This window comes from Choloepus didactylus, chromosome 6 (genome assembly GCF_015220235.1).
Source record: "Choloepus didactylus isolate mChoDid1 chromosome 6, mChoDid1.pri, whole genome shotgun sequence".
NCBI lineage: Eukaryota > Metazoa > Chordata > Mammalia > Pilosa > Megalonychidae > Choloepus > Choloepus didactylus.
The window spans coordinates 31,596,485-31,715,074 of NC_051312.1; the positions used below are offsets into that span (position 1 = coordinate 31,596,485).

At 39.1% G+C, this 118,590-nt stretch overlaps 1 protein-coding gene and 1 pseudogene across 1 annotated transcript; one reads left to right on the forward strand and one right to left on the reverse strand.

Annotated features, from left to right (window-relative positions):
- Positions 1-12,671, reverse strand: part of LOC119536890 — a 13,195-nt pseudogene extending 524 nt beyond the window's left edge.
- Positions 12,672-65,956: 53,285 nt separating this feature from the next.
- NUP160 (nucleoporin 160) lies at positions 65,957-116,516 on the forward strand. Its single transcript, XM_037838478.1, has 36 exons — positions 65,957-66,201; positions 66,455-66,566; positions 72,675-72,885; positions 73,203-73,425; positions 74,763-74,841; positions 75,385-75,505; positions 76,067-76,225; positions 77,158-77,235; positions 77,527-77,624; positions 78,413-78,497; positions 80,048-80,116; positions 82,788-82,871; positions 83,147-83,317; positions 84,072-84,171; positions 84,442-84,607; positions 85,083-85,210; positions 85,292-85,452; positions 97,352-97,485; positions 98,206-98,276; positions 99,006-99,165; positions 99,781-99,850; positions 100,440-100,538; positions 101,249-101,368; positions 104,448-104,543; positions 104,647-104,741; positions 104,836-104,932; positions 105,025-105,130; positions 107,146-107,306; positions 108,085-108,145; positions 109,402-109,512; positions 109,711-109,834; positions 110,491-110,598; positions 111,598-111,739; positions 113,030-113,155; positions 114,043-114,147; positions 115,545-116,516. Exons 1-36 carry the CDS (start codon positions 66,042-66,044, stop codon positions 115,632-115,634), a joined length of 4,281 nt encoding a protein of 1,426 aa, XP_037694406.1. The 5' UTR covers positions 65,957-66,041; the 3' UTR covers positions 115,635-116,516.
- Positions 116,517-118,590: the final 2,074 nt, after the last annotated feature.

Genomic DNA, 118,590 nt, shown 5'->3' on the forward strand with positions numbered 1-118,590 from the left:
ATTGAGATACATTCACATACCCTACAATCGTCCACAGTGTACAATCAATTGTTCACAGTACCATCATATAGTTGTGCATTTATCACCACAATCAATTTTTGAACATTTTCAGTACTCAAATAATAATAATAATAATAATAATAATAATAATAATACAAGTAAAGAAGAACACCCAAAACATCCCACCCTACCACACCCCACCCCGTTATTCATTTAATTTTTGTTCCCATTTTTCTACTCATGTGTCCATACATTAGATAAAGGGAGTGGGAGCCACAAGGTTTTCACAATCACACAGTCACACCAGGTATGCTACATAGTTATACAATTGTCTTCAAAAGTCTAGGCTACTGGGTTGCAGTTCACCAGTTTCAGGTATTTCCTTCTAGCTATTCCAATACACTAAAAACTAAAAAGGGATAGCTATATAACACATAAGAATAAGCTCCAGAATGACCTCTCGACGTCATTTGAAATTTCTCAGCCACTGAAGCTTTATTTTGTTTCATTTCTCTTACTCCTTTTAGTCAAGAAGACTTTCTGAATCTCATGATGCCAGGTCCAGGCTCATCCCCGGGAGTCATATCCCACATTGCCAGGGGATTTACACCCCTCGGAGTCATGTCCCACGTAGGGGAGAGGGCAGTGAGTTTATCTGTGGAGTGCACGAGCCCACACATTTTAAGTCTCTCTATACTGAGGTCAGGTCTACCGTTCAAAGAAATTTTAACTATTTACAAGGTTTGATTTAAGATAAAATAAAGTTCTTACACCAAGTCTACAGTAAGATATATTCAGTGTTTTAAACCCTGAGTTGTAAGGAAAAACACAAGTAAATCTAAACTCTTCAATAAGAAAAGCCCTCCAAAAAAGGACTCCAGCCTCCTCATCTGCTCCTCACCCCAGTTCTCTCCACACTTTCAAGCCATTTGTGGCTGGAATACACTTTCTCCTTTGTATACATATCTCTTTTATAGTAATTACCACATTGTCCTATTATCTGGATTCCTCTTTTGTCTCTCCAGTAAACTGGGGAGAACCTCAGAGGCAAGGAACATAAAATAATTATTCTGTCAACAAATATTTCATGAGCATCTACTCAATGCTAGCCACCATAACAGGCACCAGAGATACAACAGAACACAAGGTACACAAGGTCTTTGACCACACAAAACTCATATTCTAAGGAATCTTTATAACCCCAGTGTCTAGCACATGAGAGGGGGCAAACAAGACTGAAAGAATAAATGAAAGATAAATGAAGCTCCACCAGGAGTTTGAAATTTATTTTTTATGATCAACAGAGCAACACATGGTAAAGGACGATATAAAAAACCTACAGAAATAGAAAATCTTAAGTCTATTGCATTGTGGGTTGTATCCCAAATTGTTGATGGCACTAACAACATGTTGAAAGTTACTACCCAAGAAGCAGGAAATCATGTTCCTAGAACTCAAAAGGAAGTAGAAAATTTCAAAAGTGTTCAATGTGAAATAACACTAACTTCAATTAAAAAAAGAATTACCTAAAAATTAAGCTCCATGTAAATGTAAGTTTATTACTACTAACTTATGACAACGATCCTTGAATTCACTGTGTCTAGATCATGGATACAAAGGTCAAAGGAGGCTCTGTAGTCAGGAGAACATTGTGCACTAACAAATATTTTTAACATATGGAGAAAATGACAAAGTACAGCTGCACAGAATAATGGTCCCACGAGTTGCCACTTGAGAAGAGTATTCTGTAGGTCAAAGACTCTGGAAAACATCCTGCATAAGCCTCTTTAGAGCTTCACAAAGCATACTTTCATATTAATGTCTCTGAAAATTTCTGTAGGAAAGAAATCTGTTTAGCCTTATTTATCATCATTTCCCATTCTTATTTAACCACAGAACTCTTCTTTCAAGAAGTAGCTATTGTGTTACTTTAGGAAAATCTGCTTTAAATTTCAATATACAGTACTGTTCACTTATACACATCCATTGACTGTGATCTGGCAAACCAACTCATTCTAAAAATAGAATGTCAGGTGATAAAAATATTTTTCATATGTAAGTATCTGTAAAAACCTGCTAAACAAGCAATAATCTTGATAACATTTTGTTTCTAAATGAAATCACAATCTAACCAGTAGATGGCACTATGACTCAATTTATCTTTCAATACCATGTACTATAAATGGTTCAAAAGGTATTTGCATTTTCTAGGAATGCATATGTGCATTTATTCATTCACTTAGTCATTCCTCAGACATTTTTAGTTACCTGTGAAGTTCCCAGAACTCTGACGGATATTGGAGTTCAATGCCAACTACTGTAATTTATGGATTTCAAGGAAATTGTAAGATGCATCATCGATTTAACAACCTCTTTTCTGGAAGGAAAAAAAAAAAAAGAAGAAACATGACTATATTAAATTTGCACATTGATTGCATGATACATTCCTATTTTTTTTAACTTTCTATTTTGAAATAATTTCAAACTTACAAGACAGTTGCAAAAATAATATAAACCCTGTACAGAGAACTCCAACATACCTCAACCCCACCCCTGGATACTCAGATCCACCAGTTTTAACATTTTGCCAACTTTACTGCATCATTTCATCTTTTTTATTTTTTAAGAGAACTTGTAAATTTATGGAAAAAACATGCAGAAAATACAAAGTTCCATATACCTCCCAACCCCCCACTCCCCACCCCCTATTATTAACACTTTGTATTAGTTTGGTACATTTGTTACAAATGGTGATAGAATATTATTATAATTGTGCTAACTGTAGTCCATGGATTACATTAAGGTTTTGAGCTGGTTTGGATATATTATGTCCCCCCAAGAAAAAGCCATGATCTTTTAATCCAATCTTGTGGGATATTTGGATTAGGTTATTTCCATGGAGATGTGACACACCCAACTGTGGGTGATAATTTTGAAGAGATTATTTCCATAGAGATGCGGCCTCACCCATTCAGCCTGGGACTTGATTAGTGTGCCTGTAAGAGCTCAGACAGAAGGAGCTTGCTGCTGCAACTTAGAGAGACATTTTGGAGATGGCCATTGAAAGTAGACTTTTGCTAGTCTGGAGTTTGCATGGGAGAAACTAAGAGAACACCCCCAGACGCCTAGAGAGAAACATCTTAGGAGAAAGCCATTTTGAAACCAGAACTGTACCTTCCAGGCTGACAGAGGTTTTCTGGACACCATAGGTGTTCTTCAGTGATGGTGCCCAACTGTTGATGCCTTTGTTTGGACACTTTTATGGCCTTAGCACTATAACTTTGTAACCAAATAAACCCTCTTTATAAAAGCCAATCCATTTCTGGTATTTTGCATAATGGCAGCATTAGCAAACCAGAACAGGTTTTCTGTTTGTGTTGTAGTCCTATGAGGGTTTTTTTTTTTTTTTTTTTATTCTACTAACATATATACAACCTAAAACTTCAAAGCAGTTATACAATAAGTGCTTGTTGTTTAATCTAACCCATTTGTCATAGCAACTCTGGCAAACTAAAAAAAAAAAATCACCTAACTACAAAAAAAATCAGTAATTGAGGGACAAAAAAACTTATAAGACATACAGAAAACAACTAGCTAAATGGCAGAAGTGAAAATTTTCCTTATCAGTAATTACCTTAAATGCAAATGGATTAAACTTTTTTATTAAAATGCAGACATTGACAGATTGGATGTTTACAAAAACCATGATCCATACACTGTCTCTAAGAGACTCATGTTAGATACAAAGGCACAAAGAGACTGAAAATAAAAGGATGGAAAATATATTCCATGAAAATAATAACAAAAAGAGAGCCAGCTGGGTATATTATTCTCAAACAAAATAGACCCTTAAGTCAAAAAATGGTAAAAGAGACAAAGAAAGGCATTATATATATATTTTTTTTCTTCATTAGAGATGTTGTGGGATTATAGAACAATCATGCATAAAATACAGGATTCCCAAATACCACCCTATTATTAACACCTTGCATTGCTGTGGAACCTTTGTTACAATTGATGATAGCACATTTTTATAACAGTACTGTTAATAAAAGTCCATGGTTTAACTTCGGGTTCACTGTTTGTGTAGTGTAGTTCCATGGATTTTTTTTTTATTTATTTTATTACCATATACACAGTCTAACATTTCCCCTTTTACTGAATCACATTCAGTTCTATATTTTGACATTATATATTGACAAAAGGTCCAATCCAGCAAGAAGACATAATTATAAACTTACAGATCTAACAACAGAGCCCCAAAACATATAAAGTAAAATTTGACATAATTGAAGGGAGAAATAGACAGTTCTACAATAATAGTTGAAGACTTAAATACACCACTTTCAACAATTAATAGAACACCTCAACAGAAGATCAAAAGGAAATAGAGGACATAACAACACTATAAACCAATTAGACAGGCATATAGAAAACACTCCACCCAGCCATAGCAGACACGTTCTTTTCAAATGCACATGGATCATTCTCTAGGATAGACCATATGTTAGGGCACAATCAGCTCTTTTTTTTCCCCAATCAACTCTTAATAAATTCTAAAAATTGAAATCATACAAAGTACCTTCTCTGTCTACAATGTAATGGAACCCAAAATCAATAACAGAAGGAAAACTGGAAATTTTACAAATATATGGAAATTAAATAGTGCTCTCTTAAACAATCTATGGGTAAAAGAAGAAATCACAAGGGAAATTAGAAAAAAAAATAGAAATGAATGAAAATGAAAATATAACATACCAAAACTTATTGGATGAAGAAAAGGCAGTGCTTAGAGGAAAAAATAGAGCTGAAAATGCCTACATTAAAAAAGAAGAAATGTCACAAATCAATAACTTAACTTCACACCTAGAGGAACTAGAACAAGAAGAGCAAACTAAACCCAGAGTTAGTAGAGGAAAGTTAATTGTAAAGAGCAGAGATAAATGAAATAGAGACTAGAAAACAGTAGAGAGAATCAATAGAACCCAAAGTTTGTTCTTTGAAAATATCAATAAAATTGACAAACTTTCAGCCAGCCTGACAAAGGAAAAAGGAGAGAAGACACAAATAACTAAAATCATAAACGAAAGTGAGGACATTACTGTTGACTTTACAGAGATAAAAAGGATTATTAGAGCACACTATAAATAATTGTATGCCAACAAATTAGATAATCTAGATGAAATGGACAAATTCCTAGAAACACACAAATTATATAACTTGACTCAAGAAGAAATACAAGAACTGAAAAGACCAATAACAAGTAAACAAATTAAATCTGACATCAAAAACCTCCCAAGGAAGAAAAGTCTAGAACCAGCTGGTTTCAGTGCTGAATTCTACCAAACATTCAAAGAAGAATTAACCAGATCAATACACAAAAATGTGCTGTGTTTTTATACAGTAATGAACAATCTGAAAAGAATATTAGGAAAACAATTCTATTTACAATAGTATCTAAAAGAATAAAATAGCTAGGAATAAATTTAACCAAGGAGGTGAAAGACCCATATACTGAAAACCACAAAACATGGCTGAAAGAAATTAAAGAAGAAGACCTAAATAAATGGAAAGACATCCGTGTTCATAGATTGGAAGATTTAATATTTTTAAGACGTCAATACTATCTAAAACAATCTATAGCATCAATGCACTCACTATCAAAATTCTAGCAGCCTTTTTTTTGCAGAAATGGAAAAGCCAATCCTCAAATTCATATGGAATTTCAAGGGGCCCAAATAGCCAAAATGATCTTGAAAACAAAGAACAAAATTAAAGAACTTACACTTCTTGATTTGAAAACTTACTACAGTCTATATGTTATATTCTATAATTAAAAAAAGAAAAAACATATACCACCTGAGTATCTGTCAGTGGTTGGCAATATTAAATGTGTACCAAGAATTAACATTTCATACTTATACCAGATGTTGGGTATACTGCTTCTCTCTCTGAGCTGTAAAAAAGCTTAATATAGAGAGAAGTTCAAAGAATCCTGAGGGATGTGAGTGGTTCTTAAAGATTATAATGATTGAAAAAGATTGCTTTAAGTCTATATATATCACCACTTCAGATGTCATTTCATATCTCATGTGAAAACAGAATAGGCCTTCTTAAGAGATTTGTGGAATACAATATGCAAAAACAAAAAAAACAAAAAAAACAAACAACAACAACAAAAAACTTACTACAAAGCTACAGGAATTAAAAGGATGGTACTGGAATAAGGATAGACATATAGACCAATGGAATAGAACCAAGCATTCACAAACCCATATATCTATGGCCAGTTGCTTTTCAACAAGGGCACAAGTCCATTCAATAAGAAAAGATTAGTCTCTTCAACAAATGGTGCTTGTGCAAATGGAAATCAACATGCAAAAGAATAAATTTGGACTCCTATCTCTCACTGTATACAAAAATTAACTCAAAATGCATCAAAGGGTCCTGGGAAGATGGAGGCATAGAGAGTTGTGGAATTTATTTAGTCCCCTGGACCAACTAATAAAAAACCAGGAACAGCTAGTAAATAATCAGGAACAACTGCTGGGGAACAATCGTGACTGTCCACACATCATACACCAACCTGGATTGGGTGGAATGGCTGAGAGAGCTGCATGAAAACTATAAGTAAAAACTGCGGAACCATGGTGGGAGCCCCGTCCCCCGACAGCAGGCTGAGCTGCAAGATCTCACTGTGGGAGAAAGCAGCATTCCCAGAGATAGTGAATATAGTGCAACCTAACTCCAACTGGGGTTTTAATTAATAAATTTGGACTGCTGAATACAAGCTACAAACATAGACAAACCCCTAACAAGCAGCAAAGTACCCTGAGGTCGCTCCTAGTGGAGAGGTGGTGGAGCTGATGGGAAAAAAATTAATTAAAAAAAAAATACAGAGGCTTTTAGAGATGACTGAACTTAGAGAGCCAGAAAACACCTGTGCTCTGGGAAAGGGAGCCCAGAAGACCGGATGCTCTCTCTGACTGGCGGGCAAAACTGGGGGGCCATGGACTGGCTCTAAAAATGGGGCTTTCTTTCCCTTTTTCTCTTTCTTAACCTCAGTGGTTCAGTGGAGAAAGCCTCAGCCATTTTCATTTTGCAGCACTCTGACCAAGACAGGGGTGGAGTTAACAGAGTCAGAGAGACAAAGGAGTAATTCAAGTGCAGAAGATAACTCCCTAGGGGGTGTGTCTTCCCTAAGAGGAAGGAGGTGGGGCCCAGCTCTAGTGCCTACCCTCCCTTCAGAACTCAGACCCCAGAGCCTGGGGGAAAACAGTCAAAGCAGAAACAACCTAAGCTGAGAATTAAAGGGACCACACCTCTTTACACCAGTTGGGAGTGACAGGCTGACAGGCACCATCTATTGGGCAGGTTAGGAAAAGCACAGTAGCTAGAGGCCTCACAGGAAAGTCTGTCAATCTTCTAAGACACACCCTCAGAGAAACTTAACACTGAATATAGCCCTATTCTGAGACTTGAACCCATTCTGGTCTGGGAAAATCTGATTGGGGTATTCAAGGAAACCAGACATCTAGACAACAGAAAACTACAAATTACACTAGGAAAAATGAAGATATGTCCCAGTCAAAGGAACAAGCTTACACGTCAATTGAGATACAGTTGAGATATTGTTTCACTTTAATGAAACAATCAATTAAAGATTTTCAAATACATATGCTAAATCAATTCAAAAACCAAGTCAATGAGTTCAGGGAAGATATGGAAAAAGAGATGAAGATATAAAGAAAACACTGGGCAAACACAAGGTAGAAATTGAAAGTTTGAAAATCAACTGGCAGAATCTATGGAAATGAAAGGCACAGCACAAGAGATGAAAAACACAATGGAGACGTAAAACAGCAGATTTCAAGAGGCAGAAGAAATCATTCAGGAATAGGAGAACAAGACACCTGAAATCCTACACACAAAAGAACAGGAAAAAGAATGGAAAAATCCGAGCAACATCTCAGGGAATTGCATGACAACATGAAGCACATGAATGTCATGGGTGCCCCAGAAGGAGAAGGGAAAAGGGACAGAAGCAATAATAGAGGAAATAATCAATGAAAATTTCCCATATCTTATGAAAGACATAAAATTACAGATCCAAGAAGCACAGAATACCCCAAACAGAATAGATCTGAATAGACCCACACCAAGACACTTAATAATCAGATTATTAAACGTCAAAGACAAAGAGAGAATCCGGAAAACAGCAAGAGAAAAGTGATCCATCACATACAAAGGAAGCTTGAGAAGACTATGTGCATATTTCTCAGTAGAAACCATGGAGGCAAGAAGGAAGTGGTGTGTGATGGTTAGGTTCATGTGTCAACTTGGCCAGGTCATGATGCCCAGGTGTCTGGTCAAGCAAGAACTGGCCTAACCATTACTGCAAGGACATCTGTGGCTGGTTAATAAACCAGAAGGCTGGTTTATTAAATCATCAGTCAATTGGCTGCAGCTGTGACTGATTACATCAACAAAGGGTGTGTCTTCCACAATGAAAGAATTCAATCAGCTGGATTTAATCCAATCAGCTGAAGACTTTTAAGTGAGACAGATAGAGGACCTTCACTTCTTCTTCAGCTAACTAGCAAAGCATTTCCTGAGGAGTTCATCAAAGTTGCCAGTTCATTCCTGAGGAGTTCATCAAATACATTCATCGATGTTGCCAATTCGCTGCCTGAGGAGTTCATCGAACATCTTCATTGAAGTTGCCAGTTTGCTGCCTGCCCTACAGAATTTGGACTCATGCATACCCACAGTTGTGTGAGACACTTTTATAAAATCTTATATTTATATATATATCTTGTTGATTCTGTTTCCCTAGAGAACCCTAACTAGTACAACTTGGTACCAGGAGTGGTTCTTGAGAAACAGAATCCTAAAAAGGGCTTTTACAATTGGTTTTCTACTCTGATTAGATTCAAAGGCATAATGACTCCATTTTCAATAATTGAGATGGCACTGACAGTTCATGGGGTGATTTGGCAATGGAGATATGCAAAATATCACCATTTGATTCTCCTAATCATACTCTTGTATGAAGCAAGGCTCTGGGTGACAGTGTTTTTGACACTTTAACAGAGTTTTGCAGTTAAGAGGTATAATGATGTCAGCTGGTTGCTCTTAGATACGCTGGATAAAGTTATAAGAGAAAGGGATGAGCTAAGAGCTTCAAATTTAAAACTTAAGTGTCAGATGACAGGTGTAAAAGTTTCTATGTGTGCCCTGAAAGAAAATTTTATTTCCTATGGCTGCAGAATTGAGATTTCTGAAAACCAAACCCAGAGTCTCATTGTGCGAGTAGCAGATTTACAACATTAAAATCCCAACCTTGCAGGGTGTCTGCTCTTAAAGTAAAGGCATTTATTGGAAAAGAATGGGATCCTGAAACTTGGGATGGGGACATATGGATTGATAATAATGGCAGTGAGAACACTGGAACCCTGGATTCTGCTGAGTCTTTGTTAGATATACCTGTAGTGGTCTGTCCTGAAGAAACACCCCCCCCACACACACCCAGTCTGCCCTGAGGAGGGAGCTACCCAACCTCCAGCTTGCTTTGAGGAAACAGCTTCCAAACCTCCAGTCTGCCCTGAGGAGCCTGCCATCCAACCGCCACATAAAGAGATTAATCCTTCAGTGCCTGCTAAACCTGTAATCACCTCCCCTGAGGAATCAGCCCACACTCCTCTGTCTGGAGAGATTAATGCTGTTTCACCAGATGAAACTGCAACAGAATGTCCTGAGGTAAATGGCTTGAGGGATACTTCTAATTCTTTTCATGACCCACCCACACCACCAGTCTTCACTTCAAGACCTATAACTAGGCTAAAGCCCCAACAGGCCCCAAAGAGTGAGGAACAAACTGTGACCCATGAGGAAGTATGCTACAATCCAAAAGAATTGTATGAGTTTTCCAACTTACACAGACAGAAATCAGGGGAATATGTGTGGGAATGGATATTAAGGGTGTGGGATAATGGTGAAAGGAATATAAAGTTGGATCAGGCTGAATTTACTGATACGGGCCCACTAAGCAGAGACACTGCACTCAATTTGTAGCTCAAGGGGTTAGAAAGAGAGTTAACAGTGTATTTGGGTGGTTGGTTGAAACATGGATCAAAAGGTGACCAACATTACCTGAGGTTGAAATGCTAGAACTGCCCTGGTATAATATAGAGAACGGGATCCAAAGGCTTAGAGAGATTAGAATGTTAGAATGGATTTATCATGGAAAACCTGCTCACACACCCCTGGAATGTCCAGAGGACACACCTTTTACCAGAACTGTGAGGAATAAATTTGTGAAACTAGCTCCATTATCCTTGAAGAGCTCAGTAGTTGCCTTTCTCTGCAGGTCAGATATTACTGTGAGAACTGCTGTCACTGAGCTGGAATCCTTAAACACAGTGGGGATAATTAGATCCCAAGTTGGCAGAAGCCATGTGGCAGCAGTTAATTGGCAAAGACAAGGTGAGCATGGCTACCATAATGGAAAACAGGCTCAAGGCAGCAGTCAAAATAATCTGACTTGCCGAGACTTATGGCATTGGCTAGTAGATCATGGAGGAGCACCTAGCAATAAAATAGATGGGAAGTCTATTAAATTCTTGTTTGAGCTGTATAAGCAGAATTCTAGGTCAAGTGAACAAAAGTCTACCTTGAATTACAAAAACAGAGAGTCATGACCCCTTAATCAATTCCCAGGCTTGAGACAGTTTACAGATCCAGAGCCCCTTGAATGAGGAGAAGGCCAGGCATACCCTTGGGGAAGGACCCTGTTATACTGCCAAAAACTTATACTGTTAATATTCCTCCCAGCCTTCCACAGGGAGACCTACAGCCTTTTACCAGGGTAACTGTGCATTGGGGAAAAGGAAATGATCAGATCAGCACATGCCCTGGTACCTGGTATGCAGCAACTAATTTGGCAAATGCTTTTTTCTCAATAGTTGTTAGTAAAGACCACCAGAAACAGTTTGCATTTAGCTGGCAAGGCCATCATATACATTCACTATGCTACCTCAGAGGTATATCAACTCTCCAGCCCTATGTCATAATATTGTCCACAGGGTCCTTGATCATTTCTCCCTCCCACAAGGCATCATACTGGGCCATTATATTGATGATATCATGTTGATTGGACCTAGTGAGAAAGAAGTAGCAATGACTCTAGATTTGTTGGTGAGGTATTTGCGTGGCAGGGGATAGGAGATAAATCCAACAAAAAGAGAGGGGCCTTCCACCTCAGTAAAATTTTTAGGTGTCCAGTGGTGTGGGGCAAGTCGAGATATCCCTTCTAAGGTGAAGGATAAGCTGTTGCATCTGGCCCCTCCTATGACCAAAAAAGAGGCACAACACTTAGCTGGCCTCTTTGGATTTTGGAGATAACATGTTCCTCATTTGGATGTGATACTCCAGCCCATTTACCAAGTGACCAGAAAAGCTTCTAGTTTTGAGTGGGGACGAGAGCAAGATGAGGCTCTGTGACAGGACTAGGCTGCTGTGCTATTGCTCTGCCACTTATGATCCAGCTGATCCAATGGTGCTGGAAGTGTCAGTGGCAAATAGAGATGCTGTTTGGAGCCTTTGGCAGGCTCCTATAGGAGAATCACAATGCAAGCACTTAGAATTTTGGAGTAAAGCCTTACCACACTCTGCAGATAACTACTCTACATTTGAGAAACAGCTTTTGTCCTGCTATTGGGCCTTAGTAGAGACAGAATACTTAACCATGGGCCACCAAGTTACCATGAGACCTGAATTACCTATCATGAGCTGAGTATTGTCCAACCCACCAAGCCATAAAGCTGGGTAGGCACAGCAGCACTACATCATAAAATGGAAATGGTATTTATGAGATACAGCTTGAGCAGTTCCTGAAGGCACAAGTAATTTACATGAGGAAGTGGCCCAAATGCCCCTGGCCCCCACTCCTGCCACCAAATCTTCTCTTCCCCAGCCCACAGCTATGGCATCTTGGGGAGTTCCTTACAATCAGTTAACTGAGGAGGAGAAAACTTGGGCCTGGTTTACAGATGGTTCTGCACAATATGCAGGCACCAGCTGAAAGTGGACAGCTGCAGCACTGCAGCCTCTTTCTGGGATGTCCCTGAAGGACAGTGATGAGGGGAAATCCACCAGGTGGGCAGAACTTTGAGCAGTGCACCTGGTTGTTCACTTTGCTTGGAAGGAGAACTGGCCAGATATGAGTTTGTATACTGATTCATGGGCTGGTGCTAATGGTTTGGGTAGATGGTCAGGGACTTGGAAGGAACATGATTGGAAAATTGGTGACAAAGAAGTCTGGGGAAGAGATATGTGGATAGACCTTTCTGAGTGGGCAAAAAATATGAAGATGTTAGTGTCCTATGTGTGTGAATGCTCACCAGAGGGTGACTTCAGCAGAAGATTTTAATAATCAAGTAGATAAGGTGACCCATTTGCTGGATACCAATCAGCCTCTTTCTCCAGCCACTCCGGTCATTGCCCAAAGGGCTCATGAACAAAGTAAGTGGTCATGGTTGTAGGGATGGAGGTCATGCAGGGGCTCAGCAACATGGACTTCCACTCACCAAGGCTGACCTCGCCACAGCCACTGCTGAGTGCCCAATCTGCCAGCAGCAGAGACTCACACTCAGTCCCTGGTATGGCGCCATTCCCTGAGGTGATCAGCCTGCTACCTGCTGGCAGGCTGATTACATTGGATCACTTCCATCATGGAAGGGGCAGCGCTTTGTTCTCACTGGAATAGATACATACTCAGGATATGGGTTTGCCTTCCTTCCATGCAATGCTTCTGCCAAAACTACCATCCATGGACTTAAGGAATGCCTTATCCACCATCATGGTATTCCATACAGAATTGCTTCTGACCAAGGAACCCACTTCACAGCAAATGAAGTGAGGGAATGGGCACATGCTCATGGAATTCTCTGGTCTTCTATGTTCCCCATCATCCAGAGGCAGCTGGGTTGAGAGAATGGTGGAATGGCCTATTGAAAACTCAATTATGGTGCCAACTAGGTGGCAATATCTTGCAGGGGTGGGGAAGTGTTCTCCAGGAGGCTGTGTATGCTCTGAATCAGCATCCACTCTATGGTGCTGTTTCTCCCATAACCAGGATTCATGGGTCCAGGAATCAAGGAGTGGAAACAGGAGTGGCACCACTCACTATCACTCCTAGTGATCCATTAGGAAAATTTTTGCTTCCTGTCCCTGCAAGCTTAAGCTCTGCTGGTCTACAAGTCTTTGTTCCAAAACGAGGAGTGCTTCCACCAGGAAACATAACAATAATTCCATTGAACTGGAAGTTAAGATTGCCACCTGGCCACTTTGGGCTTCTTATGCCTTTGAATCAACAGGCAAGGAAGGGGATTACTGTACAGGCTGGGGTGATTGATCCTGACTATCAAGGGGAAATAGCACTGCAACTACACAATGGAGGTAAAGAAGAGTTTTCCTGGAATACAGAAGATCCCCTAGGGCATCTCTTAGTACTTCCATGCCCTGTGATTAAAGTCAATGGAAAACTGCAACAACCCAATCGAGAGAGGACTACCAATGGCCAAGAAACTTCAGGAATGAACGTTTGGGTCACCCCACCAGGCAAAGAACCACAGCCAGCTGAAGTGCTTGCTGAGGGTAGAAGGAACATGGAATGGTTAGTAGAAGAAGGTAGTGATAAATATGAACTATGATTATGTGACCAGTTATAGAATCAAGGGCTATGATGGCATATTTCCTCCTTGTTTTGTTATGGGTATGTTTGTGTTTGTCTGTAAAGCAAATATCTTTGTTTTCTTCTCTATCTTATCCTGTTATCATACGACATAAGCTGTATTGTTCATTTTGCAATATTTAAGTTAAAAGAAATCAATTTTAAGAGATAATGTCACTCAAGGACTTGCACCCTATTCTGGAGAGATTTAGTGTGTTTCCAGTTGTACACAGGACAGCAGAGTATTGTGAGATGAAATATATGTGTTAAATGAATAATGGGGGATGTGGGATGTTTGGGGTGTTTTTACTTTTATTTTTCTTATTTTTATTTATTTTTTTTTTTTTGAGTAATGAAAATGTTCAAAAATTGATTGTAGTGATAAATGCACAACCGTATGATGGTACTGTTGACGATTATACACTTTGGATGATTGTATGGTATGTAAATATATCTCAATAAAATTGAATTTAAAAATGGCTTTTATATTGTGTAGGTTTTACCATAATTTTTAAAAATTGGACACAGTAATACCAAGAGATGCCCCAGATAACTTGAGTGCCAAGCAGATTCTTCCCTGCTTACATTGTTTAACAGCAGTCCTATCTCTTTCTGGTAATTAGGGTCAATTTCCCCACCTAGTATGATGACTCCTTTACCTACCTGTTGATCTGTTGGCATAAGGAGTGTGAAGTGACTGGGTAGCTATAGCTTTCTTTAATGGGACTCTTACTATGTTCCCTGTGGGAGCATTCCTTTTCTAGGAACCGGGACCTTTAGAATCAGCCTAAAGTTGCAGGTATTGAAAGGACAAATTTCCCACTTAGTCACTGAGAGTGATGAAAAGCAGAGTCACTCCTTTCACTCCCAGCTTCCCTAGCCCACGTTTCTAATCTGTCAATTTGGTTCCTCCAAGAAGCAGATGCCAAGATGAGATTTCACATGCAAGAGACTTATTGGTGAAAATACCTGTGAAGGATAAAAGGGGAGGGAGCAAGAGTAAATGGGGAGAGACTTCAGACTGTGGCATAGATCTGACACCTGAGAAAGGAGAGTGGGAAGGAAGGATTGGGTAGAAAAAGCTTCAGACCACAGAGCAGTTCTGAGAAAGTCTCAGCTCAGCCAATGGGAAGTCACCAAACAAAATTTGCCCATTAGAGAAATTCCATATTCGGCAGTAATGGCCTGCTGTGCTGTCATTGGCTGGGAAGAGCCTGGCCTCAGCCACATTGTGGTGGATCCAAATGTACAGCAGTTGAGACTGCCAGTTAGCTATGCTCCCTGTAGTGCACCTGAGCAGTGCACCTATTTATTGGGAACATGGCACTGTGTAAGGATGGTTGATTTTAGACATTTATCACATCATGGAGGGTGGTGTGCCATCCTCACAGGGTATTATCTCTAAGGTGGTAAGCTGGTACTTCAGCTGAATCTCCAAAAGCCAGCCCTGGGACTGCCAATGACAGAGGCTATCTGATGTCAACTGGCTGAGTCATATTCTTTACATGGTTGTTCAGTGCTTCTTCCATGTTATGTGCTCTCTGGTGGGTGTTAACATATGTTACAAAGATCTTCACATTTTGTGCCCACTGCCATAATACAAGCTTCTTTCACAGACCTCCTTGTCCCTGATCTTCCTGTCTTTCTCCTCCTAGGCCCCTGACCAACTAGCTAAGTCATCTGCCACTGCCCATGAGTCCATGTATAGTCTCATCATGGGACACTTCTATTTATACACAAAGTGGGTAGTTAAGTTCACCACTTGAAGTTCCATGCATTGAAGAAATTTCCCTTCACTTTTGCCCCTTTGGGTCCCTGAATAGGATGTGGTGCAGCACTAATCCATTTTCAATTTGCACCCACCTAGGGAAGTACCTGTGAACTAAGATTAATCTTTATCCTCCCACCAGCTTATCATAATAGTCTCCTATATGGCCACAGGTGTGAGCTTGGGGAGAGGCACTACCACAACAAGGGTGGATGATATGGGGTCTGAGCCACAAACCTACACAGCTAACACATGAGCTCTGACCGTATGAATATCGGATCCAAAATGTACCACTTACATATTACAATGGATGGCTGTTAGGTCCACCAACTTACGACTCAATGAGTCACACATAACTCAGTTAATGATGTACATTCTGGCCACATGTGACTTTGTTTGTCTGTTTAATTTACCATCTGAGCCAGAGGGTTGGGGTGGCTTTTGAGACTTCACTTGACCTTTCCATTATGATAGTTCTTATTTCATAGGCCAAAGAACCAGTAGGGAAAAGGAGGTTCTATCAACTACCAAGTTTGTCCATATCAATCATACATTCAAGGACTAGAAAAATAACCATCAGGTGAGCCTGTGGACCTATGGATTCACCATGAACTGAGCCTGGGCTAGGACTTTATTTACTACCTGGCTCCAAAACACCCCCACTCCAACAGGATGACAATAGTGCTTCAGGTGTTTGCTTATCAATGGCAACTTGGGCCCAGTGTCCAAAGGGACTTAAAATGTCTGGATACTCTCCTTTCCCCAGTGTGCAATCACCTTGGAAGAAGGACTGGGAGAATCATTACTATATTCACAGGCTGTGGTGTCACAGGGTCTTTGACATCTCCTTTAGTTGATGAGTTCCATATCTGGAAGGTAGCTCAGATCTGGAAACTGGACAAGGGATCACAACTTCTTATTTGAGTGGCTCCTGATTATCCATCCTTGATTTCTTTTAGTTGTATAAATTAAGCAATACCTTTGTTGGTTGTGTCCATATATCTTGCCCTAGGGACACTAAGTTCTATTAATTATCTCCACAATTCTCTATGGATCAGGGCCTCCCTTAGCTGTCATTCCAACCTTGCCGTTCATTATAATAACTGTGCTCATCTTGCTTCTGGCATTCAAGCACTGACACCTGGCTTATATTATTTCAGAATCCTATCATCCCCAGGAAGCCCATTTTGGCAAAACATCTCCTACAGATCTGACCTCCCAACAATTATATGGGACTGGATTCTGACCAGGCACTAGATGTGAGCAGAAAGGGTGTGTACATGGGTAAGCATAGCCTTGAGCAAGGCCGCTATCTTCAATTGGAAGGACACAGCGCTACGTCTTCATCAGCCAACACTCCCAGCAGCTGGGAAACAAATGTCTGAGTCCTGAGAGATGGACTTGGGTGGCAAACCACACCATCCATTACAGTGGTGGTGGGCATGGAGTGGGAGCAGGATGATGGCCCACAGAGACGGAGTTGAGTTACCGAAATCCTGTTTATAATTAAAGAACAAGAATCAAAATTTTAAGGTATTTGCCACCAAGTTCCTGCCTGCAGCCCTAGTTGGCTGGCTTAGTTTTTGTGTTCCTAAATTCTCAATTTCTTAGCAGAATGATAATATATAAACTAGAGGAAAAGGACAAATACTTGGCAGCTGAAATCTTAACTCAGAACTGCAATTCAGGGCACTCCACCACAGCTTCCAAGGAGGTAGAGGAAGTCCTCTTACCTCTATCCTGTTTCTCCACAGCTATGAGAAAATGCCAGAAAGATTAAGGATATGTTCAAATGGGACCTGACTACCCAGCTGTGCTCAAAGACTATGTAGTAGACAATTTCTGCTGCAATAGAGGTAATGGAAGTACAGTAAGTCAGAAATCCAACCTCAAAAGAGGTAATAAACAAATTAAAGGGATGTGGTATGGTGAAAAGAACACTGGATTTGGAAAGCAACAATTTACTACTTGTGAGCTTCAACAAGTGACTTTCCCAAGTTTTAAGACAGACTTTTGCTTCAAAATCACCTGGAGCACTGATTAATGTAGGTTCCAAGACTCTGACCCAGGGATAAGGAATCTCTGACTGCAGGGCCCAGGAATTTGGATTTTCCAAGTGCCCCAGGTATACTTATGCACACTAAGGTGATTCATATGTGCCTTTCTGGGATGGTGTGCTGGTTTGAATGTATTATGTCCCCCAGAAAAAGCCATATTCTTTGATGCAATCTTGTGGGGCAGGCAAATTGGTGGGGATTGAGTTGGAACGTTTGGATTAGGTTGTTTGCATGGAAATGCACCCCACCCAACTGTGGGTGATGACTCTAATTTGGATAATTTCCATGGAAGTGTTACCCCACACATTCAGGGTGGGTCTAAATTAAATCACCAGAGCCATATAAATGAGCTGACAAACAGAAGGAACTCAGTGCAGCTGAGAGTGACATTTTGAAGAGAAGCTACAGCCAAGAGGGACACTTTGAAGAATGCACAGTAGCTGAGAGAGTAGCTGCAGATGAGAAACAGTTTGAAGACGGCCGTTGAAAGCTTGCTCTGGAGAAGCTAAGAGAGGACAAACACCCCAAGAGCAACTAAGAGTGACATTTTGAGGAACTGCAGCCTTGAGAGGAATGTCCTGGGAGAAAGCCATTTTGAAACCAGAACTTTGGAGCAGATGCCAGCCACATGCCTTCCCAGCTAACAGAGGTTTTACGGATGCCATTGGCCATCCTCCAGTGAAGGTACCCAATTGCTGATGTGTTACCTTGGACCCTTTATGGCCTTAAGACTGTAACTGTGTAACCAAATAACCCCCCTTTTATAAAAGCCAATCCATTGCTGGTGTTTTGCATTCTGGCAGCATTAGCAAACTAGAACAGATGGTTAATTTTTTTATCATATTTTTATATTGTAGAATATAGCATATATACATAGAAGTGATAACTTTCCAAGGGCAATTTAACAAGTAGTTAGATAGCAAATTTCAAAGAATGTTATGGGTTATAGTTCCACAGTTTCATGTAACATATATGCAAAAAGGTACTACCTTTCAAAGTATGATTTAACAGGTAGTTACATAGGAAATTTCCAAAAATGTTATGCATCACACTACCATAGTTTCAGTTATTTCCTTATTGTAAAATATAACATATATACAAAAAGGTGATTAACTTTCAAATTACAATTTAACAAGTAGCTATAGAACAAATTTCAAAGAATGCTATGGGTTACAGTTCCACCATTTCAATTCTTTCCTTCTAGCTACTCTAGTACCCTAGCAACTAAGAAGAAGAAAATTATATAGAGATTCAGTATTCATAATCCTTTGTTAAATTCCATCTTGTCTGTTGCTACCCCTTAATCACTTTGCTGATCTTCAGGAATGTCTAGGCAGTGACCACCCTAACTTGTTCATGTTGAAAAGGGGTGTCAACATAATGGGAAAAGGGGACATATCTGATTGATGTTCTTGAAGAGGCTATTGCCTCTGGGTTTTGGGACTTAGCTGGCATAGGAGTTTTCTGGAAGATTGAAGTTTCTGTAGAATAAACTTAGTAAGTGAAACTTTTATAGAGTTTCAGATAAGGACCTAGGTATTCTGTAGGGACTACTGTTGACTTGGGCTTATCATACTGTGGCCATTTGGCATATCTAGCTGAAGCTTGCATAGGAGTAATCTCCAGGACAGCCTCTCGACTCTATTTGAATTCTCTTAGCACCTGAAACCTTATTTTGTTTCCTTTATTTTCCCTCTTTTGGTCAAAAAGCCATTCTCAACCCTTCAATGCCAGGGTCAAGCTCATTCCCAGAATCCATGTCCCACATTGCAAGGGAGAGTCATTCATCTGGAGGGTCCTGTCCCACGTCAGAGGAAGGGTGATGAATTTATTTGCAGAGTTAGGCTCAGAGAGAGAAAGTCCACATTTGAGCAACAAAAAAGGTTCTCTGGAGGTGACTCCTAAGCATAACTATAGGTGGGCTTAGCCTCCCCTTTACAACCATAAGTTTCACAAGAGCAATCCTCAAGATTGAGGTCTTGACTTATAAAGTAGGGGGTTCCTAAGTTCTCATAGCATATGCTATGTCCACAATAATCCATCCACATGGGATGATTAATTTTATGTGTCGACTTGGCTAGGCTATGGTGTCCAGATGTTTGCTCAAACACTAGTCCAGACATTGCTGTGAAGGGCCTCATAGATGTGATGAGCATTATTTTATATATCTATCCATCTCTCGATCAGTCCATCTATCTATCCATCCATCTATCTGCCTGTCTATTTATCAATCCATTTTCTGAACACTTGAGTGTAGGTTGTGTACATCATACTCCCTGAACATTTAACACTGCCATGTAACCACCTAATGCAACCACCTTAAGTACAGTTACCAAGTTTAAGAAATTTAACATTTACAGAAAGCTTACATTTTATATTCCAATTATTTTATATATCCCAATAATTTCCTAAGCCTTCTCTCCTCTCTTGTTAAATTCCATCCAATATCATAGATTGCATTTAACTGTCATTGTCTTTATAGGTGCTCTTGCTTTTTTTTTTAATTGTGGGAAAATGTATGCAACATAAGTTTTCCCATCTCAATCACTCCCAGCATACTATTCAAAGGGATTAATCACATTCACGATGTTGGGGTATTCTCACCAATTTCCTTTACTAAAATTTTCCAGTCTCCCCAAACAGAAACCCTACCACCTTCCTTTACCAAAATTCTCCAATCTCCCCAAACAGAAACCCTATACACATTATGTATTGACTCCCCATTCCCCATGCCTCCCACACATGGAAACCTATACTCTAATTTCTGTCTCTTTGAGCTTGCATATTCTATGGTATTTTCTTTGTAATTCCTATGGGGCTTAAATTTAATAATCTAAATCTATAAGAATCTCATTTGCTTTGATATCAACTTCAATAGTATACACGAATTATGTTTTTGTACATCTCCACCCCCCCACCTTTATGTTGTTCTTGTCACAAATTACTTGTTTATACATTATGAGTCCAAAAACACCGATTTATCACTAAATTGTAAGCACTCAACTTTTAGATCCTATAGTAGGTTAATGTAGAGTTACAAACCAAAAGTACATTAGAACCAGCATTTATATTTACCAGTGCCATTATCCTCATCAGAGATCTTTATTTCCACATGAAGCTCCAATCTATTGTCTATTGTCTGTTCCTTTCAACCTGCAGGACTCTCCTCAGCATCTCTCGTAGGGCTGGTCTAGTGGTAAAGAACTCCCTCAGCTTTTGTTTATATGCAAAACCAAAATTACAACAGTACTGGTATTTATATTTACCCATGCCATTTTTGTTCCTGGAGATCTTTATTTCTTGATGTGGCTTCAGTTGTCCAGTATTGTGGTTGTTTGGAACTTTATGTACCCCAGAAAAACATGTTCTTAAAGTTAATCCATTCCTGTGGTTGTGTACCCAGTGTAAGTAGGACGTTTAGATGAGCTTACTTCAGTTAAGGTGTGACCCATCTCAATTAGGTTGGGTCTCAATCCTATTACTGGAGTCCTTTATAACAGAATGATATTTAGACAGAGAGAGAAAAAGCCACAAGAAGTAAGAAGCTGAAATCAATGAAACCTCGAAGAGAAGGAAGAAACCAGGAGACATCACCACATGCTTTGCCACATAGCAGAGGAGCCAAGGATTGCCCACTGCCAGTCCCAAAATGCTACAGTCTTCAGGGAGAAAGCATCACTTTGATGATGCTTTGATTTGGACTTTCTTTTAAGAAAGCTAATAAATTCCCATTGTTTTAGCAAACCCATTTCATAGTATTTGGTTAAGAAGCCTAGGAAACTAAAACAAGTGTCTTTTCCTTTCAACCTGCAGAAATCCCTTTAGTTTTTCTTGTAGGGCCAGTTTAGCTGTGATGACGTTTCCTCAGCTTTTGCTTATCTGGGAATGTCTTAATCCCTCCCTCATTTTCCAAAGACAGTTTTGCCAGATATGAAATTCTTGAGTGGCAAATTTTTGCTTTCAGCACTTTAAATATGTCATCCACTGCCCTTTTTAACTCCATGATTTCTAATGAAAAATTGGCACTTAATCTTATTGAGACTCCCTTGTATGTGACACGTTGCTTCTCTCTTGTGACTTTCAGAAATCTCTCTTTACCTTTGGCATTTGACAGTTTGATTATAGGGTGCTAAAGTAGGGGTCTATTTGGGTTAACTGGTTTGAGTTTTTTGAGATTCCTGGATGTGTATATTTACGTCTTTCATTAAATTTGTGAAGTTTCAGTCATTATTTCTTTGAGTATTCTCTCTGTCCTTTTCTCTCTTTTCTCTCCTTTTGGGTCTCCCTCAATGAGTATAATGGTACACTTTCTGGTGTCCCACTGGTTCTTCAGGCTCTTCTTCGTTCTTTCTTCTTTCTGCTCCTCTGACTAAATGATTTCAATGGTCTCTTCAAACTCACTGATACTTTATTCTGACAGCTCCAATCTGCTGTTGAACCCCTGGAGGGAATTTTAAATCTCTGCTACTGTGCTCTTCAGTTCTGTTTGGTTCCTTTTCACAATTTCCATCTTTCTGTGGATATACTCTTTGTGTTCATCTATCATTTTCCTGATTTCCTTTGGTTATTTGTCCATGTTTTCCTTTAGCTCTTTGAGTGTATTTAGGACCATTTTTTAAAAAGTCTTTTTCTAGTGTGCCTGAGGTATGGTTCTCCTCATTAATGGTTTCCCATGGTTTAATCTTCTCCTCTGTCTGGGCCATAGCTCCCTGTTTCTTTATATATTCATAACATTTTGTTGAAACCTTGACATTTTGACACTTTAATGTGTTAACACTGTAATTTAGACTCTGAGGCACCTGTCCCTCAAGCATGTATTCAGCTAGTGTTATGACAGAGCTTTCCTTGAATGCCAGGAGGTAAAAAAAAAAAAAAAAAAAAAAAAAAAAAAGTGGAAAAAAAGAAAACAATTTTCCCAGTCTTTACAGATTGACTGTGCTAGTGCTTTCTTTCAGAGCTTACCCACACAATGAGTTTAGAGAATAGGTTGAGCCAAAACATAGGTGCCTCCCTGATCTTTCTGCACATACATCTTGTCTCAGGCATGTGCGTGTGTCCCTAGAAATTCTCCAAGTTACATCAGTATGAACACTCCCTCTTCCCTGGAAACAGTTTCCTTATGGTCCCAGGCACTGCACTGTATGTCCTACAGTCAGCAATCCCTTGCCCCAGGTAGCCATGACTTGATTGCTCTTCTACTATGCTCTGTAGGAGAGCTCAGTGCCAGGGTGTTGAGCCTGTGATGAGTTTCCTGGTTCAGGCCCTCAGGCTGCCACCAGACAGATTGGGCCAGACTTACATGCTCCCAGTATGTGCATGACGGTTTTTCTGCTCCTTCCAGAACCAGAACCAGGAATCTGTATTGTAGCATTGGCCAGCTCTACACTGAGCCTGTGAGGGGGTGGAAGGGGCCAGTTAGGGCATCATGACATTGTACAGTTTTTAAATAGCCTTTTTCTTAATTCAGTACTTGCCCTGTTATGGCAGTACTTTAACTGTTTTCTGGAGCTTCGAGAAAGATGTTTCTGCTAGTTCTTGCTGGTCGTTCAAAGTTTCTTTATGGTACAGAGCCTTGAAGTGCCTGTATGTGCCCCATATTGACCTGTGCAGGCAGCCTACCACTTTTGTAAATTGTCTTTTTATTTATTCAGCACTTGTCCAGTTACTGAAATCCTTCAACTGTCCTCTAGAGCTTTGAGAAATATGCTTCTGCCGGTTCTTGCTGGTTGTTCAAAGCTTCTGTGGATGGATGGAGCTCTGAAGTTTATCACTCTGCCACCTTGATTAGGAGGGTCCCTGTGATTGTTATTTAACTCATTAAATTTAAAACAGTCTTCTTCTTCCTTAGTCCATGACTTTTTCTTGCTGAAAAGATCAAGGCATTTGCCATGTATAATGTTCTATATTCTGATTTTGTTTGATTGCTTCCTCCTATATTATTTAAGTTTTCTTCTATATCTTGACTTTCCCATAAAGTGGATTTATCTCAAGACTTGATTAGATCTGAGAATCTTTCCCATTGCTCCTGTAAAAAATTACCACAAACTTAGAGGCTTAAAACAACACAAATTTATTATCTCAAAGTTCTCTAGGTCCAAAGTTCAACACAGATCTCAGTGGGCTAAAATCAAGATGTCAGCAGGGTTCTGTTTCTTTCTGGAAGCTCTAAGGAATAATTCACTTCCATCCCTTTTCCCACTTTAAGAGGCTGCCACATTTCCTTGGTTCATGGCCCCCTTCCTCATCTTCAAAGCCAGGAAAATCACATCTCTCTCTTTCTGATCCCAGGAGGGAAAACTTCTCTGCCTTTAAGGACTCATATGATTAAATTGGACTGAATAATGCTGCTACAAACATATAAAGTATTCTTTCCAAAAATCCAGATTGGGTGGGGAGAATAATGGCTTCCCAAATTGCTGAAATCTAATCCCTAGAATCTGTAAATATGTTACCTTACATGAAACTAGGGACTTTGCAGTTGTGATTAAGGTAAGAATCTAGAAATGGGGTGAATATTCTGGATTATCCAGATGGGCCCAATCCAATTACATGAGCCTTTAAAATCAGAGAACCTTTCCTGGCTGAGGTCAGAAACAGGTGTGACATGGCTGGCTTTCAACGTGGAGGAAGGGGGCTGTGAGCCAAGCAATGTGGTGGCCTCTAGAAGTTAGAGAATGGAAGGAAATGTATTCTTCCCAGGAGCATCCAGAAAGGAATGCAGTCCTGCCAACATCTTAGTTTTAGCCCAGCAAGATCCGTGTCGAACTTCAGACCTACAGAACTGTAAGATAATAAATTTGTATTGTTTAAGTTTGTGGTATTTTGTTATAGCAGCAATAGAAAAACTCAAAAAATAAAGCACACAGAATTTCTGGTAATACTCAGAGGGTGCCTGTGTTCATGACATAAGCTGTTTATGAAACAATACACTTCCAAGTAATCTAGGGCTCCACTGAGTAACTTGTGCTGGCAAGGCACGAAGTCTTCTTGGGGATGTGTTCCTGCTCTACTGAACACGAGTCCTTGCTAGGCACTTATCCCATGCCTCTGGTCACCACAGACTTCTGAAAGGTACCCCCTGCAATGTGCTGGAGCCTTAGTACCCATAAATTAAATTTGGCCCTGTTTTGACTTGGAAATACTGACTTGGCAAAGTCCTCTCCAGGATGCCCCTCCTCCCACAATTTGCCCTCCAGGAAAAAGCAGCTATAGACAACAGAAGGAGGATTAAAAAAACTCTAGTGTCAAATAAAAACCAAACCGAACAGATCAACATTTCCAGAGGAGGAACAGAGAAAAGGAAGCTTTCTCCTGGGGGTGAAACAACTGCACAAATAGTGCAATCTCAGAAACTGTATCATATATCCAGGGCAAGAATCAGAAGAAGAGCTGGAAAAAAATCTGATCAATTAAACATGGGCTATTCTAAAGGTCTATAATAATTTGAACAAAGTGTCATAGAAGAGGCTTAACACAAAGCCGATCAACTGTAAAGCCCTAGGCAAGAGAGAGAAACCGACCTCCAGAGTAAACTCATCAAGATAATCAGATGCCTAGACATCAGCAAAAAATTACATGCCATACAAAGAAAAAGGAAGATATGGCCCAGTCATAGGAACAAATCAAAACTTCAGAGGAGGCACAGAATTTGGGACAACTAATCAAAGATGTATATCAATTTAAGGAGATAAAGGAAAATATGACTAAAGAGATAAAGGATATTAAGAAGACACTGTGTGACCATAAGGAAGAATTTGAAATTATAAAAGAAACAGAAATGATGGGAATGAATGGCACAATAGAAGAGATTAAAAATACACTAGACCCCTGGTCGCCAGCTGTGCTCCAGAAGCCAGACCGGGTGTGGGTGGACAGGAAGCCCTTCCCTGAGGACATGAAATCCCAACATGAGAGTTAACAAAAGTAGCCTGCCTCACAGATTTGCTCACTCATTTCACAAACCCACTGAGGACACACTCAGCCCTGAGGATGCAGCCGTGAACAACGCAGCCTGAAGGCCTGACCTCCTGAGAAAAGACAGATAAGAAGATGGGCACCCTGGAATGGCAGTGGAGTGCCTGATGCCCAGACCCCAGGAGGCCATTGCATTTGAGGATGTGGCCATGTATTACACAAGGATAGAGTGGAACTGCTTGGTTCCTGACCAGTGGACACTCTACCGGATGTGATGCTGGAAAACTATGGGAATGTGGCCTCCCTGGGCTTTCTCATCGCCAAACTGGCCTTGATCTGCTTCTTGGAGCAAGGGGAGAAGCTGGGGGCCTTGATTCTGCAGGTGGCTGAGGAAAGAGGGACCAAGGCCAGCCCCTGCCCAGATTCCCGAGTGGAACCACTCAAGAACAAAAAGCCCAGGACCAGATCGATGGCTTCACAGGTGAATTCCACCAATCATTTCATGAAGAATCAATACTATTTCTGCTCAAACGCTTCAAAAAAATTGAAGAAAGGGAACACTACCTAACTCATTCTATGAGGCCAACATCACCCTAATACCAAAGCCAGATAAAGATACTACCAGAAAAGAAAATTACAGATTGATTTCTCTAATGAATATAGATGCAAAAATCCTCAACAAAATACTTGCAAATCAAATTCAACAGCACATTAAAAGCATTATACACCATGATCAAGTGGTTTTTATCCCAGGTATGCAAAGATGGTTCAACATAAGAAAATCAATTAATGTAATATATCACATTAACAAAACAAAGGGGAAAAACCACATGATAATCCCAATTGACACAGATGATTGATTTGACAAAATCAAGCATTATTTCTTGATAAAAAGACATCAAAAAAATAGAAATAGAAGGAAATTTTCTCAATATGAAAAAGAGCATATATGAAAACCCCACATCTAACATCATACTCAATGGAAACAGACTGAAAGCTTTCCCTCTAAGATCTGGGAAGCTCTTAGATCTAAGATCTAACACTGTTATTCAACATTGTGTTAGACATTCTAGCCAGAGCAGTTAGGCAAGAAAAATAAATAAAAGGCACCCAAATTGGAAAGGAAGAAGTAAAACTTTCACTATTTGCATAAGACATGATTCTAAATACAGAAAGTCCCAAAAAATCTACAACAAAGCTACTAGAGCTTATAAATGAGTTCAGCAAAGTGGTGGGATATAAGATCAACATGGAAAACTCAGTAGTGTTTCTACACACTAGCAATGAGCACTCTGAGGAGGAAATTAAGAAAAAATCCCATTTTCAATAATAATTTAAAAACTCAAATATCTAGGAGTAAATTTAACCAAGGATGTAAAGGTCTTGTACACAGAAAACTATAAAATATTGCTAAAAGACATCAAAAAGGACATAAATAAATGGAAGGACTTTCCGTGTTCATGGATATCATTAAGATGTCAATTCTACCCAAATTGATTTACAAATTCAGTGCAATCCCAATCAAAATTCCAAAGCCAATTATCAAATTTATTTGGAAATGCAAAATATCCCAAACAACCAAAAACATCTAGAAAAAAAGAACAAAGTTGAAAGACTTATACTTCCTGACTTTAAAGCATACTGCAAAGCTACAGTGGTTAAAACAGCATGGTATAGGCATAAAGATAGATCTATTTACCAATGCAATCAAACTGAGAGTTCAGAAATAGACCCTTACATCTATGGCCAATTGATATGTGACAAGGCTGCTAAGTCCGCTCAATTGGGAAAGAATGGTTTCTTCAACAAATGGTTCTGAGAGAACAGGATTTTCAAATGCAAAAGAATGAAAGAGGATCCCTACCTTATATTACACACAAAAATTAACTCAAGAGATGGAAGAAGATGGCAGCATAGAGAGGAGTGGAAGCTAGTTTGTCCCCCTGGAACAACTAATAAACAAAACAACCAGGAACAACTAGAAAATAATCTGGAATAACTGCGGGGGGACAAATGTCCACTCATAATACACCAACCTGAATTGGGAGGAATGCCCAAGATTGCAGCACAAAATCTGTAAGTAAAAACTGTGGATCCAAGACAGGAACCCTCTCCCCCCATGGTCTAAACTGCAAAGCCTCGCAGTGCTACAGGGCAGCCATTTCCCAGCAAGTGACTATAGCTCAGCTGAGTTCCAACTGGGGTTTTAATTAACAAACGTGGACTACTCAATACAAGATATGAATCCCCAACAAACAGAGGCTTTTGGTGACGACTGACCTTGGAGAGCCAGACGGTGGCTGCAGACTGGCCCTGATGGGGCTTTCTGTCCCTTTTTTGCCTCAGTGGAGAAAGCCTCAACCATTTTCACTTCCCAGCACTCTGACCCAGACAAGGGGGGAGATAGCACAGGCAGAGAGACTATTCAAATGTTAATGACCTCTCCCTAGGAGGGTATCTTCCCTAAGAGGAAAGAGGTGGGGCCCAGCTCTACTACCAGCCTCCCATTCAGAACCAGACCCCAGAGCTTGGGGGAAAACAGCCACAGGCCACACCTCCTCACACCAGTCTGGTGTCTGACAGGTGTCTGACAGGTGCCACCTGCTGCGCGGAAAAGCACAGTGACTTGAGGCCTCACAGGGTGTACCAATTTTCTAAGACACCCCCAGAGAAACCAGATACTACTCCCTCCTTCCAAGACCTCAGCCCGTTCTGATCTGAGAAAACCTGATTGGGGTAACCAAGGAAACCAGATGCCTAGACAACAGAAAACTACAACCTACACTAAGAAAAATGAAGTTATGGCCCAGTCAAAGGAAAAAATTTACACTTCAACTGAGATACAGGAATTTAAACAACTAATACCAAATCAATTCAAAAAGTTTAGGGAAGATATGGCAAAAGAGATGAAGCATATAATGAAAACACTGGGTGTACATAAGGTACATATCGAAAGTTTGAAAAAACAACTGGCAGAATCTATGGAAATGAAAGGCCCAACACAAGAGATGAAAGACACAATGGAAACGTACAACAGCAGATCTCAAGAGGCAGAGGAAAACACTCAGGAACTGGAGAACAAGGCACCTGAAAGCCTACACACAAAACAACAGATAAAGAAAAGAATGGAAAAATATGAGCAACATCCCCAGGAACTTAAGGACAAAATGAAATGCAGGAATGTATGTGTCATTGGTGTCCCAGAAAGAGGAGAGAAGGGAAAAGGGGCAGAAGCAATAATAGAGAAAATAATCAATGAAAATTTCCCATCTCTTATGAAAGACATAAAATTATAGATCCAAGAAGTGCAGCATACCCCAAACAGAATAGATCTGAATAGGCCTACACCAAGACAATTAATAATCAGATTATCAAATGTCAAAAATAAAGAGAGAATACTGAAAGCAGCAAGAGAACAGTGATCCATCACAGACAAAGGAAGCTTGATAAGACTGTGTACGGATTTCTCAATAGAAACCATGGAGGCAAGAAGGAAGTGGTATGATATATTTAAGATACTGAAAGAGAAAAAACACCAACCAAGAATCCTATATGCGGCCAAACTGTCCTTCAAATATGAGGGAGAGCTTAAAATATTCTCTGACAAACAGACAATGACAGTTTGTGAACAAGATACCTGCTCTACAGGAAACACTAAAAGAAACACTACAGACAGAAAGGAAAAGACAGAAGTGAGAGGGTTGGAAGATGATTTTGGGAGATAGTAGCTGTTCTAGTTTGCTAATGCTGCAGAATGCAAAACACCAGAGATGGATAGGCTTTTATAAAACAGGGGTTTATTTCACTACACAGTTACAGTCTGAAGGCCACAAAGCGTCCAAGGTAACACATCAGCAATCGGGTACCTTCACCGGAGGATGGCCAATGGCGTCCGGAAAACCTCTGCTAGCTAGGAAGGCAGCTGGCGTCCGCTCCAAAGCTCTGGCCTAAAAATGGCTTTCTCCCAGGATGTTCCTCTCTAGCAAGCTTGCTCCTCTTCAAAACATCACTCACAGCTGCACCAAGTTCCCTCTCTCTGAGTCAGCTCATTTATATGGCTCCACTGATCAAGGCCCACCCCGAATGGGCGGGGCCACACCTCCATGGGAACATCTCATCAAAATCATCACCCACAGCCGGGTGGGGCACATTCCAAGCAAATCTAACCAGCACCAAAACGTCTGCCCCACAAGACCATAAAGATAATGGCATTTGGGGGACACAATACATTCAAACCAGCACAGTAGCACAGCACTACAAGTACAGTGAACAAAGATAACTGTAAGCATGGTTGAAACAGGAAGGTCAGGACCATGTGGGACACCAGAACAAAAGGTGAAAGATAAAGACTGGGACTGTATAACTCAGTGAAACCTAGGGTGCTCAACAATTGTAATAAAAGGTTCAAATATGTTTTTACATGAGGTAGAACAAATGAATGTCAATATTGCAAGGTGTTAAAAATAGGGTGGGATTGGGGGGAAAATACAATAAATGAAAGCTAGAGACTATAATTAACAGTAACATTGTATTATGCTTCCTTTAATATAACAAAGGCACCATACAAAAGCTAAATGCATATGGCGGTGGGCATAGGGGAAGGGTATGGGACTCCTGGCATTGGTGACGTTGTCTGACTCTTTATTCTACTTTAGTTTAATGCTATCTTTCCTTTTGTTGCTTTCTAGCTGTCATGTGTTTTTTTTCTCTCTCTCTCATTATTTTTTCTTTTTTCTTTTTCCTCTACCTTCTTTGACTCTTCCTCCTTCTTTGTGGACAAAATGGAGATGTCCCTGTACAGATGCTGGTGATGGTGGTGGGTACATAAATATGTGACTATGCAGGGAGCCACTGATTGTTTACTTGGGGCAGAATGTATGGTGTGTGAACAAAACTGTCTTAAAAAAATGGGTTGATGAAGAAACCTTATTGAGTGAAATAAAACAGACACATAAGAACAAATATTGCAGGGTCTCACTGACATGAACTAATTATACTATGTAAACTCATAGGCATGAAATATAAGTTACCAGGATATAGAATGAAGCTAAAGAATGGGGAGCAGTTGCTTATTATGAGGAGAATGTTCAACTAGGGTGAACTTAAACGTTTGGAAATGGACAGAGGTGATGGTAGCACATTGTGAGAATAACTAACAGCGCTGAATGGTTTGTGAAGGTGGTGGAAAGGGGAAGCTCAGAGTCACGTATGTCACCAGAAGGAAAGTTGGAGGTTAAAAGGTAGGAATGTATAAAACAGTGAATCTTGTGTTGGACAATGTCCGTGATTAACTGTACAAATATTAGAAATTCCTCTCATGAACTAGAACAAATGTATGACACTATAACTGGAAGTTAATAATAGAGGAGTATATAGGAAAAAAATATATACCTATTGCAAGCTATATATCTATAGTTAGTAGTGTTTTAACATTCTTTCATCAACAATAACAAATGTACTATACCAAAACTATGAATCAATAATGGAGGGGGGATGGTTAGCGGTATGGGAGGATTTGACTTTCCTTTTTTTGTCTTTCTTTTCTGGAGTAATGAAAATGTTCTAAAAATTGAAAAAAAAATAATTGTGGTGATGCATGCACAGCTGTATGATGGTATCATGGGCAATTGATTGTACACTTGGGATCTTTGGATAATTGTATGGTATGTGAACAATCTGAATAAAAAAATGATTAATGGAGAGGAGAAATAATAGCTGTGGGTAAAGAAATCAATAAACATGTTATGAAATCCAATATTATATTAATGCCTTGAGAGAAGCTCAGAGTAAGAAGATGATAATGTCTCTTAGCTCAATTATACCAGATGCATGGAAGGGTTACTTCATATATTGCTGAGACCATTTCTGCCTTTGGAACCTGACAAGATTGAATAGAAATCTGCAAATCTGAGTAGCCTCACCTTGGGAGATATTTTGGTCACACCATATGATGTTGGACACAACTGTATTAATGACCGAGTGAGATAAAAGAACTACGGCAAAGGCCAGGGGGGTAGCCTGTGGTATAATGAAAAACTTGGCTCATCTTTTTTCCTCAGTTTCTGGAGAAGCAACCACTGAATCTATGGAATTTCCTAAGATAGGAATGTCTTTTGTTCTTCATGATTGGCCCAAAACCCTGCCTGATATTTCATATGCTAACAAGATGACACGGAGGGGCCAGTCACACCTACAGTCCTAGGGTGGGGACCAGCTCTACCACAAAGACCAACCATGTTGATTAGGGGGCTTTAAGTCACATCCTGTCAGCCCACCTCCCCAACTTCTTAGGAGGAGGGCTGCAGATTGAGTTCAACCATGTGGACATTGATTCTGTCAATCATGCCTATGTAATGAGACCCCATATAAACTCAGGACACCTGAAGCTCCAAAGAGCTTCCAAGATTGAGAAAACACATTACCGCTGCTGTGTCAGGAGGGTGACATGTTCTGATTCCCATATGGAAAGGACACAGAAGCTTGCATTTGAGATCCTCCCAGACCTTATCCTAAGCATCTCTTCTTTTGGCTTCTTGTTATTTGTATCCTTTTTACTATAATAAAACTGTAATCATAAAAAAATTAACTCAAAATGGATCAAAGACCTAACTATAAGAACCAGAGCTATAAACTCCTAAAAGAAAATACAGGGAAGCATCTTCAAGATCTTGTGGTAGTCAATTGTTCTAGTTTGCTAATGCTGCCAGAATGCAAAACACCAGAAATGGATTGGCTTTTAAAAAAGGGGGTTTATTTGGTTACACAGTTACAGTCTTAAGGCCATAAAGTGTCCAAGGTAACACATCAACAATCGGGTACCTTCACTGGAGGATGGCCAATGGCATCCAGAAAACCTCTGTTAGCTGGGAAGGCATGTGGCTGGCATCTGCTCCAAGTTCTGGTTTCAAAATGGCTTTCTCCCAGGATGTTCCTCCCTAGGCCACAGCTCTTCCTCAAAATGTCACTCTCAGTTGCTCTTGGGGCATTTGTCCTCTTAGCTTCTCCAGAGCAAGAGTCTGCTTTCAACTGCCGTCTTCAAACTGTCCCTCATCTGCAGTTCCTCTCTCAGTTCCTGTGCATTCTTCAAGTGTTCCTCTTGGCTGCAACAAGCTCACTCCTTCTGTCTGAGCTTATATAGTGCTCTAGTAAACTAATCAAGGCCCATGCTGAATGGGCAGGGCCACACCTCCGTGTAAATTATCCAATGAAAGATCTCGCCCACCGTTGAGTGATCACATCTCCACAGAAACATCCAATCAAAAGTCTCCAACCCAATCAACACCATACATTTCCTGCCTACTCAAGATTGCATCAAAGATAGTGGCGTTTGGGGTGCCATAATACATCCAAACCAGCACAGCAATGTTTTCTTAGACTTTATACCCAAAGCACAAGCAACAAAGAAAAAAATAGATAAATGGGACCTCCTCAAAATTAAAAACTTTCGTGCATCAAAGAATTTTGTCAAGAAAGTGAAAAGACAACCTACTCAATGGGATAAAATATTTGGAACCACATAACTGATAAGGGTTTAATATCCAGCATATATAAAAAATAATTCTACATCTCAGCAATAAAAGGACAAACAACCCAATTTTTTTTAAATGGGCAAAAGACTTGAACAGACGTTTCTCCAAAGAGGATATACAAATGGCTAAAAAGCACATGAAAGGATGCTCAACATTACTAGCTATTAGGGAAATGCAAATCAAAATCACAATGAGATATCATTTCATACCTACTAGAATGGCCACTATTAAAATAACGGAAAACTAGAAGTGTTGGAGAGGATGTAGAGAAATAGGAACGCTCATTCATTACTGGTGGGAATGTAAAATGGTGCCACTGATGTGGAGGACAGTTTGGCAGTTCCTCAAGAAGGTAGATATATAATTACTATATGATCCAGCAATCATGCTTCTAGTGAAAAAGGTGCTCAACTAGGTCTCTTAGTTCCCAGCCCTGATGATAACAACACTATATTAATCTTTAATCTTTCCACACAAACTCTTCTAACAAAGGATGAACCAATCACCCTGACCAGTACACAGAATTCCAGACCCTGACCAATCTCCGCATCTATTCATCTTAGTCACATCTTAGCAACTGTGTTAACCCAAGTAGAATACTAGATTGTACCCAATGCCCTCCTTATATTTTCTCATCGCATTCCCTACTTTTTCTCATTTCCTGAAGAATCCATCAATGTCATCCCCTTAATTTTCCTTTGTTCTCCCCAGATTGCTTTTGATTCTAATAACGTAAATAAACCTGATTCTTACAGTCCTCTGGGAAGGCAGATTTGAGACTGGGGCATCTCCTGTCTCTGCTTGCTAATAAATCACTTCCCTTTGTGACCAATGCCAGTCTGTCTAGTCATTCGTGCCAGGTCAGACAAGGACCCCCAACACCTGTATGGTTCCCTTCAGTCTGGCACCCAATGTAGGACTTGGGACCTCGGGGTAAGATGCTGCCAGGTAGATTCAGCCCTCAAGGTGGGACATTCCCAATTTACAGCTCTGCAGCCATAGGAGCCTTTTGACTCAAGAGCTGGTTCTGGGTATTTCTGCCTGGAGTGAGTGTAGAGGATCCTGAGAAGCGGTGGGTGGAGAAAGGAAACTGATGGGATCTGATCCATTCCTTCTGCAGCCTTGGTAAGTGCAATTTGATTTGGAGTTTGAAGTGTGGGTTTAAATCTCCTACTGAAGCTCTAAGTGGCAGATAGTCCACTCTAGATTTTGGTTTTGGTCTTTTGTTTAAAGAGAGAAGCCCCTGGTAAAGGCGACCCCATCATTTGGTGTCTGGGTTATATTTTACTCTTGAGGTTTGCTCCTTAAGGAAATCATTATGGTAAACAAACAGAGCTCAGAAATGAAAGAAAAATGCTTTCCTTTTCATTGTATTTTTTTTAATCTTCATTTTACTGAGATATATTCACATACCTTGCAGTCATACAAAACAAATCGTACTTTCGATTGTTTACAGTACCATTACATAGTTGTACATTCATCACCTAAATCAATCCCTGACACCTTCATTAGCACACACACAAAAATAACAAGAATAATAATTAGAGTGAAAAAGAGCAGTTGAAGTAAAAAAGAACACTGGGTACCTTTGTCTGTTTGTTTCCTTCCCCTATTTTTCTTTTTTTTTTTTTTTATCATCATTTTATTGAGATATATTCACATACTACGCAGTCATACAAAACAAATTGTACTTTCGATTGTTTACAGTACCATTACATAGTTGTACATTCATCACCTAAATCAATCCCTGACACCTTCATTAGCACACACACAAAAATAACAAGAATAATAATTAGAGTGAAAAAGAGCAATTGAAGTAAAAAAGAACACTGGGTACCTTTGTCTGTTTGTTTCCTTCCCCTACTTTTCTACACATCCATCCATAAACTAGACAAAGTGGAGTTTGGTCCTTATGGCATTCCCAATCCCATTGTCACCCCTCATAAGCTACATTTTTATACAACTGTCTTTGAGATTCATGGGTTCTGGGTTGTAGTTTAATAGTTTCAGGTATCCACCACCAGCTACCCCAATTCTTTAGAACCTAAAAAAGGTTGTCTAAAGTGTGCGTAAGAGTGCCCACCAGAGTGACCTCTCGGCTCCTTCTGGAATCTCTCTGCCACTGAAGCTTATTTCATTTCCTTTCACATCCCCCTTTTGGTCAAGATGTTCTCCGTCCCCCGATGCCGGGTCTACATTCCTCCCCGGGAGTCATATTCCACGTTGCCAGGGAGATTCACTCCCCTGGGTGTCTGATCCCACGTAGGGGGGAGGGCAGTGATTTCACCTTTCAAGTTGGCTTAGCCAGAGAGAGAGGGCCACATCTGAGCAACAAAGAGGCATTCGGGAGGAGGCTCTTAGGCACAACCATAGGGAGGCTTAGCCTCTCCTTTGCAGCAACCGTCTTCCCAAGGGTAAAACCTATGGTAGAGGGCTCAACCCACCAAACCACCAGTCCCCTATGTCTGTGGTCATGTTAGCAACCATCGAGGTAGGGTAGGCCAATACCCCTGCATTCTCCACAGGCTCCTCAAGGGGGCACTACATCTTTTTTTTTCCTTGTTTTCCTTTTTTTTTTTTTTAACTTTACCTTCTTTTTTAAATCAACTGTATGAAAAAAAAGTTAAAAAGAAAACAAATATACAATAAAAGAACATTTCAAAGAGACCATAACAAGGGAGTAAGAAAAAGACAACTAACCTAAGATAACTGCTTAACTTCCAACATGTTCCTACTTTACTCCAAGAAAGTTACATAATATAGCAACATTTCTGTGAACTTGTTCCTACTATATCCATCAGAAATTAACAGGCCATAGTCATTCCTGGGCATCCCCAGAACGTTAAATAGCTTATCTGTTCTTCTTGGATTATTGTTCCCCCTTCCTTAATTGCTCTCTACTGCTAGTTCCCCTACATTCTACATTATAAACCATTTGTTTTACATTTTTCAAAGTTCACAATAGTGGTAGCATATAATATTTCTCTTTTTGTGCCTGGCTTATTTCGCTCAGCATTATGTCTTCAAGATTCATCCATGTTGTCATATGTTTCACGAGATCGTTCCTTCTTACTGCCGCGTGGTATTCCATCGTGTGTATATACCACATTTTATCTATCCACTCATCTGTTGAAGGACATTTGGGTTGTTTCCATCTCTTGGCAATTGTGAATAATGCTGCTATGAACATTGGCGTGCAGATATCTGTTCGTGTCACTGCTTTCCGATCTTCCGGGTATATACCGAGAAGTGCAATCGCTGGATCGAATGGTAGCTCTATCTCTAGTTTTCTAAGGAACTGCCAGACTGACTTCCAGAGTGGCTGAACCATTATACACTCCCACCAACAATGAATAAGAGTTCCAATTTCTCCACATCCCCTCCAGCATTTGTAGTTTCCTGTTTGTTTAATGGCAGCCATTCTAACCAGTGTTAGATGGTATCTCATTGTGGTCTTAATTTGCATTTCTCTAATAGCTAGTGAAGCTGAACATTTTTTCATGTGTTTCTTGGCCATTTGTATTTGCTCTTCAGAGAACTGTCTTTTCATATCTTTTGCCCATTTTATAATTGGGCTGTCTGTACTATTGTCATTGAGTTGTAGGATTTCTTTATATATGCAAGATATCAGTCTTTTGTCAGATACATGGTTTCCAAAAATTTTTTCCCATTGAGTTGGCTGCCTCTTTACCTTTTTGAGAAATTCCTTTGAGGTGCAGAAACTTCTAAGCTTGAGGAGTTCCCATTTATCTATTTTCTCTTTTGTTGCTTGTGCTTTGGGTGTAAAGTCTAGGAAGTGGCTGCCTAATACAAGGTCTTGAAGATGTTTTCCTACATTATCTTCTAGGAGTTTTATGGTACTTTCTTTTATATTGAGATCTTTGGTCCATTTTGAGCTAATTTTTGTGTAGGGGGTGAGGTAGGGGTCCTCTTTCATTCTTTTGGATATGGATATCCAACTCTCCCAGCCCCATTTGTTGAAAAGACCATTATGACTCAGTTCAGTGACTTTGGGGGCCTTATCAAAGATCAGTCGGCCATAGATCTGAGGGTCTATCTCTGAATTCTCAATTCGATTCCATTGATCTATATGTCTATCTTTGTGCCAGTACCATGCTGTTTTGGCAACTGTGGCTTTATAATAAGCTTCAAAGTCAGGGAGTGTAAGTCCTCCCACTTCGTTTTTCTTTTTTAGAGTGTCTTTAGCAATTCGAGGCATCTTCCCTTTCCAAATAAATTTGATAACTAGCTTTTCCAAGTCTGCAAAGTAGGTTGTTGGAATTTTGATTGGGATTGCATTGAATCTGTAGATGAGTTTGGGTAGAATTGACATCTTAATGACATTTAGTCTTCCTATCCATGAACATGGAATATTTTTCCATCTTTTAAGGTCCCCTTCTATTTCTTTTAGTAGAGTTATGTAGTTTTCTTTGTATAGGTCTTTTACATCTTTGGTTAAGTTTATTCCTAGGTACTTGATTTTTTTAGTTGCTATTGAAAATGGTATCTTTTTCTTGAGTGTCTCTTCAGTTTGTTCATTTCTAGCATATAGAAACATTACTGACTTATGTGCATTAATCTTGTACCCCGCTACTTTGCTAAATTTGTTTATTAGCTCTAGTAGCTGTATCGTCGATTTCTCAGGGTTTTCTAGATATAAGATCATATCATCTGCAAACAATGACAGTTTTACTTCTTCTTTTCCAATTTGGATGCCTTTTATTTCTTTGTCTTGCCAGATTGCCCTGGCTAGCACTTCCAGCACAATGTTGAATAACAGTGGTGACAGCGGGCATCCTTGTCTTGTTCCTTATCTTAGAGGGAAGGCTTTCAGTCTCTCACCATTGAGTACTATGCTGGCTGTGGGTTTTTCATATATGCTCTTTATCATGTTGAGGAAGTTTCCTTCAATTCCTACCTTTTGAAGTGTTTTTATCAAAAATGGATATTGGATTTTGTCAAATGCTTTTTCAGCATCTATTGAGATGATCAATTGATTTTTCCCTTTTGACTTGTTAATGTGTTGTAATACATTGATTGATTTTCTTATGTTGAACCATCCTTGCATGCCTGGAATGAACCCCACTTGGTCATGGTGTCTGATTTTTTTAATGTGTCTTCGGATTCGATTTGCAAGTATTTTGTTGAGGATTTTTGCATCTATATTCATTAGGGAGATTGGCCGGTAGTTTTCCTTTTTTGTAGCATCTTTGCCTGGTTTTGGTATTAGATTGATATTAGCTTCATAAAATGAGTTAGGTAGTGTTCCATTTTCTTCAATGTTTTGAAAGAGTTTAAGTAAGATTGGTGTCAGTTCTTTCTGGAAAGTTTGGTAGAATTCCCCTGTGAAGCCATCTGGCCCTGGGCATTTATTTGTGGGAAGATTTTTGATGACTGATTGGATCTCTTTGCTTGTGATGGGTTGGTTGAGGTCTTCTATTTCTTCTCTGGTCAGTCTAGGTTGTTCATATGTTTCCAGGAAATTGTCCATTTCTTCTACATTATCCAGTTTGTTGCCATACAGTTGTTCATAATATCCTCTTATAATTTTTTTAATTTCTTCAGGATCTGCAGTTATGTCACCTTTTTCATTCATTATTTTGTTTATATGGGTCTTCTCTCTTTTTGATTTTGTCAGTCTAGCCAGGGGCTTGTAAATCTTGTTGATCTTCTCAAAGAACCAACTTTTGGTGATATTTATCCTCTCTATTGTTTTTTTGTTCTCTATGTCATTTATTTCTGCTTTAATCCTTGTTATTTCTTTTCTTCTACTTGGTTTAGGATTGGTTTGCTGTTCATTTTCTAGCTTCTTCAGTTGATCCATTAGTTCTTTGATTTTGGCTCTTTCTTCCTTTTTAATATATGCATTTAGTGCTATAAATTTCCCCCTTAGCACTGCTTTTGCTGCATCCTATAGGTTTTGGTATGTTGTGTTCTCATTTTCATTCGTCTCTATATATTTAGCAATTTCTCTTGCTATTTCTTCTTTAACCCACTGATTGTTCAGGAGTGTGTTGTTTAACCTCCAGTTATTTGTGAATTTTCTAAGTCTCTGATGGTTATTGACTTCTAATTGTATTCCATTGTGGTCAGAGAATGTGCTTTGAATAATTTCAATCTTTTTAAATTTATTGAGGCTTGTTTTATGTCCCAGCATATGATCTATTCTGGAGAAAGTTCCGTGAGCACTAGAAAAGTATGTGTATCCTGGTGATTTGGGATGTAATGTCCTGTAGATGTCTGTTAAATCTAATTCATTTATAAGATTGTTTAGGTTTTCAATTTCCTGATTGGTCTTCTGTCTGGTTGATCTATCTATAGGAGAGAGTGATGTGTTGAAGTCTCCCACAATTATTGTGGAAACATCAATTGCTTCCTTTAGTTTTGCCAGCGTTTCTCTCATGTATTTTGTGGCACCTTGATTGGGTGCATAGACATTTACGATTGTTATTTCTTCTTGCTGAATTGCCCCTTTTATTAGTATGTAGTGGCCTTCTTTGTCTCTCAAAACATCCCTGCATTTGAAGTCTATTTTATCTGAGATTAATATTGCTACACCTGCTTTCTTTTGGCTGTAGCTTGCATGAAATATTTTTTTCCATCCTTTCACTTTCAGTTTCTTTGTGTCCCTGTGTCTAAGATGAGTCTCTTGTATGCAACATATTGATGGTTCATTTTTTTTTTGATCCATTCTGCAAATCTATATCTTTTAATTGGGGAGTTTAATCCATTTACATTCAACGTTATAACCGTGAAGGCATTTCTTGAATCAGCCATCTTATCCTTTGGTTTATGTTTGTCATATTTTTCCCCTCTCTCTATTAATATCCTTTATTGTACCCATACCGAATCTCTTTAGTACTGAACCTTTCTCCAAGTCTCTCTGTCCTGTCTTTGTTTCTCTGTCTGTAGGGCTCCCTTTAGTATCTCCAGTAGGGCAGGTCTCTTGTTAGCAAATTCTCTCAGCATTTGTTTGTCTGTGAAAAATTTAAGCTCTCCCTCGAATTTGAAGGAGAGCTTTGCTGGATAAAGTATTCTTGGCTGGAAATTTTTCTCACTCAGAATTTTAAATATATCGTGCCACTGCCTTCTCGCCTCCATGGTGGCTGCTGAGTAGTCACTACTTAGTCTTATGCTGTTTCCTTTGTATGTGGTGAATTGCTTTTCTCTTGCTGCTTTCAGAACTTGCTCCTTCTCTTCTGTGTTTGACAGTGTGATCAGTATATGTCTCGGAGTGGGTTTATTTGCATTTATTCTATTTAGAGTTTGCTGAGCATTTATGATTTGTGTATTTATGTTGTTTAGAAGATTTGGGAAGTTTTCCCCAACAATTTCTTTGAATACTCTTCCTAGACCTTTACCCTTTTCTTCCTCTTCTGGGACACCAATGAGTCTTATATTCGGACGTTTCATATTATCTATCATATCCCTGAGGTCCATTTCGATTTTTTCAATTTTTTTCCCCATTCTTTCTTTTATGCTTTCATTTTCCATTCTGTCATCTTCCAGGTCACTGATTCGTTGTTCAACTTCCTCTAGTCTTGTACTATGAGTGTCCAGAATCTTTTTAATTTGGTCAACAGTTTCTTTAATTTCCATAAGATCATCCATTTTTTTATTTAGTCTTGCAATGTCTTCTTTATGCTCTTCTAGGGTCTTCTTGATTTCCTTTATCTCCCGTACTATGGTCTCATTGTTCATCTTTAGTTCTTTGAGTAGCTGCTCTAGGTGCTGTGTCTCTTCTGGTCTTTTGATTTGGGTGCTTGGGCTTGGGTTATCCATATCGTCTGTTTTTTTCATATGCTTTATAATTTTCTGTTGTTTTTGGCCTCGTGGCATTTGCTGAACTTGATAGGGTTCTTTTAGGATTTGTAGACCAATTGAAGTCCTTATCTCTAATTTATCAGATCTACAGCTTCGTGGAGTACACTTTCTCTAACTAACCAGCAGGTGGCGTCCACGAGCCACCTGTTCTCCACAAGCCAGTTCTCCCCTGCTTAGCCTTTTTGGTGAGTGGGGGAGTGAGTCTTGTGGGGTCCAATTGGTGTACCAAGCTTGCGTGTGTAGTTGGTGTTGCCTGCCCTGTATATGGGGCGTGTTTCTGGGCAGTCAGGGTGGGGGTGGGGTGGCTCTAACAATCAAATCTCCCTGGTGATCCTAGAGTTTTAAAGCTGCTGCAATAGTCTAATCCTTCAGTTCAGTCCTGCCACAGTTTGTCTCTGCCACTGACCCACAAGTCCTTGGTATTGGCGTATGGCTCCTGAGACTTGCAAGTGGGCCCCTCTTCCAGGCTGTGCACCCCAGGTCATCTGTTGAGGGATGACTGTGCTATGTCACAGGTGAGTGCCATCCCCCCAGCACAGTTCTGGGCTGCTGGGCTGTGTAGGGAGGCTCCCAGTCTGCTCAAATGATGGCTGAATGGGGCTTTGTTAATTCACACTGCTCCACCTTCCCAACTCTGGGACAATCAGCTGAGGTTGCAGGGAAGGCTAATGTCCACGCCCAGTTTTGTGGTGTGTGCCTGTTATTTGAAGCACTTCCGTCACACTGGGTTGTCTGGGGCAGCTCTGGGCTATGGGGCTGGCGATGGGCAGGAGTGTTTCCTGTCCACCAGGATGGTGGCTGTGAGCGGACACCCCCCTTTTCTTGGGAAGTTGTGTTGTTTAGTGAATTTTCTCAGCCACTGGATTATTGCCTTTTGTCTCAGAGCTCTCTTAGTTCTGCTCTTGACTTGACGTGCCCAAATTGCAAGTCTTTGAAGCTTTCTGTATTGGGCTTCTTAGAGTAATTGTTTTAGAAAAAGAAAAAAGGATTAAAAAAAAAAAAAAAAAAAGGGCCTTCCTCAGAGATCTAATGGGTTATTGAAATGCTAAGAGACAAAGCAACCAGGGCCATTAAGGAAAGGTCCACAGGGCAGAGAGATCAGCTTTTCTTCAGGATTTGCATATGTGCCTCAGGGCCTGAGCTCTGCCCTTCCCCTTTCTATGTTCACCAGAACTCCAAAAATCCTCCGCTTTTATTTTGGAGTTTTTCGTGTTGTTTTTTTTCTATGCCTGTCTCCTCTCTGCTGGGCTGGCTGCTCTCAGATTCTCTGGTGCCTGGTCTCAGTCTATCTATGGTTGGAGTTTGGATCACTAGAATGAGTTTCTGATAAGGGGTGCCACTGCAGTTCTCCCTTCTCCTTCCCGGAGCTGACAGCCCCTCCTCCCACGGGACTGAGCCTGGCAGGGAGGGGCGTGGGTCCCCTGGCTGCAAAAACTTACAGATTTCGCTGATCTCAGCAGTTCCACGTTTTCATGAGTGTTGTATGAAGTATGCCCAAAGTCAGATTGCTCTGTGGTGTCCAGTCCACGCAGTTCCTGGCTTTCTACCTACTTTCCTGGAGGAGTAACTAAAACATACAGCTCACCAGTCCGCCATCTTGCCCCGCCTCTCTTCATTGTATTTTAAAATATTGAGAACAATTTGGTTATGAGCTGTGACGGTTAGGTTCATGTGTCAACTTGGCCAGGTGATGGTGCCCAGTTGTTTGGTCAAGGAAGCACTGGCCTAACTGTTACTGCAAGAACTTTTGTGGCTGGTTAATAAACCAGAAGGCTGGTTTATTAAATCATCAGTCAAATGATCGCATCTGTGGCTGATTACATCCCCATAGTTGCGTGAGATACTTTTATAAAATCTCATATTTACAGATATCTCCTGTTGGTTCTGTTTCCCTAGAGAACCCTAATACATGAGCCTATGACTAAGAAAACAATTTTTTTTTTTTTAAATATAAAACTGTGTGGTTACAGTGTGATTTAGAGGATGGTCAGAAATGGCCAGAAAAAGGATTCCTGGAATACAATACTATCTCACAACTGGATTTGTTTTGTAAATGAATGAGTAAATGGGATGAATTACTGTATGCTCAGTGCTTTATTGCACTAGCCCAAAATGTAAAACTTCAGTGTAATGCTGGCTAGTCAGGGACTGGTCCCAAATAAAGCCCAAAAGGAAAGGAGAAAGTTTCTCCCTGATTCTAATCTAACTGATGAGCTTTTAGATTCACAACTTAGCTCTACTGCACCTGCTCCTCCAGCTTATCAGGAGGGAACAGCAGGCAGAGGGAATAACCCAAAACTGCCTTTAGATCCCCTGGAATGGCCTCCCTTCCACACACCAGAAGTGGTGCCTAATTTGGACTCGGTGAGTATGCCTCAGGGGGGACGAGGATCAAAATCAACACCCAAACAAGAAACGGGGCACTTTCCCTTACAACAGGTGCTAACAGGGATGGATGTATAAGGGCAACCTAGGGGATATATGTATGGACATACCCCTTTCTCCACTTCAGATCTATACAATTGGAAAGACTGAGTTCCTGGTTCCCGAGAAGATATTAGGAAAACGGAAACCTTGTTTGACTCAATTTTTACTACACATAATCCTAATTGGGCTGAGATAGTTTTTATTAAACATACTATTAATCTGAGAAGAAAGGAGAATTGTATTTAGAAAATCTCATAATCATGCTGACACTTTAAGAAATAATAATCCAGGAAATCCAGTGCATGTCCCTAGGAATTTAGCTATTCTGCAAGCAGACCTCCACTGGAACCCAAATGAACAAGCCGACAGGACTGAATCGGATCATTATAAAGCTTCTATTAAAATAGGCCTCTGTAATAGGGTGCCTAAACAAAATAACCTGAGTAAAACGCAAGAAATTATTCAAGGCCCAGAGGAAAATCCATTGGTCTTCCTTGAATGACTGAGGCTTATTGGCAATTGTGCCAGTTTGGATGTATTATGTCACCCAAAATGCCTGCAATCTTGTAGGGGCAGACGTCGTAGTGTTGATCAGGTTGGAAACTTTGGATTAGGTTGTTTCCATGGAGATGTGACCCACCCAACTGTGGGTAATACCTTTGATTAGATTATTTCCATGGATGTTTGGCCCCACCCATTCAGCATCGGTCTTGACTAGTTTACTGCAGCCCTATAAGTTCTCAGATAGAGGAGCTTGGAACGGCAGCTTAGAGACACATTTTGAAGATGGCCGTTGAAAGCTGATGCTGACATTTTGGAGAACACTATTTTTAAATGCAACCTGGGAGCAAGCAGATGCCAGCCACATGCCTTCCCAGCTAACAGAGGTTTTCTGGATGCCAATCACCTTTGTCCAGTGAGGTACCTGTTCTAGTTTACAAATGCTGCTGGGAATGCAAAACCTCAGAGATGGGCTGGCTTTTATAAAAGGGGGTTTATTTGGTTACAAGTTACAGTCTTAAGGCCATAAAGTGTCCAAGGTAACACATCAACAATCGGGTACCTTCACTGGAGGATGGCCAATGGTGTCCAGAAAACCTCTGTTAGCTGGGAAGGCACGCAGCTGGTGTCTGCTCCAAAGGTCCGGGTTCAAAGTGGCTTTCTCCCAGGACATTCCTCTCTAGGCTACAGTTCCTCAAAAATGTCACTCTCAGTTGTTCTTTGGGTGTCTGTCCTCTTAGCTTCTCTGGAGCAAGAGTCTGCTTTCAACGGCCGTCTTCAAACTATCTCTCATCTGCAGCTACTCTCTCAGCTTCTGTGCATTCTTCAAAGTGTCCCTCTTGGCTGTAGCTCCTCTTCAGAATGTCACTCTCAGCTGCACTGAGTTCCTTCTGTTTGTCAGCTCATTTATATGGCTCCAGTGATTTAATTTAGACCCACCCTGAATGGGTGGGGTAACACCTCCATGGAAATTAGCCAATCAGAGTCCTCACCCACAGCTGGGTGGGGTGCATCTCCATGGAAACATTCAAAGAATTACAATCTAATCAACACTGATATGTCTGCCCACACAAGATTACATCAAAGATAATGGCTTTTTGGGGGACATAATACATTCAAACCAGCACAGTACCCTAGTGTTGATGCTTTACCTTGGCACTTTATGGCCTTAAGACTGTAACTTTGTAACCAAATCAACTCCCCTTATAAAAGCCAATCCATTTTTGGTATGTTGCATAATGGGCAGCATTAGCAACCTGGAACAGCTTTTTTTATATATTGACTTAAATCCAGAAGACCCAACCAATTTACAAAATATTAATTAGTCTTTCATTAGTCAAAGTGCACCTGATATAAGGCAGAAATTACAAAAATTGGAACAAGGATTAGGCAAACCAATATCTGAACTTAAAGAAATTAATTACCTTTAAGGTTTTTCATAATTGAGAATCTGCCCATGAGAAACAACAAAAGCATGCTGCTTACCAGGCTAACCTTCAAGCTAATCTTTTAGAAGCAGTTAAAAGCAAAAAATTTGAAAATCCTCAGGCTCCAAGACAGAGAACAACAAAGATGCATCATGAAGGGTAAGATCCCTAGGGCCTCCTAAGAAGACCACTGGGTCCCCAAGAATGCACCTACTGTAAGGAGGAAGGGCACTGGAAGCAGGAATGCCTAAGTCTCACTGGGTAGAGAGGGACTAGGACCCTCGATCCATCAGCCCAACTCCCAATGCTAGCAGAGGACAAAGACAGTGACCTGGAGTGACAGAGCCTGGGGGCATCTTCCACTGGTTGGGAAATTATCCCAATCACCCACCTAAACCTTGGGTCTCATTCCAAGCAGAAAGAAATTGATGGATTTCTTGGTGGATACTGGAGCCACTTATTTATTCAGGTCTAAACCAAAAACTAACTAAAGAAACTGATGAATCTGTTTCTGTTACTGGTGTATTAGGAACTAAAAGTTTTAAACCTTTCCTGCAGCCATTACAATCCCAGGTGGGGGAAACACAATTGACTCATATATTTCTATACATGCCACTGTGTCCAATCTCTTCTTGGTCGGGATTTGCTTTCTAAATTACAAGCTTCTCTTTCACTTTCCTCTAATGAGACGAACATACAGGTTGTAGCCATTCATGCAAGTGCCCTTCGAGCAGCACTGCTCGGGCTAGTTGAAGACAACAAAAAAGTTGGAGTGCCTAAAGAATCAAGTGACAGGTGCAGGCTGAGGTATGGGCTACAGGAGGACACCCTGACTGAGCAATTGAGGCACAGAAAGTCAAGGTAAGGTTGTCACAGGACATCACGCCACCACCCTAAGACAACATCCACTTAGACGAGAAGCCAGGGCAGGCATTTCACCATTAATCACAAAGTTTCTTGAGTGGAGACCTAGAAACTGTCAATCAAATTTTAACACCCCTATTCTACCGGTCCTTAAACCCAGAACTCAAGAGTATAGATTGTGCAAGATCTACGGGCAATCAATCAAACAGTAGAAGATATTCATCCAGTTGTGCCTAATCCCTATACCTTACTCGTTAACACTACTAATGCTTATACTTGTTTTACTGTCCTGGACTTAAAGGATGCATTCTATTGCATCCCCTTAAAAGAGGACTCTGAAAAACTATTTGCCTTTGAATGGGAAGACCCAGACACTGGGATTAAGCAGCAATACTGCTGGACAGTATTACCCCAAGGGTTTAAGAATGCCCCAAGTCCCTCTCTCTCTAGCTAAGCCAACTTGGCAGGTGAAATCACTGCCCTCCCCCCTACGTGGAATCAGACACCCAAGGGAGTGAATCTCCCTGGCAACGTGGACTATGACTCCCAGGGAGGAATGTAGACCCGGCATCGTGGGATGGAGAACATCTTCTTGACCAAAAAGGGGAAGTGAAAGGAAATGAAATAAGCTTCAGTGGCAGAGAGATTCCAAAAGGAGCCGAAAGGTCACTCTGGTGGGCACTCTTACACACAATATAGACAAACCTTTTTAGGTTCTAATGAATTGGGGTAGCTGGTGGTAGATACCTGAAATTATCAAACTACAACCCAGAACCCATGAATCTTGAAGACAATTATATAAAAATGTAGCTTATAAGGGGTGATAATGGGATTGGGAAAGCCATAAGGACCACACTCCCCTCTGTCTAGTTTATGGATGGATGAGTAGAAAAATGGGGGAAGGAAAAAAACAAACAGACAAAGGCACCCAGTGTTCTTTTTTACTTTAATTGCTCTTTTTCACTTTAATTATTATTCTTGTTATTTTTGTGTGTATGGTAATGAAGGTGTCAGGGATTGATTTTGGTGATGAACGCACAACTATGTAATGGTACTGTGAACAATCGAATGTACGATTTGTTTTGTATGACTGCATGGTATGTAAATATATCTCAATAAAATGAATTAAAAAAAAAAAAGAATGCCCCAAGTTTATTTGGACAAGCTTTATCTAAAGACTTACAAGGAGTTCAGTTACACGAAGGACTCTTCTTGCAGTATATAGATGATACCCTCGTTGCCAGCAAAATGCGAGAAGCTTCTGACCAAAATACTATAATCCTGCTCAAGAAACTTGCTGAGAAAGGCTATAAAGTGTCAGAGAAAAAGGTCCAAGTCTCCCAAACACATGTAAAATATTTAGGATTTGAACTCTCTGAAGGACAAAGAGCTCTCCTACCTAGTAGAAAGGAAGTTTTACATTGAGTGGCTGAGCCCACTAACAAGAAAAAACTGAGGTTTCTTGGAATGGCCAGCTATTATCAACTATGGGTACCCAATTTTGGGCTCATAGCTAAACCTCTATATGAAGCCCTCATAGGAAATTAAGAAGGAAACTTTAGAATGGTCACCAGAATGTTCTTCAGTTTTTTGAAAGCTTAAAGAAAAAACTCCTCATTTCTCTGCCCTAGGACTTCCCAGCCCCATGAAAAAGTTCCACCTGTTTGTGCACAAGAGACAAGGTATTGCACTGGGGGTGTCAGTCCAGTCATTTAGAGGCAGTTCTCAACCAACAATTCCCTATTTGTCTAAACAATTAGATTCAGTTGCCAGAGGGTGGCCAGCTTGTGTCCAAATGGTGGCAGTGCATGCAATCTTCTGCAGGAGGCAAAGAAATTCACTCTGGGAGCCCCAACCTGCATTTTTACTCCCCATTATGTCTTAACTGGAACAAAAAGGCAGCCAATGGTTAACATTAGGATGGCTAAGTAAATATCAAGCATCCCTTCTGAATAATCCAAATGTAAAGTTAAAGACTTTTTGATAGGCTTAATCCTCCACTATAATGCCTGAATTTAAAAAGGAAGCTGAATGGCTTCTACCTAAACATGACTGTGTCCAATTGCTAGATGATGTCTGTGCTGGTTTGGAGCTATTATGTACCCCAGAAAAGACTTTTAATCCATTCTTGTGGGGGAAGACCTATTGGTAGGTGGGACCTGTTCGTTAGGTTGTTTCCCTGGAGATGTGATCCACCCAATTCAAGGTGGATCTTAATCCTTTACTAGAGTCCTTTAAGAGAGGTCATGAAGAGAGAGAGAGAACTTAGACAGAAATGCCCCAGGAGAAACAAGCAAGGACCCACAGGAGCTGAGAAAGAAATGCCCAGAGACATTTGGACACAGCCATTGAAACCAGAACCCAGGAGAAGAAGGACCAGCAGACGTCCCCAAGTGCTTCCCATGTGACAGAGGATCCTCGGATGCCGTCAGCCTTTCCTCAGAGAAGGTATCTACCTCTTGATGCCTTCATTTGGACATTTTCATAGCCTTAAAACTGTAAATTTGCAGCCTATTAAATCCCCATTGAAAAAGCCAACCCATTTCTGGTATATTTCATTCTGACAGCTTAGCAAACCAAAACAAAGTCCATTTAAGAAGGCCAGGGTTAACTGACGTGACTTTAAGTGAACCTGATTTAGAATTATTCACTGATGGGAGTAGTTACATGGACAATGGTCAACGTAAAGCAGGATATTCAGTAGTTACTTTAAATGAAACTTTGGAAGCCAAACCCTTGCCCCCTGGAACATTGGCACAAAAAGCTGAGTTGATTGCATTAATACGAGCATTGTAGTTAAATGCTGAGCAGAAAATGAATATATACACTGATTCTAAATATGCTTTTGCTGTCCTGCATGCCCATGGGGCAATTTGGAAGGAGAGAAGACTTTTAACCTCAGCGAATAAAGATATAAAACATGTTGACTTAATTTAAAAATTGCCAGAAGTTGTTCATCAGCCAACAGAACTAGCAGTTATGTATTGTTGAGGACATCAAACATCTAACAGCAAAAAAGTAGCAAGAAACCACTTAGCAGATACGGCCACCTAAGCTGCAGCCAAGACTTTGTCCTCAGAGCTAGTTACAGCTAAATGTCATCCTAAGAACTCTAATCACCCTCTACTAGCTCAAAATTGGATGGAAATTTTAAAAAATATATGGATGGAAATCAATCTTAATCCATCTGGGCAACCCAAATACTCAGAAAAAAGACTCAGCAAGGGCTAAAGAATTGGGGTATACTACATGGCCTAAAGAAGGATGGCTCCCCAGAGAAAATGGAGCCCTAGAATATGAAGATTGCCACAAACCCCTGATCCCTGAAGACTTAGTAAAAATGCATTTTTTTAAAATTTCCTGCAAACAACACATTATGGATGAGAAACTCTACATAAATATCATAGCCAATTCCTCATAGAACCCAATTTACCCTGAGTCATTCAAACTGTTAATGACCAACGCGTTACTTGTGCCTAAGTCCACCTCAGACCAAAACCAAAGACATCTAACGTGACAAAAGGGATACAATAACAAGGCCTGGGCAGTGGTGAAGATTGACAGACAGATTTTACAGTAATGCTCCGAGCTCCTGGAAATTACAAGTACCTTCTCGTCTTAGTAGAAACTTTCACTGGATGGGTTGAAGCCTTTCCTTGCTGAACCCAAAAGGCACAAGAAGTAATAAAAGTTTTCCTTAAAGAAATTATTCCTAGATTTGGTCTCCCACATTCTATTCAGAATGAAAACAAGCCAGCCTTCATATCTGTTCCAGTTGCTAATGCTGCCTTTTCGCAAAACACCAGAAATGGAGTGGCTTTTATAAAAGGAGTTTTATTTGGTTACACAGTTACAGTATTAAGGCCATAAAATGTCCAAGGTAACGCATCGACAATCGGATACCTTCACTGGAGGATGGCCAATGGCGTCCGGAAAACCTCTGTTAGCTGGGAAGGCACGTGGCTGGCATCTGCTTGCTCCCAGGTTGTGTTCCAAAATGGCATGCTCCAAAATGTCTCCATCAGCTTCCAACGGCCGTCTTCAAAACATCTGTCTCACTTCCAGCTCCTCTCTCACTCCTGTGTGTCCTTCAAAGTGTCCCTCTTGGCTGTAGCAAGCTCACTCCTTCTGTCTGAATTTATATAGTGCTCTAGTGAAGTAATCAATGCTCATGCTGGATGGGCAGGGCCACACCTCCATGGAAATCATCCAATCAGAGTTATCACCTACAGTTGGGTGGGTCACATCTCCATGGAAAGACTCAAAGAATTACAATCTAATCAACACTAATATGTCTGCGCACACAAGATTGCAGTAAAGAATATGGCTTTTTCTGAGGGACATAATATATACAAACCAGCACATTCCACCCCCTGGACACCAGAAAAAACATATTCTTTCCAAATACAAAATACATTCATTCCATCACAATATCACAAAAACTTAAATCATTTCAGTAACAAAAGGTAAGTACAAGATCCCATCAAAATCAGTTACAGGCGTAGTCAGTCCTAAGGCATAATTCTTCTTTAGCTGTGGATCTGTGAAACTTAGAACAAGTTATGTGCTTCCTGCGGTCGCAGTTGACTCGTCTGGGGGAGGGTGGCGGCCGGTTGCTAAATCCTAGGCTCTCAGGATTGCTCCGAGGGTACCGGCGGCGGGGGCTCTTTCCCGGAGGCGAGGGCGAGGCGGGGGACTTGGCCAGGTCCCCGGCGGGAGGCGTGCAAAGTATGGAGGGCGGCGAGAAAGGAACAGGCGGGACACGGTTCTTTTAGGGTGAAGAAACCAAGAGAGTTTATTAGGGGAGAGTACAAGCTTATATCGGGCGTTTAGAGGGCGGGGTAGCTGTAGAGGTTAAAGGCTTGGATTGGTTCTGAGAGGGCGCGGAGGTTGATTGAAAAGGGGCGAGAGTTGCTCCGGTAACGGTGTCTGGCAACAATGTATGCGCACTGGTGGTGATGGGAGTTGCACTGGCAACGGGGAGTGTCCGGGCAAGATAAGGGGGTGGGGAAAAGGCGGTTCCCTCCGGCAAGCCTCCCCTAACAGTGGTGTATTTTGGGTGAGGAAATGGGGCCTGCCTCCGGCCTCACTTTCCCAGGCCCGGGGGGCTGTAGAGGGCGCTGTCGCCCGTGCCCACTACCCTCCCCAGGGGTGGATCCGGTCCCCCAGCCCAGGCCCGCCAAGTTGAAGCACGTAATCAGTGTCCCGCATTTCCCCCTTCTTTTCTAATTAAAGGAAGAAGCTTACCGGAGAGGTCCGCTAAGGGATGAGGGAAGGGGGAGGTCGGGGAGGGGAAAAGGGGTTGACGGTGGCTCAGCGAGGCTGGAGCTCGGCGTTGGTGTGGCGCCCGGGCGCTCGACAGGGGCCTTGCTGCTTGCGGGATGGACGAGGGTGGGGGGTTTAAAGTTGGAGGTTCAGAGAAGCTGGAGCTCGAGGTTGGTGCGATGTTCAGGCGATCGAGAAGGGCCTCGCGGTCGGCGGGTTGACCGGTGGCGGTGAGGTCGCGGAGGGTTGGTTGTCATCTCGGAGTAGGGAGCGTCAGAGGTGGCGAGTCGCTGGTACTGGACTTGCACGAACGAGGAGAAAATAGCATCCGTTTGTTTCCTTACAAGCTGGACAATTCTGCGGATAATGCAGGGTCCTAAGGTGAGAGCTAGAATAATCATTAGTAGGGGGGCCGAGGAGAGGGAGGAGGTATGGGAGGAGGGGGGTAAAGATGTGGGACCAATAGCTGGTGGCTTCACGGTCTTTTTTGCGTTGTTCTAGTCCCTCTCGGACCTTTTTTAGGCTGTCCTCGGCGAGACCTGTGGAATTGGCATATACACAGCACTCTTCTCCTAGGGCGGCGCAAAGGCCTCCTTCTTTGAGGAGGAGAAGGTCGAGACCTCGGCGGTTTTGGAGCACGACCTCAGAGAGGGAATTGACAGAATTTTTAAGATGGGAAATAGCGTTTTGTAGGTGACGAATGTCCTCGTCAACAGCCGCCCGGAGGTGAGTTAGGGCGGAGCCTTGACTGGCTAATGCAGCGATTCCGGTGCCAGCGCCTGCAAGACCTAGGAGGGAGGCAATCGTGAGGACGGTGATGGGCTCTCGCTTTTGCAGTGGGGCAGAAGCTGCAGTTGTTTCCAGGCGGAGGAAGAAGTCTTCCTCGCTGTGGTATAGGACCCTAGGGATAAGGACAATTAGGAGGCAAGTTTCATTAGTTGTATTGAGGGTTTGCACGTTAAGGCAGGGGGTAAGCCCTGTAGAGGAGCAGAGCCATTGGGAGGAGTTATGAGGAATGAGAAATTTTGCAGAGCTGCTGGGAGATGAGTAGTCGGCACAAGCTGTGAGGTTGGGAGAGTTACTTGAGTGAGGGCGGATGCACTTTCCTGTAAAGGAGACTGAATGAAAGGTTAGGGGGACGGCAGAGGTATTCCAATTGCATTCCGAGGGGCTGTCCTCTGTGTTTTCTGAAAAGGAGAGGTTGGAGGCAACTGGCTCATACAGGGGGGAGGAAGTGGAGAAGCAAAGCCAACAAGAGGAGGTAAGATTGGGGTTGGAGGAATTCACTGAGGTGAAGGCCGCTTGGATAAGGCTGAGGAGGGGAGAGGAGTAACGGGCGGGGGGCGGACGAGGTTGGGGTGGTGGTGTTGGCAACGCGCCGTTTGCAGCTGAGGTGCGGCTGGTTGGAGCTGAGGTGCGGCTGGAGAGCTGTGGAAAAAGGGGGTTAATGACTTTATTGGGACCAATGGCAGAGGGGTTTTTTTGTACAGCCTCCTTTTTTACAAGAATAAGGGAACCTGGGTCGACTCCTTTCAAATAAATTCTGAAGCCCCAGGTTCGACCGAGTAACCAGGTGGGATCATTGGGGAGCTGCACACTGAGATTTAAATGTGAGCAGGTACCTGTAGGTGCAATCTGGTGATGGCCTCCATAGATACCCCAGTTAATGGGTTCTTGAGGTGGTTTGCAGTTAAAGGGGGCCCATTTTAGAGTTAGGTAATGATCAGTGGCGTAAGTCTCCCACTGAGTGGCTAATGTTTCACATCCCCAATATGCACAGTAGTATTGGTTGGGGGAATTGCAGTACTGTTTTCCAGGATTTGAGGATGGGCACATATAATATTGGGCTTGATTCCAACCAGTGGGGCGTACGGAAGGAGTGGGAAATAGATCAGTTGCGTTGACAAGAAAGGAAGGTCGCCCTGCTGTAACCTGGGTTTGTATAACTGTGGAATCTTCCCACCGTGCCAAGGTCCATTTCCAAGGCTGGTGAGGGGAGTGGGGCTGGTAGACAGCCTGGGTAGAAGAGGCGAGAGCCAGCATGATTGTTAGAAGGGAAGCAATGCTCGGGTGGGGGTTATGGAGGTGTAGGGGGCTGGCTTTTGCCCGTCTATAGAGGCGTATAATTTCTCTGATTTCTTGTTTCTCCGGGGTTTCACCCGGACTGGGGTCCAGGCTCAGGTGTACTGTTGTCATCTGGTGCGTTATGCTGCGGAGACGGCAGCGTTCTCGTCTCGTTAGACGCGTGGTTGCTGGTGGCGGGCCGGATTGCCCTTCCTGGGATCCAGATTGGTTGTGCTGCATCATCTGGGAAAACACAAGCAAACCCACGCCCCTGGGCGAGGAGTGGGGAGGGACCCTTCCAGGTATTATTCTCTGGGTCCTTCCAGTAGACCATCGGGGCCTGGGTGGGCCTATACGAGGGCCCCCAATGTTTATGTAGGGGCGAAAGCCCTTCCTTATTGAATGTGAGTAGATTAAGGTGAATAAGGGCTGCTATGATAAGGTCCCCTGGAGTTGCCTGGGGGAGCATTGCCCTCTCTTTTTCAACTTGTGTTTTTAAGCGGCGATGGACTGCTTCCACAATGGCTTGCCCCTGTGGATTATAGGGGATGCCGAAATGATGGGTGATGTTATATAACTGAAGAAAGGCCGCAAAGGAGGCACTGCGATAGCCAGGCCCATTGTCCGTTTTTATGTCCCAGGGGACTCCCATGAAGAGAATTCCCTGTCTTAGGGCCTTGATACAGTGTTTGGCCGTTTCCCCCGGCGAGGGGGACTGCATAACACATGGCTGAGAAGGTGTCAATCATTACACGTTGGGCGCCAGTTGCGGTCGCAGTTGACTCGTCTGGGGGAGGGTGGCAGCCGGTTGCTAAATCCTAGGCTCTCAGGATTGCTCCGAGGGTACCGGCGGCGGGGGCTCTTTCCCGGAGGCGAGGGCGAGGCGGGGGACTTGGCCAGGTCCCCGGCGGGAGGCGTGCAAAGTATGGAGGGCGGCGAGAAAGGAACAGGCGGGACACGGTTCTTTTAGGGTGAAGAAACCAAGAGAGTTTATTAGGGGAGAGTACAAGCTTATATCGGGCGTTTAGAGGGCGGGGTAGCTGTAGGGGTTAAAGGCTTGGATTGGTTTTGAGAGGGCGCGGAGGTTCATTGAAAAGGGGCGAGAGTTGCTCCGGTAACGGTGTCTGGCAACAATGTATGCGCACTGGTGGTGATGGGAGTTGCACCGGCAACGGGGAGTGTCCGGGCAAGATAAGGGGGTGGGGAAAAGGCGGTTCCCTCCGGCAAGCCTCCCCTAACAGTGGTATTTTGGGTGAGGAAATGGGGCCTGCCTCCGGCCTCACTTTCCCAGGCCCGGGGGGCTGTAGAGGGCGCTGTCGCCCGTGCCCACTACCCTCCCCAGGGGTGGATCCGGTCCCCCAGCCCAGGCCCGCCAAGTTGAAGCACGTAATCAGTGTCCCGCACTTCCAATATACAAAGGAGGGACAGTCACAGGATAAGCATTCCCATTGCCACAAGGAGAAACAGTAAGGAAAACGGGGTTTAAGGGACTAAAACAATTCCTAAAACCCACAGGGAAAACTCCATTAGATTTCAGAGCCTGAGACTCATTTATAGAATGACTTTTCTTCCTTGGGGCTTGAGAGAACAGGAGTACAATCCCTTCTGAAGGCTTTTGTGGCAGCCCTTTCCTCTCCAAACACTGGTGTGAGTGTTCCAACATATCCACACGTTGGGGAGACCACCTTCTTCTCGGCCCCACTCTCCTCAAACATCGGGGCAGCACCCAGATTCTCTTCCATCTCTGGAGCACATGCTCAACCCCTTCAGAACAGTGGGGTAGAGGCCAGGCTCTCCCCAGTCCCCTGGGAATGTGCTCCACCCTCTTTGGGGCCTGGAGTGGCAGAACTCGTCCTGAATATCCAGGTGGAAGGCCCACCCTCAACCTCGGGGGCAAACTCACCCTTTCCATGCATGTGGGCCACTCCTCTCTCCCAGCCCGAGACCTCTTGACTCCAGACCTCAACCTCCATGGTCCCATCTTTGAAGAAATTTTTCCTTCAATTTGTTCCTTGTCTGTCTCTTCCAGTCCAGACTGGTAGCAGCTCCATCTATAACAATCTCGCAAATATTCTGTTGGCTTCACATGAAGCACACAGGGGTCAAAGCCGTCAGACATAGGACTTTCCACAGATCCTTTCTGAATAACTCCATCTCCAATCTTGGCTTGCACTGAAATGGTGGTCGGGTTCCATGTTTGGTTAAACCCTCATGTGGGGTTATAGCTTCTGGGGTTCCACCCCATGGAAGCCTGGAATTTTCCAAACCATCTGTTTCTGGTTTCTTTGAACCAAAGAGTTCAGTTCTAAGTTTATTTCTCTCTGCTCACATTTTACTATAAGCTGCAAGGAGAAGCCATACTATATCCACAACTTTTAGTTTTGAAATCTCATCAGCCAAGTATCCCAGCTAGTCGCTCTCAAATTCTTCCTTCCATCCCACACCAGGACGCAATTTTGCCAAATTCTTTGCCACTTTAAAACAAGGATCGCCTTTCTTCCAGTTTGCAACAACACATTCATTTCTGCTCAAGGCCTCATCAGAAGTATTTTTAGGGTACGTATTTCTACCAACAGTCTCTTCAAAGCAGTTTAGGCCTTTTCTATCAAGCTTCTCATAGTTCTTCCAGAATCCATTTAAAATCCATTCCAACATGTCTGGTATTTGCAAACTCAGCAGCACCAACACCCCACTTCTCTGGTACCGAAATCTGTTCTGGTTTGCTAATGCTGCCTTTGCGTAAAACACCAGATTGGCTTTTATAAAAGGGGGTTTATTTGGTTACATAGTTACAGTCTTAAGGCCATAAAGTGTCCAAGGTAATGCATTGACAATTGGGTACTGTGCCGGTTTGAATGTATTATGTCCCCCAGAAAAAGCCATATTCTTTGATGCAATCTTGTGGGGCAGACATAATAGTGGGGATTAAGTTGGAACGTTTGGATTAGGTTGTTTGCATGGAGATGCGCCCCACCCAACTGTAGATGATAACTGATGGGATATTTCCATGGAGGTGTGGCCCCACCCATTCAGGGTGGGCCTTGATTAGTGGAGCCATATAAACGTGCTGACTCAAAGAGAAAAAACTCGGTGCAGCTGTGAGTGACATTTTGGAAGAGGAGCAAGCTTGCTAGAGAGGAGCATCCTGGGAAAAAGCCATTTTGAAACCAGAACTTTGTAGCAGACACCAGCCACATGCCTTCCCAGCTAACAGAGGTTCTCCGGACACCATCGGCCATCCTTCAGTGAAGGTACCCGATTACTGATGTGTTACCTTGGACACTTTATGGCCTTAAGACTGTAACTGTGTACCCAAATAAACCCCTTTTTATAAAGCCAATCCATCTCTGGTGTTTTGCATTCCGCAGCATTAGCAAACTAAAACAGGTACCTTCACTGGAGGATGGCCAATGGCGTCTGGAAAACCTCTGTTAGCTGGGAAGGCACGTGGCTGGCGTCTGCTTGCTCCCAGGTTGCGTTCCAAAATGGCATTCTCCAAAACGTCTGCATCAGCTTCCAAGAGCCATCTTCAAAACGTCTGTCTCAGTTCCAGCTCCTCTCTCAGCTCCTGTGTGTTCTTCAAAGTGTCCCTCTTGGCTATAGCAAGTTAGCTCCTTCTGTCTGAACTTATACAGTGTTCTAGTAAACTAATCAAGGCCCATGCTGGAGGGGCAGGGCCACACCTCCATGGAAATCATCCAAGAAGAGTTATCACCTATAGTTGGGCGGGTCGCATCTCCATGGAAACACTCAAAGAATTACAATCTAATCAACACTAATACGTCTGCCCACAGAAGACTGCAGTAAAAAATTTGGCTTTTTCTGGGGGACATAATACATACAAAATGGCACAATATCCAAAATAGTTAAGGATATGTCTGGACTTTTAGGTATTGACTGGAAACTGCACTCCTCTTGGAGACCTCAGTCTAGTGGAAAAACTGAATGAATGAATCAGACTCTTAAGGAAACAATTACTAAAATTTGTTTTGAAACTCACCTTAAATGGGATAAAGTATTTCCCTTTGCCCTTCTGAGAGTTAGAATAGCACCTAGAAGCAGACTTGTTTTAAGTCCTTATGAAATAACATATGGGAGGCCATTTCAAAAGTTTGAGTGTGCAGGAAACAGGCACCCTAGTTCTGATCTTGCTACCATATAATATGTTTGATATTTAGGGGTTACTCCGAATGAAATTAATAATTGTGCTTTTAACCATCTTAAGTTTCCTACAGATACGCCTTACATCATCATAAACCTGGAGATTGAGTATGGCTCTGAGCTTGGAAAAATGAGCATTCCCAAGTTCAAGTTAACCCTAAATGTATCAGATCATAATTAGTATTACTTGTCACTCATTCTTAAGTTGCAGGGAATTAAGCCATGGATGCGTCATACTCATGTTGAATGGCAATCCATCCAGGACGGTAACTTGCCACCTCTGAGTCAAAAGACTGCTGTGACAATTGCCCCTCCTACTGATTCAGACCGTAAGTATACCTATGTACCTTTAGACAGACTAAAATATCTTTTTAAGAAACAACCAAAAAGAATTACATAAAAGGAACTGGGCACCAACGGTATTTATCACTTGCTTTTTTATCTTTAGTGTATAGTCGTTAGTCAACTTAAATTGTAATTAGCTCTAAGGAAAGATGGTTAATCTTGTTTTCTACACATATGCCTATATGTTTTACCTCTCTAATTTTGTTAAGACTCAAGATAATATATTCCTTCAATGGGCACACTTTTATGCTTCAACAGTGAATAGGTCAAACTGTTGGGTTTGTGGTCAATTACCCGTATCTAGCATGTCTATTCTATCCTAGTGGATAGCCCCTCTTCAAATCAATGATTAGCAAATGCTAAAGACACTGATCAAAGAAATGCAGGTTTGACAAGGATCCTTAAATACCATAGATACAATTAATGCAGACCCAGGGAAATGGCCAGTTAATTTAGAAAGTTCAGGCACCAATTTTTCTTTTCTTATAATGTAGCAATAACAAGAGTATTGCAATATGCTGGTCTTTTAGATTAAACGGCTGAAAATTTAATCATCATGGAGAAAGAGGGACATAGACTACTTTGGGATGGCATGGTTTGGTTAACACCTGGGTATGGAAGATTGAACCAGACAGCCCCTCTTTGTTGGGAACAATGAAATCATTCTCAATAACATTATCCTATTAACACTAGAAAAATGGGACATATACCTCCAGAATGATGTCACCAAATTATTTCCTTAGCTGCCAGTGATTAGTAAGGTCCGGACTAGATTAACAGACCTGGCATATATTAGTACTTCCCTATCCCCCAGACCTGCTTCTCTTTTACTATTTTCATCCAGTTACTGCCAACTACCATTCTCCCAGTTGTCAAAACAAAAACATAGGGATAAACCTAGACTTGGTCCTCTCTTACTTTCACACTCACAGGATCCCACTGATTTTACCTCCTAAATATTCCCTTAAGTCTATTCTCTTCTTCTCCATGCAAATCAGGGTTTCATCAACCCTCACCCGGACTATTCATTCATTCATTCATTCATTCAACAAATATTTACTGAATGCCTCTCATGTCAGGCATGATTCTTGGAGTGTGGAGTCAAGTGAATGCATGAGGGAGGGGAAGGGGCATAGAAAGCAGGGAGGCAATTTAGGAGGCTATTAACAATAATACTGGTGAGATGGTGGTGGTTTGGATAAGGTCAATGGCAGTGAGGAACTAAGAAGTGGTTAGATTTTAGATATATTTTGAAAGTAGAGTCAATAGGATGTCCCAGCTGATTGGGTGGAAGGTAAGAGAGAAAGAAGACCCAAAGAGGACTCCAAGATTTTTGGCTTGAGTAATTGGAAGGATACCAGTTATTCAGATGGAGAAGACTGAGGGTGGAGCAAATGTTGGGGGTAGAGATCAGAACTTCAGTTTGGGACATATCAGGACTTCAATTTTAGACATTTTAAGTCTAAGATTAAGAATAGGTGGATGGAATGGTGGAGCAAGATGGCAGCACAGAGAGGTATGGAATTTAGTTAATCCTAAATAGCCAGGAACCACTAGTATATAGTCTGGCACATCTGTTGGGGAACATCTGTGACTGGACAAACATTGTACACCATCCCTGAATGGGTGGAATGGCTGAGACAGCAGCACAGAACTGTAAGTAAAGCTCCCGAAACTGCAGATCCGGTGCCCCTCCCCCACCGGTATGGAAGGCTGAGCTGAAATACTTCCCTTTGCAAAAAAAAAAAACAAAAAACTGGTTATTTGGAGGGAGGGAAAGTAACTTAACCAAGCTCCAACTGCGGTTTTAATTAACAAATCTGGACTAGTGAATACAAGCTACAAGCACAGATAAACCCAGAGCAAATAGGAAAGGAATCTGAGGTTCCTCCCTGCAGACAGGAGGCAGGGCTGACAGAAAAAAAAAATACATAAATAAAAACAGAGGTTTTTGGAGATGGCTGAGCTCAGAATACTGGAAAACAGCTGTGTCCCAAGAAAAGGGGCACAGAGAACCAGGTACCAATACTGGTTGACTGGCAAAACTGGGGGGGTGGGGTGGGGAGTGGCTCTGAAAAGGGACCTTTGCTCTTTTTCTTTTTTTTCCCTCTCATTCTAAGCAGCTCATCAGAGAAAGCCTCAGGCATTTTCAACTGTCAGTGATGACCCAGGCAAGGGTGGAGTTAACTGAGTCAGAGAGACGAGGGAGGAATTCAAGTGCAGAAGATAACTCCCCAAAGAGTGTATCTTCCCTAAGAAAAGAGGGGTGGGGTCCAGCTCAAGTGGCTGCCCTCCCTCAAAGAATTCAGACCCTGGGGCCTGGGAGGAAAAAAAAGAAACCAGAAACAACTTGAGCTTGGCTTCTGACACACTGGGTCCATGGCCAGGACAGGGTCTACTGAGAATTAAAGGGACCACACCTCTTTACACCAGTGGGAAGCTGTGGGCTGACAAATGCCACCTGCTGGACAGGATAGGAAAAGCACCAAGTATAGAGGCCTCACAGGAATCTGACAACCTGCTCCTCAGGGAAACTTGACATTGATTACACCTTCCTCCAGAGACCTGGGCCCGTCTGGTCTGGGAAAATCTGATTGGGGTAATCAAGGAAACCAGATGCCTATACAACAAAAAACTATGAGTCACATTAGGAAAAACAAAGATATGGCCCATCAAAGGAACAAACCTACACTTCAACTGAGATACAGGAATTGAAACAAACAATTATTAAACAAATCTCCTAATTCAATCCAAAAGTCAAATCAAAGAGTTGAGGGAAGATATGACAAAAGAGATGAAGGATATAAAGAAGACATTGAGCAAACATAAGAACTCTGAAGTTTGAAAAAACAATTAGCAGAAATTATGGGAATGAAAGGCACAATACAAAAGATAAAAAATACAATGGAGATATACAACAGCAGATTTGAAGAGGCAGAAGAAGATTCATGAACTGGAGGTCAGGACACCTGAAATCCCAGGCACAAAAGAACAGGTAGGGAAAAGAATGGAAAAATATGAACAACATCTCAGGGAACTGAATGACAACATGAAGCACATGAATATTCATGTCATAGGTGTCCCAGAAGAAGAAGAGATGGGAAAAGGGCAGAAACAATAATGGAGGAAAATTTCCCATCTCTTATGAAAGACATAATATTACAGATCCAGGAAGCACAGTGTACCCCAAACAGAATAGATCCGAATAGACCTATGCCAAGACACTTAATAATCAGATTATCAAATGTCAAAGACAAAGAGAGAATTCTGAAAGCAGCAAGAGAAAAGTGATCCATCACATACAAGGGAAGCTCGATAAGACTGTGTAGATTTCTCAGCAGAAACCATGGAGGTGAGAAGGCAGTCATATGATATATTTAAGATACCGAAAGGAGAAAAACTGCCAAACAAAAATTCTATATCTGAAAACTGTCCTTCAAAAATGAGGGAGAGTTTAAAATATTCTCAAACAGACACTGAGAGTCTGTGAACAAGATACCTGCTCTACAGGAAATACTAAAGGGAGCACTACAGACAGATAGGAAAAGACAGGAGAGAGAAGTTTGGAGTACAATATTGGGTGATGGTAGCACAATAATGTAAGTACACTGAATAAAGATGACTGTGAGTATGGTTGCAAGAGGAAGGTTAGGGGCAGGTAGGACACGAGAAGGAAAGATAGAAGATAAAGACTGGGACTGTATAGCTTAGTGAAACCTAGAGTGGTCAATGATCGTGACTAAGTGTACAAATATGTTTTTACATGTGGGAGAACAAATGAATGTAAATTTTGCAAGGTGTTAAAAATGGGGAGGTATTGGGGAAAAAATACAATCAATGCAAACTAGAGTCTATAGTTAACAGTAACACTGTACTATGCTTCCATTAGTTGTAACAAAGGCAATATACCAAAGCCAAATGTCTATAAGAGGGGGATATAAGGAAGGGGTATGGGATTCTTGGCATTGGTATTGTTGTCTGACATTTTTATTGTATTTCATTTTCATTTTATTTTTTCTTTTGTTGCTTTTTAGTTGTCATTTTTTTTCTCTTTTTCTTTTATCTTTTTTCACCTCTTCCTCTTTCTTTGTAGAAGAAATGGAAATGTCCTTATATAGATATTGTTGGTGAATGTATAACAATGTGATTATACAGAGAATCACTGATTATTTATGTAGGATTGAATATATGGTGTGTGAATAAAACTGTCTAGAAAATAAAGAGAGGGATACAAATGCTGGAGAAAATGTGGAGAAAGGGATGTACCTGATCACCACTGGTGGGGAAGTAGAATGGTGCAGCCCATCTGGAGGGCAGTGTGGTGGTTCCACAGGAAGCTAAGCATGGGGTTGCCATATGGTCCTGCAACTTGACTACTGGGTGTATACTGGAAAGAACTGCAACAAGGGACACAAATGGACATTTGTACAGTGGAGTTTATGGTGCCAGTATTCACAATTTGCAGTGGATGGAGGTGCAGTATTCTGATGAACAGAATAGTGAACTGTGGTATATGCATACAATGGAATATTGAGCTGCTACAAGAAAGACTGAAGTTGTGAGGTGAATGGACATTGAGGATAGTATGTTGAGTGAAATAAAACAGAAATGAAAAGAAAAACATTATAATGCCTCACCTATATGGACTAACTATAATGTGCAAGTTCTGAGAATTGAGTATGAGAGCATAGGTTATCAGGGCAAGGCTTATTATAAAGGTTTCTAGATTTTAAGCTCTTACAGCAGTTACATCTATTTCTGAGTTGTAATGGTCATTTCTAAATTCTGAGATGCTGAGTTCTTTGTTTATAAGCTGGTCAGTCCCTGGAACTTTGGGTATCTGTGTGACACTTGAGATTCAGAACCAGAATCTGACAGCTATAAATGTCAGCAATACTCCATACAGCATACGTTAAGGAGTCTGAAAAAAGTGATCAGACTTCAATAAGAGATATGAACGAAATGGACCTGGTTAGTACTAAGGTAAATTAGACTAAAGGGTAAAGGACAATATTGGCGGTGTTTTTAAAACTTCAACTTCTGTGTGTGACCAAAGAAGAGATGATTATTAGGTGCAAAATCTGTATTTTTTATAACACACTATATAATCTAACTTGTAAGGTCAGTTTATTCTAACAACATAATTACATGGAATGTTGCATAGGGAGTGAAATCTGGTTGGTTTGTACAGGTTAGTGTGATGCCCCAATACATCCCAGAGTAATCTGGGCAGAGAATAAAAATGTATTTGCAAAGCACCCCTGGGGGACTGGGGGGAAATGTGGAACTATTAAATTTCCCCACCTGGGGAATTAATGATATTCTCACAGGCACTGGGGGCTACCAATTTAGAAGGCCGAGACCTCAAGCTTGGGGCTTGCCCTTATGAAATTTGTCACTGCAAAGGAGAGGCTAAGCCTACTTAAAATTGTGCCTAAGAGTCACCCCCAGAGAACCTCTTTTGTTTTTCAGATGTGGTCACTCTTGCTAAGCCAACTCTGCAAGTATACTCACTGCCCTCCCTCCTACATGGGACATGACTCCCAGTGGTGTAAATCTTCCTGGTAACAAGGGACATAACTTGTGGGGATGAGCCTGGCCCTGGCATCATAGGATTAAGAAAACCTTCTTGGACCAAAAGGAAGAAGGAGAAAAGAAACAAACTAAAGTTTCAGTGGCTGAGAGATCTCAAATTGAGTCAAGAGGTCATTCTGGAGGTTATCCTTATGCATTACATAGATATTCCTTTTCAGTTTTCAGTGTATTGGAACAGCTAGAAGGGAATACCTGAAACTGTCAAATTGCAACCCAGTAGCCTTTATTCTTGAAGACAACTGTGTAACTATATAGCTTACCCTGTGTGACTATGCAGTTGTGAAAACTTTGTGGCTCCCACTTCCTTTATACAGTGTATGGACAGATGAATAGAAAAATGAGGACAAAAAGTAAATGAATAATAGAGAGATTGGGGGTATGGGATGTTTGGGGTGTTCTTTTTTGCTTTTATTCTTATTCTTTTGTGTGTGTGGTAATGAAAATGTTTAAAAATTGATTGTGGTGATGAATGCACAACTATATAATGGAACTGTGAACAACTGGTTGTACATCTTGGATGACTGTATGATACGTGAATATATCTCAATAAAATTGAATTTAAAAAAAAAATTAAAAAAAAAAGAATAGGTGGCTGACTATTTAAGCCTGGAGTTCAGGAAAAAGGTTTGGGCTAGAGATATATATTTGGGAATCATCAGCATATAGATGATATTTAAGACAGAAGACTGGAGGAGATCCTCAGGGGAATGTGTATAGATAGAAAAGAGGATCAAGAACTGAGCTCTGGGTATTCCAAAATTAAGAGGCTAGAGGATGAAGAGTAATTAGCAAAGAAGTCTAAAAAGGAACAGTGAGTAAAATAGGAGGAAATTAAAATAGTGTGGTGTCCTGGAAGCCAAGTGAAAAAAATGTTTCTAGGAGGAAGAAAAAAATCAATTGGTCAAATGCTGCAGGTGGTCAAGTTAAGTTTAGAAATGAGAATTCAATAATAGATAAACAATCTGGATGTCATTGGTAATCTTTAAAAAAAAGCAGTTTCAGTAGAGCAGTAGGAGCAAAAGCCCAATAAAAGCAGGTTTAAGAGAGAATGGTAGGAAAGGAATTGGTTAGAACACTCTAGAATTTTGCTAAAAATACAGGGTGGAGCAGAGATATAGGGTAGTAGCTGAAGACAGTGAGACCAATAAGGGCTTTTTTTTTTTTTTTTTTGGAGGGGAGGAGAAATAACTGCAAGTTTGTATGCTTAGAGGAACAACCCAGTAAAATGGGAAAAACTGTAAATGTAGGAGAGGAGAGAATTGCAGGAATCATGCCCTTGAGCAGGTGATCTAGTGAAGAAGTAGAAAGGTTGTCTTACCAAAAGCTCAGGGACACTTCAATTTATAATAGCAGGAAGAGAAGGCAAAGATATGAGTATAGATACTGGTAGGTGGAGAGAATGTGGTAGGGGGGGAAATTCCTTCTCTTTTGATTGCTTCCATTTTCTAGGTGAAGAAGCAAACAGAGCGAGGATGAGGGAGTGAGGATGAGGAAGGAGGTGTTGAAGGTTAAAGGGTTGTCAAACACTCCTCTAGGACAGTGAGAGGGTAATGGGCAAGGGAAATACAATGTGTTTCTTATAATTAGAGGGAGGCAAGCCATTAAGTGTGTATATATTTCTCCAGCCCTGGTCAACCGCAGATTTGGATTTACGCGAAGTTGTAGTTTTTAACTAGTGACGAAGAGAGCTAGGCAAGTGAGTAATTTAATGGAATTGAAGCGGGGAAGAAAATATCAAGGAAATGAAGAACAGTGAAAAGGAGGTAGGAAAAATGGATTGTAGGTAGTATGAAAGAACTGCACTATTGGAATAGGTGGCTTAGAGTTGGGGTGGTAACAGGACGAATGAAACATAGAACGACATAGCATTTTCCTCATTATTGAGCCATCTATTCTGCCCTAGATACTGTGCGTAAACCATAATACCTTCTAAACATCCGCTATGGGCCCTTACTGTTTTGACAGTCAGCAGTGAGATCCCGGGTGGAACGAAAGGCAAACTTCGTTTTTGGGTAACCGTACTTCAGCAGTTTGCAGCATCAACTTCTAATTTAACACGTTACATTATACAAGAATACATGAATACAGTCTCTTGAAAAAAATTCCAATACAAAACAAAAGGTCCCTTCTCCCCTTCAATACCCCTCCTTTCGAATCCCACGTTTGAAGGAGGAAGGGAGATTTACAGACCTATATCCTAAAACGGGGAGACGACCATAACTTTGGGATCCGGCAGAGGGCGCTAAACTACTCGACAACCTCCAACCTCGGCCCTCCAGCGAGGCCCAGCCCTGCAGCCCGCGCCGGCGTTTTTAAATGGAAACACACCCGCCGCGTCCCCGCTCAAAGGCCGCTGGGAAAAAGGCGAAGCCCTCTAAAGGCGTCCTAGCCGGCCACTCGTTGGTTCCTGCAGAGTCGCTTCCTCTCCCCTTGTCTCTTCTACTTCCTTTCTTCCCACCCTCATTCCCCTGCCAACTCGGTATAAGCCCCTCAAAGAACGGTCCAGTCGGCCTACCTCCTCCCCCGGCTTTTTCACCTGTCAGCGCTCGGCTCACACCACCCCCGGAAATGACGCCAACCACCTGGTCCTGGCCGTGTCCCGTCGGGCCTCGCGGCGGCGGCGGCAACATGGCGGCGGCGGGAGCCGTGGAACGGAGCTTCTTGGAGATAAGTGGACCTGAGCGTGAAAGACAAAGGCATTTTCGGGAGTTTACAGTCTGCAGCCTTGGTACGGAAGTTGACAGAGAGACGCGATCCTCCCACGGGTTCCGGTTCTCTGTCCATCACCTGGGTTCATTTTCGAAAGTCCACATTCCGCTGGTCCCTGGATGAGAGCTTCCTGGGTGTCTGGTTTCTTCCGCTTTTATTCTCCTTTCCTTTGTATGGATTGTCAGTCTGCTACCTTTTGCTTTCTCAGCGCCCTTAGTCTCTTGTCATCCCCGGAGAACCATGTATGCACACTGACCATGCTCCTTTTCCAGGGACTGTGAATACCGTGGCTGGAGCCGCGAAATACAGTGAGACCGCGGGAGGTTTCTACTATGTGGAAAGCGGCAAGTTGTTCTCTATCACCAGAAACAGGTTCATTCATTGGTAAGTGCTATTTTCGCCAACCCCTCTTGAAGGTAGGGTTATTCAATGTCTGGATTTCCCTGGCTGTTCCTAAAGTGTCATTTCACAAAGCGATAATCGACAGTTAGCAAAGGAGGAAGACTGTTTGTAATTCATGTCTGAATCAGGAGAAAATTAAGGCGACTCATAGTTCTAGGAGAGACACCCCACCTCCCCAACCCCCAGTCTAAAAGCAGAGAGAATGTAGCTTAGGGGATAAAGCCCTGAAGACCAGGGTTTAAACATGAACTTATTATGGTCTTCAGTTTTTAGGTTTGTTTTTTTTTTAAGCCTTTTGATTTATTTTTGTAATTCAAAAAAGCTTCATATTTTTAATTTAGCTATTCTGTTTTTGTGCCTTATACACTTTCACAGTCGTCTTCTGTTTCTCAATATGGAAAGCTCATTTGATTGTTTTTATAGCACTTTACAGCTTCCTTCACTTTACGAATATTTGTTAAACTTCTACATGTCAGGCCATTTTAGGGATTTTGGATTTTATCTTAAGAACATCGAGCAATCACTGAAGTGTTTTAAAGAGTTACTAACACGATCAAACTTCTGTTTTTAAACGATCAGTCTAAATATCGGGAAAATGGATTTGGATTGGGTGGGGCTGTTACAGAATGACACTTTGCTTTTATGATGGACCAAGGAAGAGATGCATGTGGCTCAGATTGTGGCAGTGTCAAGGAAAAGAGAAATAGATGGATTCAAGATACATTTATATGGTAGATTCACTAGGAGTTGGTGACAGATTGAATATGGAGTGGAGTGGTAAGGGAAAAAGGTGGGGACAAAGAACTCCCAGATTTCTGATGTGATTAACCAGATATAAGGGGTGGGAGTGCCTTTCCTGGGATACAGAAGACTGGTTTTGACGGGAGAATTCTTTTGGACATACTAAATTTGAGGTACCAGTGCTGCAGCCCTTGGAAATGTTAAGTAGGCATTGGACTTTACAGGTTCAAGCCTCAGAAGAAGAGCTTATGTTAGAGATATGAATTCACTTATTTAAGAAATATTTTTGAGTACCTGCTATGTTCCAGTCAATGGTTAGGAACTGGGGATATAGGAGGGAACAGAACAGACAAAAAGTCTTCACTCTCGTGGAGGGAGACAGGTAATTAACAAAAAGTAAATGCAACTTGTCAGGTGATGGTAAATGAAGTAGAGAACAAAGAAACAAGAGGAAAGGGGAATGTTTACAGGAGTTACTATTTTACATAAGGTAATCAGGCAAGATTCAGAGATTAGTTGACAGTTGAGCAGAGAAATTGAGTATACCTGGGGAGGAGCATTTCAGGTAGAGCCTCTCAAGAAGAAGGAACAAAAAATACAAAGAACCGTGAGATGGGAGCTCTTGTGTTCAAAAGAATGACAGAGTGTCAGGAGTCTGAATGAAGAGTAGAACAATGAAAAAGATAGCTCAGGGCCAGATCAGAGTTTTGTCAGTTGTTTTAAGTCTTTGGCTTTTACTCTGAGTGAGATGAGAAGAAGCCATTGGAGGGTTTTAAGTAGAGAATGACATGATCTAAGTTGTGTTTCTAAAATCATGATCACTGTTGCTGTTGTATTGGGAGTAGAATGTGGTGGGGGAAGGATAGAAGCATTTAGGAGTCTAGTGCAAAAGCTCAGATGAGAATATGGTGGCTTAGACCAGGTGGTAGTGCTAAAAGCAGTGAGAAATGGCTTGGTTGTATATATGCTTTCAAGGTGAATTTATTAGAATTTACTATTGAATCAGATGTAGCATATACAGAAAGAGAAGAGTTAAGAGTGACCTCAAGATTTTTGACTTGGACAACTGGAAGTTACAAGATGTCATTAACTGAGATGGAAAATAGTGCAGGTGAAGACGTTTTTGTTTGTTGGGTTTGATGCATGCATAAATTCCATTTTGGAGAAGTTTAGTTTGCTATGCCTTTCCAGGTGGAGCTGTTGAGGCAGTAGTCAGGAGTTCAAAGGACGGGGTGGGCTGAATATACAGATTTGGGAATTGTTTACGTGAGATGGCATCTAAGCTTGTTATATACTGAATGAGATCACCTGATGTTTCCCAATGTCGGCACTATTGACATTTGGGGCCAGATAATTCTTTGTCATAGGGGATGCCACAGGATATTGAGCAGCATCCCTGACCTCTAACCACTACATGCCACTTGCTTCTTCCTACTACTGCCCCAGTTGTGACAACCAGTGTCTCCAGGTATTGCTAAATGTCCTTGTTGGGGAGGGAAGGAGGGGCTAAATCACCCCCAAGTTGAGTATCACTTGTGTAGATGAGTGAGGAGAAAAGTATGAGGACTGAGCCCTAAGGTGCTCCAACATTTAGGAATGAGGAACTAAGAAACAAGACTGAGAAGGAGTAGCTAGTGAAGTGAGAGGTGGACAAAAAGAGAGTGTTGTTCCATAATCTAAGGGAAATATTTTAAGAAGGAGGAGAGCAAAAGACTTTCAAATGCCGCATTTGAGTTGGGTAAGATAAGAAATGAAAATTGACCTTTGCGTTGTGGAAGTCATTGATGACCTTATCGAGAACTGCTCCAATAGACTGGTGGGGCAAAAGCCTGAGTGGAGTGGGTTCAAAAGAGAAGGAGAGAAGAGGGATCATGACTATTTCAAGGAGTATTGCTATAATGGAGAAATCAAATGGTAGCTGGAGGATGATGGGGGATTATAGAGGAATTATAGTAGTATATTTAAATGCAGTGGGAATGATCTAGTAGGTGCAATTGAACGCCACCACTGGAGGAGATAAGTTCAAGAAACTGTTAGAAAAAAACATCTACATCATTAAGAATTATGGTAGGAATAAGGTAGGAGAGAGTTATAGTAAAATAAGAGCAAAGTATTCAAGGAGTAAAAGGGATCTGTAGATAACTGCAAAGAGCAGGGGTAGCAGGTGGTATTTGATGGCATGAGCATCAGAGCTGAATTGGGGCAGGGAGGGAGGAACAGTGGTCTGTAAGTAGCAGTGGGGAACAAGCAAAATGTCTGCGCCCTACTTTGAGACCCCACTACAAGAAGCATAGTAGAGATAGTTGCTGCCATTAGAGAGGGCTGCAGGGGACAGTGTCCTCAGGGAAGATCGGAACCCAGCTTTAACCATAAGGCAGAAAGGTGAGGGAGTATTCAGAGAAGAGGTTGAGGATAAGGAAATAGTGCTGATAATGTTGCATGAGTTACTAGAAGCATTAGAGCTCAAATGGTGCTCAGAGCCTTGGGAGAGTGTATATAGTGAGCAGAGATGATGACCCAGGTCAAACGTTTGAGAAGGGGTCATGTCAAGGAAAGGAGCGAGAGTGCGGGGGAAGTGGGAGAAAAACTAGGAGAGGGTAGTATAGAAGTCAAGAGAAGAGACTGTTTTAAGAAGGAAGGTATGGTCAAGTTTGGAATGTTGCTAAGAGGTGAAGTAAGAGTAAGACTCAGACTTCATTGAAATTGGTGTAGGACCTTGGTAAGAAGGGAGTGTGGTGGGGGCAAAAGCCAGATTTAGTTTTTTTGTTTTGTGCGTGTATATGTTAAATTAGTTTTATTTAACCAGTTTTCACAGCTAAGTATGTAAGTCTATATAAATTTTACAGATTGTATAGTTTATATATAGTTCAAACTACTGAACAAAGAAGTAGATCCCACAGATGCAAAAATATTGTATCAATCAATTCAAGGCATACAGCTCTCTGTATGGCCGAGGAGATGGTCAGTTCTAAGCATAAACTTCAATACAGTACAAAAATAAGATTTTGGTTTTATTTCATTCTTCATGCATTCAATATGATTGCAAGCTCAGCCTAACATAACTGGCATCTGGAGTCAGGATGAGATGAGGAGATAGAGAAAGCTTGGCTATGGAGGGGAATGGGGAGAAGGTGATAGCTAAGTGGGGGAGTACAGGGTGATGAAAAGGGAGAGGCAGACCAGAGCATATTTGAATGTTGATGGAAGGCTCTGGAAGAAGGAAAGTTGGATGCAGGAGATGGGAAGGATATAAGAGGATATACTTCAAAAGTCAGGAATTGACCTTTAATTGCTGGAGGAAGACTTGGAGGGAGGTATGCAGGTACATTAGCAGATGAGGTGATGGGAAGTTAGGAGATTCCTAGCATGTTGCTTTCTGTGGTTCCAAAGCTACCGCATGGCAGAGTTACACCTGAGGAGTCTGCCCTGCATCCTAGCACACTGACTTTGTTTTCTGAGTACAGTATGTACTCTCATTTCTTTTTCAAACATATGATATACCCTTGAGTTACTCTATCAGTTTTTAAGGTCATTTTGTTATTATTGATAGCTTTTTAAAAATATCAACAAAGAACCCTTTTATTTTTTCATGTTACTGCTTTCAGCTGTGTTCTATCAACTCTCCTTTTCCACTGCATGGCCCTTAACAAGGATTGATAAATTTTTAAAACCCTTTTAGTGCTATTAAAAGAAAAACCCTGGATTAATTCATAACATAGATGTTTTTATTTTCGCATTATGGGTAAGATGAAATGATGAGGGAGTCGAAAACAACCAAAAATTTTACTTTATACCAAAGGTGATAGTTCTGGAGTAAGGATTGAGTTTCAGTAGAAGAAAGATTCGTGGTGAGCATACTTTTAGGGTAAGATCTCTCCTATCGTTATTTAAGGAAGCATTCACAAGAAAGGAAAAGGAAAAAAAAAAAAAACGACAACTTTAAATAGGGAGCTACTTGAAACAAAGTTAATTAAATTGAGAGAAGGGAGGGAATTTGAGATGATGAGACTTTATGTTCAGAACAATTTTAATAAAAGAAAATAATAGGTTTACTTGAGAGGAACAGAGGGGATAAACTGGGAGCTAGAAATTAAGGAAAATCAGCTAGTTAATTGAAATTTTAACCTTGATTTTTGCTGCAAGAAGGAGTCCATTTCAGTGTTCTGGAGTAAATGCGACCACAGCAAGAGGCAGAGAAGCCTCCTTTGGCGGTCATTAAGTATCATCTGGTGCTGCTGAGAAGAGGGCACTAAGAATAAAGCTGCTGTAGTCCAAGAAGGGATGACCAGTTTAACTGCAGAGATGGAAGGGAAGGAGAAGTGTCAGGAAGAGGAAAGCATCAGGATTTGACAGACCACAAATGCTGAGTGAAGGACATAGACAAGTAAATATGTGCCAGTGATTTTTATAAGATAACAAATACTTGTAAATCACAAATAAAAAATTTCTTATTGGGGTAAAATAAAATTCACCTTCTGTAATGGGTAAAAACTAGGCACGGGGAGGGAGGGCTGTTAAGAATTTTAATTCTTAATTTTAATTCTTAAATCTGAATTCAAATGTCTGATTTAGTGGCCTTAGGCAAAAGTGCTTTGTTTTCTACAGGAAATATATTGCAACGTAAGTTTGAGTAAAGCTTTTTCTTTTCAAGTTTTCATGTATTTTATCAAAAAGCATTTATTGAATGCCATCTATGTCCCAGGCACTTTGCTGTGTCTAAGTTTATCTTAGTGTACAAGACAGATATTGCTATACTCAAAGAGCTTTACAGTCATTTATTAATAGTTAGCAAGCTCCTTTTGAGGAGAAATAGTAGAAGTGAGAATAGCTTATCAGTATAGAAATTACCCTTGAATGTTCAATATGCAAACTTACTTATAGATTTTTAAAATATTTCTCTAAAAAGAATTACTGCCCCCCCAAAAAACACACATGTGCAAGAGACAAAACAAACAATTGCTATTCTTTTGTGCTATTCCAAGTAAGCAGTAGTAGAAAGAGGACATACCCACATTTATTAAGGTCAATTATGATTGACCCTCTAGTAATATATGTGGAGGATGTGTGGTGAGAATTTTCATTAGAGTTTAATTGCATTGGATATTGTTTTAAGTATATGGGCTATCAGGTTTGGAGATGGCCTTCATTTAACAGAACCATATATAAGATTTGAATTTTATGTTAATGCTGTGTTTTATAAATCCAAATGTGATTTGGAATGTAAAAGTTGGTCTGAATTTGTTTATCCAAAAACTATTCTGCCATATTTTAATTCAATGTCAATGAGAAAGAAAAGCATGAACTTTTTAAACCTTTTAAAAGCATGAAAGATCTTCTCTTTTTTAACAGGAAAACCTCAGGAGATACTTTGGACCTGGTGGAAGAATCTCTGGACATAAATCTGTTGAATAATGCGGTTCGCCTCAAATTTCAAAACTGCAGTGTGTTACCTGGAGGGGTGTATGTCTCTGAGACTCAGAATCATGTGATAATTTTGATATTGACCAATCAAACAGCACACAGGTTACTTTTACCACACCCTTCCCGGATGTATAGGAGTGTAAGTTGGTTAAGTATAATATCCTTAATTTCCCAAATTACTCTGGCTGTCACAAACTTAGTGCTGGGACAATATCTTTTGGAATCAAAGGAAGTTTGGATTCCTTGTAAGGCCTCAGCAAGCACACTTTATTAGTTCCTATTTAAAATAATGAGGCACTCATTTTAAGTTGAAGAAAATAGATTTGTTGAAAAGAATAACATTCTTTTTAAGCTCAACAATGATTTTTATTTTAAAAGGTTTGTAGCAATCAAGAGGAATGAGCAAAACTTGGGTTATTTTGATTTAACAAATTTTTCTTTTTAATGACTCCACAGGAATTGGTCATTGAAAGTCAGATGCAGTCAATATTCACTGACATTGGAAAAGTTGATTTCAGGGATCCTTGCAACTATCAGTTAATTCCAGCAGTATCTGGAATATCCCCTAATTCTACTGCCTCAGCAGCCTGGCTTAGCAGTGATGGGGAGGCTCTATTTGCTCTACCATCTGCTTCTGGGGGAATCTTTGTTCTTAAACTACCTCCTCATGACGTACCTGGTAAGAATGAGAACTGAGCACGGATTTAATTTTAAACAAAGAATGTTGGTATTAAAACAGACCATAGATGTCCAACCCCATCATCCAGTGCAGGAATTGCTTCTATACTACCCCTGAAATGGTCACTCTTTATTGCTTGCCTAATGACTCTCTAATGCTTTCTTTTTTTTTTTTTTTTCCGAAAGAGGATGTGATTTTATACACAGTGAGGAACAGTAAAGCATATTGGTGTATGCAAAAACAGATAGGTAACTGTAAGACAACCTATTCTGAGTCCTATAATAGAGATGAATTGTCTCCCCTCAGATTAAGGTAACTAATTAATCAAAGCAAGGAAGTTCCACTGCTGATACCCTGCTCCAAGTCACCACTATTTCTTGCCTGGATTTCATTAACTTCCTCAGTTATCTCCCCAGGTCTTCCTTTCCCTCTCTTCAGGAACTTCTCAGCCCGAGCAATGCATTATAACATAAGTTGGATCATGTTATTCCACTGCTCAAAACTCTCCAGGGCCTTCTTACCTCACTCTGAATAAAACCAAAGTCCTTACACTGGCATTCAGTGCCCTCCCACCCCAACCCCCGCTATGGCCTAGTCTCTGACCTCATCTAATTGTTTCTCCCCTCTCCTACTCTGCCCCAACCACATGGCCTTAAAATTCTTGGACATGCCAGGCATATCCTACTTAAGAACATTTGCCCGGGTTAGTCTTAACCCAGCTACCTGCTTGGCTCATTCCCTCAACTTCTTTAGGTCTATATTCAATATCATCTTCTCAGTGAGGCCTTATCTGATCACCCTTTTCAAAATTGCAGATATCCCACCCACCTACCCCCCCACACACACACACACACGCATTCTCTGTACTCCTTCCCTGTTTTATTTTTTTCTCTACTTGTTAACCATTTTATTTAATTTGTTAACTGTCTGTTCTTCCTCCCACTCCTCAACGGAATATGAGTTCCATGAACAGAGGTTTTATGTGTTTTTTTCACACTGTATCTCTAGCACCTGGAACAGTGCCTGGCACATGAAAGGTACACAGTGATTCATTTCAAAAGAATTAAGTGATTCTGCTGAGCAGCAATGTCTGTAAATGGCAAGAATGTCCCCTAGGAATATAAAATCATAATTTTTATTGTTCTATGTTAATTCAAAATATTTTAGGTATGATATATATAGGAAAGATATGTCCTAAAAGTTTAATATAGAAATGCAAAAGCCTGTTGCCTGTTATAAAGATCTAGTTCATGGTTGCATCATTCTTGCCTTTGGGTTTCTCTTAAGTATGATCAAGAGATGTTTTGCATCTCATTGACCTGATTTTAATCTTGTAGGGATGGTGTCAGTTGTGGAACTGAAACAGAGTTCAGTAATGCAACGATTGTTTATAGGCTGGATGCCAACAGCTATCAGGTAAGCAGTTGCCTGGCAGGTAAATCACAGAGCCCAAGAATTTAACCTTTTTGCACTGGTCAGCTCCTGTTAATGCTTCCAGTCTCACTCCAAGCAGATAAACGAGATACTGTAAAGGAGAGTAGTCTGTATAACATCACATTCTATCTGAGGAAAGCCAGACTCCAGAGACTACTTCATTTGTGATCAGACACCCTGACAGCAGAAACTGGCTTACTGTTTATATTCTGATAATATCCAGTTTAGTGCTCTGTCCTGATTTACCAAATTTTGTGTAAAATTATTAGAAGTAGAAAGTTTTTGACGGTTAGAATAAAATGATACAAAAGGAAACAGTATTCCATTATTAGACCGAACCTTTTAAAATTTGTTATAGTAATTCTTCAGACATAGAATAAAAATGTAATTGTCTTATGCCAACATAAATTCTTGCTCCTTCTATTGATTCAGAATGTGCTATTGCAATTTTATTATATCTCTTGAATTATAAATTCTAATTAGACTTTTTGCAACTGTAAAATTCTAAAACTTCTGGCCTTACAGTTTTAGGGGCGACCAGGGGCCTTCAGATCGTCCCCTCAGTCTTGCTGTTCATTGTGTTGAACATGATGCCTTCATCTTTGCACTGTGTCAGGATCATAAACTCCGAATGTGGTCTTATAAGGTAAATGCTACATTTATAGTTACTATAGTTAAAATAAGATAGTGAATTGTGAGAATATTGAAACAAACCTTACTTTTCTGGAAGATTATCAGATCTATAGGTTTGGAAATTATGGGTTATTTCCAGGTTTTGACAGTTTTATTTAGCTTTATTTTTCATATATTACCCCCTTAACTTTTTGGCTTTTTATTTTGAAAATTATGAAACTTACAGAAAAGTTAAAAGAGCAGTACAGTGAGTATAATCTTCACTCAGGAAGAATGAATGTGTTGCTTTTTTTAAAAAAATTTTTATTTTAGTAACATATATACAGAACAAATGTGTTTTTAAAAATGCAAGTTGGTAAAATAGTTTTCAGGGTTCTACTTAAGCAAAACAGCTGATGATTTTATCCATGAAACTAAAGAGATATTTTTCATCTTACTCTTGAAAAAACCTGTGGGTTCTGCAGCAGATAAACTCTTAGTAAGCGAATGGATGTACAGCCTTAATAAAGGGAGGAGTATGTTTTTCTAGCCTGTAGATTCTTTGATAGCACTTAAAAACTCTTCTCTTGGGCAGGACCAAATGTGCCTGATGGTAGCTGACATACTAGAGTACATCCCTGTGAATAAAGACATGCGGCTCACTGCTGGAACTGGACACAAATTACGACTAGCGTATTCCCCTACCATGGGACTCTACCTAGGAATATATATGCATGCACCAAAACGTGGACAGGTAGGAAATGAATAAGACATGTATCTAGTTATTCTGTACGTGCTTAAGTGGGAAAGTAAGTCTTTTTAAGCTCTTTGCGCCAACCTAGATGTTTCATGTGTGGGTTTTTGTTTTTTGTTTTTTTGTTTTTGCTGAAATGTGAATTAGAAGATCTTGAATTAGGGGTCAGGAGAATTAGGGGTCAGGATGAAAGAGAGTAGAGGGTTTAAAGGAATGTGAAAGGGAAAGTTAATCAAAACCAAACAAGAAAGAGCAAATTTGGAAGTCTAAACGAAAAATGGAGTTACTGAAAAGGATGTAGGTCTTATTAGGTGGTTGAGAGGAAGTTAATTTTTAGAGACTTTTTTATTTTGGTAATGGAGTAAAACCTGAACTATATATAGGCTTTTATTCTTAATAAACATTGACTGACTAAATATTGATTTGTATTGTATGCATGTTTTAAATTATCTCTGATATGTTGTTAAAAATATAAACTTAAAAATATAAAAATTGATTTCTGAATGCTAATAACCCTTATTTAGAAAAGCAGTATGTTATGCTGAGTGAAATAAGCCCTACACAAAAAGAGAGATATTGTACTAATGTGAACTCTGTGAAAAATGTAAAATAAGTGTTTTGTTATTGTAGAATATAGAGAACATAGAGATAGACAGCAACTAGTGAAGGGGGACCAATAGTCTAATAAGAACAGATAAGATTTTGAGGGTAATCTTAGTGATATGGGAATGCTCAGGAATGGCTATGGTTCATTCATTTTCTTGGGATATGGTAGGAACATATTGGAAGCAATGTAGTTATTTTACGATATTTGTTTTTCTTATTCCTTTGTTTTGTTTGAAATATTTTTGTTAATTTTTTTATAAATAAAGTTTTTTAAAAAAGCAGTACGTTGATTATTTCAAATAATAAATTATCTTGTTTTTGACCAGTTCTGCGTTTTCCAGTTGGTGAGCAATGAGAATAACCGCTATAGTCTAGATCACATTTCCTCACTATTCACTTCTCAGGTAGGTACATCATCCTTTGCGTATCATGCAAGTACAAGAATGAAGTATTAGCTAACCCCACCATACTGTAATGGATTGAAGTCTTAAAATGGAATGTTTCATGATGTATGCAAACAAAATTTCATTTGGATTTTACCGGTTTCATGTGGCAATGTCTTTTGCTTTATCCATTTTGCCTCTCCTACGTATTTTAGTCCCCATAAAATGCTACCTTTCTTATTTCTTATTTTTCTTATTTCTTATATTTCTTATTTCTTTTTTTTTTTTTTTTTTTTTAACATTTCCTTCTAGGAGACACTGATTGACTTTGCCTTAACTTCCACGGATATCTGGGCTCTGTGGCATGATGCCGAGAACCAGACAGTTCTGAAATACATCAACTTTGAACAGTATGGGTTCCTTACCTATGTCATCCTACCTCACACCAGTTTCATGTCAAGATGAGAGTTTATTTTGTAGAACCTAAACAGAAAATGCTTTTTTTTCCAAAATACAATGTTTATAGAACACCAATAAATAAAACAAAACTAGTATTTTATAACAGTTTATAATCTAATGTTAGATACATTTAGTACATGCTATTTAAAAAAATTGTTAAAAATATGTTTTAAAACAATTTTGAGTCAAATACTATATAACCTCTGAAATATCTATGGTGTATTCCTTGGAACACAGTTTGAGGATCACTGAACTAATGGAATCTTAGTGGGTCCTTCAAAACCCTAAATTCTAGGATGGAATTCTAGGAATGGTTGATGCTGGTTTGATCCTGAGCCACACCTCAGGAAACAGGAGAGTGATCCTTATAGATGGCATTGAAGCAAAGTGGTAAAAAGGCACAGGCAAGCTCTGGAGTCAGATCAGGGTTTGAAATCTGTGAGATACCCTAAGCTTGATTTTCCTTATCTGCAAAATGAGGATAATATTTATACCTCAAGGAATTATTGTAAGGCATATGTGGATAATGTCTAGAAGTGCACCTTCCAAAATAGCTGACAAATAGTAAATGCAGAATAAAAGTTAGCTATTATTTATTGATTTGTGTTTAGAGTTGTAATTTCAGGAAGGTGCCTGTGAAAACTTGATAAGCACTTCTGTAAAACCAGACTCTGCTCAGAATAAGTTTCATTTTCAGTCATCATTTTTATATGGACTGATGGAATTTTTTTCTCTGTAGTAATGTTGCAGGTCAGTGGAACCCAGTTTTTATACAGCCTCTGCCAGAGGAAGAGGTCGTCATCAGAGATGATCAAGACCCCAGAGTAAGGAACCCTAAAATGAAATCAAGTCTTATGATTTACCCTGGCCATTAGTTTAAGAAGAACCGCTTGTGTTAGAACTCTTTCAGCTGCAAGTGACAGAAACTCACCTCAAATTGACTTAAGCTAAAAGGAGAACTTATTGGCTTGTGCACCTGAGAAGTTCATTGTTACCTGGCTTCAGGCATGGCTGAAACAGTACCTTCAGGACTTGATCTCTCTTCTCTCTGTTCTGCTTTCCTCCTTGTGACCTTGGCAATCCCGGAGGAAAGACAGCAGCTCCTCTCTGGCATTGACGCTCACTGGCCTGGCTTTGGTCATGGGCCAATTTCTGATAGAGTCATGCTAAACATAAGAGATAGAATGTTATCTGTCTGGACTGGGCCTTGCCATTGCAAGGGGTGGTGAAGTCAGTTGGGTGTGGTCAGAGGAGGAAGACTTCCCAAAAGAAACATAAAGAATTTGTTAGTATAAGAAGAGGGAATGGATTCTCGCAGGCACAAATGGTCCACTGCAATAACCTTGTTGGTAGATGAACATAAACCAGAAATAAGATAATTTCTGATCACAATATATGCAATGAAGAAAATCATTTAAAAAGGCACTGTAATAGCAAAACAGACTCATTTCTCTATTTTTCAGGGACATCCTCAAGATAAATGGAAGAAAAATCTTAAGTTGATGACTTAGCATTAAAATGAAATTAAAGACTATAAGCCCTGGTTCTGAAACAGTGACTCTGCTAGATTGGAAAACACATTGTAAATACCTGAAATTGAATACTGCTAAGTTTTTAATCTCGAATTTATCGATTATGGTTATTGATTGATGCAGTTATCAACTACTAGCAGTTGACTTTTATCTGAGAGCCAGAATTATATACTTATTAAAATCCTCATTTTTATCTTTCACTCTGAGCATTTTATCATCTACCAGAACCTTAATAGAAGGAAAGAAACTTTAAAGATTGTCAGGTTTGCTGCTTATTGGCAAATCTGCTTTATGGGACTTAGTTAAAATTATTAGGTAATATGAGAATTCCTTTTTTTTTCTCTCTACTTCATTCCCCCATTTGTGAAAGCTTATTGCAATTTTTTAAATACATAATGCCTGTTATTATTGGTTCTTTCCTTTTTGTGTGCGAGCCATAAGATGACTACTTTTCTGGATGGTATAGAAACCAACTTAGTTTAATTTTTGTCTTACAATAAGTATCGGCTATGTCACCAGTAAACTAGGTTCACCTCTTCCATTCAAGACTGGCGTTTGACAGGCCTTATTTTCTAGTGGAACCTAATGAAGCTTTCTGTGATGAGCATACCATTTCCAGTATAGTTTATCTGGTTAACTCAGAGACTTTGCAATCTTCACTTTCAGGGTGAAAATATGTAACTGTGTTACTGCTTCTTATTGCTCAAATGTAGAAGGGCAAAATTTCTGTTCTCATATCATGGGAACTCAAACTTTGTTAACATTTTGAATTTTCCCTTGAAATTTTTCCAAATTTTATCTGTTTTAGAATGAATTTAATTTATGTTTTAATGTTCTAACAGGAAATGTATTTACAGAGTCTTTTTACACCAGGACGATTCATAAATGCAGCTTTATGTAAAGCCTTACAGGTCAGTAAGAAAATATTTAATATTTATTTCACACTTATTTTAGCACTATATTGTGTAATTAAGTTATTATGAAAAATTTTTGTTGTTTTCAATATACTAAACATTGAACATACTTTTGCAATTATATGTACATGTGTTTATAAATGCTGTTGTAATTTTTTTAAAATGTTCCTTCATTAGGACTCCCGATGGGAAGGAGGAGCACTTTAACCAATGACTAGTGAAGCATGCCAGTAATAAGAGAAACTTGTGTCTGCACTGTTGTAAAAAGATAGCATACTACCCTGCATATAATCTCTCTACTTGAAAGAAAATTTAAGTTTTTTCTTGTTGGGTTTTTTTGTGTGTCTGGTAATGTATATATAATATAAAATTTGCCAATTAGACCATTTTTGAATATACAATTCAGTGGCATTAATTAGATTTACAATGTTGTTCTGCCATCACCACCATCCATTACCAAAAGTTTTTCATAACCCTAAAAAGAAACTCTGTACCTGTTAAGCAATATTTCCCTATTCCCCTTCCCTTTAGCTCCTGGTAACCTCTAATCTACTTTCTGTCTATGAGTTTGCTTATTCTAGATATTTGATGTAAGTGGAATCCTACAATATTTGTCTTTTGTGTCTGGCTTATTTCACTTAGCATAGTGTTTTCAAGGTTGATCCATACTCTAGCAGGTATCAGCACTTCATTCCTTAAGACAGATGAATAATATTCTATTGTGTGTGTGTATGTGTACTATGTTTTCTTTATCTAATTATCTGTCAGTGAACACGTGGGTTATTTTCACTTTTTGGCTATCGTGTTGGTTAGTTTTTGATACTCTGTTTTTACCCTTTTGTGTTAGTACAGCGAAGTTCTGATTTGTTTTAAGAAAATTCTAAAAATGTAAGATGTAAAATATAAGCTTCAAAGTCTCATGATTTAAGGGATGCTTATTGCTTTACAAAAGGATTATTTACTTTAAAGTCACATATGTTTCCTGAAATTGCCACTTACCTTCATGGATCTAAAATAGATTCATCACTGGTAAAATTGAAAGGTACCTTAAAACTTTCTGGTCAGACCTCCCACACAAAATAGAAATACCTTCTGTGGCTTCTCTGACAGGCAGTTAATCAGCCTCTACTCGTTTGTACCTCCACTGATAAGCTTCATTAGCTCCTGTGTGAGTCATTGTTCCCATACTGTGTCATTTAAAAGTTCTTTACACACCCAGGGGAGTGAATCTCCCTGGCATCGTGGAATATGACTCCCAGGGAGGAATCTAGACCCAGCATTGTAGGATAGAGAACATCTTCTTGACCAAAAGGGGAATGTGAAAGGAAATGAAATAAGCTCCAGTGGCAGAGATTCCAAAAGGAGCTGAGAGGTCACTCTGGCGGGCACTCTTACACACAAAGTAGATAACCCTTTTTAGGTTCTAATGAATTAGAATAGCTAGCAGTAAATACCTGAAACTATCAAACTACAACCTAGAAGCCATGAATCTTGAAGACAATTGTATAAAAATGTAGCTTATGAGGAGTGACAGTGTGATTGGGAAAGCCATATGGACCACACTCCCCTTTGTCTAGTTTATGGATGGATGAGTAGAAAAATGGGGGAAGGGAAAAACAAAACAAAGCAAAACAACAAAAAAAGGCCCCCAGTGTTCTTTTTTACTTTAATTGCTCTTTTTCACTGTAATTTTTATTCTTATTATTTGTGTGTGTGTGGTAATGAAAATGTCAAAAGTTAATTTTGGTGATGAATGCACAACTATATAGTGGTAAACAGTTGAATGTACGCTTTGTTTTGTATGACTCCATGGTATGTGAATATATCTCAATAAAATGAATTAAGAAAAAAAGTTCTTTACAGCATTAAATTGAATTTAGCTTTGACTCTTTTGGTTATTTCTTTCTTTTGGAACCTCTTAGAACATATATCTCTTCTAAAGAGCAACCCTTCAGGTATTTCAAGAATCTTTCCATGTAGTTTTTCTCTAGACTAAATATACCCAGTTCTTTCTCTTTCTCTTAGGTTACATGATTTCTAAACCCTTGAGTTTTCTTTTCATTGCATTCTTGAATCTCTGCCTATTTTATGTTTTCTGTTTTCTCTCCATTAAGAGAGTCACTTTCTCCTTAGGTGTTTTTTTCTTTCATCTCACCAGCCAATTCTTCCTTAATAACAATAATCAAGTATATGATAATGTTTCTCATTACATTTCTTGCACACTTTGCACAGAGATTTTAAATAACCAGTAAGGCACCTATCAAATGTTTTCCTTCAGGAGAATCACCTGCAGAGTGGCCCACCGCTATTGCTATTCTAGCTTGCTTTTGTGCCAGTCTTAGCATGTGTGTGTTTGGCATCCTTATGTCATCTTATACCTTCCTTCAGCTGAATAATAGCAGTTCTTTTTCGTTTTTGTTTTTTTGCAATGATCCAAATTAATATTTTAAACTTCTTTACAGTTTATTCTGGTCTGTAGAAACTATTTCAAAATTGCTATGATTTCATTTGTAGAAATTATCTGCACAGTATTAAGGGTAAATGTGTATTCCAGGCATACCCAGTATCTGTTATATAGTTTTACAGTGCCTCATTGCCTTCTAAACTGGAGTATTTCTCATTCAGTTTTGGGCATTAAATAATACTTTAAAATGTCTCTTAATTTTAGATTTTCTGCCGAGGAACAGAGAGAAATTTGGATCTCTCTTGGAGTGAGCTAAAGAAAGAAGTTACTGTTGGCGTTGAAAGGGAGGTAAGATTTTGGTGGGAAAACTATGATAATTTCTTCTATCTCTATGTAGGGCAGATTGGTACTGAGGGATTGTTCGGATTGTTCATTTGGCTTTGTTAGTAGGAAGTATAAATATTTCAACCTTTTATTAGAGAATTAGATACGTGTTTATATCGTCTATGACATGTAACACATAAGGAGTATGCCTAGTAAAATCCCATTGCACCATTATGTTCTTTTGGAAGAAAGATCCCAAAAGCTATCTAGAATCTAATTTCATTTTTTTTCTTTGCTAGCTCCAAGGAAGTGTAACGGAGTATGAATTCTCACAAGAGGAGTTTCGAAATTTACAGCAGGAATTCTGGTGCAAGTTCTATGCCTGTTGTCTTCAGTATCAAGAAGCCCTCTCCCATCCTCTTGGCCTACTTTTGAATCCATGTACAAACATGGTGTGCCTTTTGAAAAAAGTAAGGGAGCCAAATTATACAGAAGAATTCCTTTTGACAGTTCAGGATCTTTTAGAATATTAGTCTGTTTTATGTTGTAGTTAGACTTTAGGATTTTTTTTTTTTTTTTCTAAAATTATAGTCCATTTGTAGTTAGTCTTCTACATTATTATCTATACTTTTTTAGCATTTTATGTATTTACATTTTACATTGAAGTAAATTCAAACTTGAGGTAAGAGTTAAAAGCACAAAGAACATCTGTGTATCATTCACCTGGATTCACCATTTGTTAGTTGTACACTTGCTTTCACTCCCTCTGTAATTAAATATTTTTCTTCCTAAACCATTTGAGGGTTAGTTGTAAAAATCATGCTCCCTAAATATTTCAGGACATGTTGAAACAAGGGTATTCTCTTACATAACCACAAGACAATTTAAAAATCAGGCAATTTGATATTGATAAAATATTATACAGTCTATATTGAAATTTTGCTAATTGTGCCCCCAGTTTTTCTTCCTGATCCAGCATCCAATCCATGATCATGCATGTATTTAGTTGTCGTGTTTCTTAAGCTTAATTTTTGAACTGTTGTCAGCCCTTTGTTTTTTATGACATTGACAATTTTTTAAGACTATAGTCCTTTTGTTTTGTAGAGTGACCCATGATTTGGGTTTCTCTGATGTTTCCTCATGATAAAATTCGGGTTTCACAATTATTTTATACCTTTAAAAATTAACTTACAAAACATGTAACTGGAAGATTTGTATTTCCAGGGGTACCTGTCTTTCCTTGTGCCCTCCTCCTTAGTGGATCATTTGTATCTTCTGCCTGATGAGAACCTTTTGACAGAGGATGAAACAACCATATCTGATGGTAACAGTAATTGTTATGTCCATATTTAATCTCTCTCCCATGTGAACCCAATGCTTTGTTTCAAATAGATGCAAGAAACATCGATCGCCACTGTGACCTTTTCTGGTTAATTTACCACATTATAGATATTTTAAGGAAAACTGAAGAGATCTAAGTATCTCCAAGACTTCTCATAGATCCTTTGATATTTGATTATTGATATTCTATTTTAGTATACTATTAGATCTTCATTGGCTTGAAACTTGAATGTTAACTTTCTCTCACTCGTAGATGTGGATGTTGCTCGGGATGTCATATCTCTTATAAAATGCCTTCGGCTGATTGGAGAGTCAGTAACTATGGATATGTCAGTTATGATGGACACAAGTTGTTACAACCTACAGTCCCCAGAAAAGACTGCAGAACAGATTCTGGAAGATTTGATCACTATTGATGTGTAAGGAGAATTTAGGGTAAAGTTCATTTCCTAATGGAAATTTAGCAATTTTTAGTTCCAAAGTTAGGTTGTTTGTGTACACTTAAGTATGTGCCAAGTAATGGCTTAAAGTTAAAGTGAGTTACCATGATTGTAAAAGGCATTTAAACTTTTAAACAAAATCTAGCACATGACTTCAGGTCTGGGAACAGACTCATAAAACACAGTCTAGCTATTAACTATTAACTGAACTGTTTATTCTAAAAGTGAAAGTTTTTCTCATTTATTTTGTCTGTCATTTCTGAAAAATTGAGAAATTTGCTATGTGGAATAGAAGTATCTTGTATGCCAGTGTTTATCTCAACTTTTTAAAATATACCTCCTTCATTATATATGGCTTATTTTCATGTTTCGTAGAGCCTTTAGCTTACAGGATATTTAGAGCCTGTCTTATGCATTCTCAGTAGTAATGGGAGTTTTCTAATTATTCTTGTAGAGAAAATGTGATGGAAGATATTTGTAGTAAATTGCAGGAAATTAGGAATCCAATCCAAGCCATCGGACTTCTTATACGGGAAATGGATTATGAGACAGAAGTGGAAATGGAAAAGGGATTCAACCCAGGTATATGACAAAACAACTAATGTGCCTCATTGATATAGAAAAATCATTGATACATTTAACTCCACTTTTCTCTTATTACAGCTCATCCCCTGAATATTCGAATGAATCTTTCCCAGCTCTATGGTAGTGGAACAGCAGGGCATATTGTGTGTAGAGGTGTGTGTAAAATTGCCAGTACTCGCTTCCTGATCTGCCGAGACCTTTTGATCTTACAGCAGCTATTAATGAGGCTAGGAGATGCAGTAAGTACTACTTACGGAAAAACTTGTAAAATCTAAAACCTGGTATAGACCTAAAAGACACCTAACAGAATGTCAGCTCTGGAAGCACAGAGACTGTCTTTGTTCATTGCTCTATCCCCTATGGCCCTTTGTAATTGATGCTCCATAAATATTTGTTGTTGAGTTAAGAATGAATAAACATTATCATCTAAAATTACAGATTAGAAATATATATGAAGCAGATTATTTCAATGTTTACCTTTTTCTGTATCGTGGTGGAAGATTTTCCGAATTGGGTCACCAAGGTGTTTAGTATTAATGGAACTACGTTGGGTTTGATAGCAAGGTACCATTTCTTCAGTGGAGAGGGTACTCACCTTTTTTTCAATACAAGGCTTACTTAAGCACAATTTTGAGATCATGAAGATTGTCTTTGGGGTCCTCCCAATTCCATTTCTCTTCTTCCTTTTCCATTCTATTCTTCTTACACCATGAGACACTTGTTGCCATCATACAATCCTAGTCCCCCCATCGTACTTGAATATTCCATGTTCAAAAATTACCTTTCTGCCCAAAGTGAGAAGTCCCATTTGTCTCTGAGTCAGTAATCTTATTAAACCAATTTGTATTAATGTGTAAATAACTGAAAGGCCTTTAGGACTTCCAGAGGATCAGAATTTATTAATGTGAATACATTGCTAATGGTAAAATTGCAGACAAAAAGAAGGAAAACATATAGGAAGATCATATGTTTAGGAACCATCAAGTAGAAACAGGAACTTTCCTGAGATCTGTCACTTAGGATACCCATACTGAGCTCTTTTCAGTCTTTGTATATTCTTTATTTCTTCAGGTTTTTAAAATTTATTTTTATTTTGTTATTTTTTTATTGTGGAATATAGCATATTTACATAGAATTGATAGCTTTCCAAGTGCAATTTAACAAGTAGTGAGAGAGCAAATCTCAAAGAATGTTGTAGGTTTCAGTTCCACAATTTCAGTTATTTCCTTATTGTGAAATATAATATATATGCAAAAAGGTGATGTTTCAAAACACGATTTAACAAGTAACTATATAGGAAATTTCCAAGAATGTTGTGGGTTATAGTACCATAGTTTCAGTTATTTCCTTATTGCAAAATATAACATGTGCAAAAAGGTGATTACTTTGAAATTACAATTTAACAAGTAGCTCTATAGAAAATTACAAAGCATGTCATGGGTTACAGTTCCACCATTTCAGTTCTTTCCTTCTAGCTATTCTGATACCATAGCAACTAAGAAAAAAAAATTATATAGAGATTCAGTATTCATAATCCTTTGTTAAATTCTATCTTGTCTGTTGTTACCCCTTCCTCTAGTTTAATCACTTTCCCGATCTTCAGGGATGTCTAGGCAGTGACCACCCTAATTTGTTCATGTTGAAAAGGGGCGCTGACATTTTGGGAACACCTAGGGTGTCCTGTCGCACATTGGGGGGGTGGGGGGGGTAATGAATTTATTTGCAGAGTTGGGCTCAGAGAGAGAAAGTCCACATTTGAGCAACAAAAGAGGTTCTCTGGAGGTGACTCCTAGGCATAATTATAGGTGGGCTTAGCCTCCCTTTACAACCATAAATTTCACAAGAGCAAGCCTCAAGATTGAGGGCTTGACCTATAAAGTAGGGGGTTACTAATTTCGCATAGCATATGTTCTGTCCACGATAATCAGTATCTCACATTATCATCACTTAGTTGTATAATCTTCATCACTCTCCATTTTGAACAATCCTCCTGACCCAAGACACCCCATAGCACTTTTTAGCCCTTAATTATTTGTCCCTAGTATCTGTATGGTACTAGTAAGGTATTCCTATTAATTATTGTCCCAAGTATGCAATATGTAGATTTTTCCCATATACCCTTCTGTTGTCAACTCTGTACTAGTGTACACCTTAGAAGTATCTCATGTGAGCACCTGTCTATATTTGTAGTGCTGATCTGTGGGATACATGCCTTTAAACAACTCCTTTCAATCCTGTTCACCTTCAGTACAGCTCTGATACTTATAATTCCATTAACAAACAGTCATCACCCCTATCCATTCCCATACCTCTGAATTCATCATTAACATTTCTGAACATACTAGGTTATCATCCCCCCTTCACTAGCTTCTGTCTGTCTTTAGGTCCCCAATAGTTTACATTATAAGACATTGATTTTACATTGTTCAGGGAGTTCATAGTCATGGTAACATAAAATATCTCTGCTTTTATGCCTGACTTATGTCACTCAGCATTTTATCTTCAAGGTTCATCCATGTTGCCATGTTTCAGTACCTTGTTCTTCCTATTGCTGCGTAGTATTCCATCGTGTGTATATACACATTTTGTTTATCCACTCGCCTTTCAAAGGACACTTGAATTGTTTCCATCTCTTGGCAATTGTTAACAATGCCACTATGAACTTCAGTGTACAAATGTCTGTTCGTGTCACTGCTTTCAGATCTTCTGGGTATATACCGAGAAGTGAAATTGCTGGATCATAGGGTAATTTGGTATCTAGTTTTCTGAGAAACCACCAAACTGTCTTCCACAGTGGCTGTACCATTATACATTCCTACCAGCAATGAATAAGAGTTCCAATTTTTCCACATCCTCTCCAACATTTGTAGTTTCCCCTTTGTTTAATGGCAGCCATTCTTATTGGTGTGAGATGATATCTTATTGCAGTTTTGATTTGCATTTCCCTAATAGCTATTGAAGATGAACAGTTTTTCATGTGTTTTTTAGCCATTTGTATTTCCTCTTTGGAAAAATGCCTTTTCATGTCTTTTGCCCATTTTATAATTGGGCTGTTTGTACTGTTGTTGAGTTGTAGGATTTCTTTATATATACAGATATCAGTCTCTTACCAGATACATGGTTTCCAAGTATTTTCTCACATTGAATTGACTGCCTCTTTTTCTTTTGGACAGTCTTTTGAAGCACAGAAGCTTTTGATTTTGAGGAGTTCCCATTTATCTTTTTTTGCTTTTTTTGCTTGTGCTTTGGGTATAATGTCTAAGAAACTACCTCCTGTTACTAGGTCTTGAATATGTTTCCCTTTATTATCTTCTGAGAGTTTTATTGTGCTATTTCTTATATTGAGACCTTTGATCCACTTAGAGTTAATTTTTGTATAGGGTATGAGGTAGGGGTCCTCTTTCATTTTTTTTGGATATGGGATATCCAGTTCTCTCAGCCTCATTTGTTGAAGAGACTGATATGTCCCAGTTCAGTGGGTTTGGAGGCCTTATCAAAAATCAGTTGACCATAGATTTGGGGGTCTATTTCTGAATTGTCTATTCGATTCCGTTGATCAATATTCTATCTTTGTGCCAGTGCCATGCTGTTTTAACCACTGTGGCTTTATAGTAGGCTGCAAAGTCTGGAAGTGTAAGTCCTCCCACTTTGTTCTTCTTTTTTAGAATGTTTTTGACAATTTGAGGCTCTTTCCCTTCCAAATAAATTTGATAACTAGCTTTTCCAAGTCTGCAAAGTATGTTGTTGGAATTTTGATTGGAATTGTGTTGAATCTGAAGATCAGTTTGGGTAGAATTGACATCTTAATTACGTTTAGCCTTCCTATCCATGAATGCAGAATATCTTTCTATCCCTTTAGGTCCCCTTTGATTTCTTTTAGTAACAATTCGTAATTTTATATGTAGAGGTCTTTTGCATCCTTGCTTAATTTATTCCTAGGTACTTAATTTTTTTAGTTACTATTGTGAATGGAATTTTTTTTTTTATTGCCTCTTCAATTAGATCATTACTAGTGTATAGGAACATTACTAGTGTATAGGAACATTACTGACTTACGTGCATTAATCTTCTATCCCGCCATTCTGCGGAATTTGTTTATTAGCTCAACTAGCTTTGTCACTGATTTCTCAGGATTTCCAAATATAAGATCATATCATCTGTAAATAATGAAAGTTTTACTTCTTCCTTTCCAATTTAGGTACCTTTTGTTTGTCTTGGCAAATTGCTCTGGCTAGAACATCTAGCACAATGAATAATAGTGGTGACAGCGGGCATCTTTGTCTCTTCCTGATCTTAGGGGGAAGGCCTTCAGATTCTCACCATTGACTACTATGCTGGCTGTGAGTTTTTCATATATGCCCTTTATCATATTGAGGAAGTTTCTTTTAATTACTACCTTTTGAAGTGTTTTTATCAAAACGGAATGCTGAATTTTGTCAGATGCTTTTTCAGCATCTATTGAGATGATCATTTGTTTTTCCCTTCCAGTTTGTTAATATGTTGTATTACATTGATTTTCTTACATTGAACTACCCTTGCATGCCAGGGATGAACTCTACTTGGTCATGGTGTATAATTCTTTTAATGTGCCTTTGGATTCAGTTTGCAAGTATTTTGTTGAGAATTTTTGTATCTATATTCATTAGGGAGATTGGCCTATAGTTTTCCTTTTTTGTAGTCTTTATTTGGTTTTGGTATTAGAATTCAGATTTTTTTTAAATAAAAAAAAACTTTCCCCTAAACACAGAAGTAATAGATGTTCATTGTGGAACCTTTATAAAATATATGTGAACAAAAAGAAAATAAAAATTAATCTATTATGAGTGGATAAACAAAATATAGTATATATACACTATGGAATACTATGCAGCAGTAAGAAGGAACAAGGTTGTAAAACATATAAAAACATGGATGAATCTCGAAGACATAATGCTGAGTAAAATAAGCCAGGCACAAAAAGAAAGATATTGTATGTTATCACTAATGTGAACTCTGTGAAAAATGTATAATAAATGTTTTATGTTGTAGAATGTTGGGGACCTAGTAATAGACAGCAAGTAGTGAAGGGAGAACGATAATCTAATAAGAACAGATAAGTTTATGGAGGGTAAATTTAATGTTCTGGGAATGCTCAGGAACGACTATGGTTTCTTAATTTTTGGGGGGTATGGTAGGAACAAGTTGGAAGCAATGTAGTTATTTTAGGTTATTCGTTTTTCTTATTCCTTTGTTTGGTTATAGTTTGTTTATTTTCTTGGGGTAGGGTAGGAGCATGTTGGAAGCAGTGTAGCTGGTTGTTTTAGGTTATTTGTTTTTCTTCTTCCTTTGTTCAGTTATGGTTTGTTAATTTTCTTGGGGTATGGTAGGAACGTGTTGGAAGCGATGTAGTTATTTTAGGTTATTTGTTTTTTCTTATTCCTTTGTTTTGGTTTTGCTTGAAATGTTTTTAATTGTTTTTTAATTTTTTAATTAATAAAGTTAAAAAAAATTCATCTATTAATCTTCCACACTGTGGTAACTACTATTCCCTTTTTCCTGGGCAAATAGATTTTTGTTTTCAAAATCAGAATGTGCTACATAGTATTGTTTTGTAATCTGGTTGTTTTTATTCTTCTACTTTACCAACATCATCAGCATTTTCCCACATCATTAAACATTCTTTTACAGCATTATATTGTTTTGAATGCAGATTAACATTTTTGTTCAACTTTTATCAATTTTTAGTTTTTTTATTTATTTTTTATTGTAGTGACATGTACAACTCAGAATTTCCAATTTTAACCACTTTCAAGTATACGGTTCAGTGGTATTGGTTACATTCATAATATTGTGCTTCCATCAGCAACATCCATTACCAAAACTTATTCCTCAACTCAAATAGAAAACTTCACACTAATTAAGCAATAACTCCCCATTCTTTTCATCCCCTGACCCCTGATAGCATATACTCTACTGTCTCTGAATTATCTTGTTCTAGGTATTTCATATAAGTGAAATCAAACAATATTTGTCTTTTTGTGTCTGACTTACTTCACTCTACGTAATGTTTTCAAGGTTCATTTAACCCATTCTCCTGTTAATGGGCAGTTGAGTTGCTTCTCTTCCTTTTGACTATTGTGACTAATGCTGCTGTGAATCTCAGTGTACAAACATCTGTTCAAGTGCCTGCTTTCAGATCTTTTGGGTGTATACCAAGAAGTAGGATTACCAAGTTGTATGGTAATTCTGTGTTCAACTTTCTGAGAAACTGCCAATCTAGTTTCCACAGTGGCTGCACCATTTTAAATTCCCACCAACAAGGCAGTAGAGTTCCAAATTCTCTGCATCCTCTCAAACATTTATTTTCTGTTTCTTTTAATAGTAGCCATCCTAGTGGGTATGAAATGTATCTCATTGTGGTTTCCTTTGCATTTTCCTGATGACCAGTGATGTTGAGCATCTTTTCATGTGCTTATTGGCCATTTGTATATCTTTTCTGGAAAAATGTCTACTCAAGTCCTTTGCCCATTTTTTAAATTGGGTTGTAATACTTTATATACTCTGGATAATAAACCCTTATCAGATATGGTTAGCAATTACTTTATCCCATTCTGCAGGTTTTCTTTTTTTTTTTCTTTTTTTTTTTTCTTTTTTATTGAGATTTTTCAGATACCATACAATTATCCAAAGATCCAAAGTGTACAATCACTTGCCCCTGGGTACCCTCATATAGCTGTGCATCCATCACACTTAATTTTTGTTCAATTTTTAGAAACTTTTCATTACTCCAGACAAGAAATAAAGTGAAAGATGAAAAAAGAAAAAAAGAAAAGGAAACTCTAAACCTCCCCTATCCCTAACCAATCCCCCTCAATTGTTGACTCCTAGTATTGATATAGTACATTTGTTACTGTTTATGAAAAAATGTTGAAATACTACTAACTGTAGTATATAGTTTGTAATAGGTATATAGTTCTTCCCTATATGCCCCTCTATTATTAACTTCTCATTGTATTGTCATACATTTGTTTTGGTTCATGAAGTGATTTCTAGTATTTGTACAGATGATCATGGACATTGCCCACCATAGGATTCAGTTTTATACATTTCCATCTTTTGACCTCCAACTTTCCTTCTGGTGACATGTATAACTCTGAGCTTCCCCTTTCCACCTCATTCACACACCATTCGGCAGTGTTAGTTATTCTCACATCTTGCTACCAACACCCCTGTTCATTTCCAAACATTTAAGTTCATCCTAATTGAACATTCTGCTCATGCTAAGCAAGAGCATCTACATTTCTTCCACAAGGCAGGAGGGAGAGTCAAAGAAGGTAGAGAGGCAAAAGAAAGAGGAAACAAAAAGATGACAGCTAGGAAGCAGCAAAAGGAAAAATAACCTTAAATCAAAGTAGAATAAAGAATCAGACAATACCACCAATGTCAAGTGTCTAACATGCCTCCCCTATCTCCCGATCTTATCTGCATTCACTTTGGTATATCATCTTTGTTACATTAAAGGAAGCATAATACAATGATTCTATTAGTTACAGTCTCTAGTTTATGCTGATTGCATCCCTCCCCCAATGCCTCCCCATTTTTAACACCTTGCAAGGTTGACATTTGCTTGCTCTCCCTCGTAAAAGAACATATTTGTACATTTTATCACAATTGTTGAATACTCTAGATTTCACCAAGTTACACAGTCCCAGTCGTTATCTTTCCTCTTTTCTTGTGGTGTCTCACATGCTCCCCACCTTCCTCTCTCAACCGTATTCATAGTTACCTTTGTTCAGTGTACTTACATTGTTGTGCTACCATCTCCCAAAATTGTGTTCCAAACCACACACTCCGGTCTTCTATCACCCTGTAGTGCTCCCTTTAGTATTTCCTGTAGGGTAGGTGTCTTGTTCACAAAGTCTCTCATTGTCTGTTTGTCAGAAAATATTTTGAGCTCTCCCTCATATTTGAAGGACAGCTTTGCTGGATACAGGATTCTTGGTTGTTGGTTTTTCTCTTTCAGTATCTTAAATATATCACACCACTTCCTTCTTGCCTCCATGGTTTCTGCTGAGAGATCTGCACACAGTCTTATTAAGCTTCCTTTGTATGTAATGGATTGCTTTTCTCTTGCTGCTTTCAGGATTCTCTCTTTGTCTTTGACATTTGGTAATCTGATTATTAAGTGTCTTGGTGTAGGCCTATTCATATCTCTTCTGGTTGGAGTACGCTGCACTTTCTGGATCTGTAATTTTATGTCTTTCGTAAGAGATGGGAAATTTTCATTAATTATTTCCTCTATTATTGCTTCTGCCCCCTTTCCCTTCTCTTCTTCTGGGACACCAATGATACGTACATTATTGTACTTTCTTTCATCCTTGAGTTCCCGGAGGCGTTGCTCATATTTTTTCATTCTTTTCTCCATCTGCTCCTTTGCGTGTAGGCTTTCAGGTGTTTTGTTCTCCCGTTCCTGAGTGTTTTCTTCTGCCTCTTGAGATCTGCTGTTGTATGTTTCCATTGTGTCTTTCATCTCTTGTGTTGTGCCTTTCATTTCCATAGATTCTACTAGTAAGTTTTTTGAACTTTTGATTTCTGCCGTATACATGTCCAGTGCTTCCTTTACAGCCTCTATCTCTTTTGCAGTATCTTCTCTAAACTTTTTGAATTGATTTAGCATTAGTTGTTTAAATTCCTGTATCTTGGTTGAAGTGTACGTTTGTTCCTTTGACTGGGCCATCAGTTTGTTTTTCTTAGTGTAGGTTGTAATTTTCTGTTGTCTAGGCATGGTTTCCTTGGTTATCCAAATCAGGTTTTCCCAGACCAGAACAGGCTCAGGTCCCAGAGGGAAGAAATATTCAGTATCTGGTTTCCCTGCAGGTGTGTCTTAGAAAATTGCTCCACCCTTTGATGCCTCAGGTCACTGTACTTTTCTGCCCAGCAGGTGATGCCTGTTAGCCTATAATTCTTGCCTGGTGTGAGGAGGTATGGCCGTGTTCCCCCAGGCTCTGGGGTCTGGTTCTGAATGGAAAGGGCCCCACCCCTTTCCTCCTAGAGAAGACAGACCCCCCAGGTGGAGGTCATTAGCATTTCAATGGTCTCACTCTCTGCTTGTGGTGTCTCCACCCTTCCCAGAGTCACAGCCCTGGAAACTGAAAATGACTGGGGCTTTCTCCACCGAGCCAAAAAAGAAACAGATACTCCCCTTCAGACCCAGTCCAAGGCAACCCTCTGGCTCTCCCAGGTCAGTCGTCACCCAAAGCCTCTGTCTGTTTTTTGGGGATGCGTACCTGTAGTGAGCAGTTCACACTCACTACTTAAAACCCCAGTTGGAGCTCAGCTGAGCTGTATTCGCTTGCTGGGAGAGAGCTTCTCTGTGGCACCACGTAGCTCGGGCTATGGGGGAGAGGGTCTCCCGACCTGATTCCGCAGGTTTTACTTACAGATTTTATGCTGTGTTCTCGGGCATTCCTCCCAATTCAGGTTGGTGTATGATGAGTGGATGGTCTCGTTTGTCCCCCCGCAGTTATTCTGGCTTATTTACTAGTTGTTTCTGGTTTTTTGTAGTTGGTCCAGGGGGGCTACTTAGCTTCCACTCCTCTCTATGCTGCCATCTTGCCCGACTCTCTGTAGGTTTTCTTTTAAATTTCTTAGTAATATCCTTTGATGTGCAAAAATTTTTAATGTTGGTCTTACATTTTTTTCTTCTGTTGCTGCTTCTATTGGTGTCATAGCTAAGAAACCACTTCTGAATCCAAGATTATAAAGGTTTCCCTCTATATTTTCTTCTGAGTTTTGTGGTTTTAGCTCCTTTGTTTAGATCCTTGATCCATTCAGAGTTGATTTTTGTATATAGTGTTAGCTAGGGGTCCAACTTCATTCTTTTGCATGTAGATATCTAGTTTTCCCAGCATCATTTGTGGAAGAGACCATTCTTTCCCCCAATTAATGTATTTGGCACCCTTGTCAAAAATCACCTGGCCATAGATGTATGGGTTTTTTTCTGAACTCTCAGTTCTATTCCATCAGTCTACATGTCTATCTTTATGCCAGTACCATACTACTTTGATTACGTGGCTTTGTAGTAAGTTTTGAAATTAGGAAATGTGAGACCTCCAACTTTGTTCTTTTTTTCCAATATTAATGTAGCTTTATATATAATTTATGTATATATATATATATATATATTTTTACTTAAGAGAAATTGCAGGTTTATAGAAAAATTATGCAGAATAGTTTCCCTGTATCCTTTCTGCCACACACACACACACACACATGCAGTTTTCCCTATTATTTACTACTTTGCGTTAGTTCAGTACCTTTGTTATAATTGATGAATGATATAGATCATAGTTTACATCTATATCATAGATCATATATGATCTACGATATAGCTCATAGTTTACATTACAGTTCACTGTTGTATAATCCTATGTTTTTTTGTGGTTTTTTAAAAAAATTGTGTCCTACTAACATATATACAACCTAAAATTTCTCCTTTTAACCACATTCATATATATGATTCATTGGTGTTAATTTCATTCACAATGTTGTGCTACCATCACCACTATCCATTACCAAAACTTTCCTATCACCCCAAAAACTTTGTACCAATTAAGCGATAACTCCCCATTCCCTACCCCCATTCTGGCCCATAGTAACTTATAATCTACTATCGCTGTGAATTTGCTTATTCTAATTATTTCATATCAGTGAGGTCATATAATTGTTCTTTTGTGCCTGGTTGGTTTACTCAACATGTCTCCAAGGTTCATCCATGTTGTCATGTGTGTCAGAATTTCATTCCTTTTAATGGCTGAATAATACTCTGCTGTATGTGCATACCTTATTTTGTTTATCCATTCATCTACTGTTGGACACTTGGGTTGCCTCCATCTTTTGGCAATTGTGAAGATACAGCATTATTTTTAATAGTTACCTACTACAGTTATAATTTATTCAATCAATCCCCTCTATGGCCATCCAGGTTGTCTATTTTTCCCTAATAGCTATAGTTGTATGTACATCTTTGATTATATCTTTAGGATGGATTTTAAGAACTAGAATTGAGTGGTCCCAGGGTATACATATTTTCTGGTTTGCTAATGCTGCCAGAATGCAAAACACCAGAAATGGATTGGCTTTTATAAAAGGGGTTTATTTGGTTACACAGTTACAGTCTTGAGGCCATAAAGTGTCCAAGGTAATGCATCAACACTCGGTTGCCTTCACTGGAGGATGGCCAATGGCGTCCAGAAAACCTCTGTTAGCTGGGAAGGCACGTGGCCAGCATCTGCTCTGGAGGTCTGGTTTCAAAATATCTTTCTCCCGGGACATTCCTCTCTAGGCTGCAGTTCCTCAAAAATATCACTCTTAGTTGCTCTTGGGGCGTTTGTCCTCTCTTAGCTTCTCAGGAGCAGAAGTCTCCTTTCAACGGCCATCTTCAAATTGTCTCTCAGCTACAGCTACTCTCTTAGCTCCTGTGCATTCTTCAAAGTGTCCCTCTTGGCTGTAGCAGCTTGCTCCTTCTGTCTGATCTTATATAGTGCGCCAGTAATTTAATTCAGACCCACCCTGTATGGGTGGGCCAACACCTCCATGGAAATTATCCAATCAGATTCATCACCCACAGTTGGGTGAGGCACATCTCCATGGAAACACTCAAAGAATTACAATCTAATTAACACTGATAGGTCTGCCCACACAAGATTACATCAAAGACAGTGGCATTTGGGGTGACATAATACATTCAAACTGGCACAACATGTTTTTAAGACTTTTGAGAATACTGCCAAATTTGTCTCTGAAGGTCATACCTATTTTTACCCAACACCAGCAGCATAAGAGGGACCTGAGATTTCCCTATTCTCTTCTTCATTTCTGAACTTACAGATTTAATGAAAGTTAACTTTTTGTTAAGCTTTTTCACCATAAGCTCCCATGACTTGGTGAGTTGTATGGGATTATGTTTGGACTATTAAATATTTGGGAAGATATTTTTGCTGCTTGCTACCTCAAAATGTAGTAGGAGTATTGCTTTTATAATAGCCTGCCCTTTGTAACTGCCTTTGTTATTTTACCTCTACCTGAACCTTAACAATTGCTGTTGCTTATTGCAGTTATCATCTCACCCTACCTACCCACCCACTACCCCATGTATAGGTGATCTTGGGAGCTGGTCAGCTCTTTCAAGCTCAGCAAGATCTACTGCATCGAACAGCTCCTTTACTCCTATCTTATTACCTCATTAAGTGGGCAAGTCAGTGCTTGGCAACTGATGTTCCAGTTGATACACTGTAAGTTTCATTATTCTGATTATTTTTTAAAATAAATTGTGAGTTTAATTTTCTTCACTATTTTAAAGAAGAAAGAGTTTTTAAACAAAAAGTAAATGTTACACTGTGACATGATTTGCCTTTAAGATTCAGTGATATTTAAGATGTTTCATTTTCTAAAGCTTGAAGGCAGCTTTTAAGAAGGAAAATAAATGTGTGTATGTATATATAGTCTATATGTGTGTGTATATGTGTATGTGTGTATATGTGTATGTGTACACATACCAAATGAATGTGTATTGTATATTATACAATATACACATAAATAATGTTAAAGTATAAATAATAAGATGAAGCCAGAGGGAAAGGTAGACCACACCCAAAATGTTGTGCTAGTTGTTAAAGGTATTCAGAGTAGGCTAAGCTTCTTTGTAACCAAAGGAAGAAAAAATATCCAATAGTTACAAGAGTCACATTTTCAGTAACATAAATCATCCTTTTTTGCTCTGGCAAGGTAAAGATTTTCATCGTGGTATAATTTCTGCTTTGGTTCTTCATTGAAGGATCACTGAGTAATAATATAAATCATAACGTTTTCCAGTATTCTTTGTGCTTTTGATAGAGCTTTTATGTGCTACTTCTTAATTAAATTGACAGTGTTTTTAATAGGATAACTACTTAAAGTAATGTTTGGGCATTCGAGAATTTATTAAACTGTTTTTTTTTCCCCTTTTCTCACAGGGAATCTAATCTCCAACACTTATCAGTCCTGGAACTAACTGACTCTGGTGCTTTAATGGCAAATAAATTTGGTAAGTACTAGACTGTGTATGCCTTTGATTTTAAATTTGGGATTTATTGCATATTCATTAAAGTGGTCTGACACCACCTTTGCTGTGGTAAAGTTAGCTAAGCTGTTTGCCTTCATTTGACAGTATAAGCAAGCTGTGGGCTGAGACCTCTAGTTGTGGCAAGGGATCCATGAAGCTGGAGGCCCAGATTAGGCATAAATTAAAGGTGTTATACTTATACATACTGCTGCTTTTCCAATTTGTATTGATATTTTAGTGACTAATTTAGCAAAATAATTTTAAATTTTACTAAGTTTATAGCAGCTTTTGCAATCTTGTTTTTTTTTTAGTCAACAAATATTTATAGGAATGTGTTCTCAATTTTAAAACATTGTGAACCCTAATTCTAAATTTATGTTGTGTGGTTTTGGTATAAAACTTGGAATCTTTGGATTTAAATCTGTTGTATTTATTGTAAAGACATTTTAGAGAAGGTACTCAAGTGTAGTAAGATTAGTGAAAAGAAATGACTATCATGTTGATTTAAGTGGCTTTTTTATTGTATTTACATAGTACTTCGCAGAAAGTGCTTGTATTTATATTGCCATTGATTACTCCCATGCTGTAGTTTATATTTTGAAATAATAAATGTTCTTTGTTACAGACACAAAATGAATTGGTAGATTGTTGTAATTGATAATTGATGTTACTATCAAAAGTTTGTGATTATCATAACTTTTTCTTTTTAAGTATCTACCCCTCAGACAATTGTGGAGTTATTCTTCCAAGAAGTTGCAAGAAAACACATTGTATCTCATCTCTTCTCTCAACCAAAGGCACCTCTGAGCCAAACTGGGTTGAATTGGCCTGAGATGGTTAATGCAATTACCAATTATTTCTTGCAGCTTTTGTATCCTTTTATTTAAAAGCCAGCTGAAAGGTTTCTTCTTGCAAAATAGTCTAAGATTCTTATTCTGCCTGTGTAATGAAGGTCTTTTATGAGGTTGGATACTTATCCCCCAACAAGAGATAATATTTATTTTCAAATATGATCCAAATTTTTATTTTATTTTGTTTTGTTTTGCTCAGGAGTTGAACCAGATTTTATTGGTGCACACATATTCAAAACCTGAATCCCTTTTAAGACATCATTCATTCATTTATCAAATATTTCTTGAGTTGGCCTATATTCCAGGTACTATAGTAGATGCTGGGTGTGCACTGTCGCTAAAGTACATATCTGCAGTCTACTAGCTAGAATTGGAGAAGACCACCTAGAGATGAAGTACACGCTTTACCCTATAGTTAACAGAGTTCTAAGCTGCATGACTAGTCTCCTAGCGTATATAACTTTTTCATTGTATTTGTTAATATTAATATATAATGTGATGTGGAAAGAACACATGCTCTGCCACCTTCTCTTTACCTTCTTAAAAAAGGTAGGATATTTCATGGACTGTTCTGAGTTTCATTACATGTTTAAGTTTTGCCAAAAAGGTTTAAAATATCCTTATCCAATAACTAGATGGCCTAGCAATCCTGGTTGTCTCTTTCTAGAATGTTTGATGGGAAATTGTCAGTACGTACAATTGCAGGTGAGTTCTGTTGAACATTTCAAGTTCAGTCATTTTTGTGAAGAATGGGATTTCTTGATTTTTTTCTTTGCAAATGTTACCTGAATTTAAATTGGGCTGACAATGATCTGTTTATAGGCTAGAAGCCACAATAATTTAAATTTGATTGTACATATTCTAGAGAGATTTTACTTCTTTCTTGACAGGATCATTCCCAATGTAGTTTTTTTTAGAGTGTCTTTTTTTTTCATTCCCTCTATTTGACTCTCTTTATAAAAATACAAACATACCATTGTCTTCATATAAATCCTTTACTAGAATCTAGTCATTGAACCAGTAAATTCCAAAAGTTGGAAAATTGCTGAGATAAGGGGAAGGTAAGACAGGTGTGTTTGTGTTTGTGCTTCTGGACTTCTGTTTGCTTTCTTAAGATATCTAACCTAACATAAGAATAAATTAACAAGATTAGGGTTTAATTCTCAGGTAATGTCAAGGAAATAAAATGTGTTGATTAAACACTGTCTTCTCTCTGTGAAGAAGGACTTGGAAATGGGTATCTCTTTAAATAGTGTATGTTTTCTAATCAGAAAGCATCTTTTATGTTTTTGAGGATTATATCCAACTGCTCCAACCTTGGTGTCAAGTCAATGTTGGTTCCTGTCGATTTATGCTGGGACGGTGTTACCTGATTACAGGAGAGGGACAGAAGGTAAACTGTGTTTGAGTGATTAATAAACTTCAGTGCAGGGAGGACACCTAATTCCATCTAACTAGGTCAGAGAGGGTGGGAGGCATAGAATCCTCTAGTGTAGTAAAGACTGTACTAGAGCCAGCAAAGGGTATAATGTAAACAAGAGGACTGTTCCACTTCAGGTACTTCGGCAGGTTAGTTAGGACATGAGATTCTGAAGAAGAAATATAAAACCCTTCTGCCCCTGTTCATGTGTTTACAGGCATGCCTTTTTGTAAATCAAATTTATTTATTAATTATGTTTGTTTTAATTGCTTCTATTTTTTTGTTTATGCTGCTTTTTATTTTTTCCATTGTTGTAGTTAACATTCTTTGTTTTCCCTGACTTTCTATTATGTGATTTTTCAAACATACAGAAAAGTTTAAAAAGTCTACAATTGTAACATGTTGCCACAGTTGCATTGTTTCATATCTATTTATCCACCAGTTCATCTTATTAAAGTTTACTTTTTAACATGGCATTTACATGAAAAAGAAAGTGAGATAAGTTAAGACATTAAATCATATATCAGATAAAATGTAGATGTGACAGAAAATATAAGTGTAATAGACTGTCTTAAATAATTTTATTTTTTGGATTTCCTTAGCACATAACATAACTCCCTGATTTTTAGCACTTAGAATTGAAGCAGGCCATTTATTAGTCACTTTTTATTTTGTTTCCCTAGGCTCTGGAATGCTTCCGCCAGGCGGCATCTGAAGTAGGCAAGGAGGAATTCTTGGATCGCTTGATTCACTCAGAGGATGGGGAGATTGTATCCACCCCCAGGCTACAATATTATGATAAGGTACTTTATATCATTGTTTGGCCCTTTATATTACCATATGTAAAAATGCCCCTTGAATACATTACTTTGATGTTTTTGGAGAAAAATAACTATAAAAATGTAATTGTTCCCTGAACTTCAAAATGAAAAGAAAAATGCAGTTGCCTAAAGAAATGGAAGAAACGTGTATATTTAGATAATTTGTTTTAAATTTAGTTTAATATTTTTTAACATAAATGAAATTTCCGTTTGTGGATATCATTTTGTTAGCTCAGCCGTTATTATAATTTTATTACTTAATCCTTTTTATTCCTGCTGCTATATCAAAGAATTATTTGGTAATGCTGCATTTAGCCTTAATTTATGATTTGGCCCTTAGTACCTCTTCTGACCTTTTTTGCCTACCATTCAGTTATAACAATAGTAGCTGCCTTACTATCTCTCAAGCCAAGCACATACACTCTTCCCTTGGGGACTTTTTATTTGCTTGCTGTTCCTTCAGCTTGGAATGGTCTCTCCCAGGTAGTCAAGTTGCTTATGCCTCATTTCATTTGAGTCTTTGCTCATGTGTCACCTCCTCAACAGAGTTCTTCCCTAACATATCTAGAATAGCTTTTGCACCCACTTGCCCCCTCTTCTCTCTCCCTCTTCTCTCTCTCCTTTCCCTGCCCTCCACCACCTCAGGTTGAGATACTGTGGGCAGTCCTTGCCCTCTGTATTTTTTGTTGTAACATTTAACGTACTGGGTGCTATATTTTAGTTATTTTTTGTTATCTGGATTTCCTACCAAAATGTAAATGTATAAGGGCAGGCTTAAATTGTATGCAAAATGTTTATATTTTTCCTGAAATATTCTATAGCTTTCATCAAAAGGAATTCAGTGATCCAATAAACATTAAGAAAACCCCTGAATGAACCCTAACGTGGAACTTGGGAAGAAAATATTAGAACTCACAGAAGAAATAAGATATACTAATGTTTACTATAAGGATTGACTCTGGTGCCCTCCTTGGTCCTTTTATCAGGTTGTCATTTGTCATTCAGTCCCAGAGGTCAGCGCCCTGAGGGAAGAGAAAGAGTCTCACAGCTGGGGCAGGAATTGATAGTGGCACCCTCACTTGTCCATTCTTTTCAGTATGTTATGTTTGACTGCTTAAGTGGATTTGCACATTATATTGCTTAATTTTATTGAAATGTACCTTGACAATATGAACACTTGGCTTAAAAAGATTCCCGCAAGGAAGCCAGGTTGAGGACACTACTAACAATGAAAGTACATGCAAACAAGGAAGATAGAGCTGACATTTCTACATTTGGTAGAGGGTCTTCATCAGCCACACTACAAGGTAAAAACAGTGACAGTCTATAATCAAGTCTGACAAGCATCAGCCAAAAACAATTGAACTTTTAAAATCTAAGTAAGTATACACTGAGCCATGAAATGTTAATTAATGATAGTATGAGTCCATCAAAATTATCAAGGCATTAAGCATCCTAATCATCTGTGGCTACAGTTGCTTTGGAAAATTGTCATTATCTACTGTATCCAAACATACACCCATCCCTACAACCCAGTAATTCCATTTCTAAATATATTCAGAAAGACACACATATTTAACAAAAGACATACACAATTATATGCAAAGCAGGATGTTCATAAAAGTCAATCCTAGAAACTCAAGCATCCATTAATAGAAGAGTGGTTCAATGAATTGTGATTTGTTCTTTTAACGGAATACAACACAGCAATGTAATGAACAATTGCTACATTTAACAACATAGATCAATACTATATAATTATAAGCAAAACTGATCTATGTTCTTGGAAGTCAGGATTATTGTTTGGTCAGTTGTGACCAAAAGGAGTTACAAGGGGCTTTGGAAAGCTAATATTATCATTCCTAATCTGGGTGTTGGTTACATGCACTCATGCAGATAAGCTTACTTATGATTTGTGCACATTTTTAAATTAAAAAGTCTTGAACATCCAGAGCAAAAATATTTTTGTACTTTAATAAAGAAAATTAAATAATTTGAAAACTGTTGTTTATCTTTACCTCATCTTTTATAAATTCATATTTTGAGTGTAATACTATCATGTATTAGACAAATATGCCTATAATATAAATAAATACATGTACACATCTTGGGAAATATGTACAGACATTGTATAAATAGAGTGGGCAATCATTGTCTAGAGTGAAGAACACTATTCTGTATTGGTTAGAAATGTGTGTTATTTAGGGTATTCTCTTTAGGGTTTTATAAGGCTATGGTGTTAACTGTTTACTAGGCTATAAATTCATCTGTGAATAAAAAGTAAGTAGGATTGGTATTACAGTATGAGATTGTATTATGTTTTTTCATTCAACAAATATTTATTGAGAGCCTTTTGGGTATTAGGCACTGAGGATAGAACTGTGAACCAAAAAGACCAATTCCCTGCCCTCATGGTGTTTACGTTCAGATAGGAAAGAAACTAGGCAAATAAATATGTCAGGTAGTGATAAATGCTGTGAGTAAAACTAAAGTAGATCAAGGAGAAAGACTGGGGATTATTCACCTTGTTATGAGGTTACCTTAGAAAACCATATAGAGGATGGAAAAAGTAGGTAGGCTCTGGAGTCAGTTTGCCAAGGTTTGAATCCCATCTCTCCCAACTGTGTGACATTGAGCAAGTTACTAAACCTTTCTACATCACCGAGTCTTCATCTGTAAAGTCTTGATCTGACTGCTGTGAGGATGATTATAGCTAATGTCTGTAACTCTCTATGTTATGGCTGGCACATTGTAGGCCTTCAGTAATCAGAGAGCATTATTTGGACTCTAAGCTTATTGGATGACATGGACACATTCATATCTTGGGGTCGGGAGGGGGCTATTTGATTAATCTGTAACACATGGCAAAGGGAAAATGATAACTAAAAGCCACGTATTTAATCCCTATGTAATTGACTGATTTTTAGTAGTTCTTATAAAAGTTTTATAGAGATGTGAGGATTGTCTCTTAAATTCACCTATTATTTTTCCAAGTAATTTAAATTAATTTGAAATGCATTATCATTGCAATTTTAATGGAAATTTCTTCTATTTCTGTTAGGTTTTGCGTCTGTTAGATGTTGTTGGTTTGCCTGAACTGGTTATTCAGTTGGCCACATCAGCCATAACTGAAACAGGTGATGACTGGAAAAGTCAGGTAAGAACTAACTGTAATTAAGTTGTTGTTTTCCTGGAGGTTTGTCATGGATATGGTGCTTTGATTTCCATTACCCTTTTTTCCCCCCACATTTGCTATTTAGGCTACTTTAAGAACATGTATTTTCAAACATCATTTGGATATGGGTCATAACAGCCAAGCATATGAAGCCTTAACTCAGATTCCTGATTCCAGCAGGTAACAACAACCTCACATGGTCTTTAAAGGCCATTTACCAGCCCTATTGACCCAGTAAGACAGCCTACCCTCATATCCCTTTCTCTCCTTCTAGGCAGTTAGATTGTTTACGGCAGCTGGTAGTAGTTCTTTGTGAACGCTCACAGCTACAGGATCTTGTAGAGTTTCCCTATGTGAATCTGCATAATGAGGTAATTGTATTTATCCATTGAGACTGGAAACAACTCTGGTGGTTGGCATGATTGCTACTATTTTGATATCTGATTGTGTCCCCTTTTGTTAGGTTGTGGGAATAATTGAATCACGTGCCAGAGCTGTGGATCTTATGACTCACAATTACTATGAGCTTCTATATGCCTTTCACATTTATCGCCACAATTACCGAAAGGGTAAGCTATTGAAGGCAACTTTATGGGTTCAGTCCTTTTTTATAAAAATACTATATGTTTGACATACATGATTTTTACTTTATTTTTACTTCTGGGTATTTTTTTACAAGCATTTGGGGAAGTTATATTTAAGTTCAAGATTAGCTTCACTTTTTTGAAGATTTCCCATTGACCATGAAGACAGGGAAACTTATGCCCATCCTAAAATGTTTTAAAGACATTTCCAGTGAAATGACATTTTTTGTAAGTCCTCTATCCAACTGTCAAGGGAACACTGGCTTTTTCAGTAGAGGTACCTTGAATTCTAGTGGTTCGTTGTGAGTTCCTACTCCATTTTGCCATTGGCCTCCTCACTTATTTCAGTTCTTTGAGCAAAATTCTGACTGCTTAAATGAACTGGGATCATCTGAATACAATAGATGGTATTTCTTATTAGCTATGGTTGGCTTGTAAAATGCTTTCAATATGATGCAAAATCCTTAGGGAGAGAAGTACACTTAGAATTCATCAAATGATACCCTGCTGGCAAATGAATTTTTTTTTCTTTTTCAACTTTTTATTTTTAAAAATTTCAAGTCTACAGAAAAGTTGAAAGGATACTATAATGAACACCTCTATACCCTTCACCCAGATTCACCAATTAATCTTTTGCCATATCATTTTTTTTCCTCCTCCTCTATCCTTCCCTTCCTTCCTCTCCTTTTCCCTCTCTACCTCCTTTCTCCCTCCTTTTTCCCTCCCTCCTTCCCTTTGTTTATTTATATTTTCTGGTCCTCTTGAGTAAGTTGCAGGCTTCTTACCATCATAAATACTTTAGCATGTGTCTCCTTAGGACATTCTCTTACATAACCTCAATATAATTATAAAAGTAAGGAAATGTAAATAATTAACTTAATGGATTAAATTTAAATCTAATATGGTTATCTAATGTGCTGTTCATTTTCAAATATCGCCAGTTGTCACTATGTTTTTGTGTAACACATTCCTCCCATACTGCCCCCACTTCCCAATACACAGTATACACATTGCATTCAGTTGTAATGTCTCTTTAGTCTCCTTTAATCCGGAACACTTCTTTTAGCCTTACTTTGTCTTTGATGACATTAGCCAGTCATTTTTGTAGAACATACCTTAATTTGGATTTATACTATAACTAATGAAGTCTTTATCAGAACAGCTAAAAACAAATGATTACTAGTCTATGTTAACTTCACATTTTACAAGATACTGTTGTGGTTCCCCTTTTGGAACATCTAACGTTTTTATACTATTTTCACTCAGAATTTTTCATGAGGTTTTTTACTTATTTTCATTGGAAACAGTGAGATAATTTGTAGGCGTGCTCTTAATATTCTTAATGGTAAAACATGTTTGCATATTCTTTACTCTCTTTAATCATACAGAAAGGGAAATTAAACTATTCAGAGTCTTATTTGTTTGCTTTCTCAATAACAATATCCATTATATCAACCTGATTAGGATCAGCTTAGTTAGATCCTTGTTTAGGTCTTTCTGGAGCAAGACTGTTCTTCTAATATATTATCTTACATATTGCAAGCACTCTAAAAACATTTGTTGGAATGAAAAAATAAAAGATTTTATTTGAAAACTAAAAGAGACTTATAAATGCTAGTTTCTGGAGTCCCATGCTGTCCCAGAACAATGTATTTTTCAGTGATCTCATTCAGCCTATGCAGCTAAGTTATGAAAATAAGACTCTCTGTTCTTCAGCACAGCATCCACATTTCTTGGTCTCAGAATCCTGGATGGGGACTGCTGACAACGTGACTGAGACTAGCTTTCTAAGCTATAAATGGGCTTCTGTACCTGGTGTGGGAATGTAGTACCTAAAAGTCAAAAGGAACAATTTACATGATTTTATTTGTGATTTTAAATTAGTTAAACTCAGTTTAGTTTTAAAGTTTAATCTTTGATAAGCATAATAGATTCTCTCTGTGTATCTCTAAAAAAACACATTTGGAGATTCTAATGTTTAATTTATTATTGCCCCATAGCTGGCACAGTGATGTTTGAGTATGGAATGCGTCTTGGCAGAGAGGTTCGGACTCTCCGGGGACTTGAGAAGCAAGGCAATTGTTACCTGGCTGCTATTAATTGTTTAAGACTTATTCGTCCAGAATATGCATGGATTGTGCAGCCAGCATCTGGTGCAGTGGTATGAAAACTTTCCATCCAGAAATTTGGGGATCATTTCATATATTTGATTTCATTTCATTTAAAATTTCTACTGTGATATTTGTGAACTTTATTTATTTTTGAGGCAATTCACTTGTTATATTCCATTATCCCTTTAGTTCCCAAGTTCAGAATTATAGGAAGAATTGTGTGGCAGAGTGGTTTTTGGATTTAGATAAACTTGACTAACTTTGGGCTGGTTACTTAATCTTTTGCAATCCAGTTATCCTTTTACATAAAATAGGGATGATAAGAAGAAATACCTCACAGTATTGTTTTGAAGATGAAAGGAGGTAATTCATGTAAATAGCTCAGAACAGTGACAGTGCCTGGCATGTAGAAAGTACTCATTAAATGATAGCTGCATTTATTTCTGTCGTGGTTGTTAATTCAATCTGCAGTTATTCCTGTAATGCTGATGGGGTTGTATATGCCCGTTTATATTCTGTTGTATTGTTCCTGCATTTATTAGGCTGTTGCTAGGGTAATTGGTGGAGAATATAAATCTGGAACCAAGGAAAGTCAGCTAGTTTATATTGACATCAAATCCACATCCTTAGACTCAGTAACATGTTTTAACTAGTGAGCCAACTAAGCAAAAAACTTGACTTTGTGTGAATATTATAGTACTTTTATTAGAAGACCATGCTAGTTGAAATAAAAATAATTTATGTTGAGAGAATTTTAGCATGAAAGTCTGAATAATGGTTAATTATTATATTCTTTATCTTCACAATTAAATTACTTGTTTATCTTAGTATGATCGCCCTGGAGCATCCCCAAAGAGGAATCATGATGGAGAATGCACAGCTGTCCCAAGTGAGTTAGGACCTTAAACTGATTTCTTTGTTGGACCAGTAGCATTTGTAAAACTACTGTAACTTCTTTCTCTTTAGTTCTGTTTCAACATTTTAATGTGTGCCAAAGGTTGTCTGCTGACTGTTTGAAAACTGTGTCATGTTCTGAGACATGAAAATGCTTTAAAGAGAGTGCATTGGCTGTTGATGTTTGTTTTGATGTCTGTCATATTTGAATCGGCTTAGTACCAAATCATTTTATCATTTGATATTACCTGGGAGGCATAACATCCTTCTATCAGAAAGGCTCTAGAGCTGGACACACCTGAGTTCTAATTCTTCCTCTCCCATCTTGGGCAAGTTCCTTTCTTATAATGGAGATAAAATTATTTCACAGTTGTTAGAATTAAATGAAATTACATTGCAAGCACCACCTGGACTGTTGCTATTGTTGTTAGAGTACTTTGCATTTGATTCAAATGCATGCAGTCCAGTAACTATGCATAAAATAGTGCTTTACCTTTTTTTTTTTTGGTTTTAATTCTATTTTGAAATAAATTCACACTTACAGGAATAGTTACAGAAACAATACAAACCCCATACACAGAACTCCAGCATTCCCCAACCCCCCTCCCGATACCCCGATCCACCAACTTTAACATGTTGTCACAACACCATTTCTTTCTTTCCCTCTCTCCCTCCCTATCATCCATCATCTATTGCTCTGTCTTCTGAACATATGAGAGCAAGCTGCACACATCCTTGAACAAACAATATAATTCACATATACATTTCCCATAAACAAGAACATTCTTTTATGCAATCCCATTAAACACAGCTAAGAAGTTCAAGAAATTCAACATTGATACAAAGCTTACATTCTGTATTTCCTTTTTTTTTCTTTCTTTTGTCCCAGCTGTGTCCCTTTGAGTCTCCTCTCCTCCATCCTCAATCATCCTTGGCATTTAATTGTCATTATCTATTTAGACTGTTTTTGTTTTTTTTTTTCAATTGTGGAAACATATACAGCCTAAATCTTCCCATTCCAACCCCTTCCTAGCATTCCATTAGTAGGATTAATCACATTTAGAATGTTGCAATAGTGCTTTACTTTTTACATTAGCTTTTATTAAGCTCCGTTTTCTCCCCTTTTTTGTGCCTTCGTAAAAATTAAATTGAATGCTACTTAATGTCTAGTGGAAAATGAGAGATTGAGTTAGTCTAAATAGGCAATTCTTTGTTCTTGGGAAAGTGAAAATGTTTCTCTTTGATTTATAGCAAATCGGCAAATTGAAATCCTGGAATTGGAAGATCTGGAGAAAGAGTGTTCCTTGGCTCGCATTCGCCTCACTTTGGCTCAGCACGATCCATCAGCAGTTGCAGTTGCAGGTAGGAAGGAATTCAGCAGTTAAAGCATCTTCCTGTCTCTACCAAAAGCACATTTTTAGGGTCAGGTTGTGGACTGTACTAAATGGGTCTAAAGCATGTCATTGTTGACTCTGAGGTATTCTTAACAAAGCAGAGTCTTTGGGCTCATTTGTATATATACCTTTGGTTGCACTAAATAGCCTTTTCCCATTTCCACAGGAAGTTCATCAGCAGAGGAGATGGTCACTCTCTTGGTCCAGGCTGGCCTTTTTGACACTGCCATATCACTCTGTCAGACTTTTAAACTTCCCTTATCACCAGTCTTTGAGGGACTTGCTTTCAAGTATGTATGAAATTATCTTTTTATAGTCTTAAATTTCTAATACAAAGATACTGTACTCTTCCTTAGTGTGAAGCCAGTAGCCTGCAAGCCATTTAGGTTTTAAATAGTAGTGTTTTGTTTAGCCCACACACAATTTTAAATTCTTATGTAAAGAATTTTTAACCTTGCGATTAAAGATAAGGTGATTTTTCATTTTTCAGAAAATCTAGATTATAGCTTCTCTTGAGAGTTTAGAAGATCTAGGCATCCTTAGGCACACATTCCCATATCATAGGAGAGAGCCTGGGCTAAACAGTGGTGTCAGTTTTAGACAAGGAATGCTCTCTTCAGTGCTTTAGGATATCAGTCAGCCCTATAAGCACAGTTACTAAGTATTTCTTACTTAAGTTACCTTTACCTAACTATTAGTTTAGTAGTCTGTGAATTGGAAACATTTTTAAACTTTCAGAATTTTTCATCAATTTTCTCGCAGAAGTAAATTATTTCATAACATTCAACTGATGACCCTGGGAAGAGCCAATATCCCAGTAGTGAATTCTTTAAAATACTAGATCTGAAGTTGTTGCCCTGTTTCTAGTTTTAATAGCAAAATAATATGGTGTCTTTATGTGCTTTCAACCATTAGTTTACTGTGTCTGGAACCATTTTCATTGCAGATGCATCAAATTGCAGTTTGGAGGAGAGGCAGCCCAAGCAGAAGCCTGGGCCTGGTTAGCAGCCAATCAGCTCTCATCAGTCATCACCACCAAGGAGTCTAGATACAGGTCTAATGTTTAGCCAGATTGGGTTTACCTATCTGAAAGTCGTTGCTCTCTTTCTTTGATTGAATTGTCGTTTCACTTTTTTCTTTTCTTTTCTTTTCCACTAAATTTTTGTAGAAGCTAGAGTTTTATAATGAGGGTGACACCATGTAATTTGTCATCCAAACCAGGACATCTTTGACTATGACATGTCTCCCCATCTCCTTCTCCATATCCCCCTTCTCAAAGACTTAGCGTATTGTATCAAGAAAAGTTACTCTTATAGGCTGAAGTCTCTATATATATACTTGGTTTCAGAGTGAGATGTGTTTCCATTGAGCTGACACTGCATGGTCATCACATTGTCCTCTTAGAGCTCATCTCTTGCTACTGCTTAGCAGTCTGTTACCTACCAGTCCCTGTCCTCTCTCATGTCTCCTTCAGATCTCCTCTATCCAGATACTTCCCTACTGTTCCCACTCAGTGTCTACCTGTTTGTACTTATTCTGAAATAATCCTCTCAGTAAACTCCCCTTCCTTGAATTGCATATGCCGTTTGTATTACACAGCTTCGCCCTTTAGATGTATAGCATTTTAGAATTTGGAAGTCCTCTAATATTAGTGTTCATCTACCAAATCAGCACATTAGAATCACTTACTAAAGTACAGATTCTGGGACATCACCATAATATTTTAAATCACAACTTCTACATAATTCAAACACTCAGCCAGGTTTGGGAACCTGTGATCTGAGCCGGTTTCCTTGTTTAGAAATTCAGAAAAAAAGTTACTGTATTGTCACAGAAATATTTGGTTAAGGGTAGGGAATATAAGATGCCACATTATCTAGTTTCTTATACTACCACCCAAGTCACATGGACCTAATACTCTTAGTTACCATTTAGCTATTTTATTTATTCAATTGCAAGCCTTTAAGTTATTTCCTTGTGAATATATGCTTTGACTGTACTGTAAATATCGATGAAGACTCTAAAATCGTTAGTCCTTTTTGCTTTTATCAAGTGCTACAGATGAAGCATGGCGACTATTATCAACTTACCTGGAAAGGTACAAGGTCCAGAATAACTTGTATCACCACTGTGTAATCAGCAAGCTCTTGTCCCATGGAGTGCCTCTGCCTAATTGGCTTATAAATAGTTACAAGGTAAGTAATCCCTTAACTTGTAAAGAATGAGTAGCTGATCTTTATCATTCTGAATAACTCAGAGAAATTAAAAAGAAAAAGTAACAATTTATCAGAACATACAGACTGATATGCTTTGGGCAGCTTCTCAACCTTAGCTAAAATCACCAGGAGCAATTTAACTTCAGTTCTGCATGTCATACTGGGTATTTAGATTTCAAGTTCTGCAGGTTAGTAATTAAGTTATGTCTGCTTGTATGCTCACTGAACAATGAGTATGTACTTAGGACAATACATACATGTCACACAATATTTACTAATGGTACCCAAAGAATTCACAGGAGTGTGTATAGTAGTTTTCAAGTACTACAACAGTGTTTCAAGTCAGTTTCTGTCAAAATAGTGTTCTTAGACCACCTCTATCAGAATTATTCAAGTGGTGGGCTTTTTCAAAATATAGATTCCTAAGTCCCATCAAAGACTTACAGTATCAAATTATCTGGGGCTAGGAGCCAGGAATCTACATTTTAACAAACTTATTTTCTTTTGATGCACACTTAAGTTTGAGAACTACTGTATCAAAACTATCTTGGGGAGCTTTTTGAAAATACAGATGTCTAAGCCCTACCTACCCCTGACTTACTGAACTTAAATTTTGGGGAGAGGTGTGTTTAAAAAAGCTTTACAAGTGATTCTGATGCACACCTTTATTACAAACTCTTGAAAAAAGGACTTGGTAAAAAGAGAGAGAGATTGGGGGGGGGGGGGGGGGTGATACAGTGGTAAGCATGGGTTGAAAAAGGAGAGAATGAATCCAGAGCTCAAAATCAGGGAAGTTGATAGAAGTAGAGAAGACAACAAAGATGGTAAATGAAAGATTATGATCAAATCAGAATATAGACAGCATAATTAACAAATAGTCCTTCCAAACAGACTTTATTTGCTTTTCTCTCACCCTGAGTTAAATACAAATTTAATTCAGGCATTTAAAATTGAGCTTTTTTTGTACTTGTCATACAGTTTTGAGAATTAATGTTAATAGTTGGTCTCTTTAGTACTCAGTATTGCTGGGAAGCTTTGTTGGCTTTTATTAATAGGGAAAGTCCAGTTAACTTTGGGTCTCACAAAGTACATGGAGTGAACTGGATTCATGGAAATCCACCCCTTATGCTATGATATAGAGGAGTAAACCCATTTCTCATTTATATTCAGAAATGTAAATACCTGGAGGTCAGGCACTTAACATCCTTTGGTCAGTACCCAGTTAGTTGGAAATAGTTTAGATATTCTTAATCACCCAACTTTTTACAGAAGGTTGATGCTGCTGAGTTGCTTCGTCTATACTTGAACTATGACCTTTTAGAAGAAGCCGTGGATTTGGTTTCAGAATATGTGGATGCTGTATTGGGAAAAGGACATCAGTACTTTGGAATTGAGGTAGACATTTCTTTTTCATTCTGTTTTATCGCACTAGCTACAGTGAGGATCTAAGAGTAAATTGGAACTATAAATTAGTGGATTTAACCTTTGCTATTTGTAGTTGTGCAACTACAGATCAATGACTGGTGTTGACACTCTAGTCTCCGATTTCCTGTTTATACAATGGGTATATGTTTCGTTTTTCTCCACCAAAGGAATGTGACTTTAGTTAGTATTTGAAGAAGAGAGGTAGATAAAACCAAAGTGGTACATAATGAACATTTTATTTGTGTCAGGGACTGTGCTAAGTCTCTACAAATGTTTTCTCATTTAATCCATATAGCAGCCTTTTAATCATTCTTTTTCACCCAGGAGGAATCAGGCTCAGAGGTTCAGTAAGTTGCCAAAGCTCACAACAGATGATAAGTAGAACGTCCAGGTCTAAAATCCAGATCTAGCTCACTACAGAGCGAAGCTCTTAACTTCTCAGGAAAGTTGAACTTTCTTTTACCAAATATATTTTTTTCCAGATAATTTGAATCTAAATTTCAGACTGGAAATACTATCACTTATCAACAATTTATAGGACAGTTTTGTTGAATGTGTTTATCATTAATACACCCTAGTGCTCCTTTGAGATAAGGAGATGACATGAATTTAGAAATACATTTGATTTAACTCAGAAAAGGACAAGTTTCCCAGTTCAGAAGAGAAAGAAAAGAGGCAGGGGGAGAGAATGGGGTCCAACTGTATGAAGGGGAAGGAATTGCACAATTTCTTGTGGGAAAAAAATAAATAAATAAGAAAGTAAAGCATTTTATGTTATACAGCCTGTGAAAGCAACTACCCAAAGAAATAGTACCATTTTTGGAGTTTTTTCAAACGATAGATATTTTGCTTTTCAGTTTCCAATGTCTGCAACAGCCCCACTGGTGTGGCTCCCATACTCTTCTATTGATCAGCTTCTCCAAACTCTAGGGGAGAACAGTGCCAACAGTCACAACATCGCTGTAAGTAAACCTGTTCGTGAGGAGTCTTCCATAAGCCCCTGCACCAGCATATACTGTACATCTTGCTCTTCAGTTCTCAGGCATTCAGGGGAGGGCAAAAACACCATTCTTTGCCCCTAACATGCTGCCCAAATCCTTTTATAAATAAGGCAAAGGAGCTAAGTAACTTTGTCAATTTATTCATAAACCTGTATAGGCATTAATTATACAGAGACCGTGCAGTCCATTCTTTAAAGGAATTTGCAGTTTTTTTAGGGCAGACCTGACAAGGTAAACAGGTACTTGAAGTATAATATTATAAATTATCACTATCCTGAGTGAACACAGCATATATAGCTACAGTTCTCAGGACTCACATACTAGCTACTGTTTACCTTAACAGCAAAAAAGGTTAGTATTTCCTTGCTCTGAAGAGTCATTGTAGTGATGGCTTGCTTATCACTTAGACCTAGGTCGAGGATCTCCTGAGCCTGTTAATAGAACTATAGAATGTAATTCTAAACTAGTCTATTGATTCACAGTACAAACTCCTGGTGCTTTTGTGTGTTTGTCTTCCTAAATGGTTTTCCAGAGGATTAGGTAAGAGGAAGAAAGGAATATAGCCGTGCAAATGAGTTCTTATGTATGGGGTCTATCAATCAGGATAACTGAAATGTTAACAAATAATTAAAAATATCTAAAATATTTGTCCTGTTCCTGAAGACAATTATATAATAATGTAGATTACAAGGGGTGACAGTGTGATTGTGAAGACCTTGTGGATCACACCCCCTTTATCTAGTGTATGGATGAGTGGAGGAATGGGGATAAAAACTAAAGGACAAATGGGGTGGCATGGGGGGATGATTTGGGTGTTTTTTTTCACTTTTATTTTTTATTCTTGTTCTGGTTCTTTCTGATGTAAGGAAAATGTTCAGAGATAGACTGTGGTGATGAACGCATAACTATGTTATCATACTGTGGACAGTGGATTGTATATCATGGATGATTGTATGGTGTGTGAATGTATTTCAATAAAACTGAATTTAATAAAAAAAAATATATTTGTCCTGTTTTTCACTTGGCAGTTAATGTTTAATTCTGGGAAAAGAGCTAGTAATGCTTTTATTAAAAATGCTGGTGTGATCTGCATATTTCTCTTTTTTTGAGGCTTCACACACCCTGAACGATCTGCATATTTTAAAATATTTATTAGGAATTAGGCAAGTTTGTGGTATGGTAAATAACAGTTTTATCAGGAGAGTCACAATGCAGACTCCTATACTTAATGGTGATTAAGCAAAGCAAAGAGCCTAATGTCTTTATTAAGTAGGCTTTTGGGGATCTCAAAGTGATTAGTAACATCCATCATTTTCAGTCCTTGAGCTATTCTTTAATGACTTCCTTTTCTCTTACAGCTCTCCCAGAAAATACTTGACAAATTGGAGGACTACCAGCAAAAAGTTGATAAGGCAACACGGGATTTATTATATCGTCGGAACGTGTGATCAATCTGAATTGTTACCTAGCCTTTGTAACTAGCTGGTGCCTCTTGGGGTTTAAGAATTTACCCTACAGGAACCCTGAACTCAAGGTCAATTTTTTTATTACTGTAAATGATGTGTATAACATTCAAGTCTGCATTCTACACAAAATAGGAGGGCAGTGTGAGTCAGAGGACCCTGTGCTTGCTGGTGGTGCTAACACAGTTTCTGATTTTCAGCCTTGGCTCAGACAGCTGCTTTTGTATATGATTCACAAGCTTTTTTAGAGTTTATATTTTTTTAAATTACCAAAAACATCCTTTATCTACAAATTAAAACCACTTCCACTTTACCAAATTAGCTAATGGTTGTTGGTTTGTTGTAACTAACCACCAAAAGCCATCACTGCAAATCCTTTCATTCTTCCCTTTCACTTTTTGTATTTCAGTGGAATTATTTTGGTCCAGAACTGACATATTTTCTGTATTGCAAACAGAGGCTAATGATTTTGTGTACTCTTTTTATTATTTATTGTGGAGTTTTTGTATGACCTTCAATAAAGTATTAAATAATTTGCCTAGACTAAGTCTAAAATGATGACCAGCTATTTAAAGAGGATATCTTATTTTGAATTTGGTTCTGAAGCTAAAGTTGATTAACTCAGTTAAGAAATCCATCACCTATAAAAGCAACAGATTTTCAAAGTAAATTGTGTTAAACTTTATGATTTATGATTTCAAGCTGAACTTGATCATACAGTTATTCTGATAATGTGTTGGACCAAAGTATAAACTTTCCTGGTCAGATTCAGAAGCATTCATGCCCACAGATTTTAAGGAAGGTGGAAAATAAACAGTCTTCTTGGATTTTATTATGTATATTAAAATTTATCTTTTAAGAAACTGATCTGTATACTAATTGCTTGTATGTCCTTTGACCTTTGAGTTTTTCACAAGTCTTTAATTTTGATCATGCCATTAATACCATATTTACATTATATATTTTAAAAACATGAGTTTCCCCATGGTACTGTTGTTGGTAGATATTGAGGAGTATGGTTCTTTTTCATTTTAGCTCTACCATGATTAATTTGAGGTATTTTGTACAATTTGGGGACTAGGAGAGCCCTTGCCTTCCCCAGCTCTGTAGACCTGTGGCTTTCAGCTACAGTAAGAAATACATTTTATATCATGACCTATATTCACAGATAATCAAAAGTTTCACAAAATATGTACACTGATTTTTTTGTGAGTGACTAATGAGTCATATCCCACAGTCTGAATAACATCAAACTCGTAGCCACCTTTTGAGGGCAAGGAGTAGGAGAGCGGCCCTCTTTCAGAAACCTGTCCATTTGCATTGCTGATCAAAACGGGTTTCCTTCGTGGCCATTCACAAGACACTGACCAGCTTTTCCTGCCCTCACTATCTTAGTTCAAGGCCTAGAAGCTATGCTGTCCAGTTTCTTCTACCTTCCTCACTTTGCTTCCCAACCAAAGCAGAAAGTACCTACCTCCTTCCACTCACTACTTTGGGTCTGCATTTTGTTGGCTGGATTATGTAATACTTTTAGTCCATAATAGCACCATTATTCCCTGTTTTTTCCAACTCTGACAATTTGCTGATCACAAAGTGTTAGTAAAAGGGCTCCTTCCTTTTTAGTATTTAGTTAACTTTAAATAAAGGTGTGACTCTTAGAGGAAAACTTAATTTCATAGTTAAAGTCATATATCAAAATATAAAATAAGGTTATCAGCCTATGACAATAAAAGTAGGTGTCACTCCCTTTAACATTAGAATTTATAACACTCCAGTCTCATTGACCATTCTTACCAAGTTTATCATCAATTTTTTTGACCTTCTAAGAAAGCTAATTTGTACTACAGAGCCATCTTAGTGGTGTTCTGTCACCTCTGCAAGCCCTCCTCACTGAACTGCAACTTCTCTAGAGCCCTAGGCCATCAGCTCTCCAGTTCACTACTGGTTCTCCTTGCCCTGTTCCAAATCCCTCCAGGTGTTGGCATTCCATTACCTCCCAAAGTCCAGGCTGTGTCTTAAAACTCCACTGAATACTTGAGGGTAAAAAAACAAAAAAACAAAATATATAAACAGAAACCACGAGGCAGCCATCTGTCTCCCAGCCCCTGCCTAACCCCCACCCCAACCCCTGCCTCCTTTTCTGTTGTGCGATGATGTTTCAGTCTGTTTCCATTCCACAACACAGAGGAAATGTTAGGTCTAATGAAAAGGCCGGACCAGACCAGAAACACAGAACAAACAACCCCAGATTCCTATCAGGGCAGGAAACTCAGTGGCTGGGTGGATAAATACTGCCACAGGCAGCACAACTTATCTCTAGTCTCAGACACCAAGTGAGGCACAAGGAGCTGTTATCTATTGACCCTGACCTGAGCAGTATGGTTTCCTGGGAGACCAGCCATGATGGAATCTCTTCACCTGCTCTTTTGGATCCTTTGTGCCTTGTAAGTAATAAGGCAGTCATTTGCTGAACGTTTCTGTTGTGTCCGAGTCTATTCCCACAATGCAGCCTGTGGCAACTTGCCTTACACATGGACTGCCCATCACCAGGGATTCTGCTATTGGCCACCTCCCTTCTTACATCCCAGCCTGGTGTCATGTTGCAGTTACCGACATTCCTCTTGCCAAAGAGAATGTAAATATAAATTGGATTCATAAAAGGCAACAAATGGAAGGAGTCGTCTGTCCCAACACATTCTAGATAAAGAATTAAGCTAATTTACCTCAACCTGATACTATATTTTTCCCTCATAGAACATAACAACTATATAGAAAGTTCTAAGATTTCTTTTAATCTTTCCAATTACACCTGTGCCTAAAAACATGGGTACTCATGTATTTTTGTCTTAACAAATGTGATTGTTCTCAAATTAGGAGGGGCCTTAATATAAGTGATTGATTATTTATCATTAACCCCCAAGAATATCCACAAGAATATACC

What these genes read in the sequence shown, in the direction of transcription:
- NUP160 (XM_037838478.1), top strand. Translation starts at nt 66,042, where the DNA reads ATGACGCCAACCACCTGGTCCTGGCCGTGTCCCGTCGGGCCTCGCGGC. An exon ending in ATGCACCAAAACGTGGACAG is followed by an intron (nt 76,226 to 77,157) that starts GTAGGAAATGAA and finishes GTTTTTGACCAG; the next exon opens with TTCTGCGTTTTCCAGTTGGT. An exon ending in ACCAAGGAGTCTAGATACAG is followed by an intron (nt 110,599 to 111,597) that starts GTCTAATGTTTA and finishes GCTTTTATCAAG; the next exon opens with TGCTACAGATGAAGCATGGC.